We start from the raw sequence: 144,179 nt of genomic DNA, 5'->3' as shown, positions 1-144,179 counted from the left end.
ATTCAAACTGTTGACCCTCTATGGTGTAGGTTTCGAAGGAATGGACCAATATTGCCCATTTTGTATCTGACCTAAATAAATATGATATAAATATTGCGACATGCCGGGTTTGGACTACATTGGTTATTTTCGTCAATTTATATGAGATATGTGATAATTTTTAGAAAATATTAATACTTCATCTAATACAGATAAAAATATTGGTATAGGCAAAAATTACAAGAAAATCGAACACTTATATCCAATTTTATGAAATCATGAATTCCATATTCAAAAATGTATGTGTGAAATTCAAAGAGAGTTGGATGCTAAATCTTGAACCCTATGTGTTGGAGGTACCAGAAGACATGATCCGATCTCTACCATCTTTATAACAAATCTTGTGTTGATGGAAATATTGAGATGTATCAAGTCTTGTATGGAGTCGGATGTTAATCTCGAGTTTTATGAGTTTTATGGATATTCAAAATTTCGAGCCTTGTGGGGGGGGGGGGGGGTGTACCAGAAGGAGGGGACCGATATATCCCATCTTTACAACAGATCTTTTGTTGGTTAAAATAATGGGATGTGTGAAATATAAAGAGAACCTGATGCTTATTTCGAATTTTATAAACGTTTTGATTATTGAAAACTTTTGTGGCGGTGGTAACAGAAGGAGTGGGCCGATATTGCCCTTCATGAGTGGACCGATATATTCCATCTTAACAGCAGACTTTAGGTTAATAAAAATATTGCGATCTGTGTAATTTGAATTTGACAATCGGACTCTTACATGACATTTTATAAGATTTATTATTGTTCAAAATGTTGATTCTTTGTGGGAGAGGTACTTGTTGGAGTGGACCGATTTTAGCCATTTTCGCACCTAATATAGCACTTACGCAAATATTAGGATTTGCAAAATTGGAGCAAAATCATTTCATTTATCATTTCTCTTTCTTGAAGAAAATATATATATTTTTTTAAATTTCGACCTTTTGTGGCGGAGGTAACAGAAGGAGTGGGCCGATATTGCCCTTCAGGAGTAGACCGATGCAAATATTAGGATTTGCAAAGTGGAAACAAAATCGGATTATGGTTTCTCTTACTGTGCAGTAAAATATTGTTTTCCTTTAAATGTCTACCTTTGGTGGGGGAGGTACCATAAGGAGTGGACCGATCTCCGAACTCGATCGAAATTTGATAATATTATTACGATGTACCAAATTTGGACCAAATCGGATAATCCCTTAGAGAGTTAAAGTGCGCACCAGGCAACAGACATCGCTAGAAGGAGTCCAAATGTTCTAAAAACGGATTCGATTCAAAGAGGCCTAGGGTCTAAAAGTGTATTTCGATGAGGCATATTTTGGCCGTAACAAATGATATACAGGGTGAGATAAAAAACTGCAACAAAATCAAACCCCACAATTTTTACATTTTTTTTTTTTTTAATTTTATTGAATGAAAACAAAAAATGTCGGAAATAGCATCAAATTTTAGAATAACTTTAGATTTGTTCGAATTGGTCAGCTTTGACACGAATTATGGCCTTCAAACGGCCACTGAAACCGTCACACGCTGTCCAAATGTTGCTCTGAGGCATTTTGGATCATTCCTGGCGAAGCGCTTGCTTGAGGTGATCGACACTTTGGTATTTTTAGTGCCAACCTTGCTTTCCAAAATAATCCAGACATAATAGTCCAACGGATTGGTATTCGGAGACTTTAGTGGCCATTGTGCGCTGTAAATGAAGCGAGGAACCTCATTTTGTAACCATTCTTGGGTGGCGCGTGCTGAGTGCGATGGTGTTGAGTTCTGTTGGAATGTCCAAGGCCTGCGGTCAAAATGTTTGCGTGCCCAAGGCCATAATACACCCTCCAGATTTATTCTGATGCCACGGTCGATTAATACGAGCGGAGAGCGACCATCGGCTGTTATGGCGGCCCACACCATTATTATGGCCGGCGCTTGAGTTCTGGTTTCCAACCGAAGGTTCACATTTTCAGCTGACCTCTTTGGCAAGTAAACACTTTCACTTTCTTTATTTACAAACTGCTGCACAACGAATGTTTTCTCATCGGAAAAACCAAATTCGGCAATTCACCTCTTTCGGCCAAGCGAAGCAACTCTTTAGCTCTTTTGAGTCTATTTTCTTGCTGTTGCGGTGTAAGTTTTTGCATTTTTTGGAATTTCAATGGTTTTACTCCGAGATCATTTTTCGATACTTGCCGAATGGAATATTGCGATACGTTCAGCTCGCGAGCCACTTTTCGGCCACTGCGACTCCGGTTTCGATTAAGTCGCTTCTTTACTTTTCGAACCATTTCTGCTGATGTTGCTGTTTTCTTCCGTCCACTTCCTTGACATCGGGCTACGCTACCAGTAACACGGTAACAAACGATGGTACGAGACACAAAAAATTGATTCACATTTAAATGCTGGAGTGCTCTAACGATAGCCGCTTGTGGTTTTCCAGCCAAATATAAAGAAATCAAACTATTACGCTTCAATTCCATCACGAATAACTTTTTTTCCAGAAAATTCTCACAAAAATGCTGTTGTACGCCTGTAAACTACATAATGAACTGTCTTTGGGGTAATTTTAACAGCTGTCGGATGAGTGGTTTAGAAATGACAGCAGTCTGAAGTTATTTGCATTTTTCTCATCTCACCCTGCATACCTTCTCTAACAATATGTCTGAGATTATAAATATATTTAAAAATCTCATATAATACTTTGTTTGGACAAAATCTTGGAAGTAATTTGTGGCCGAACCTTTTAAATATCGAAAAAGTGTCCATACTCAGTAGCCATAAAACATAGCATACAAATAATTTGACCTGTGAAGTCAAAACCTTTCTCTGATTTTCTTTTCTGGCATTCTCTAGTTCATACCAATTATCTGGATATTTATACCCTACAACACTATGTGTTGGGGGTATTATAAGTTTGATTGGGCCAAAAATTATGTAACACCTCGAAATATTGGTTTCCCACATAGGAAAGTATATATGGATCTTCCTAGCTCGCCGAGTTGAGTCGATCTAGCTATGTATGTCCGTCCGTCCGTCTGTCCGTCTGTCCGTCTGTCCATGTTAATTTGTAATCACTCTACAGGTCGCAATTATGGCCCGATCTTCACGAAATTTAGAATGGAGATGGGACTGGGGTCAGAATAGAACCCTATTTCTTTTGGAGATGATCGCCAAATGTTTAGGGGTTGAAATGGACCAAATACTGAAAAAATGTCGGATTTTGCAGTAGCTATACAGGTCGCAATTATAGACCAATCGACGCGGAATTTCGCATGTAGCTAGAGTTTAGGGCAGGGAAGAAGCCTACCAATTTGGGTGGTCATCGGATAATATTTAGCGGGTAAAATAGACCATATATTTTGTGTTGAAAAAATCCAAAATTTTTTCATTAAACCGCGAGTATTTTAATTTACATTGATGTTAACATCCAACAAATCGGATATATAGCAAAATATGTGCGATATATATGTCTATCAAAGAGGATATGCTTGAAAGATCTCTTATATGCCGAGAACGGCTGAACTGATTTCAACAGTTCTCATTAATTCAGAATGGCCTCTTGGCAGGAAAGAAAAAGCGTCTAGAAAATCGCATAAAAATATCTCTCTAATGATGAAAATATTGATTTTCTAACATTTTCTCATATTTTTTCAATTTTGTCATATTTTTGGCATATTTTCATTTTGAATTAAACATTTGGTAATATTTCTACAGCTAACAAAACTAAGTAGTTAGGATATCAGGATATCATATACAGATCGCATTTATGTCCCGATCCTTATGAAATTTTGCATGGGGATAAGATGAGGGTCAGAATAGAAGCCTACTCTTTTTGGAGATGATCGCCATATATTTAGGGGTTGAAATGGACCAAAAAACTGTAAAATTGTCAGCAGGTTGTAATTATCGCCCGATTCTCAGGCACATTTGAATGGGGGTTACCGGACATTGGAAAAGCCAAGCAGTTTTGGATGGCCATCCAAAAATATTCAATGTGTGAAATAGTTTGCCAACTTTTGTAGACAAAATACGAAAATGTCCATTACAGTGACTTCTTGGAGAATTCACAAATACAGGAAAGACGCACTTCTGACTATTTCGTTGAAGAATATAGTCAAATGTCTGTATCTCATATAGATACGTTTCAGTCAAAAACCAATAATAAATGTTAATCTTTTGCCACTTCTGAGAGATTATAGGTCTTTGGAAATATTGGTTCCAGATCTAGGAAGACCATTAAAGTGCAACATCTACCAACAAATTGGAAATGAGGAAATTAGTTTAAGTTGCTATTATTCGAAAATTAGAGAACGAAACCTGATGGTTTTCTTTTATTATTTGTCACAATATCTTGTGGAATTCTTTCGAGTATCTCGCCTATATAAACTGTATCGTTTATTATAGTGTTGTAGGGTATTCAACGGTCGGCCCCGCTCGACTGTAGCCTTTGCTTACTTGTTTTAAATAAGGAGCTTCGGTTTATCCGTTCCATCATAACATTCTACCCTCAAACATTCTACCCAAAAAACATTCCAACAGAAATACCTAACTATTTGAACTTGTCTCCTCGTTTCGTTTTTTTTTTCTTTTCGGCCCGACCACAGTTGTTGGCACATATCTATTTATGCTGCTGCCATGAATAGAGACAGCCTAGGAGCCAGCACCGAACAGTAAGTTTTATGCCGATACAATTGAGCAAAGTTAGGTATGAACGCATACTCAAGGATGCCATCACATTTTGGGCGGGGTGGAAAGAAGGAGGATGTTTCTTCAGCTGATAAAACACGGTCAGGGTTATGTTGTCTTTACGGCAATTGTTGTTATGTTGATGGTGTTGCTGTTGTTATTGTTACTGTTATTACCCATTGTCCTGCTGCCTGCCTATGCAACTGATAAGGTTGTCAAAAAAAATGAAAAATTATATTTAAACATTTATATTCTGACTTTTGTACCGAATAAATCTCGAAATGCCACAAACACAGATGCACATGCACGCACTTACACATACAAACAAATATCTTTGTTTTTTCTCTCTCGCCTATTTGACAGAGGATATACTACCATGGCATAATATTGCAGCTAATGAATGCATTGAGAATGCCCACACACACACACACACAAACAGATAGAGACACATTATCATCACCATCATCATGACTTTTGATATGGTTATGGATGTGGATACGGATGTGCATTTGAATTGAATAAATTGTTTGCTGACACTTTCACTTGGGCAGAAGTTTTGGAAAACTAAGTGGTCACCCACATAACAAAAAAAAAAGTTTCTTAGAACAATAGTTGGCTCTGGTTGAGTTGAGTGTAGTTGTACACAGATGATAAACTTCTAGTTTAAATGTTTACTTTATATAAAAGTTTGCTTTGTTATATTTGTTTGTCAATATTTTTTATTTGGCATTATTGTATTGAAAAAAAAAATTGTATTCTTATTGATTGGAAATACATATCATATGCATTACATAAATATTATAAAGGGTGATATGAAATAAGAATTAATTTTTTGAATGACCTACAAATGTTGCGTAGCACAGAGAGGTAAAATCACAAAAAATCCAAGATTAAATGAAAAAAATTTAATTCGTCTTTTGGAATAAATTTTTCTAAAATATCACAGAACTCTAAATTCTACCTGAGTAGAAAATTAATGTCATACGTTGTTCCGTTTTCTATTACACAGCGCTAATGTTATGAAATGTTTCAATTATTCAGAAGACGGAGAACATTTTTTCTTTTGGTTTTTTGAGGTGTAATAATTTATTTTTTCTCACCAAAAATGATAATTTCAAAATGGGAACATCTACTACATGGAGTCCTTAGTATTTTAGAATAAACAAATTTTAAAACCAGAGCTGTAAAAATATTTTTTAAATTAATTCAGAATATGTCCCTATTTTCGCCATAACCGAAGTGTATATGGAATTAAAACAAGTTAGAAAGCAGTAAGTTCGGCCGGGCCGAAAATTGAATTCCCTCCACAATCTGAAACGAATTTGGAAATTTTCAAAAATGTTCAAAAATAAAGTCCGTTAAAAATTCTCTTAAAAATACCGAATATATCCGTTATATTGGGGTCTATACGACGTGGACCTACATAGACATTGTTATTCATAAGCCATTACCATATTCAAATTCGAGGGATTGAAGGATTGTATACCCTCCACCATTTGGAACGAATTTGGAAATTTTCAAAAAAAAATCGGTTAAAAATTATGTTAAAATCTTAAAAATATCGAATATAGCCGTTATATTGGGCTCTATACGACGTGGACCTACATAGAGATTGTTTGTCTTAAGCCATTACCATATTTTTAAATTCGAAACTTGAAATAAACGGTGAATAATGTAGCTAAAATCGTCAAAATACCGAATATAGGGAGGTACTGATATGTGGGGCAGGGTTGGGCATATTGCACTAAATTTTTAGTGCACTAAGAATTAAATAATTAGTGGTAGTGCAATTTTTAATTCCACTACCACTAAAGGGTTAGTGGTAGTGAAAAATAAATTGCACTACCACTAAATTTTAGTGGTAGTGAAATTTTAATAGCACTCTGATATGGGGCTTATACGAAGACCTGTACCTGCATAGACAATTTTCTGCCAAAGACTGTAGTTCCCATTACGAACTTTAAAAACGTACTTTGAAATTTCTCCGGTGAATAATGACGCTAAAATCATCAAAATACCGGATATTGGGAGGTACCGTTATATGGGGGCTATACGAAGACGTAGGCCTGCACAGACAATTTTCTGTCACAGACTGTAGTTCCCATTACGAACTCCAAAAACGTACTTTGAAATTTCTCCGGTGAATAATGACGCTAAAATCATCAAATACCGGATATTGGGAGGTACCGTTATATGGGGGCTATACGAAGACGTGGTCATACATGACCCATTTACGAATTTAACCTACTGGCAAATTAACATGTTTGCAAAAATTAAGCTTTCTATCTCAATTCGTTCGAAAGATACCGTGATTACAACAGACAGACAGACGGACAGACATACAGACAAAATCGACTTAGAATTTTACGCTGATCAAGAATATATATAAAGTATATATATTGTTGGGTCTGACATGAGTATTTCGGTGAGTTACAAACGGAATTACAAAGTTAATGTACCCTCAATAGTATGGAGGAGGGTATGAAGATAATATCGAGAAGGTCCATGGATTTTTTACGTTTTTATCTTATTATTACGGTTAGTTTATCCTATTATATTAAACATCAATGGGGAAGTTACTTGCCTCATCTTCAATTTTGACTGATGAACCAATGAGTGCGAATATAACCTCATGCTTATATTCGCACTCATTTATATTTCACACATCCTATTATTTCCACTAACAAAAGATCCGTTGTGAAGATGGTATTTATCGGTCCAATCCTTCTGGTACCTCCCCCACAAGGGCTCAAAATTTTGAATATCTATGAAGCTCATAAAAAGCGAAATTGACATCCGATTCTATTCAAGACTTGGTACATTCCAAAATTGCCATTAACACAACACAGTCCAAACCTAGCACATCGAAATATTTATATCATATTTATTTAAGTCCAATACGAAATGGCCAATATTCGCTCATTCCGTCGGATCCTACTGCTTAAGGGGTATTATAAGTTTGATTGGGTCAAAAATTATGTAACACCTCGAAATATTGATTTCCCACATATGAAAGTATATATGGATCTTCCTAACTCGCCGAGCTGAGTTGATCTAGCTATGTACGTCCGTCTGTCCATGTTAATTTGTAATCACTCTACAGGTCGCAATAATGGCCCGATCTTCACGAAATTTAGAATGGAGGTGGGGCTAGGGTCAGAATAGAACCCTATTTCATTGGAGATGATCGCAAAATATTTAGAGGTTGAAATGGACCAAAAATTGAAAAAAATTCCTGATTTTGCAGTTGCTCTACAGGTCGCTTAGGGCTGGGCAGAAGCCTTCCAATTTTGATGGTCATCGGGTAATATTTAGACCACAACATTTATGTTAAAAAAAAGTCAACATTTCCATTAAACCGCGAATATTTTAAATCCCTGCGAAATCACCAATAGACGAACAGGTCAATTCTGACCGTTACGTAGATGCCGATAACAAATATATATGTATAGATGTATATAGCGAAATATATACAATAAATATACAAAGGATGCGGATGTTAGCTAGAATGCTTATATCTCAACAATAGCTGGACCGATTTTGACAAATTGCGTCAATTCAGAATATCCCTTTGGCATAAAAGTATAAAATCTAAAAAAATCGCATAAAAAGATGCCAATAATGATGTTAATATAGATTTTGTAGTATTTTGTGTCATTTTTTATTTCTTCATATTTTTTATCGCATGCGATTTTTTCATTTTGATTCATAATGTTGAAGTGTATATTTTGTAATATTTTCTCACCTTACAACACAGGTTGGGGTTATTATATTCATATTGCAATTATCGTCCAATCCTCATGAAATTTTTCATAAGGGTTAGGCTTAGAAGGGCTAGGCCAATTCTTTTTAAATATGTCCGCCATATATTTAAAGGTTGAAATAGACCAACAACTAAACATGTTTCGGATTTTTCAGCCGTTATAAAGGTCACAAATAGAAATCAAGGGACACGAAATCTCGCATGAAGTTAGATTTTAGGACAGCGGGTAGAATGAATCACTACTGTTGTGTGAAAAAATACCAACATTGATTTCAGATGATATCCGAAATACACAAAAGGGGAACTTCTGGCTTTTTATGCTGATTTCGTTGACGAATATAGCCAAACATCGTAGACAAGCAAATCATATAGATGAGTCTTAATTTGGAGATACAGAGGGGCCTCTTGCACTTAAAATGAACCAAAAAAAATGAACCGAAAAAAGGCCTGATCACACAATTGAAGCCAATCGACACGCCTGAGAAAAGAGTTAAGGGCAGGGGAGAATTCTAGCATTTTGGATGACTATTGGATTATATTTTTTGCTGTAAAATGAACCACAACGACTAAGTGCACGATGCACTGTCAGTGCTCCGTGACATAATTTCAAAAGCGAAATCTTCCAAAATGGACTTGGACATATAGGGGTTTTTAACATATTGTAGTGTTGTAGGGTATCACATTGTCGGCCCCGCACGACCATAGCCTTTGCTTACTTGTTTTTTTGTCATATTTTTATTGCATGCGATTTTTTAAATTTTTTCTACTATGTATTGAAGGTATTATGTACAGGTCGCAATTATCGTCCGATCCTAACGAAATTTAGCATGGGCGTAGCGTTACATGAGGAGACAGCTAAGACAAGCATTTTGGATGACCATTGAATTATATGAATTATATTTAGCCACGACTTTGTGAATTTATTTCGAATACATAACAACAGGGCAGAGTGCGTAAATAGGGGTAACGTCTGTGCAGGGCCACCCTATAATGCTTAGATTAATCTTCACTTCCAACATTTCATGATTCATCTATGGTGTTATCCACATCGTATTCCCCATTTAGACCTGGCGAACATCATACACATCTAACCACCCCACCATAGACGACAGCATTCATATGCTTAATTAGTGTATTCATTACATATCGGAAAACTTTCTTTTTTCTTCGTACGAACATGGATGGCTCCCAATATGATAATATAGCCTCAGGTAGCAAAAGCAACAAAAAACACCCAGCCGTCCTTGAATTTAACAAGAAATGCAACAACGTTACCACAATAGCTTCCCATTACAATTTTTTTTCGTCTTCTTGCTTTTCTGTTGTGCATCCCTCCACGGCAAATTTATGATGAGAAAAATGCTTTGTTTGAAAGTTCAACGGGGTTCAAGTCTCGGGTTCACATTAAAAACAATGCAACCGGCAATTAATTTTAACAAAACATTTGGTGATTTTAGTCAATTCCCCCAGTCTCCCTCTCCCAGTTATGGTCTCTGATCAAACAATTTTCTTTTATCTTGCATGTGAGTGTGTGTGTGTGTGTGGTATTTGACATTGGCTAAGGTAACAATTTTTTTCGTCAAGTTTTGTTTTGTTTGAGGAAAAACAAAGATATGCACTACCAAAAAGTAATTTCTATTTAATTTGAAATGCAAATGCCAAATGGCACTTGAACACAACTTCCTTTGATGGCCGCAAATGGAGATGCAGAGGAAGAAATCCCCCAAAGACCGAATGCAACTCCAAAACAAAACAAAAAACTGACTGCAACTGCAAAAAATGTCAGATATTTTGTTGTAAAGAGTTTTGCGTCCTTAACAACAAAAAAAAACACCCAACTATTTTCGTGTCGTCGTATCCATTGCCGGATAACGAAGCAAAACACAACAACATAACTATGCGGTGCGGCGCCAGCCAAAGATAAATTTACCAAATGTAAGTAAGAAATTACTGCAAAAAAGAAATGTTGTGGCATTTATATGAGTTTTATGGACAATCCACGGTTTGGGGGCTCTTACATCAGCGTCCACATCATCATCATCGTCGTTATCCGCTTGCAGCGGCTGCAATTCAATCTCGTAACGCAGCAACATACAATGATAAATCTTGTTGCTGTAGAGTAACAGTTCAGCAAGTCGACTCCATAAATTATTGTAATTAGTTTAAATTAGAGACTACCTCATGATTTAAAGAGAGAAAAGTGACAACTTAGTTAATTGGTACTAAATAAAGAAATTTTTGACACTCTATGCGCCCCACTACCATATTCGACCAAAGGCTATTGTTCCTACAACCACTTTTTGTATTACAAATATCAAATTTATATAAAACAAGTAAGCAAAGGCTACAGTCGTGCGGGGCCGACCGTTGAATACCCTACAACACTATAATAAACGTTACAGTTTATATAGGCGAGATACTCGAAAGAATTCCACAAGATAGTGTGACAAATAATTAAAGGAAAACATCAGGTTTCGTTCTCTAATTTTCGAATAAAAGCAACTTAAACTAATTTGCTCATTTCCAATTTATTGGTAGATGTTGCGCGTAAATGGTCTTCCTAGATCTGGAACCAATATTTCCCAAGGACTTATAATGTCTCGAAAGTGGCAAAAGATTAACATTTATTATTGGTTTTTGACTGAAACGCATCTATATGAGATACAGACATTTGATATTCTTCAACGAAATCAGCGTTAACGAAATAGTCAGAAGTGCGTATTTCCTGTATTTGTGAATTCTCCAAAAAGTCACTGGAATGGACATTTTCGTATTTTGTCTACAAAAATTGGCAAACTATTTCACACATTGAATATTTTTGAATGGCCATCCAAAACTGCTTGGCGTTTGCAATGTTCGGTAACCCCCATTCAAATGTGCGTGAGGATCGGGCGACAATTACGACCTCCTGACAATTTTGCAGTTTTTTGGTCCATTTCAACCCCTAAATATATGGCGATCATCTCCAAAAAGAGTAGGCTTCTATTCTGACCCTCATCTTATCTCAATGCAAAATTTCGTAAGGATCGGGCCATAAATGCGATCTGTATATGATATCCTGATATCCTAACTACTTAGTTTTGTTAGCTGTAGAAATATTACAAAATGTTTAATTCAAAATGAAAATATGCCAAAAATATGACAAAATTGAAAAAATATGAGAAAATTTTAAAAAATCAATATATTCATCTTCATAGAGATATTTTTATGCGATTTTTTTAGACGTTTTTTCTTTCCTGCCAAAGGCCATTCTGAATTAATGAGAACTGTCGAAATTAGTTCAGCCGTTCTCGACATATAAGAGATTTTTCAAGCATATCTTCTTTGATAAACATATATATCGCACATAGTTTGCTATATATCCGTTTTGTTGGATGTTAACATCAATGTAAAGATCAGGAGTAACCTTGTCATGGCTTTGTGATTTCGCCGCGATTTAAAATATTCGCGGTTTAATGAAAAATTTTGAATTTTTTTTAACAAAAAAGATAGGGTCTATTTTACCCGCTAAATATTATCCGATGACCACCCAAATTGGTAGGGTTCTTCCCCGCCCTAAACTCTAGCTACATGCGAAATTCCGCGTCGATCGGTCTATAATTGTGACCTGTAGAGCAACTGCAAAATCAGCAAATTTTTCAGTTTTTGGTCCATTTCAACCCCTAAACATTTGGCGATCATCTCCAAAAGAAATAGAGTTCTATTCTGACCCTAGCCCCACCTCCATTCTAAATTTCGTGAAGATCGGGCCATAATTGCGACCTGTAGAGTGATTACAAATTAACATGGACAGACGGACAGACGGACGGACGGACATACATAGCTAGATCGACTCAGCTCGGCGAGATAGGAAGATCCATATATACTTTCCTATGTGGGAAATCAATATTTCGTGGTGTTACATAATTTTTGGCCCAATCAAACTTATAATACCCCCAACACATAGTGTTGTAGGGTATAACAAGTTAAAAAATATCAGCCGGGTTTGTCGACAGATATATACCCTCAGCCTACGTCTGATTATAAAATATATTTTGACTTGATTATTCAAAATGTATACCCTTTATTGGGATGGTATTGAAGTAGTGGGCCAATATCTTTTATTTCGCATACGGCCTAAGTCTCTTATAATTATTGCGACGTGCCATGGACTATATCGAGTACTCCCTCACTTTATTTGAGATAGTTGTACATATTTTTTTTTGGAAAATGTTGATGTTTTGTGGAGGAGATAGAATAAAGAGTATATGTATTATTATATAATACTATGATACTGATAAAAAATATTGAAATGTGCAATAATTACTTATTTCCAGTTTTGTGAGATTTATTGGTTATCAACATTTTTTATATTTTGTGGGGGGAGGAATCAGAAGAAAAAGTGGATCGACATATTAAATATTTACATTAAATCGAAGATTAAGAGAAATATTATTATTTGACCCTTTGTGGGAGATGTATCTGAAAGAGTGGACCGATGAGTTCCATATTTACACTAGAACTAATGTCGATGAAGGTATTGCATTGAGCGAACTTTAAAAAAAAAACATTGAACAATTACTTTCAATTTTGACACTTGACTTTAAGAAAATTTTGGAATTTCCATTTTCAGTTTTATAATCTTTATGGCTAATCAAAATTTTTACCCGTTTTGGGGGAGGTACCAGAAGGAGTGAGCCGATATATCCTATCTTCACATCAGATATTGTGTTGGAAAAAATTACTGAAATATGTGAAGATAATAATGAATCGGCTTATTTCGCTTTTTATGGAAGATACAATTTTTCAAAATTTTGACCCGTTGTGGGGGAGGTATCAGAAGGACTTTTTCAATATATTCCGTCTTCACACAAAAGCTTGTTTTGGTAAAGATATTGGGATGTGCGAAATTTGAAGAGAATAGGACTATTATTTCGCATTTTATAATATTTATGATAATTCAAAATATTGATCATTCGTGGCGGAGGTACTTGATGTGGTATACCAATACTGTCCATTTTCGCGCCTCACCTTGTAAGAATAAATATATTTGGATTTGCAAAGTTTGCACAAAATTGGGTGATCATTTTCTGTTCTACGCGACAAATTATTTTCTAAGAAAATGTAGTCCTTTTGTGTGGGAGATACCACAAGGAGTGGACCGATATTGCCCATATTCGCCAGCCAGACAGACGGGCGGACATAGCTAGATCGACTCCAAATGTCCTGAAACGGATTGGGTTCAAAGAGACCTAGGGTCTAAAACCGTTATTTCAATCAGTCACGTTTTTGGCTGTATCAAATGATATATACCCTCTCTCGCCATATGGCTGAGGGCATAAAAATAAAGTAAATATTGTAGTAAATTGAGGATTGAGTGAAGGTTGTAACGACAGGTTTTCTCCCCTTGGGCTAGAATAGCTCGTCGGGGTCCAGGGGTTCGTACAAATATTTTATTTTTGAGAAAGAAAGAGAAAGACAGTGGTCTACGTTTTGATATTATGTTTTTATTTTAAATGAAACTTGAACTATATATAACTATAGATTAAAATAACTATGCTACTCGTCTTCGGTCCGGGATTGGGGGTTCTTCCACTCGAGACCTGGATAAGTACTCAAGGAACGGGACAAGGATACAGGAACAGAGTGTTCAGGATTCGGGATGGATTCTCTGCGAGAGACCTGGATAAGTAATCAAGCAGCCTACGGGATATTCAAGGATACGGCTGCAGGAGATCTTCCGCTACAAGGATATAGGATACGGTTGCAAGAGACTTTAATAAGTATTCAAGCACTACAGGATATTCAAGGATATGATTGCTAGAGACCTTAATAAGTACTCAAGCACTACAAGGATCTAGGAAACCATTGCAGGAGACTTTAATAAGTACTCAAGCAATACAGGATATTCAAGGATACGATTGCAAGAGACCTTAATAAGTACTCAGGCACTACAAGGATCTAGGATACGTTTGCAAGAGACCTTAATAAGTACTCAAGCACTACAGGATATTCAAGGATATGATTGCAAGAGACCTTAATAAGTACTCAAGCACTACAAGGATCCAGAAAACTAGGACTAGAAGTATATTCTAGGGTGCCACCGGGATCCGAGGATTAAAGGAAGGATGTCACTTACCGAAGCTGGTGTTGTCACGTTCACGGTCTGGCACTAACTGCCACGATTCTGCCATTGACTGCCCTTTCATACCCGGCTCCACAACGTATTCGCAGTGGAGTAACGGGAACTTGTTTGTGAATTATAGTTATTTGAAAACTACAAAGTGGTACTAATTTTGTATTACGGTCGGTGTCTAGGATGAAGAGATGTAGATTGTTTTCGATATACGTACTAAATGTTAATTAGGTGAAGGGATACAGCTGGAATCCTGAAATTTGGTTTCAAGGGCTTACATATGAAGACGTTAAAATAGTTTTGGACAAACATGTTTACTAATATCCTTCTCGGTAAACTGCAGACATTTTTTAATGAATAATATATTTTCACTTGAATATAATATATGTACAAAAACCTTGAAAGTTTAGTAGGAGTTATGAAGTTTTGATTAAAAAATCGCCCAACTTTGGCATATTATGGATGGTCATTGGATAATATTTAGCTGGCCAAACTGACCACAACTTTTGTGTGATTTTTTAAATTCATATGAGTTCTACTTTTTAGAGAACTGTATGGCATTATTTTAAAAATTACGCCATAACGGGTTTGGATCTAATGAGAATGTCATATGGTCGGCTTCGCACGACTATAGCCTTTGCTTGCTAGGATAGTAAAACATGTTGACGAGTTCTCATAAAGGAATACGGAAAAGTCTGCCGCCCTCGGTTAATTCCTGTGAACGCCGTAAAAGCCGCAGAGTCCCCAAAAAATACAATATGAGCTTTTCTTTTTTATCTTTCGAGACAGTGCAAGTTACTCGATTGCTTTGAAGGATTTTGAAGATTGTAAATGTATTTTATGGACGAAAGCTCAACTGGTAATAAGAGTCATTACCTCCAACATCCAATCTAGAAGAAAAATAGAGAGAATATCTTGAAAATTAATGGGTTCCCAAAAATGCTTAAAGTATTATAAACATGTATAATATTGATCAGCGTAAAATTTACTCGACCTGTGTTAAGGATAAATCAAGTAATCCGTTTGCTCCCTAAAAGTACAAAAATTTATTAATTATTAGAAATTAGTAATTATTAACTCAACTATTTAAAGCCATAATAAACGAACTTCCATATTTAAACTTGACATTCAAAACGTACTCCCCACCTGCAGAGTAACATCTACACTCATTTGTGGGTACGTACACTTTTTTGTTTTCCACATTTGCACGAGTTGCAACAAAAACAACGGCCACCTTAAGACAATCTAACACACTCCAAATGGGAAAACAATGTGCAATACCAGAAGCCTAAAGAAAATTGAATTTTGTGTTGTTGTTGTGTGAATTCAGAGTATTTTTCCATGGAAACAACAGCCAAAGAAAAACATGAGGAGCAACAGCAGCCACAGCCACTGAAAAAGTAAAGATGCTGCCGCATATTTGCCGTCTAAGTAGTTGTGTATTATACAATATCGACGGGTCTACAACACAGACATTCGTACGTACATGCATTTGATGAGAAACCAGAAAAATACAGGAAACGTACAGAGGTAGCATAAAAATAACAACAACGACGATGTGCATCATCATCATCTTCATCGTCGTAATTATCAGCCATAGTTGGGAGAGTAACAACGCTTTTCTTTGTTATAACAAGACCCAAAGACTATGCAGGGGCTTGTGAATATTGGAGATGGAACTTTTAAGATGGCACCGCAACGGAAAATTGTACCATCGATTCCTCTCGGCCCATCTGAATTGAGGTGTTTTCCATAGGAACATTTAATTCAACCGATTATTCTTGGCAAGACTGAATTTCCATAGCATTTTTTTTAATGGATTTTCCACAGAATCTATATGGAAACTTCACATCGGACATTTTTTGGAGATTTTCATATTTATGCAAAGTGTACCAAAACAAGTTAAAAAATATCAGAAGGTTTTGCCGACAGATATTTACCCTCAGCTAATGTTCGATTATTTAAATATATTTTGACTTCTCTTTGAATTATTCAAATTTTTGGCTCTCTATGTATTAGGTTCAGAAGGAAAGGACCAATATTGTCCATTTTGTATCGGGCCTAAATAAATATGATATAAATACTTTATATGGGATAGGTAATAATTTTTAGAAAATACAAAAAAGTGCTTGAGGTATCACATATACAGGGTGAGATAAAAAAACTGCAACAAAGTCAAACGCCATGATTTTAAAATATTTATTTAAACTTTTATTGAATGAAGGCAAAAACGTCGGTAATAGCATCAATTTTAAGAATAAATTCAGATTTGTTCGAATTGGTTACCTTTGGCACGAATTATGGCCTTCAAACGGTCAATGAAACAGTCACACGCTGCCCGAATGCTGCTCTACGGTATATGGGCCAAAGCGCTTGCTTGAGCCCTCGGATCGACACTTTTGTACAATAGTCCAACGGATTGGTATCCGGAGATTTTGGTGGCCATTGCGCGCTGGAAATGAAGCGAGGAACATAATTTTTTAACCATTCTTGGGTGGCGCGTGCTGAGTGCGATGGAGTCCTGTTGGAATGTCCAAGGTCTACGGCCCACACCATCACCATGGCCGTCGCTTAGAGTCTGGTGGCCAACCGAAGGTGCACATTTTCAGCTGACCTATTTGGCAAGTAAACACGAACATTTTGTTTGTTTACAAACTGCTGGACAACGAATGCTTTCTCATCGGAGAAAACCAAATTCGACAGTTCACCACTTTCGGACCAGCGAAGCAACTCTTTAGCTCTTTTAAGTCTATTTTCTTTCTGTTGCGGTGTAAGTTCTTGCACTTTTGTGGAATTTCAATGGCTTTACCCCGAACTCATTTTTCAATATTTGCCGAATGGAATATTGCGATATGTTCAGCTCAATAATATAATAATTTTAATAGCTGTCGGACAAGTGGCTTGGAAATGACAGCAGTCTGTAGTTGGTGAGGAAGGTACCCGAAGAAATGGTCCGATCTCTACCATCTTTATAACAGATCTTGTGTTGATGGACATATTGAGATGTACCAAGTCTGAGTGGAATCGGATGTTATTTTCGCGTTTTATGAGCTTCACGGATATTCAAAAATTTAATCCTTTGTGTGTACCAGAAGGACAGGACCAATATATCCCATCTTCACACCAGATTTTGCCTTAGAAGAAATGGCAAATAATGATGAAAATCGGATGCTTATTTTGGAGTTTTTTGATCGTTTTGGTTATTGAAAACTTTAATCCTCCTCTGTGGGGGAGGTACCAGAAGATATTGTCCGATCTCTACCATCTTTATAACAGATCTTGTGTCGATTGAAATATTGAGATGTACCAAGTCTGAATGGAATCGAATGTCAATTTCTCGTTTTGTGAGCTTCATGGATATTGATGTTGACCCTTTTTGGGGGAGGTACCAAAAGGAGAGGACCGATATTTCCAAACTTCACATCAGAACTTGGGTTAATAAAAATATTGTGATGTGTGTAATTTGAAGACAATCTGGATCATATATCACATTTTATAAGAGTTATAATTATTCAAAATTTTGTCCCTTTTTGTGGGAGGTACATGATGGAGTGGGCCGACATTGTCCATTTTCGCACCTGACCTAGCACTGATGCAAATATTAGGATGTGGAAAGTTGGAGTAAAAGTTGGATTATCCTTTCTTTTTCTGGGCTGTAAAATATATTTTTTGGAAATTTTAACCTTTTGTGTGGCAGGTGTCAGAAGGAGTGGACCTATATTGTCCATCTCCAAACTGGATCTAAGTTTGACAAAGATATTACGGTGTATCAACTTTGGATCAAATCGTATACACGGAAACTGAAATGGATTTGGTTCAAAGGGTCTTAAAACGTTATTTCGATGAGGCACGTTTGGCCGTATCAAATGATATTGGTATATATTTAGCCATATAGTTATAACAAGAACAGCTGAAAGGTAAAAAAGAAGCTAAGTTGGGCCGGCCCGAACTTTTAATATCCACCACCATTTGAAAGGAACTTAAAAAATTTCAAAAAACTTCCGGAAACTACCACTTAAATGAAAACTGTTATATGGCGGCTATACGAAGACATGGACCTGCATACAAAAATTTTTGTCATAGGCTGTAGTACCCATTACGAACTTCAAATACGACATTTGAAAGATTTCCGGCAAATAATGTCGCTAAAATCATAAAAATACCGAGTATTGGGATGTATCGTCATATGCTGTAGCACCCTCTACGAACTTCAAATACGACATTTGAAATATTTCCGGTAAATAAAATCATGAAAATACCGAATATCTGGGGTACCGTTATATGGGGCTATAAAAAAACGTGGACCGACATGGCCCATTTACGAACTTAACCTGCCTACTGGTAAACTATGCATTTATGGAAAATTTTAGCCTGCTATCTCAATTCGTTCGAAGGATAGCGTGATTACAACAGACAGACGGACAGGCATACGGACATTGCTTAATCGTCTTAGAATTTTTTCGCTGATCAAAAAAATATATATTTTGTAGGATCTATTATGAATATTTCGAGGAGTTACAAACGGAATGACAAAGCTAATATACCCTCCATAAAATGGTGGAGGGTATGAAAATGGTACCAAATCCGATGTTGCCATCTCTAGCCGTTGCCTGCACCATTCACATTGAACAGCCAGCATCACTTTCGTTTTCATTCAGGCGTCACGTGCCAGCGCTAAAATACCACAGCGAAAGTAATGAACCGCAAACACAATGTAAGGTGTTTGTGTCGACTACACACAATATTCGTGGATATCCGCGGAACGAAGCTAGCTTCCATTGGCAACGGCAGTCATGGATGCGACACACACACACTGGCGTCATTGCAACAAACAACCAGCCAGCTACTTGTTGATTCGTGCATATTTATGTTGCAATTGTTGCAAAATACTCCGGTGTTGCATCGTTCATCGCGATGCTTATTTGAATAGCCAGCTACGATCGGAAAGAAAGCAACAACTATGTCTCAGGCATCAATGATGATGTTACCAGCCAAAGCTGTTGCTCCTACCGCTGCCGATGATGATGGTGTAATTCAAGATATCGATCAGCTGATGGATGGAGTATCTTCCCAGGTATTTTTTTCGCTTTTGGCTGCTGCATTGCATCTTTGATGAAGACAATGAATGCTGTTCCCTGTCGCATTATTACATCCATAGCTTTACTTTTTTTTCTTGCTTCTTTAAGATGCGTCTGTGTTTTCCACGCTAAGGTCGACTACGTCTGTCAATGGATTTTGTTGTGGTTATCGTTGTTGTTGTTGTTGCTGCTGCTATTGTTTAATGTAATTTCTTGTATTATGTTATGTTGTGTCATGGTTGTTAGTGACGGAACAGAGTTTTTCGAACTCTTCGCGGAAAAATTGTGTTTTTTTTTTTTTGTTGTTGTTATTGTCCACCCGTCCGTCGTCTGTCTATCCTTCAATCATTCAAACTATTCATCCGTTAAGTCTGAGGTAATACAATGCCAATGTTAAGTTTAAACAAATCTATCAAACCTTGATGTTAATACATACACATACATATATATGTGTGTGTGTGTATTTTGATAGACAATGAAGATCTCTGAACTAATGTGAAGCTTGAAAATATATTTAACTGTTTTACAATGGGTGATAAATAATATACATTACTATTTTCAACAAATTTGATAAAATTTTATGCTCTCGAGAAAGAATTGTTGAGGAGTTTTGGGGGTCAATTTAGCTACATCAGATATTCCAAAAAGTGCAAGAACTTACACCGCAACAGAAAGAAAATAGACTCAAAAGAGCTTCGCCTGGCCGAAAGTGGTAAACTGCCGAATTTGGTTTTCTCTGATGAGAAACCAACCGTTGTCCAGCACTTTGTAAACAAACAAAATTATAGTGTTTACTTGCCAAAGAGGTCAGCTGAAAATGTGCACCTTCGGTTGGCCACCAGAACTCAAGCACCGGCAATGTTGATGGTGTGGGCCGCCATAACAGCCGATGCTCGCTCTTCGCTCGTATTAATCGATCGTGACATCAAAATAATTGCATTCTGATAAATAAATAATATTATCGCGAAAATATTCTGGAGAGTATATTAAAGCCTTGGGCAAAACATTTTGGCCGCAGATCTTGGACATTCCAACAGGAAGTCGCGATCACCTCAAACAAGCGCTTTGCCCGGACATGGGCCAAAATACCGCAGAGCAACATTCGGGCAGGGTGTGACGTTTTCATTGGCCGTTTGAAGGCCATAATTCGTGCCAAAGGTGACCAATTCGAACAAATCTATACTTATTCTAAGATTTGATGCTATTTCCGACATTTTTTGGTTTCCTTCAATGAAATTAAAAAAAAAATTAGAAATTATGGCGTTTGACTTTGTTGCAGTTTTTTTATCTCACCCTGTAGTAGGTCCAATAGAAAAAAAATTTAGCAATTAAAAAAAAAAACAGTGAGTAAAGGCCAAAAGTCGGTCGGGCCGTCTATGTAATACCCTACACCACTATGCATATTTAGTAGATCTATATTGGGCATTTCTGAGCTCAATGAGATATCAGGTACAAAATAACATTATTGTACAGTGCATATTCGAAAGTGGGAGATTTAAACACCAAATCGATTGCAACATATATATGGGAGCAAATTTGAAATATTGCTCAATTCGGTCGGAAGAGCAAAAAATTATAAAATTGAAAACAGTTATTTCTTGGTACCAAATATTATACACCAAATCGGATGAAACATATATATGAGAGTTATATCTGAACAAATTTGAGTTATATGCTTTAAGGCTGAAATTCGGCGGATGCTCCAAAATTCAGGGCATTTGGGCTGATATTAGCCATTTGGTGCTCAATTAACCCAAAATCGGCCGAAGATATATATCTGAACTGATCTTGATCAAATTTGGCAGAGATATTTTGGGTTGTATTTGGTACCAAATATCATTGTTGTCGAGTGCATATTGCGAATACCAGGGACTTCAACACCAAATCTTACTACTATGTGGTGTAGGGTGTAAATACAAATGTGAACAAGAATGCACAGACTACAATTGAGCGGGGCTGACTGTACACTATAACAAACAGTACTGATTATATAGACCTGATACTCGAACGACTTCCTCAAGGGTTATATCTCTAATATTTGAGTAGTAAAGTTTTGCTCATTTCATATCGACTCAGCTCGGCGTGATAAGAAGATCCGTATCTAACATCTTTTGTCGAGATTTGAGCTAATCAATCTTAAAAATACAGTAAAGAAAGTCTTAAAGTCGGACGGGGCCGACTTTATGATACCCTACACCACTTTGCTAATTTAGTAGAGCTCCACATAAAAATTAAAAGTTTTTATGGGAGAATTAAATCATACACGCTATGATTATAATTATAATTTAAAGTTCAAAGGACTAAATATGCCGGCTGCGTAGCACTAAAATAACAAATCGGATGAACAATATATATTGGTGATAAAGACATAATACCCTGACCACCTTGTGGTGTAGGGAATAAACAGTAAAGAAGTGGCTAAGTTTGGCCGGCCGAACTTTTTATACCCTCCACCATTTAGAAGATTCTTAAAAAATGTCAAAATAAATCAGTCGAAAAATACCGCTCAATAGAAAACCGTTGTATGGCGGGCTACACGAAGACTTGGCCCTGCATAAGTAAATTATGTCATAGGCTGTAGTAACGGTTTCGAATTATATGTACGAAATTTGAAACAATGAAAAAAATATGGCTAAAATCATAAAAACTACCGAAAATCGGGAGAACCGTTATATGGGGGATATACGATATGGTAAACCGATGTAGAACATCTTCGAACTTCGAACTGCCTGCAGACAAAAGACAAATCTTAGCTTCCTATCTTAATTTGTTTTGACTGTAGGTTGATTACAACACACGGACAGACGCGCGAACGGACAGGGTTAAATCGTCTTCAAATTTTACGCTGATCAAAAGTATATATACTTTGTTGGGTTTAAAATTAGTATTTCGATGAGCTACAAACGAATCACCCTCCATACTATGTATGGTGGAAGATATAAAAAGTCGAAGACAAGTTTTAAAGGTCGGTGTGCCGACTGATTCCGACTCAGCTCATTTGATTTCTTGAGGGACCTACCATGCGGATGTACGAGAAGGAGTGGGCTATGTCTGATATAATTAATACCATGTGATATGTCTAGACTATATACTAGACTATAGAGAGTAACCTGCTCTCGGTCAATATGAGCTATGTTTCTATTTTTTCTGTAAATCTTGAACTCATGTGGAAAAGGTACCAGAAATAGTGAACCAATGTTTTCCATTCACACACACTTGATCCAGCTTTAATATAGAATATTATTTTGAAAATCGATTAAGTTCTGACCCATAAAATTATATTTAGTTCACTGTCAATACAGACAAGGCATCGTCATTGTATGTCAAAGGTGTTAAAACTCATTTCAAAAGTTGGTCACACATTTCAAGGCATGCAATAAAAAAACAATACCAATATCCGTATATTTTGATAAATAAATGGGTGTAATTTCTTAAATAAACGCCAGTGCTATTTAGCTTCGCCATTTAACACACACAGTGTGAATCACGGCATTCTGCAAGTCATCATTACTCGGCAACGCAACGCATCGCATTGACTGACAATTTCTTTCAAAATGACCTTGATATGGTCGAATCGAATTTATTTTCTCTACCTCAATCTGTTGCTGCGTAGCGGCGAGATGTAACTTCGCTGTGTGCAGCTGCAGTTGTTGACTTTGAATTGCTTTCATGCCGATCGTTAAAATGATGCAATTGTTGTAATTATTATTATGCTTGGTGTTGTTGTTATTATTATGGCGAGTATTAAATAACTAAGGAAAACAAATAAATATTTTGGCTCTGTAAAACTTTATTGGAGTTGGACGTTGGAGAATGTGGTCGCCATCGGCAATCTAACAAACACACGTACAAATAATAAGAAAAAATTGCATAAATTTTCAAAAATTTATTTGGAAATGCATGTTTTTGTAAAAAAAACCCAACAATTATGACATTTGCAATTTAAGTGATGCCATTTTTCATCATTGCTTGATTAAAATAAAAGCCTTTAAAAATTGTAATATTGATTTAAATCTCTCGCCTCATTCTTCCAGTCACGTCATGTGAGTGGCTGTCTGGCCAACAAAGTCTGCGAAACTAATCACCCCCATAGATCTTGCATTTGAACCAACGGAGGAGGTAGGTCCTCCGCCACTTGGCAATTGCCATTGCAGGTAGTGTCAAGGTCTTCCCTATGCACGTGCACGATTTGCGTCCCGCTGACAACCGATTTCTCCTCCAACGTGATGATGCTGAAGTTTTTTGTTGTTTTTTTGTTTTACTCGCCCATCTGTCGACAAATGCCATGCCATGTCTTGGCATTGTCTATTTTTTTCTCTTTGCCCATTTTGGCCTTTTCATAATTTTTTCTGTTTTTTTTTCCATTTCTTATTGTCTTACATTGTCTTCGGCGGGTCTGGCATCTGCGGAATTTCTTTGAACACCAACCATATTGATTACTGGCGTTTGCAGGTTCCATGTTACCTCCCCCAATCCCCCACCATGATCCCTCCCACAATGAATGTTGCTTTGCTTCAATTAACATCGAGATGTAGCAACAACGACAACAATCACTTCCGTTTATCTTTCATAGCCTGGTTCAAAGCAATAAACTTTCGGATTAATTGCTAATAATGGCTTCCAGCCCGCGATAAGATGGTGGGACATGTGCGATTGTCGATAAGGTGCAGAGGCGATTTTTTGTCTTCTTTTTTAATTGCTGTAATTATGTTATTACAACATTAATAATTTTTGTCGATATAAAAGACATTGAGGAGTATTGCATTAAAAATTAATTTATCTTTAAATCTCTGTGGACCAATCACTTAAGGACGCATTGACATACCTGTAGGTCGATGTAGCAATTTTTTGATTGAAAAATTATTAAATTCCTTTTGTTATTGTTACAAAAAATAAATGAAGATTTTGAAAAATAAATATTGGGTATAAAGTACATCAGATAGTGCCAGTATTTGCTGACATATGTATACCTTCGCCATATGATCGCTTAGACTACACGACCAAACCAAAGTACATCTTTAATTTGAAATCTCGAAACATTTCTGGGAAATCTATATGACTTTCAAAATTTTGCCATTTAGGAATGAAAATAGCACATCTTCGAAGTTGAACTATGTGTTATTTAAAATAACGGGAACCTCATTTTGTGACCATTCTTGGGTGGCGCGTGCTGAGTGCGATGGTGTTGAGTCCTGTTGGAATGTCCAAGGTCTGCGGCCAAAATACACCATCCAGAATATTTTCGCGATAATACTCGGCATTTATTCTGATGCCACGGAAGATTAATACGAGCGGAGAACGACCATCGGCTGTTATGGCGGCCCACACCATCACCATGGGCGGCGCTTGAGTTCTAGTGGCCAACCGAAGGTGCACATTTTCAGCTGACCTCTTTAGCAAGTAAATACAATCATTTTGTTTGTTTACAAACAGCTGGTCAACGAATGTTTTCTCATCGGAGAAAACCAAATTCGGCAGTTCACCACTTTCGACCAAGCGAAGCAACTCTTTAGCTCTTTTGAGGCTATTTTCTTTATGTGGCGGTGTAAGCTCTTGCACTTTTTTGAATTTCAGTGACTTTACCCCGAACCCATTTTTCAATATTTGGGATATTGCGATATATTCAGCTCACGAGCCATTTTTCGGCCACTGCGACGCGGGTTTCGATCAAGTCGCTTCCTTACTCTTCGAACCATTTCTGCTGATATTGCTGTTTTCTTCCGTCCACTTCCTTGAAGTCGGACTACGCTACCAGTAGCACGGTAACGAGCGATGGTACGAGGCACAAAAGATTTATTCACATTTAAATGCTGGAGTGCTCTGACGATAGCCACTTGTGGTTTTCCAGCCAAATTCTATCACGAATAACGTTTTTTTTTGGAAAATTCTCACCAAAATGCTTTTGCACGCTTGCAAAGAATATAATGAGCTGTCACTGGAATAATTTTAACAGCTGTTGGACGAGTGGCTTAGAAATGACAGCAATCTGAAGTTTTGTTCCAGTTTTTTCACCTCACCCTGTAAAAATACTTTCCAACCCTGATTCTCATACCAAATTTTTAGCGCCATTCACATAATACCAAACAGAACTTTTAATAGAACTTTTCGTAACATTAAAGCTAGAATTTCCAAAAATCCTTTTGGTACATCTATCCTGAATTCTCGCTTATTCCGTTTCTCCTATAGTATTCAATTTTTAGTACATTTTAGTACTTTTCATACCCTTTTAGTGCGAATTTTCAAAAAAGCAGCATTTTCACACGCCTACGCACCAAGACTGACCCTCGCGCTAATTTCAAGATTCTAGCTTCAGTCGTTTCGTATGGGCGTTGAGTTATTTCCCTAGTCTTTTGATCATTTGTAGCAAAAGGTAACAGTGCTCTTTGAATATTCAAATAATGCCTCTTATTGGAAACGCCTGTTATAAAGCTGTGGGTGTCCAAGCCTGAAAATGTTTGTCCTTCCCTTCTGTTGCTTCCAGACAAAGGCTTAGAAATTTAAATAACCATGACACTCAATATTGACGCATTCAAACATTTCTTAATAGTACGGGAAATCATGATACAGCCCACATTATTTGAGACTGTAGTTTGCATTGTGTCTAGGATGATTGGTATTGAAAATGAGATATATCGGTCCACGTTTTGGGATAGCCCCATATAACGTAGCTTCCGATATTTTGATGGTTTTAGCCACATTCTTCCACCAATTTGTCCACGATATCGTATAGCCCCCATATAAGGATACCTCCCGATAGTCGGTATTTTTATGATTTTTGCCACATTTTTCCACGGATTTGTCTAATAAATGGTATTTGTTGTTTGTAATTGCCTCCAGCTACGGTCATAGAACATTGGTTATATAGGTCCATATTTTCCTATAGCGCACATATAACGGTATGTTCGGTATTTTGACGATTTAAACCATTTTTTTTCTGATATTTTTGTGTAAAAGATGGAACATGTACTTCATAATGGGTTCTACAACCAGTTACAAAACATTGTCCATATTGGCCAACGGTGAGGATACACAAGCATATCATATAGGGAGACAGAGCCGCACTCTTCTCTTCTCTTTACAATTTGACATTAATCTGCCTAGCCATGATGCCAAGCTGCTTATGTACCCTTTATCTCACAATGTGGACGATTATCGACATTTTTTAAATTTCCATTCCACGAGAACACATAATACTAATTTTGTTGATTGTCTGTGGCCGAAATCTACGAACATTTCGAATCAGAGTGCTATACCGAACAGCTTATTCGGTATGATACTATATCTGAAACGTACAACCGAAAATAAAGATTTAAACCAGAGCCGCCAAGGTTTAAATCAGGGTCGAGCCATTTTTGATTTTTGAGAACCCGGCCTGAATTATAGATAAAATGGTTAACAAATGTATCTGAATACTGAAAATCAGACAATACAATGTAGGCTGTTTCTATGTTGCAACAGACAGATGGACGTCGCTAACTTAGAATTTTATGCTGTTCAAAAATATACATACTGTGATGAATATTTTGAAATTATTAATTTTCAAATTTTTCTCTTCCTCCTTTATTTAATGTTAAAACATGAAATAAGGAGAAACAATGTTACAAGCTGGACACAGACTCCAACTCCGAAACCCTAGTTTAACCAGGTTGTTTCCCACAAGCTACCAAAATTTATGTTTTAGAGTTTTTTCACCATTTAAAATAAAATGTCGAAATTTTAAGAAGGACTTCAACTACTTGTATGGGAACACCTTTTCCTGTGCTTTTATGTGAAGACCTTCTTCCGGTCTTCTATAAGAAAAGGACTTGAACTACAATTTTAAATCATTGCTTCTGAAAAAATGAGCGATATGTCTTCTGAAAATATTATTGATAGCCCCTACTCTTTTTATACCCTCCACCGAAAAAGTATGGAGGGTATATTAAGTTCGTCATTCCGTTGGTAACTCATCGAAATAATCATTTTAGACCCAACAAAGTATATATATTCTTGATCAGCGTAAAATTCTAAGACGATTTAACCCTGTCCGTCCGTCTGTCCGTCTGTTGTAATCACGCTACAGTCTAAACGAATTAAGATAGGAAGCTAAAATTTTGCACAGATCTCTCTTTTGTCTGCAGGCAGGTCAAGTTCGAAGATGGGCTATATAGGTCCACGATATCGTATATTCCCAATATAACGGTACCCCCGATATTCGGTATTTTGATGATTTTACCCACATTTTTCATCAGAATTGTCTAAAAATCCACACAAGGAGTTCCTTGTGAGTACTTCACACCCTAAAAGAGAATTGTCTATATAGGTCCACGATATCGTATATCCCCCATATAACGGAACCCCCCGATATTCGGTATTTTGATGATTTTACCCACATTTTTCATCGGAATTGTCTGAAAATCCACACAAGGAGTTCCTTGTGGGTATTTTATACCTAGGCAGAGAATTATTTATATAGGTCCACGATATCGTATAACGGTACCCCCGATGTTCAGTATTTTGATGTTGCCATATTTTTCAACGGAATGGTCACAAGGGGTTTTTTGTAAACAAGGGGTTTTTTGTGAGCACTTTACCCCCCGACAGAGAATTCTCTATATAGGTTAACGATAACGTATAGCTCCCATATAACGGTACCCCGCGATATTCGGTATTTTGATGATTTTAGCCACATTTACCAATCGTATTGTCTGAAAATCCACACACGGAGTTCTTTGTGAGCACTTTACCCCTGAAACGGAATTGTCTATATAGGTCCACAATATCGTATATCCCCCATATAACGGTACTCCCCTATATTCGGTATTTTGATGATTTTAGCCACTTTTTCCAATGGAATTATATGAAAATCCACACAAGGAGTTCCTTGTAAGTACTTTACACGCAGACATAGATTTGTCTTTATAGGTCCACAATATCGTATATCCCCCCATATATCGGGGGGATATTAGATATTTTAAAGATTTTAAACGAATTTTATTTTTTTTTAAATTTCTAATTCGTTCCAAATGGTGGAGGTGGAAGGAACTTACTGCTTTTTTACTTGTTATTTTTACTTAATTTTTTATAATACTCTCCCACTGTTCGTTTATCCACCTAACCAATCTCATCAATATCATCAATTCAGCCATCCATCCATTCAGCCATCCGTATAAACTATTGAAAATAGAAATATTAATTTTCAAATTAATATAAATTACTGTTGAAATATTTTCCCATTGTAAATCTTTTCAAATGCCCAGCATCGGCTATGGCATGTATTTCCGAAATATGACATGCATGGCGCAATCATGTTTGTAGCTCTTAAATCTTTTCAAAATTGAAACTCAAAAGTCCACGAAGGCAGCAACAGAAAAATAATAATGCATTATTAATTTATCTACACCTACAAAACAAACAAACAACAGCAACAATAACAACAAACGAAATGAAATGAAAAACTATGAACAACAACAAAAAGAGGTGAAAAGAAGAAGGCAGCAACTACCACCGTTCGTTCGTCCATTGGTGGCATTGGTAGTGCCTGTCCAAAATGCATCCGCATGCAATCACAAAACTAAACAAGCTCTTCGCCGATTCAGCAAAACAAACAAGTCCCAAACATGAAACATTGCCAAGCAGCAGCACAGTTAGGATTTATGCTCACGGCTCATGGCTTATGTTGTTGGCTGGTGAGGTACATTGTACTTCCCTGTTTGTTGGCTGTTGGGTGGCTGCTTGATTGTTGCCGGAGGGGCAAGGAAGACCGGCTTTAACAGATGCCACGGTTTTTTTCTATCTTCACTTTTATTGCACCAAGCTTAGCACAACGGCTTTGAATGTTGCTGTTGTTGCCTTTTTCCTCTGCGAAATGGAAAATATGGGATTATCTTAAAGCTGAGCTTGGCTTTTTTTCAAACATGATTAACCCAGGCAAAACAAACAAACGGACGACACTCTTACCCAGATACATCCCCACCACAAAAACGCTTTAACCTTGCAAGCGAATAAATTGGGGTTTACGATCGTCTTTGAAAAGAAATTCTCCTTCGTGGTGCAAGTGATGCTGTTGGGCATAGTGTTTGGAAGTAGAATAAATATTTTTTGTCTACTTTAAAAGGTCTTCTAAGAGAAGGCCTTCTATGAGAAGATCTTCTTCAGGTCTTCTATGAGAAGACCTTCTGGTCTTCTATGTTATATTCTTCTATGAGAAGACCTTCCGGTCTTCTATCAGAAAATCTTCTGGTCTGCTATGAGAAAACCTTCTGATCTTCACTCTTCGGGTTTTCTGTGAGATCACCTTCGTGTCTTCGTGCCCTTCTGGTCTTCTGTTAATTGACCTTCGAGTCTTCTGTGGGATGACCTTCGGGTCTTCTGTAAGGTGGCCTTCAGGTCTTCTTTGAAAAAAAATCGGGTCTTCTATGAGAATACCTTCTGTTTTTCTGTAAGAAGCCAGAAGGTCTTCTATGAGAAGACCTTCGATTTATTCTATCTGAAGACATTTGGATCTTTTATGAGTAAGCCTTCGAGTCTTTTGTGAGAAAACCTCCTCTGGTCTCCTATAAGAAGACATCCTCTGGTCTTCTAAGGGAAGACCTTCCTCTGGTCTTCTAAGGGAAGACCTTCCTCTGGTCTTGTATGGGAAGACCTTTTTCAGGTCTTCAATGGGAAGACCCTCTTCAGGTCTTCTATGAGAAGAACTTTCTTAGGTCTTCTATGGGACGAGCTTCTTCAGGTGTTCTATGGGAAGACCTTCTTCAGGTCTTCTATGGGAAGACCTCCTACAGGTCTTCTATGAGAAGACCTTCCTTTAGTCTTCTATGAGAAGACCTTCTTCTGGTCTTCAAAGAAGAACAACTTCTGGTCTTCAAGGAAGAACAATTACTGGTCTTTTAGGAAGAAATCCTTCTGGTCTTCTAGGAAGAAGACTGTCTGGTCTTCTAGGAAGAAGACTGTCTGGTCTTCTAGGAGGAAGACCGTCTGGTCTTCTAGGAAGAAAACCTTTTGGTCTTCTAGGAAGAAGACCTTCGGGTCTTCTAGGAGGGAGACCGTCTGGTCTTCTAGGAAGAAAACCTTCTGGTCTTCTAGGAAGAAGACCTTCGGGTCTTTTATGAGAAGACCTTCGGGTCTTCTATGAGAAGACCTTCGGGTCTTCTATGAGAAGACCTTCGGGTCTTCTATGAGAAGACCTTCGGGTCTTCTATGAGAAGACCTTCGGGTCTTCTATGAGAAGACCTTCGGGTCTTCAATGAGAAGACCTTCGGGTCTTCTATGAGAAGACCTTCGGGTCTTCTATGAGAAGACCTTCGGGTCTTATATTAAAAGACCTAATGATCTTCTATGTACTTTTCTTCTATAAGAAGACCTTGTGGTCTTCTATAGAAAGCCCTTCTGGTCTTACAATCCTTCTGGTCCCCTAAGGGAAGATCTTCTGGACCTCTACGAGAAAACCTTATGGTCCTCTTTGAGAAATTCTTCTGATCTTCTACGAGAAGACCTTCTGGTATTTTATAAAAAGACCTGCAGTGATAAGACACTCTGGTCTATTATGAGAAAACCTTCTGGTCATCTATGAAGACCTTCGGGTCTTCTATGAGAATGTCATATGGACCTATATGGGAAAATTTCGGGCATCCTATCTGATGACCTTCTGTTCTTCTATGAGAGGATCTTCTTAGCTTCTATGGATCTCTAGTCATTCTGTCTTTGATTGAATATATCAATATTCATCTTCATAACACTGTGCCCATTTCTGGTAGCAATGAAAACGAAAGTGATCACTGCTGCATGGCAAAGAAGGAAGAAACTAAAAGCAAAACAACCTACAGATCAGCTCAGCGAACACCTTCTCTTTCGTTGGCAGCGAAAGAGGCAGCAGCAGGCGTCGACAGTTAAAAAACAAAATAAATGGCACGTACCACACTCCACACTGAAACGCCACAACAAATGGTGAGAAGAAGCAAAACAAAAAAAAAAAAACAATACCAAACATCTATGGATGGCTGGATGGTTTCAACAGATGATGGTTTTTGGTGGTGGTCAACGTAATGGGGCGCATGGTTTGGGGCAGTCGAGGGAAATGTTACACTAGCTGCTGCAACCAAGCTGCGGCAGCAAAGCCGCTAAGAAATTACGTTAAAAACATTACGTTATGACTGTTGTATTGTTATTGACCATGGCTAAGTGTCGCGTAATAACCGCCACAGAAGAGGCATGCAACAAATGCTTAGCTATTTGTGTTGTGGTGTTGTTCCTCTTTTTGCTGTTTTGTTTTGCTGCTCTATGAATTAATATCCGTCCGTCTGTCCAGTTGTGAGGTTTTCTCAATTTACGCTGAGATATTTTTGTGTGGATTTTTGGGTGCTGGTTTCAGAGTCTTCCATAATTTCTTTCTTTTTGTTTTTTGTGTTGTTTTTTTTTTTTCAATTCGAAAAAAGTGGCAGCAGCCAACCGCTGCCATTGAGTACCACCGGAGCAAAACGCTGTAGTTCAAATTTGTAATCATATTCCCCAGTTTGTTACAGTTGCCCACCATCTGTCGTCGCGTAAACAACGGTATTTCTCGTGAACTCGTGAACGTAAGACGGCGTTGTCGCACACGCGCTTTGCAAATCAAATCCTACGAAGAAAAATCGCCAACGGAAATTCAAACCAAACAGAAAAGAAAATATTTTTCTACCGTTTTCAATTGTTGCCGTACGATTGTTGTTGTTGGTGTTGTGCAGTTAGCTGCAACAATTTTTTTTAACAAGAAATTGCACCCAACAAAGACTGTCATTTTGGTGCAGAAAGTGAAGGTGTTTAATTTGTATATTCGGTAAATTTGCCTACAACGCTCATAAATAATGCCCAAAATGGCCGGTGAGAAAGACTGTAACTGTGAACTTCATAAAAACTAATGACTTACTCTAAATGGCATTGCTAATGATATTGCTTTCCAATAGTGCCGAACAAGTGAACTTGAAATTGTAATTATAAAAATTATCGAACTGGAATTGGTTTGCAGTTTGGTTTTATGGTATTGAAATTTATTGAAGCTAAATTAGAAAAATTTTCCATTTCGCCGCCAAATACCCAGGATATTTTGTACATAAAAATATTATCCTTTAAGGACATTTATTCATAAAAGCGGTTAAAATATGAATTTTCATAATAACGATTATAGATTCCACGCCCCTCGGTCTTGTCATGTTCATCTGTCTGGTAGGATAGTGCTCATAATAACATTCGAAGTATGAATTCGTTGTGGCTCAAAGTTCTCAAATCCCAAGATGTCCTTCGGTGTTAAATCCCTGTAAAGTTGATATATATTGATACCTCTCTTTCGGTATCTACGACACAATCCGTCAAATTTTTAATATTAATCCGATAAAGTTAGAACTTTTTTTTAGACCCTAGGTCTAGGTTTTAGGTCTCTTTGGACCAAATCCGTTTCAGAACATTTGGAGTCGATCTAGCAATGTCCGTCCGTCTATCTATCTGTCTGGCTGGTTCGCACGATAACTCTCGAAGGTAATATCCGATTTGATGCAAAGTTGGTACGTCGTAATATGTTTGTCAAAAGGTCGAAATTTTCAAAAAATTTATTTTTTGCACAGAAAGAGTCCGATTTTGCTCCAACTTTGCGAATCCTAATATTTTCGTCAGTGCTAGTTCAGGTGCGAAAATGGACAATATCGGTCAACTCTATCAGGTACCTCCCCCACAAAGGGCCAACATTTTGAATAGTTACAACTCTTATAAACTGTGATGGAAGAGTCCTACTGCCTTCAAATTTTACGCATCTCAATAATTTGAATAACCCAAGGTCTGGCGGGAAAATAAAATTTATCGGTCCACTCCCTTTGGTACCTCAAAAAATATATTTTTTGCGCAGAAAGACAAAAGATAATTCATTTTGCCTCAACTTTGCAAATCCTAATATTTGCGTCAGTGCTACATCAGGTGCGACAATGGACAATGTTGGTCCACTCCATTAGGTAATTACAACTCTTATAAAACGTGATGGAAGAGTCCTACTGCCTTTAAATTTTACAAATCTCAATAATTTTATTAACCCAAGGTCTGGCGGGAAAATAAAATTTATCGATCCACTTGCTTTGGTACCTCCCCCACAAAAGTTCGAAATTTTCAAAAAATATATTTTCTGCACAGAAAGACAAAAGATATTCCATTTTGCTCCAAATTTGCAAATCCTAATATTTGCGTCAGTGCTACATCAGGTGCGAAAATGGACAATGTCGGTCCACTCCATTATGTACCTCCCCCACAAAGGGTCATAACTTTGAATAATTACAACTGTTATAAAATGTGATATAACAGTCCGATTGTCTTGAAATTTCGCACATCCCAATATTTTTATCAATGCAAGGTCTGGTGTTAAGATGGAATATATCGGTACGTTCCTGTTGGCACCTCTCCCACAAAAGGTCGAAATTTTCAAAAAATATTTTTTTTGCACAGAAAGAGAAAGAATAATCCGATTTTGCCCTAACTTTGCAAATCCTAATATTTCTATCAGTGCTAGGGCAGGTGCGAAAATGGACAATATCGGTTCACTCCATCAAGTACGTCCTCCACAAAGAGTCTAAGTTTTGAGAGTCCGAATCTTTTCAATTTTCCCACATCGCAATAATTTTATTAACCCAAGGTCTGGTACCAAGATCGAATACATTGGTCCACTCCATCTGTAACCTACCTCATAAAAGTTCGAATTTTTCAAAAAAAAAAAAAAAATTATTTTCTGCACAGAAAGACAAAAGATATTCCATTTTGCTCCAACTTTGCAAATCCTAATATTTGCGTCAGTTCTAGGTCAGGTGCAAATATTAATAATATTGGTCCACTCCATCAAGTCCTTCAGGTACCTTCGCCACAAAGTGTCAAATTTTTGAATAAACAAATCTGAAATAAGCATCAGGTTCTCTTCACATCCCATTAATTTCACAAACAAAAGATCTGTTGTGAAGATCGGATATATCTGTCCACTCCTTCTGGTACACAATTTTCAATACTTTTATCTGTCATAGCTTGCGAAACAAGTCAGCGATTTTTTAAAACTTGCTATATCTAAATATATCTCTCTTTGCCAGAAACCTGAGATGAATATAGAATTTCTGATTTTCCATAAATTAGAAGGGCCTATTGTGTTTGGAGATGATTGCAAAAAATTCAAATTGGTTCAAATGAACCAAAAACCGAAAAATGTTTCTGGTGACCAATTGAAACCAATCGACACGGAATTTTGTATGAAAACAGAGAGAGAGAGAGGGAGAGAGAGAGACATGGAAGAGGTGTAGCATTTTAGATGACCATTGGATTATATTTACCTGTAACTAACAACACGACGGAGTGCGTAAATATTAGACAAATGTCCCTTGTCAAAAAGCTAAGGTATTTTGATGATTTTAGCCATATAGTTCAATGGAAAATCCACACAAGGAGTTCCTTCTGAGTACTTTACCCCCTGGAAGAGAATTGCCTATATAGATCGACCAAATCGCATATCCCCCTATATAATGGAATTTTCTGAGCATCAACACCAGGAGTTGTTTTTGAATATGTCAAAAATAAAATCCACACAAAAAGTTCCTTCAGAGTACTTTACCCCATGTCTATAAGAGTCCACGATATCGCAGCATTTGAATGATTTTAGCTACATTTTTGACTGGAATTGTTTCAAATTTCGTATTTAAGGTTTGAAGCTCTTCGTGTAGGCCACATATGACGGCGCTCTGTCTATCTGGTATTTTGATGATATTAGCAACATTATTCACCGGAATTGTTTCAAATTTGTTGATATTAGCGACATTATTCAACGGAATTCAAATTTGTATTTGAAGTTCGGAATCGATACTACAGCCAACGACCACAAAATTACTTATGCAGGTCCACGTCTTCGTATATCCCCCATATAGCTGTTTTTATTTAAGTGGTATTTTTCGACGGATCTTTTTTTTTCAAATTTTTAAAGATGCCTCAAAATGGTGAAGGGTATTAAAAGTTCGTCTCGTATTTTTTACTTGTTTTTGAATAAATTATTTCTCATATAAATCGCAGGTAATTTCTAATAAAATGGAAACTTTGCGCATCGTAACGCTATTATAGGACTAAGGTCTTTTACGAAAAACACTGCTTCCCATAACTTACAAGCAATCTTCAAACTTTTTATTATTTTATATAAAATTTTGAATGAATGAATTTAAAAACTTTCGAAAAGTTTAAAAAAAAAAACATAAATCACATATAAATCGATCGTATACCATAAAATCCAATCTTTCGACATGTTAATTTTTCTAACAAACTGGAGACAAGTAAGAGGATGGGAATAACCGTCCCATACTTTTGCCACTTCGCCTGCAAAGGAAAAATAGTTAGAATTATCATAACTCGCATAAATGTAAAATAAGAATCCTATTTTCCACAAAGTTGAAGTATGATATTTTGGTGCACCAAAATGGTCTGGAACTCCTTACAAATGATTGATATATTTTATACTTTCAAGTCTTATATAATTCGAGAGGTGTTTTTAAATAAATCTAAAGCTTATCCATCACTATTTTTGCTTTTTCTGGAATTTCGGACAATATTTAGAAACTTGCTCCAATTTTCGGAATATCGGCAGAAATATATTTAATTTGCTGAATTTTTCAGTTAGTAAGTTCATAATTTTAAACGCCATCCTTAGAAAATGATGCTTAAATCAATTTGGAGCCTATTGTTTTTGGAGATGTTAAAAAAATGTATAAGGGATAAAATCGTAAAAAAATAAATTCTTCTTGATTTTAAAGTCACATATGCGAACTTAACCTGCCTACTGAAAAAGTAACCGTGTGGCAAAATGTTTGCCTTCTATTTCAATTTGTTCAAAAGCTAGCGAGATTACGATAGTCAGACGGACATCTCTAAATCAACTCAGCATTTAACCTTGATCAAGGATTTTGTATTTTTGCTAGTTTCGGACATCTGCTAATGCTAAATTTGCAGGGATTAACAATTATTAAATGGATAATATATAAACAAGTATCCATGGTAAGTTCAGTGGGCACCTCCACCATTCGATCTGGTCGGCCCAAAAAAGGACCGATTTATGAAATTACAACTATTTTTCAGAAATTGGGTCCAAGATAAACAAAACAGCCAATAAAAAAAAGACAGTGCTTAATAAGCCCAAATCCAAATCTCAATATTCAATAATGCTCAATCGACATACAATTTTATGGTGATCATGAATATAAATACTACATACGATCTTCGATGACAATTTCGAGAATGTTAAATTTAATATCTAATAATATATAATAATTTATTTAATATTTTAAGGTGAAGAGTGTAATCCTGGTTCTAAAACACTATGAGGGCTCCTATGAAAGTTCATATATTGTTCTTCTTTTTTGAAGTCCATTTTTTCTCAAAAGCGTTAAAAACTTTTTTAATTAGTGAACTTCCTTTTTAAAAACTCAAAAAAATCTACAATTTTCATTACTTTTGTCATGTTTTTCAATGATAATCTCTTCGATATTCAAAGGATTTAAAGCCTAATTCTTAGTTAAAGTATTTACTGATTACACGCATTGCAGAAACATTATTAAAAAACCCTACTCTATTGTTTAATATAAATCCCTTAAATATTGTTGCTCTCCCGCAGTGAAATCTTTTCTAATTTGTTTAAATAATTATTAACATTTATTTTGTTACGAAAAAGCGTCCAAGGACACTGAGACTAATCTACCATTGAAAATCAGACCTTGGAAAAATACGTATTAATCTTCTCAGTAACACACAAAAGGATTTATTTCGTGTTATATCTCATTTCAAATAAAAAAATCAAAGTTCAAGAACCTTTTATTCGTGCATAACGAGACACGTGTTGCTAAATTCTCACCTAACATGGAAACAAGGTCCAGACAGCAGTCTGTCTTGTTTACCCAAAAAAAAACTAAAATGGTGAAAGAATCAATGCCACAATTTCGTTACAGACATACCAACAAACAGACAATTCATTTAACGCCTTCTCAGGATGACCTTAAACGTGAAGACCAATTTATTTGTGGCAAAACATTAAAAGTTTATTGTCAAGAATTTTCGGTTTTTGGTTAAAGCACGAAAATAGTTAACTTCTGACGAATATGACACAGTGTGGTGAAAATCAAAATAAATGGGTAATTGTTGTTGGTGATTAATGTCAAGTATATAAAAATCATTTCGAGGTCACAAATATTGAAAGTAGATTATATGAAAAGTCAATTATCTGTACAGGCAAAAAAAAAATAAAAATGCGATATCGAAGGAAATTATGAAAGTCTTTTCAAATCTGTTTAATATTTAATATGTGAAAATTGATAATAATATCTGCTTTCGGAATTTCCATAGCTTGAATGTAAACCTAAGTTAAACATAGACATGACGTGATTTTTAATATTTTTACTTCAGAAAATTATATAGTACTGACAAATGACTGCGTTATGACTATACCAAGTTTGAAAATATTCGCGACTTGTTATGACACATATAAATACTTTCAATTTTGACTCCTTTATGATGGTGGTACCAGAAGAGGTGGGTCGATATCTATCATCTTCACACCAGATCTTGTGTTAGTAGAAATACGGGAATGTGCGAATTTTATAAACAAGAAGATGCTTATTTCCCATTTTATGAAAGATAAAATTACTCAACATTTTAACCGTTATGGGGGAGGTACCAGGAAGAATGGACTGATATATCCTCACATCCTCACACTAGATATTTTGTTAATAAAAATATTGGAATGTTTGAAATTTGCATTTTTTGAGAGGAATAATTATTTAAAATTTTGACTTGTTGTGGGGAAGTTCAAGGAATGGTCCGATATTGATACCAGAACATGTGTTGGTTAAAGAATTTGGGTGTGTAAAATCTAAAGATTATGGGACACTTATTTCACATTTTATAAGAGAGAAGATTATTCAAAATTTTAACCATTTGTGGGGGAGGTACCAGAAGAGTGAAGTGTTGATAAAAATGTTGCAATTTTCAAAATCTTAAGACAATTGGACTCTTATTCACATTTCATAAGAGTTATAATAATTCAAAATGTTGACACTTTGTGGGAGCCGACATACTTCCATTTTTCGATCCTAACCTAAAACTAATGAAAATATTGGGATTTGCAAAGTTTGCTAAGTTTGTAAATTATTTTCCGTGAAAATGTTGACCTTTTGTGGGGAAGGTAACAGAAAAAGTGAACCGATATTGCCCATCTCCGAACTCGATCTAAGTTTGATAAAAATATTACGTGATTCAAATGCTACCAATATTTATATTTCGAGCTCTATTCCTACACTACTTACGGAATTAGTACGTTTCGTACACCATTTAACACGCTTTTCCTGACACTGTTAATTGACTAACCCATAGTTAAACTCATAACAAAATTCACAAGATCAGCTCTATTTCTACATTCATATCAAACTTAGTTCCATTTAGTACTTTTCGTACATGTTATAGTACTGTAAATTACACAATTTTTGCTCTATTCCTACACTATGTACCCAATTCAGTAACATTTAGTACTATTCCTTTACGTATTGTGTACTAAATTTCAAAATTACGCCTTTATCAATACATCCAAAACCACATATTACCGAATTTAATATCGTTTACTACAGTTCTTTCGTTTAGTATATATTTTCAAAACCACCTCCCTATATCATTCCTACTTTCAAAACTTGATTTTCATACCAAGCTTCAAAAGTTACCTATTCAGCCATTTCAGAAAAATAATATATAATACTTTTCCTCCTTTTAGTACACAATTCCAAAACCACCTCTTCATTTCCTCTCTACCCAACCGCAGTAACCTAAAAAGTAATATTTCACATTTCCATCCGTTCACCCAAACTCAAATTGTACCATTTAGTACAGTTTGTACATCAACCTTACTTCTTATTACAAATTTTCAGATATTAGTATATCTTAGCACTTTTAACATAGGTGTTATACTTACCTTCTGTTTGAATTTCCAAACAATCCTTTGGTACAGCTTTCCCACACAACACCCAAGACCTTCATACTAAATTTTAAATTTCCAGATATATCCATTCTCCAAAATACCAAAATGAATACCATTTTGTATTTTTCGTATCTTTTGGTAGGTATTAACAAGTCTACCTCCATAAATGACCAACCAAAGTTTAGATTTCCAATTCTACTCATTCGCCTAAATATAAAATTTAGTACAATTTATTACTTTTTGTACTTTTTTACATATTTCTAAAACCGTCGCCAAATAATAACTCCGCAGCACAAAAAGTGACCCCATTGTCAAATTTCATGTTTCAAGTGCTTGTCGTTCAACAAATGCCTAATTTATTAAGATTTAGTACATTTCGTACAATTTAAGTACATAACAAAAGTATATACCAAATTTAGTACCATTAAGTATTTTTGTTCAAACATAGGACGCATTTCCAAACCACACAGATAACATCAGTAATATAAGTGCCATATTTCAGAAATTTACCACCATCCCTTCGGGAAATACCAAATATAGTATCACTTAGTAATTTTCGTACAGTTATAGCCCACTTTGCGGTACCACCTCCATATATCCGAATTACACATGATCCTACTAACAAATTTCAGATTTCAAGCTCTATCTGTTTACAAATTGTACCAAATAAAGTACTATCTAGTACTTTTCACAAAATTGTAGTTCGCATTTCCACCAGCAGTGACCAACATTTCAAATTTCCAGTTCCATTCATTCGCCCAAAAGCTAATTGTATTAAATATAGCACCGTTTAAAACGGTTCTTATACTAATTACACATTTCCAAAACCACATCCACCCCGGAATTAGTTCTGACACCAAATGTCAAGATTTTAGCATTACCGCATAATTTGGTTCCAAATTTGCACTACACTACAGTTATAGTTCGAATTTTTAAAATTTTCTACCAGCGACCTTCGTTTCAAATTTCTGAGTCTAGCTCAATCCGGTTGACCAATGAAATTGATATTAATCGATTTACTCCTTCTGGTACCTCCCCCACAAAGGGCCCAAATTTTGACCCATGAAGCTGATAAAACCCGAAATTAGCATCCGATTATCATTTTCAAATTAGCACATCTCAATATTTCTACCAGCACAAGATCAACAGTGAAGATGAAATATATATGTCGGACCACTCCAACTGGGCTCAAATTTTTATACCCTACACCACAAGGTGGTCAGGGTATTATGTCTTTGTGCATTTGTTTGTAACAGGCAAAAGGAAACGAGATAGACCCATAGTTCCTTTTGATTATCTGCATAGAATCACATTCTGAGTCGATTTATGCATGTCCGTCCGTCCGTCTGTCCATGTATTTTTGTAAACAAAGTACAGTTCCCATTTATTGCCCTATCCAGATAAAATTTTGCACAAATCATTTGTTTGGCCCAAGGACGAACCCTATTTAGATATAGCTCCCATATACATCTTCGTCCGATTTGCCTTTTATTGTGCACCAAACGTGTAATATCAGCCCGAATAGTATGGGATTTTGCACATACAACCAAATTAGGCCTGAAAGTAAGTATGCCAAATTTGATCGAAATCGGTTCAGATTTGGATATAGCTCCCATATATATTGTCCATCCAATTTGTTATAGTTGTCCTCCGCAGCCGTAATATGCACTCTGTATCAACAATATTTGGGGAAATATATCAAATACAGCTCAGAAATACATTTGCTAAATTTTATCGAGATCGGTTCAGATTTGGATATAGCTCCCATATATAACTTCGTCCGATTTACCTTTTATTGTGCACCAAACGTCTAATATTTGTCCAAATGGGATGGAATTTGGCACTTACGATCAAATTGAGTCTAGAAGCTAGTATGTCAAATTTGACGAAGATCGGTTCAGATATAGCTATAGCTCCCATATACATTGTTCATCCGATTTGTTGTATTTGTTACCCACAGCCGTAATACGCACTCCTTAACAACGATATTCAGGGAAATATATCAAATACAGCTCAGAAATGTCTGCCAAATTTTATCGAGATCGGTTCAGATTTGGATATAGCTCCCATATATATCTTTATCCGATTTCAAATTAATTGTGCACCAAATGGGCAATACGATTCCGAATTTAAAAGATACAAATGCTTCGGCATATTTAGTCCTTTGAACTTTAAATTATAATTATAATCATAGCGTGTATGATTGAATTTTCCCATAAAAACTTTTAATTGTTATGCGAAGCTCTACTAAATTAGCAAAGTGGTGTAGGGTATCATAAAGTCGGCCCCGCCCGACTTTAAGACTTTCTTTACTGGTTAATTATTATACTCTCATAAAATGCGAAATAAGCACTCAATTTTCATCAAACTTCACGCATACCAATATAATGCCAATATCTCATTCATAAAGGCTCAATATTATTATATTATCTCGGCAATGCAGACATATATTTTTATACCCTCCACCTTGTTACAAACGGAATGAAAAATTTAATATACCCTTCTTATATTAAATTTGTCATTCCGTTTGTAACACATCTAAATATTCGTCACAGACCCCATAAAATATGTTTTGATGGATTCAGCCACATTTTCCACCAATTTTTTAAAAAATTGGTATGTGCTGTTGTTATGGGTTCTAGCTCCATTGACGGAACATTGTTTGTATAGGTCCACGTTTTTGATTTTTTAGAGAAAATAATTTTCGTATAGAACAAGTAAGGATGATCCCATTTTATGCGGAAACTTTGCAAATCCCAATATTTTTATCAATTCTAGGTCAGGTGCGAATATGGAAATTATCAGTCCACTCCAACATGTACCTCCCACACAAATTGTCAAAATTTGGAATAACCACGAAGCTCATAAAACGAGAAATAAGCATCCGATTCTCTACAAATTTCACACATCACAATATTTTTATAAACACTAGATTTGGCGTGAATATGCAATATATGGGTAAACTCCTTCTAGTACCTCCTCCACAAATGGTCAACATTTTGAATAACCGAAACAATTATAAATGCAAAGCAAACTTCCCATTCCCTTCAAATTTCATACATCCTAATATTTCTATTAACACAAGATAGGGCATGAAGATGATAGATATCGGTCCACCCCTCTTGGAATCTCTCCCACAAAGCATCACAATTTTCAATACTTATATAATTGAATTATATAATTTGCGAAACAAGTCAGTGATTTTTTTAAAACTTGTTAACCTGGAATCTAATGAGAATATAGAATGCATCGGTTTACTCTTTCTGGCACCTCTCCTACAAAAGGTTTAAATTTTGATAAATTATTCGCAAAAACTTGGAAATAAATGTTAGATTCTCATCCCAATATTTTTTTCAATATTAGATGAAGTGGAATACTTCGGTCCACTCACGCCCATACCTCACACACATTTCTTAATTTTCAAAAAAAAAAAATACTAAATTTCTCATGCAAAGGTGAATGAAGTAGTCGTTATAGCCCAAATGTGGCAAATTTATATGAGACTTAGGTCAGATACATTGGCCCACTCCTTTGAAACCTCAAACCAGACCAAACTATATAAGGGTCTATATTTTGCAAAATCATAACGCAAGTCAAAATATAGTTAAATAAAAGATCAGCGGCTGATTTATCATCAGATCTTATCAGATTATTTTTAAATTAAACTAAGAATTTATTATTTATCTCAGGAGTAGAGGTAAAGGATCCTACATGGCTGATAGATCCGATTATAACACTTTCTTATGTAACCCCTGTGCTCCCCTATTAAAATATCATGTTTTGTTATAATTTGTTGCCCCCCTTCCCATCTTTTATAGAACAAATGTTGGACAATTATATAATTTAAAGTTCATCGTTTGTCTGTTGCCAGTGATTAATGGCTAAAGTTACACGCCACCCAAAAATACACAACGAAACCAAAACAAAACAGAAATTCAGACATACCTACCAAAAATGTAAACCTTTCTTCTTTTCGGTAGTTTATAATTAAAGCGCTATATTGCTGTTGTTGCTATTGTTGTTAGTGAGTGAGAGTGTGTCTATGTGTAATTATGTTATGGTGTTATATTATATAGCTCAGCATAGCATAACATAGCATCACAATACGCTTTTTATTATTTTGGCATTCTTTGTTAAATTTGTGCATGTAGATCAGCGTAATTACAGCTTGTAAGCCCAGTTAACTCGAAAGAGGCAAAGCGAAAAGAAAAAGTCAAAACATCCAACCCACAACTCGAAATCGCTGTCTATGAACCCAAAACAAGTTGAAACCCCAAATAAAACAAACATGACAATTTAAGTAAATTCTGCAAAAACCATATACAATATAACAAAGAGACTTTTATTAAAGCTGTCATCATCTGCTACTTAGCTTGTCATCATCTTCATAATCGACATCACAACAACAATAAACAATGTCAGATTAAGTATATATCCCCATCGCCGTTACGTGAAAGTGTAACCAAAGACGCCAGTGAAATTAAATAATAATTCTGTCAATACCACACAAAGAATTGTGGAGCGGAGCACTTATCTGCAAAATTAAAAGAAAAAAAAAATACGCTAACACGGATATGAAGTAACACCAGATTCCGTTGAAATTCAAGCTTTTCGTATATTTTATTTAACTGCTGCGAATTATTTGCTTTGCCTTCAAACTTGTCGTTAATTGTCGTTGTTGTTGTTGTTTCACAAATGAATTGGAGGCATTAATGATGTTCGAAGATGCGTGTCAACTTTCATTTTCTCTTGTTGTGCACCGTCGTCATTAATGGGATCGCAACAACCGGATCATCACCCTCGATTGTCTCACAATACTACAAGCCGAATCAATTTGCCACGGGTAAGATTTATGGTTATTAACATTAAATAATTCTATTTTTAAATTATTTATAATTATTCTTATCAGCATTAAATAACTGACGATTAGTGGTTGATTGCATTCCTAAAATCCCGAAAAAAATTGATTTTTAAGATAAATATAGAAACTTCTATGGGTAAAAATTATTAATATAGACACATTAATTAAAACAAGTAATAAAGCTCTAAGTTCGACCGGATCGAACTTTTAATACCCTCCAACATTTGAAACCAATTTCGCAATTTTCAAAAAATAAAATCCGTTAAAAATTCTGTTAAAATCTTAAAAATACCGTTTGTAGCCATTATATAAGGGTCTGTATGACGACGTGGATCTGCATAGGCAACTTTTGTCAGAAGCCATTACAATATTCAAATGCGAAACCTGAAAAAAAATTTGATGAATAATGTAGCTAAAATCATCAATATATGGAGGCTGTAGATGTGGACATGCACAGACAAGTTTCTGTCTTAGGCTGTACTATCCATTACGAACTTCAAATACCAAATTTGAAACAATTTCGGTGAATAATATCGATAATATCATCAAATTACCCAATATCGGGAGGTACCGTTATATGGGGGCTATGCGAAGACGTGGACCTGCACAGACAAGTTTCTGTCGAAGGCTGTAGTATCCATTAAGAAGTTCAAATACCAAATTTGAAACAATTCCGGTGAAGAATGTCGCTAAAATCATCAAAGTACCCAATATCGGAAGGTACCGTTATATGGGGGCTATAAGAAGACGTGGACCTGCACAGACAATTTTCTGTTATATGCTGTAGTATCCATTACGAACTTCAAATACCAAATTTGAAACAATTGCGGTGGATAATACGCTAAAATGATCAATATACCGAATATCGGAAAGTACCCTCATATGGAGGCTATACGAAGACGTGGACCTGCACAGACAAGTTTCTGTCTTTGGCTGTAGAATCCATTACGGACTTCAAATACCAAATTTGAAAAAAAATCCGGTGAATAATGTCGCTCAAATCATGAAAATACCGAATTTCGGGAGGTACCCTTATATGGGGGCTATATGAAGACGTGGACCTGCATAGACAATTTTCCGTATTAGGCTGTAGTATTCATTGCGAACTTCAAATACCAAATTTGAAAAAAAATTCCGGTGAATAATGACACTAATATATCAAAATACCCAAAATCGGGAGGTACCGTTATATGGGGACTGTACGAAGACGTGGACCTGCACAGACAATTTTCTGTCTTAGGCTGTAGTATTCATTGCGAACTTCAAATACCAAATTTGCAAAAAAAAATTGGTGAATCATGTCGCTCAAATCATCAAAATACCGAATTTCGGGAGGTACCGTTATATGGGGGCTATACGAAGACGTGGACCTGCACAGAAAATTTTCTGTCTTAGGCTGTAGTATCCATTACGAACTTCAAATACCAAATTTGAGCAAAATACTGAATATCGGGAGGTACCGGTATATGGAGGCTATACGAAGACGTGGACCTGCACAGAAAATTTTCTGTCTAAGACTGTAATATCCATACGAACTTCAAATACCAAATTTGAAACAATTCCGGTGAATAATGCCTCTAAAATCACGAAACTACCGAAAATAGGGAGGTACCATTATAACGGGGCTATACCAAAACGTGGACCTTCATGGCCCATATTCAATACCAAAAGTCCTGCAGACATAACATACATTTGAGTAAAATTTTATCAACTTACTTCATTTCGTTTGGCAGCTAGAGTGATTTCCACAGACGGACGGACAACGCTAAATAGACATAGAATTTTATGCTGATCAAGAATGTATACATATACTTTGTGGGGTCTTAATTGTGTATTTCGAGGTGTTACAAACGGAATGACAAAGTTAATATGCCCTGTCGGAGAGTATAAAAAAACTGGGTTTTTGATATTAAACAATAAATTAAAAATGTTTGGAGCAAAAATTCTAAAATCTGCAGAAACCTGTTATTAGCATTAAATGAGGGGATATTGTTAGAGGTTATTCACTTAGTGTGTGGAATCAGATTTGCATACCTAATGCTAATGTTAATTTTGCATTTTTTTCACGATTAATTGGCGACAGCTCCTCAGAAACAAGTCTCCAACACTTCCACTTAAATATAATTGTGATTTTAGTTCTACTTTTTTGCCCTAAATATTTAAGTCAAATTTCCCAATTTTTCTTTGTTATGAAAATATTTATACCTTATTATAAATTTGATTGGTAGCACCTCGAAATATTGGTCCTGCACATAGGAAATTACATACGGATCTTCCCATCTCGCCAAGCTGAGTCAAGACCAATCGACATGGAATTTTGCATGAAGCGGGTTTAGTTGACAATAATTTTTATTAAAAAAGAAATACGAAAATTTCCCTTCAACCGCGAGTATTTTTAATTCCAGCGAATTCTGACCGTTAAATTGATGATCATATCGAAGTTATCACATATATAACAAAATATATACAATCTCTATAACAAAGAAGGGGATGTTAAGGAGACCGCTTATAACTCAAAAACGGCTGGAACTTAGCTGCTTTTTTACTTGTTAATATATATGACGTTTAGATAAGGTTTAAACTTTTGACGTCTTCTAGGAACTATAAATAATTTTGCAGAATATTTTGACTTGTTACAATCCCGTTTAGAAAACTTTTAACAAAAATTAAAAAAAAGGACGAAAAGTCCGCTCTCTTGGCTCGCTTGAGAGTTACAACTTTCTACCAAAATATTCCCCGTATTTATATCTTGTTCTTGGGTGCTATTATAAAATATGGATCATTGCTAAAAAGGATCTACTCCCATTAAAATATCAAATTAGAGATACGTAGGTAGAAATACGATAGAATAAGCTTAGATTTGTTCAAATTGGTCACCTTTGGCACGAATTATGGCCTTCGAACGGCCAATGAAACCGTCAAACGCTGCCCGAATGTTGCTCTGCGGTATTTTTGCCCATTCCCGGCAAAGGGCTTGCTTGAGGTGATCGCGTGCTGAGCGCGATGGTGCTGACTCCTATTGGAACGTCCAATGTCTGCGGCCAAAATGCTTTCGTGCCCAAGACTTTCATACACCCTCCACAATATTTTCGCAATGATATTCGGCATTTATTCTGATGCCACAGTCGATTAATAAGAGCGCAGAGCGACCATCTAACAGCCGTCCACACCATCACCATGGCCGGCGCTTGAGTTCTGGTGGCCAACCGAAGGTGCACATTTTCAGCTGACCTCTTTGGCAAGTAAACACGATCATTTTGTTTATTTACAAAATACTGGACAATGAATGTTTTCTAACCGGAAAAACCCAAATTCGGCAGTTCACCACTTTCGACCAAGCGTAGAAACTCTTTAGCTCTTTTGAATATATTTTCTTTCTGTTGCGGTGTAAGTTCTTGCACTTTTTGGAATCTCAATGGCTTTACACCGAGCTCATTTTTCAATATTTGCCGAATGGAACATAGCGACATGTTCAGCTCACGAGCCATTTTTCGGTCACTGCGACGCGGGTTTCGATCAAGTCGCTTCTTTACTTTTCGAACCATTTCTGCTGATGTTGCTGTTTTCTTCCGTCCACTTCCTTGACGTCGGGCTGCGCTACCAGTATTGCTGTAACGAGCGATGGTACGAGACACAAAAGATTTATTCACATTTAAATGCTGGAGTGCTTTAACGATAGCCACTCGTGGTTTTCCAGCCAAATATAAAGAAATCACACTGTCACGCTTGAATTCAATCACAAATAACTTTTTTTCTGGAAATTTCTCACTAAAATACTTTTATACGCTCGTAAACAATATAATTAGCTCTCACTGAAATAATTTTAACCGTTATCGGACGGGTGGCTAAGAAATGGCAGCAGTCTGAAGTTGGTTGCAGTTTTTTCATCTCAGCCTGTATATCATGTGAAAAGTGTCTCATAGAAATAACGGTTTTATAAGATAGGTCTCTTTGGACCAAATCCGTTGTAAAGGCATTTGGACTCGATTTTGGGGGGTCCGTCCGATTTGGTCCAAATTTGGTACATCGTAATATTATTGTAAAACTTAAATCGAGTCCGGAGATGCGTAACATTGGTCTACCCCTTCTGGTATCTCCCCACAAAGGGTCAAACTTTTCAAAGAAAATTATTGACCTCATAGAAAAAGGAAGAATCAGTCCATTTAGTGTCAATATTCCAAATATTTTATATTTTTTGTCAGTGCTGGGTCAGGTGCGAAAATGGACAATATCGAATCATCCCATCAAGTACCTCTCCACAAAGGGTCAACATTTTGAATAGCCATGAAGCTCGTATAACGCGAAATGAGCATATTATTCCTTTCTAACTCTACACATTCCAATATTTCTACAAAACAAGATCTGTAATGAAGGTGGTGGATATCTGCCCACTTCCCCACAACGGGTCAAATTTTTTTAATAATTCTATCTCTCTTATAATGCGAAATTAGCATCAGATTCTCTTCAAAATTCAAACATCCGAATATAAAAAATCTAAAATTTATCGGCAAACCCGGCTTTTTTTCTGAAAATGTTGATGTTTTAAATAATTTTTTTCAAAATTATTTTTATCGATACACAAATTAATGTCTATTTTATATTTAATCTGTTTCTAATTTCAGATTGTGGCATACGACCTCCACGAAGAGAGCCCAGATCTAGATTTCCTTTCGATGATCCGAAAACTTCACGTACCGCAAAAATAATTGCTGGCAGTCATACCAAAGAGGGACAATATCCCTGGCAAGCATCTCTCGAGCTACTGCATCCCTCATTAGGATTTCTCGGACATTGGTGTGGTGCTGTACTGATACATCAATATTGGATACTCTCTGCCGCACATTGTGTTCACAATGATCTCTTTAATTTACCCTTACCCCCTTTGTGGACGGTAGTTTTAGGTGAATACAATCGAGCTGTGGAATCGGGTTATGAACAAAGGATACCTGTGGAGAAGATCGTTCTCCACAAAAGTTATCAGAATTTCCTACACGATTTGGTTCTGATGAAACTGTCAAAACCTGCCGATCTGTCTAAAAAATCGAATATACGAAGAATATGTTTACCATTTCTGTTTAATGAGCCTGTTTACACTGAGTATGAAGACGATGAGGATTTGGAAGCGGAGGAATTGGATGATCCTTTGTTAATGGATTTGGGTCAAGTACCAGATAAAATGGAAAACTTCCTGCGGAGTGTGCAAAATATCAGGCGACATCGTAATATAACAATGCCAACCATGAAGGATTTGCTGGATTTGAAAATTTCAAATCGCCTGAAGCGTCAACAGGCAGCTGCTCAACGTTTGGCAGGCAGTCGCAATGGCCGTAGCGTACGACGTCGAAATGATAAAATATTGAAAATATTTCAATATTCCAGTGAAAGTGAGGGTGGAATGTCGGAGCAAAAGCATTTCCATCGTTATATAGATAATAATCCGGATTTGCCGTATATCGATTGTGTGGCAACGGGATGGGGTAAAGCCAATGTCACAGGAGATTTAACCGATTTGCTGTTGAAGACCAATGTTCCACTGCACAACAATAGGAGGTATTTATTTGGGAAGGGGATTGGGTTAGTTATATTTAATGAACGTATTTATTAATTTATGTTTGTTTTTTAGGTGCAAAGATGCCTATGGCACCTTTGTCCGAATACATCGGGGACATTTGTGTGCTGGAAAACTGAATGGCAAAGGTGGGACATGTGTGGTAAGTTGGAAATGTTTAAAATAATAAGGTATATTTAACAAATTGGCAATCAAGCCGTATAAAACACATAATTGATTTATTCATACAGTGGCGTAGCACAAAAAAAACGTTTTATGTAAATATTCGTGGTGATATCAGCAGATCTCATGAAGTTACAGACTTTTTACTTGGAGTTTGACATAAATCACTATACAACATATTGTGATTATGAAGCCTCAAATACTTCAAACAATGCTTGATAATGTATAGACATTTAGCACTGATATATGGTGACCTTTTTTTAAAATATATGTCTATGTGGTTATATTAATTAGTGAATTCCAAATTAATCGATGAGTTCAATTGATTTTTTTCGAAACTGAGCACTAAGAACTTTGAGCAAATTAGCGAGGCGTTTTTAAGAATCTGAAACTGTTTATACACATGGGTGGATATAACAACTTAGTACAAATATAATTATACCTCCCAATTATTTCCTCTGATTTTACAAATTTGCAAATTCCTTTGTAGATAAAGTGTTTAAAAATTATTTGAATAACTTAATTGAAAAAGTAATAAAAGTTCATATCTAATAAATATCTATTATATAGGAAGGATTCCCCTTTGTATTATGTCTTTGTGAATTTGTTTGTAACATGGAGAAAGAAGTGAGGTAGACCCATAGTTATTCTTGAGGATCTTCATAGAATCACATTTTGAGTCTGCCCGTCCGTCTGTCCATGTATTTTTGTGAACAAAATGCAGGTCGCATTTATTTTCCGATTAAAATGAAATTTTCCAAACAATTTTTATTTAACCCAAGGAGGAACCCCATTGAAATTGGTGAGAAACGGTTGAAATTTAGATATAACTCCCGTATATATCTTCAACCGATCTCGGGTTAATTTTGCACTAAATGGCCAATATCAGTCCAAATGAACTGAATTTTGGCACATCCGACAGAATTCAGTATAGAAGCAAGTACATCAAATTTGATAAAAATCGGTTCAGATATAACTATAGCTCCCGTAATATGTTTCATCTGATTTGGTGTTTATGTTTCTCACATTCGCAATGTGCACCTCATTTTATCAAGATCGGTTCAGGTTTGGATATAGCTCCCATATATATATTCAACCGATTTCTGGTTAATTGTGCGCCAAGTGGCCAATATCAGTACAAATGGCCTGAATTTTGGCACATCCGAGCGTATTCATTCTAGAAGGAAGTACATCAAAATTTGGTGAAAGTCGGTTCAGACACAGCTATAGCTCCCATATATATGTTTCATCCGATTTGGGGTTTTAAGTCCCACACATGCGTAATATGCACTCAAAAACTATGATATTTGGTACCAGATATCTTATAGAGCTCGAAAATGCCTTTGGCAAATTTTATCGAGATCAGCTCAGATTTGAATATAGCTCCCATATATATCCTTTTGCGATTTCAGGTGTCTTGTGCAAATAATGACTAATACTGGCCAAATGGAGTAAATTTCTGACACACGTTTCCATTTGGTGGAACCAGGCTCCGATATATATTTGTTTAATATAATCCTTCTCGAAGTGACATCATGTACTCTATAGCAATGTTGTTTGATATAAAAGATAAAAATGTTAAAAAAAAAAGGTTAAAATCGATTCAGAATTGGATATGCATCCCATATATTAGTTCCATCTGAAGAAAATTGTTCCAAAGACTTTAAACTTTATTCGTGGAACAAAAAAGTTTTTTCGATAAGGATTCTATAAAGATCGAAGATTTTTTGTCAGCAATTTTTTAAGGACATTCTATAGTGGATTTAAAATTTCTATGAACTTTAATGGATTTTATGAACTTTAATCCAAACAATCAGTTCTTTAAACTTGATTTTCTTAGAAGATTTTAAGATGTTTAAGAACTTTTTTCCAAGGACTAAAGCTTCAATCGGCATTTAAAAAATAGTTTTGAGTAGTTTTAAATCAGCAATTATGGATTTTTAAGAAAATTTCTCCTTCCAAGAGATATGAACCCACAATCAGGGATCTTTAACAAAAATCTTTATATGGACTGTCCTTATTAGTCAAAAAATTTTCCTAAGGGATATGATAGTTTTTTTCTGAGGACAACAACAGCTAAAGCCCTGAATTTTGAAAAAAAAAAAACATTCGTAGTTTTTAATGTTATTTCCCAAGAACTGTTAGATCTTAAATTATGGATTTTTAAGAATATATTTTCAAAGAATTATTAAAGGAGATCAAGCATGTTTTTCCCAAGTAGAAGCAGGCAACGAATTTTCAAAGAACGATAACAGCTATAATCGGAAATTTTGAGAACATAGTCTCCAAAGAATATTAGAGCTAAAATACTGGAATTTTGTGAACGTTTTTATGCCCTCATAATATGGAGGGTGCATGGAAATAGTCTTGTTAGACCCCACAAGGTATATAATTCTTGATCAGCGTAAAATTCTAAGTCGATTTAGCGATGTCTGTTTGTCTCTGTCTTTCTGTCTGTTGTTGCCACGCTATGTTTCAAACGAATAAGGAGCAATGGCTAAAATGTTGCACACATGTGTATTTTTTTCAGTAGACAGGTTAACTTCATAAATGGAGCCATGTCGGTTCATGTTTTCGTATAGACCTCATATAGCTATACCTCCCAATATTCGGTATTTTGACCATTTTGGTCACATTTTCTAAAAGAACTGTTAAAATTCTATATTCAGAATTGTAGAGTTTTAATGTCATGGCACAATGAAGAGAAGGTAGGCTATGTTGGAAAAGTTTAAGTGCCCTACCTGGATTACATTGTACCATGATTGTACCTATATGTCTACGATTGCATTTGGCCCCATATTTCGGTACCTCTAGATATTCGGTATTCTCATGATTTTAGTCGCATTTCTTCTCCTGAAAACTGTTTAACATTCGTTATGTAGAGTCTGTAATGGGTTCTTTCTTCTGTTGCATAAGACTGCTGGAACAGGTCCTCCAAATATTTTATATTTTGACGATTTTAGCCCCATTTTTAAAAGTTTTTTTTTTTTCATAATTGGTATTTATGACTCGCAACAGACAATTGTAGCATTACGGTATTTTTAAGATCTTTATCAATCGATAAAAATACAAAATCCTGATATTCATATTTTTAGAGGCTTTCTTTATCTCATGGGGGAGTGTGTTTAAAGTTCGGCGTAGTCGAATTTAATGCGTTTTATTGTTTTTTTTTTTTTCAGGCTGTGGCAGAGCCATAATATTGGATTAAAAAATCTTTGTAAGGTCTATGAAAGCTTAAATTGTAGATTTGATTTTGAACATTTTCCCTTTTTTCAGAAAATTTTGTTTTGGACCATAAGATCTATAGTCGTGGAAATTTTAAAAGAAGAACTTCATTTATGAAGGACTTTAAATCCTTAACTCTTAAAAAAAAAACTTTCCGAAGCATTTTAGTTTGTTGTGTGTTTTTAGAAACGATTATACAGAATATGATTAAAAAAGTCTCGATCTGGGCCACTGTTTTTATACCCTACAATACTTTGTGTTGGGGGTATTATAAGTTTGATTGGGCCAAAAATTATGTAACACCTCGAAAATGGACCAAAAACTTTCCTGATTTTGCAGTTGCTCTTCAGGACGCAATTATAGACCAATCGACCCGAATGTTAGCATGGGGCTAGAGCTTAGGGCTGGGCAGAATCCTTCCAGTTTTGATGATCATCGGGCAATATTTAGTGTGTGAAATAGACCATAACATTTGTGCCAAACAAAAGTCAAATTTTCCATCAAACCGCGAATATTTTTAATCCTGGCGAAATCACAAATAGACGAACAGGTCAATTCTGACAGTTACATAGGTGCCGATAGTAAATATATCGGATATGTATAGCGAAATATATTAAATGTATATATACAAAGGAAGGGGATGTTAGCTAGAATGCTTATATCTCAAGAATGACTGGACCGATTTTTACAAATTTTGTCAATTCAATCCTCTTGGCATAAAAGAATGAAATCTTAAAAACCGCATAAAAAGATGCCAATAATTATGTTAACATAGATTATGTAGTATTTTATGACATTTTTCATATTTTTTATCGCATGCGATATTTTCAAATTGACTTATAATATTAAAGTGTATATTTTGTAATATTTTTTCACCTTACAACACACGGAAATTTTTACAAGGACTGCGTTGTGTTAGGCCTTTTGTTTTTAAAGATGTCCGCAATATATTCAGGGGTAGAAATGATTTTGGAGCCGTTATAAAGGTCGCAAATAGAAATAAAAGGACACGAAATATCGGACTACACTTTTGCGTGAAAAAATTCTAGCTTTTTTATTGCTTATTTCGTTGACGAATATATCGTAGACAAGCAAATCATATACATGAGTCTAAATTTGTAGATACAGAGGGGCCTCTTGCTTTGGAGATGATTGCAAAATATTTAGGGCTTCAAATGAACCAAAAACAGAAGAAAAAAATCCTGATCACACTATTGAAGCCAATCGACACGCCTGAGAAGAGAGCTAAGGACGGGGAAGAAATCTAGCATTTTGGATGACCATAAGTTGTAAAATGGACCGCAACAACTAACAGCACGACGGAGTGCGTAAATATTGGGAAAATGTCCCTGGTCAAAATGCAAAGGGTAATATATGGGCAGTGCTCCGTGATATAATTTCAAAAGCGAAATCTTCCAAAATGGATTGAGACATAAGGGGGCTTCTAACATATTTTAGTGTTGTAGGTTATCACATGGTCGGCCCCACACGACTATAGCCTTTGCTTACATGTTTTTTATATATATTTTGCAAGAATTATGCCTTTTGAAACGATTTTAAATCCCGTGATGTAACAATATGCCGAGAGCCTGTTTGGTGCAAATTTCGAAAACCCAGATTTTACTATAAAGTTTAATAACATTTTACTCAAATGTATATTATGTTTGCAGGACTTTTAGTATTGTAAATGGCCCATTAAATAGGTCCACGTTTTGGTATAGCCCCCATATAACGGTACCTCCCGATATTCAGTACTTTGATGATTTTAGCTAAATTATTCACCGATTTTTTTTTTTTGTTTTTTTTTTTTTTTTTTGTTAAGTTTCGCATTTGAATATTGTACTTGCTTATGACAAAAGTTACCTATGCAGGTGCATGTCGTCGTATAGACCCTAATGTAACAGCTACATTCGTTTTTTTTTTTTTAAATTTTAACCGAATTTTTAACGGATTTTATTGTTTTTGAGAATTGCCAAATTCGTTCCAAATGGTGGAGGCTATTAAAAGTTCGGTCCGGCCGAACTTACAGTTTTTTTCTTGTTTATATTTATTACTCATTACAAAATTATTAAATATTTGTTTTTAGGGTGATTCTGGAGGCCCCTTGCAGTGTCGCCTTACAAAAACCGGGCCATGGATATTGGCTGGTATAACCTCGTTTGGTTCCGGCTGTTCCATTGAAGGATATCCCGATGTGTATACCAGAATATCACACTATATGAAATGGATTCAGGATACAATAGCTTTTGAGTAAGCTAGATAAAAAAATAAGAAATTAACATTTAAAAAAATTCTAAAATACCTGCATTTTGTAAATGCACCACAAGTTTCGAACTCAGTTAATGTGAATTCTAACACCAAAAGTACAATGTTGAAATTTAATGTTTGTTTCATTTTTTTACTGTTTTTTTTTTTTAATTATTTATTTTTCTTCGTATAAAAAATCGTATGCGTAGCTTAAAATAATTACTTGACTATTTGTTATAATTAATGTAGTTTTACATTGTTGTTTTTTTTTAATTTATTTTAATTGTTTTTTGTTTGTATTGTTTTTGTTTTTTTATATATATTAAATACCCCACTATTTTGTAAGCATACACAAAAAAATATGAATGAATGAAAAAAGCTAGATAGATAGACGGAGATACAAAATAAACTCAAATAAAATAATCCCTTTTTCAAAGAACAATAAAAGAAAACTTAACTTAAATTTATTATCACAGCCATAAATACTTTTCTACGTCTTTCCCACTACACAGAACTAAGCTAACGAAAACGAAAACCTAAAGATACTACTACACAAAAGCTAAGACTAAGAGCGTTTTTTTGTTTTGTAAAACTATTGCGATGAGGATGGCGAGGATGATTTTGGACAAAGCCATGTAACTGCAACCAAAAATGAACACAGGATGATGAGCATCAATTGAGTATGAAGGTATTGGAGTATATGGAATGGGGGGGGAGATGGAGAATGCACAGATGAATGGCATTGGCAGACACAGCTCTCGCTTATTGTTTCCTATACTCAGGCAATACAAAGGTACTACTCTGCTTTTGTTGCTTCTCTAATTCCAATTCCATCTCCATATCGAGCAGTTCTTGCTGCTCCCCCAACTCTAGCTCCATTTCCAGTAGTTGCTCCTGCTCCTCAGCATCCGGCATTTCACCAGCCACTTGTGGCACCAACGGTACCAGTGGTGCAAACGCCACATGCGCCTTACTAAGTCGACGGGCTTTCTTTTTAGTTTCTTCGGCAAGAGCTAGCATTTTGTTGCAACTGCTATTGTTCGTTCCGGCCGGTATAATACTGGTCGCGACAATGGCAGCTGTGGATGTTATCGTCGAGGTCGGTATCCGAAAACACTTGAACAGCGATGTACCCAAGAGTGCCAGTCCGGCAATAAATAAGGCAATAATAATGCCATTTTGTAAATAAGGACAAACTTTGAAGAGTATTTGCAGCAGGACTTTCAATTCGGGTGTTAGTTCTTCGACGCCCTGAAAAGACAAAATAGAAAAAATAATTTAATATTCTTCCAAGGATTATTAGAGCTCAATTGTTTTATTTTGTTTTGAGAGTATTTTTAGGAATATTGTTGACAAGGACTATCAGGTTAGTATTCATGGATTTACAGAGCTAAATTCGAGGATTTTTAAAACATTTCAAGAAAGATTAAGGGTATGGTGTGGATTTTAAAGAAAGTGTTTTCCAACCACATTCAGATTTTCAACTTCATTCAGATGGAAGGCTATAATTTTGCACGTATGCCTATTTTTCCAGTAGACAGGTCAAGTTTGTAAATGGGCGATGGAGGGCAACGTTTTACTATAGCCTAATATAATCCTCCCGATATTCGGTATTTTTACGATTTTAGACACATTTTCTGAAGAAAGTGTCTAAAATATGTAACAGATACCAAGCACTGCCACAAATAAAAACTCCTTTTCCTTTAGCCTCTATGTCTCAACGAAATTGTTTAAAATTCCGTCAATTGGCAGACAATTGTCTACACAGGTCCAGATTTCCTCGAGCTTCCTCATGAAAATACCGAATATCCGGGGGTACCGTTGTATGGGGGTATACGATATCGTGGACCTATATAGAGAATTCTCTTCAAGGGAATTTTCAGACAATTCCGTTGGCAAATGTGGCTGAAATCACAAAATACCGAATAAAGTGGGGTCCCGTTATATATGGGCTATACGATATCATGTACCTATATAGGCAATTCTCTTTCAGGGGGTAAAGTACTCACAAAGAACTCCTCGTGTAGAATTTCAGACAATTCCATTGAAAAATGTGGCTAAAATCATCAAAAAATACTAAATCTCCAAGGAATATCTTTAACCGTGAATTTTTATAGATATTTTTAATATTTTGGATACTTTTAGAAATATTAAGGCTTCATCATTGGACTTTCAATAACATATTTTTCAAACAACTATCAGGATTGTACTTTTGAATTTTCAATTTTTTCTAAATATCATGTTTTGGATTCTTAAAAAAGTCTTTGTTCCTAGGATCATTGGATATATTTTCGTCGATCTTTAAAAAGCGTTTTTCAAGGACTAGAGATGATTTTTGAAACATTTTTTAAGGTTTATGAGAGCTAAGGAAATGTTTGCGTGGGTCTATGTGTCCGCATTTTTAAGATTTGCTTTAAAATATTCAGAGCATATTTATAGAATTTGAATAATTTGTTTCAAAGCTCCTTTACACATCTTTAAGTTATCTTTAAAGAAATACCAGAGAAAAATTCGTGAATTTCTATGAAACTTTTTTTAAAACCTATCGGTGCTATATTCGTGAATTTTTGTAAAATCGTTTTCTATGAACATTTGTTTCAAGAACTATGGGGTCAACATTTGTGGATTTATAAATGATATATATGAGAAATAACCTTTATCTCAGAATCCATCAGGACCATATTCGTGGTTTGTTGAGAACCCTCTTCCAGGAAACCATTAGTGCCGTATTCGTGATTTCTTTAGAATAACTTTCAAAAAAAAAATTGGGTCATATTCGCTGTTTATGAAAAACTTTTTTTCCGAGCACCATCAGGACCAATTTAGCTTTTTGTTAGGGAATCATATCCGGTGCTTCTTGAGAACCTTCATTTCAGGAACCATTAGAGCCATATTCGTAATTTCTTGAGAATATTTCTTTAGATCTTTCTTTCATGTGAACCATAAAGGTCATAATTTTGGTTCATTAAGAACATCTAAGTGAACCCTCTTTCTAAGAACCAAGAAGGTCATATTTATGGATTCTTGAGATCGCCAGAAAGCCGTAAGTTCCACCGGGCCGAACTTTGAATACCATCCACCATTTGAGCGAATTTGCCAATTTTCAAAAAAATAAAATCCGTTAAAAAGTCTGCTAAAATCTTAAAAATACCGAATGTAGCCATTATATTAGGGTCTATACGACGACGTGGACCTGCATTGGCAACTTTTGTCATAAGCCATCACAATATTCAACTACGAAACTTAAAACAATCGCTAAATAATGTCGCTAAAATCATCAAAATACTGAATATAGGGAGGTACTATTATATGGGAGCTACACCAAAACATGGAGCTGCACCGACAATTTCCTATCATAGGCTGTAGTATCCATTACGAACTTTAAATACTAAATTTAAAACAATTCCGGTGATTAATGTCGCTAAAATCATAAAAATACCGAATATCAGGAGGTGCCGTTATATGGAGGCTATACGAAGACGCGGACGTGTACAGGCATAGGCTGTCATAGGCCGTAATATCCATTACGAACTTTAAACACCGAATTTCAAATTATTCCGGTAAATAATGTCAAAATATCGAATATCGGGAGGTACCGTTATATAGGGGCTATATGAAAACGTGGACCTACATGGTTCATTTTCGAACTTAACCTGCCTACTGGAAAAAAAAACATGTGTGCAAACTTTGGCATTCTATCTCAATTCGTTCAAAAGATTGCGTGATTACGGCAGACGAATTGACAGACAGACAGACAGATATAGATAAATCGACCTAGAATTTCACGCTGATCAAGGATAAATATACTTTGGTGGGTCTGACATGAGTATTTCAAGGAGTTACAAATGGAATGACAAAGTTAATATACCCTCCATAGTAAAAATTATGGCGTTTGACTTTGTTGCAGTTTTTTTATCTCACCCTATATATGGAAGCTGTAGCTATATCTGAACCGATTATTTCCGAATTTGATGTACTTGGATCTAGACTGAATTCCGTCGAATATACCAAAATTCGGGTGGCTTACAAAATGACAGCAGTCAGAAGTTGGCTGCAGTTTTTTAATCTCATCCTGTATAGGCTTCATCCGAATTCGTGTTTAAGTCCCCCACATACGTAATATGCACCCCACGAAAATGATGTTTGATATCAGATATAAGATGCAGCCCAGAAATACCTCTGCCCAATTGTATCAAGATTGGTTCAGATTCGGGTTAATTGTGCACCAAATGGTCAATATCAGTCCAAATGACATGAATTTTGGCACATCCAACCGAAAAACGAGTGAAAATCGATTCAGAATTGGATATGTCTCCCATATATTAGTTCCGTTTGAAACCAAACTTGAACTGCTCTAAAACCAAATGTTTATGGTTAGTATGATCTACTTCAGATAAATTCTTTGGTTACGGAGCTCTACTAAATACACAAGGTGGTGTAGGGTATCATATAGTCGGCCTCGCCCGACTTTTGACATTTCCTTACTGGTTCATTTTTTTTTTTTTTTTTTGTTTTTGATATTTTCAATAAATTAAAAAAAATAAATTTCTGAATCTAATACTTACAAATTCCAACCAGAGCAAAGGAAAAACGGTATTACGAAATTTGTACATTTCTCTATTGAATTTGACGTCATCAACCATCAGATTAACTTGAAAGCGTGAATATACTCGCATGGGAATGCCCAATTGCTAAAAATAAATAGGAAACATTTAAATTTTATTTCTATTCAAAATATAATTTAAAATGAGAGCTGTATTTAGAATAAGTAAAAAAATTGAAAAGAATTATAATTACCGGTTGAATGGCCACTTCCGAGCCATGTTTCGATTCATTGGGACTCAAACCATCAACGCCATTTAATAAACTGGGATCGGCGTTGAAGAAATGAGGGAAAGATATGGCCAAGGGAATGTCTGTAATAAAAACATTTAATTTTAAATATTTTTCAAAATATATATCCTCCCAAAATACTTACTGTAATAGCAGGGTGTTACATTGCCCAAACCCTTTTTCAAACATTTTTTATAGCTACAATAGCAAGAGGTATCCGGATCTGTAAAATCACTGTCGAAGGCATTTTCATGGAGCTTAAAATGATAGGCCTCAATACCGTCAATTTTACCCGGATGAGAGTAGACAATGGGTAGGGCACGACAGAAGGCCTTGCGATAGATGCGGAATGTTTCACCCTTGGTAATCTGGCGTGGGAACAAGGTGCCATCGTAGGTGCCATGGATACTATTGCAATTGGTGATACTAAAATAAAAAAAACAATCAAAATTCTCATCATTTACAAAATTATCTCTCTCTCTCTCTCTTTCACTTACTTTCCCCTATTCTTGCTCCAATACTTAATGTCCACACCTCCATTCCATGTGTCCAAAGCATAATCTCTCAATTCGCCGGGACTTTTTGTTTTTTTACTCTTCGATGGCAATTTCATTGTCACCGTATTCTCACCCTCATCGAATATTCGCTCCAATATTCCAAATCTTCGGAAATTAATGAAATTCGGTACAAATCTTGATGCCAACTCAACGAGGTTATCCTCATAGCCCCACAAATATTCGTAGACGGACATCCTGAGCATCGGTTTCGATTTCATTTGGCGTGTCAATGCGCTCACACCCAATGCAGCAAAGGTCGACAGCGATGTGGCTGCCGATGATGCACCCATGTATGGGATATTCGGTGCTATGATGTGATCATCCTTGGGATCACCAATTGATTTCTCACGTATGAACTTTACTTCCCGTCTGGGCATAAAGGTTATGGTGTCATTGTCATTGAAGGTCACATTGTGATTTGTCAGAATTTCCTGATACACATAGGGACCCACTTCGGTGACGCGCAACTTGGCATCGATGCCACGCACATACTCATCCAAATTGGTCACATTGAACATGTAGACTTTCATGAAGACCTCCAGCGGTGGTTTCTTCCATAGGTTAAATAGCAGGGAACCGGTTCTTAGTGTCAATTGCTGTAACGATAGGTAGATTGTGGTTAACAACAGAAGAACAATGTATAATTAATTGCCGTGGCAGGAACATAGGTAATGACATGAGTAATTTGTCGTAACATGAATTGTGAAGATTGATGGCGAACAGTGGTTACTAAGGAAAAAGGAGTGAATAAAATGAAACCGGGAATTAGATATTTGCCAATTCCACCACCATGATTCCGTATTTCTACAGAACATGCAAAATCGAGTTTTAATTCGACCTAGCTTCTTTCCGTATCGAATCCCAAGCATAAAAGTAAAGCACATTCGGCGCAAATCTCACCAGCATCTTCAGAATACCATAACACTGTGTATCATAAAAATACAGGGAAGAGCAAAAAAATATGAAACAGGTGTATCCGAGTGGACAATCAAGTAGGGCGAAAAAAACCTTCCATTCGACAAAATTGATTTGATAGATTTTATGTCTTTTTGTTTTGCCTTTCCCCTAAAATTATTTACCGTGGAAACAGTTTTCATAACCTCGGAAGTAGCGCGACTTTAAATCTTAAACGTGTTTTTATCAATTTTTATCTTTCAGGTTTTGGTGTATTCTGGGACCCACATTAGAATTCTATGATGAACCAGTAGAACTTAGAGTGTTGATCTTATTCCATCACATCTTAATAGAGTTTTTGAAAGTTTTTAAAGAAAAGGGCCCAAAAGACCCCTTTTAATGGTTCAACCGAAAGTTAATTAGTTTCACAAAAAATTGTTTCAATAATAATACCGAAGAAACCATATAATTAATTTCATGGATTCCTTACAATTTCAACGGAAATATTTTAAAAAATGTATCAGTCGATTTAACCGAAACATGTTTACCCCCAGCCAATGTTCGATTATTTAAATATATCTTGACTTCTGTTATGATTATTCAAATTGTTGACCCTCTATGGAGTAGGCTCCAAAAGGAATGGGCCATTATTGTCCACTTCGTATCGGACCTAAATAAATGTGACATATATATTGCTAAGTGCAAGGTTTGGACTACACGGGGTGAGATAAAAAAACTGCAACAAACTCAAGCTCCATAATCTTTAATGCTTTTTTTTAATTTTATTGAATGATAGCAAAAAATGTCGGAAATAGCATCAAATTTTGGAATAAGTTTCGATTTGTTCGAATTGGTCACATTTGGCACGAATTATGGCCTTCAAACGGCCAATGAAACCGTCACTCTGCGGTATTTTGGCCGATTCCTGGCGAAGCGCTTGCTTGAGGTGATCGACACTTCGGTTTTTTTAGTGCCAAATTTGCTTTCCAAAATACTCCAGACACAATAGTCCAACGAATTAGTATCCGGAGATTTTGGTGGAATCTCGCGGAACCTCATTTTGTAACTATTCTTGGGTGGCGCGTAATAAGTGCGATGGTGCTGAGTCCTGTTGGAATGTCCAAGATCTGCAGCCAAAATTTTTGCATGACCAAGGCTTTAATACACTCTCCAGAACATTTTCGGGATGATATTCGGCATTTTTTCTGATGCCACGGTCGATTAATACGAGCGGAGAGCGACCATCGGCTGTTATGGCGGCCCCCACCATTTGAGTCTATTTTCTTTCTGTTGCGGTGTAAGTTCTTGCACTTTTTCAATTTCAATGGCTTTACCCCGAGCTCATTTTTCAATATTTGCCGAATGGAATATTGCGATATATTCAGTTCACGGCCACTGCGACGCAGGTTTCGATCAAGTCGCTTCTTCTTAACTTTCTAACTATTTCTGCTGATGTTACTGTTTTCTTCCGTCCACTTCCTTGACGTCGGGCTACGCTACCAGTATCACGGTAACGAGGGATGGTACGAGACACAAAACATTAATTCGTATTTAAATGCTGGAGTACTCTAACGATAGCCACTTGTGGTTTTCCAGCCAAATATAAAGAAATCACACAATCACGCTTGAATTCCACCACGAATAACCTGAAGAAGTTGGCCGATATATTCCGCCTTTACACCAGACCTTGGGTTAGTAAAAATATTGTTATGTGTGTAATTTGAAGACTGACTTTTCGTATTCCTACTGAACGTATTTTCGGAATAGCTTTTTTTTCTTACACCTACCCGTCAGCAATGAGCCCAATACCCATATTTTAAAATTTCTGTTTCATCCAAATTTAGTACCATTTAGTACAGCACTTGCACTTATTACACATTTCTAAAACCACCTTCTTATATCATTCCTTCTCTTTAAACCTGATTTCAAAATTTCTATTTGCCTATTTGCCTAAACCCTTTTTAAATTTCAGATTTCATTCGCTATCTGTTCACACAATAGTCAATTTAGTACCTATACGTGTTTCATGCATTTCCAAATTCCCCTCCTTCTTTCAACCCTACCTACCAGTTTTGGCCACAATACCAACATTTAAAATTTCCATTTCCGTTCCCCCAAAACCAAATTATACCAAATTAGCCACAATTTAGTATAGCTCTTACATTTGGTATACATTTCCAAAAATACCTCCATTTATCAATCCTACTTATAAATCATAATTAATATACCAAATTCCATGATCCCTTCACTTAATACGAAGTGGTACCAAATTCAGTGTTTTTTTTTTTTTTTTTTTGTAAAAAAGGTTCGAATTTTTAAAATTTTACTCTGGCACATATATCCTACACCCCATGTCAGAATTCCAGTACTATGGATTAAATTCTTAGCACTTTTCAGTACTCTTGTAATTCGAATTTTCAAAAACCCAGCCTTGTCTCACCTATACACACCAACATTGGCCCACATGATTCTAGCTTCAGCCGTTTCACCTGGCGTTGTTTCATTCTGGTACTTTTTAGTCGAAAGTTTGAACTTCAATTGAGAAGAAAGAAAAAGTTAAAACATCTTACGATGTGCTTCTTTCAAGACATGTTTTGTCTCACCAAAAAATGGCATTCATGGCTACAAAGTTCTTAAACAACATTAATATCACCTAGTCAGAGCGTTAAGGAATGCTTTCCAAAAATTGAACAAAAAATCAGCAATATCTCAAAAATGTCTTTTGAAACACCGATTATATTTGGACGAGCTAAGGGTAGCGTCGGAAGAAGAACTCGATTTTTTACGTAAAAATTTAAAAATGTTTATTTAAAAGCAATTAATTTTAATACTTCAAATCTAATTTACATGGAAATGTAACTCACATGTGAGTTTCACACCTAACATATCCTACTCCTAGAACCCTTTTATACCACTGTTCGATCAACAACCCAATAATGCATGAGTAACACACACATTGTTTACTTACCGAATCCACAACCAATTCCACTGGATCACTGACTAGTATTACCACCGCCAATATGCTTAAGGTCATGCCAAGTGCAGCAAATTTTAGAATATCTGTAACACAAGAGAGAGAAAAATGTAAAACCCCAAATAAAACAGAGATTAAGACAAATCAATAAAAATGTCAAAAAAGAGAACAAATCACATGCGTGATCAGGATGTCGGCGGTGATGTGAGTTTAATGGAAGGAAAATTTTTTTAGGCAATGGAATTTTTCAATTATGTCGAGTCGCGAGTCAAGTCAATTGTCAAAACTGTGGTTAACAATAAAACAAAAATTACCAAAAACATAAAAAATTACACGGATGTGCAATAAGTTAAAAAACAAGTTTCGTTTCGTTGAATTCTGCCTTCGAAAATAACCCCCCCAAAAGAAAAAGAATTTTAAACAAAGCAATACTGAATTGCATGCCAACCGAGCACATGTACGCACGCCTTCTTAGCATCTTGAAACCACAACCAGCATGGTCCGAAATGCACTCCGTAGCGTTCGGTGGCATTGAAAAAAAGTTCAATATCAAGGTGACATTTTGTTGTTGTTGTTTTTTTTTTAAGAAAACAAACAAAAATATTCGAAACTCATCAAATTCAGGGTTTTAACCAAGGGCCAGCCAGCATTGATGTGTTCTACCGCCGAGACAATGTGGCACAATGACCTACAATCGCCATCGATAAGTCTTCCATTCTGCGATCCAATATCGATCTGATGACGATGCCATGGCTTGTTTATTGTTTCAAAAAATCTTTAGTATTTATGAATAATTCAATATTCCGACATGTTTTTATTTAGGGCGTCAACAATGCTGACACTTGAATTCTGAAATATAGGCCCAAAACAAAAACTCCATAACAAAAAAGCAAAAAACAACAATATAATGATGATGCATAAGCTTTCGTTTTCATCTGAATTTTGTTCGCCTGCCATTAATTGTTGGTATAGGTCCGAACGCACACAAAAGCACAAACTCAAACCCGCCACTCAGGCACAACCAAACTCAGAATCCAAAATTTACATCTGAAATTGACCGCAAATTATGCCCAATAACAAAAACACCAACAACACCACCACTACCACCAACATTCGATGTTGTTGGTGTTTGGCTGGTGCAGCAACAAATTTCACGCTGATAGCCATAACCTTACCGAACCAATAACAAACAGGTAAAGCCACAGCGTAAAGAAACCAACATTATTAACCTAAACGGCCGTTCGGTCGCTGGTTGTTTGGACGGCAAAAAGTCACTTAGTCACTTAACCACTTGAAATGCGAGGTGAGTCAGACGGCCGGCCAACCTGACAGTCAGTTATTCTGACGAATGGTCAGCTATTAACCAAAAACCAAAAGAAAAAAAAACACCAACAAAAATAACCAGATCAATGAACCTCCATTGTGTGGTTATAGCAACAGCAGCTGACTTTAGCGCCATAAGTGATGCCGGTACAGGTTATAACACTGTGGTGAATGATTATTGTTTCCCTCCGCCCTCCCTCTCCGCCACCCAGTACCCGAGTCATTCAGCAATGCATTTTAAAATAAATATATAAAAACCGAATCGAATCGAAATCGGTATGAATGAATTTAATGCCTGAGACAATCGTAACGTAATGAATGTTAATATTGTATAAGAAAAGAGCCTATAACTGATACCGTGGTTTATACGTAGAGAGTGAGAGGGAGAGATACGTTAGTGGGATATTAACCAATCTTTTTTTCCACATATTGCATACGCTCGAAATAGAATACAGTGTTTCATATTTAAAAAAAAGATTAAAATAAAAAAATTATTTAATACCAATTAAAAGAGGTTGGATTGCAGAAGTCGATTGCAGAATTCTTGCAGTGTCTTTTAGAAGAGCTATTAGAGCTATAACCACCAGCCTTAAAACATTGTCTTGAAAATATTCTCTAAAGGACCAATATTGAAAAAAGACCAAATTGAAAAATAATCGGTCGGTCATATATAGCAGCCGACAGATATGTGCTTCCGTGAATTATTTATACATTTTATAAAAGTTATAACTATTCAAGATGTTGAATCTTTGCAAAGAGGTTCCAGCAGGAATGGATCGATATCATTTCATATCAGAATATATCTATGGGTGGTCCTTTTTTTATTAACGACATTTGAATAAAACGTTGACTTGATTCGAATTTTAATAAATCTAATTACTAACAAGTAAAGAAGCTGCAAGTTCGGCTAGGCCGAACTTTGGACCCTCTCCACCATTGGGAAAAAAAGTTGGAATATTTCAAAAAACTAAAAAAAAATGTGAAAAAGTAAAAAAAAGCTGTATGTTCGGCAGAGCCGAACTTTGAATACCCTCCACCATATTGAACGGATTTAGAAATTTTCAAAAAATAAAATCCGTTAAAAATTTTGTTAAAATCTTAAAAATACCGAATATAGCCATTATATTGGGGTCTATACGACGTGGACCTACATAGGAACTGTTTGTTATAAGCTATTAACATATTGTAAACGTGTATAATGTAGCATCTTCAAAATACCGTATATAGGTATGTACCGTTATATCGGAGCTATACGAAAACGTGGACCTGCACAGACAATTTTCTGTCTTATCGCAAACAATTTCGGCGAGTATTGTACCTAAAATCGTCAAAATACCCAATATAGGGAGGTACTGATAAGAGGCCTATACGAAGACCTGGACCTGCATAAAACTTTATGTGTCACATACTGTAATTCCCATTACGAACTCTAAATACGTAATTTAAAACTACTCCGGTGAATTATGTCGCTAAAATCATCAAAATACCGATTAGGGAGGTACCGTTATATGAGGGCTATACGAAGAAGTGAACCTGCACAGACAATTTTCTGTCATAGTCTGTAGTATCGATTACGAACTTCAAATACCAAAATGAAACAATTCCGGTGAATAATGTCGATTAAATCATCAAAGTACTAAATATCGGGAGGTACCTTTATATGGGGCTATACTAAAACGTGTCCCATTTTCAATACCACAAGTCCTGCAGACATAATATACATTTGAGTAAATTTTTATCAACCTACTTCATTTCGTTTGGAAGCTAGAGTGATTTCCAGGGAAGGACGGACATCGCTCAATCGCCATAAAAATACTCTTAAAATCATAAAACTACCGAATATAAGGAGTTACACTTATATTGAGGTCTGTACGAAGACGGGGAACTGCATACTCAAATTTTATCATAGGCCATATGTTGTAATACCCGTTACGAACTACAAATACGAAATTTGAAACAGTAATATGGGGCTATACGAAGACGTGGACCTATATAGCCCATTTTAGATACCAAAAATCGTGCAGACCAAACAACCAAACTATCAAAATTTATCAACCTACTTCAATTCGTTCAGAAGCTAGAATGATTTCCCCAGACGGATGGACATCATTAAATCGACATAGGGTCTAAAATGTATATTTCAAATATCGGTTCATATTTATATATGGCTCTCATATATATTTTCGTCCGATTTGTGCACAATTCGTATATTATTTGTCCAAATAGAATGGAATTCGGCACATACGGGTTTAGCCCGAAGCAAGTACTTCAAATTTGGTGAAAATATGTTCAGATATAGTTATAGCCCCCATTTAGATGTTTCATCCGACTTTGGGTTTAAGTCCCTGACATTCGTAAAATGAGTTCCATAAGACTGATATTTGAAAACAGGTATCAGATGTACCTTTAAAATACCTATGCCAAATGTCATAAAGATCGATATCAACCCAAATGTAGTGGATTTTTGCACATACAACCGAATTCAGCCAAGACGCAAATCCACAAAAATAGTATTTTGGTAAAAATTTTGATTATTGTACACCGAATACAGGGTGAGATAAGAAAAACTGCAACAAAGTCAAACGCCATAATTTTTCCATTTTTTTTTTAATTTTATTCAATGAAACCAAAAAAGTTGGAAATATGACAAAATTTTAGAATAAGTTTACATTTGTTCGGATTGGTCACCTTTGGCACGAATTATGTTCTTCAAACGGCCAATGAAACCGTCACACGCTCCCCGAATGTTGCTCTGCGGTATTTTGGCTCATTTCCGGCGAAGCGTTTGCTTGATGTGATCGACACTTTGGTATTTTTTAGTGTCAACCTTGCTTTCCAAAATACTCCAGACACTATAGTCCTAGGGATTGGTATCCGGAGATTTTTGTAGTCATTGTGCGCTGGAAATGAAGGGAGGTACCTCATTTTGTGCTGAGTCCTGTTGATCTGCGGCCAAAATGTTTGCGTGCCCCTCAGAATATTTCGCGATAATATTCAGCATTTATTCTGATGCCACGGTCGATTAATACGAGCGGAGAGCGACCATCGGCTGTTATGGCGGCCCATACCATCATCATGGCCGGCGACATTTTCAGCTGACCTCTTTGGCAAGTAAACACGATCATTTTGTTTGTTTACAATCTGGTAGACAACGAATGTTTTCTCATCGGAGAAAACCAAATTCGGCAGTTCACCACTTTCGTCCAAACGAAGCAACTCTTTAGCTCTTTTGAGTCTATTTTCTTTACGTTGCGGTGTAAGTTTTTGCACTTTTTGAAATTTCAATGGTTTTACCCCGAGCTCATTTTTCAATATTTGCCGAATGGAATATTGCGATATGTTCAGCTCACGAGCCATTTTTCGGCCACTGCTACGCGGGTTTCGATCAAGTCGCTTCTTTACTTTTCGAACCATTTCTGCTGATGTTGCTGATTTCTTCCGTCCACTTCCTTGACGTCGGCCTACGCTACCATTATCACGGTAACGAGCGATGGTACGAGACACAAAAGATTTATTTACATTTAAATGCAGGAGTGATCTAACGATAGCCACTTGTGTTTTTCCAACCAAATATAAAGAAATCACACTATCACGCTTGAATTCCATCGCGAATAACTTTTTTTCTGGAGAATTCTAAACAATATAATGAGCTGTCACTGAAATAATTTTAATAGCTGTCGGACGACTGGCTTAAAGATGACAGCAGTCTGAAGTTGGTTGTAGTTTTTCTCATCTCACCCTGTATAGTTTTTATGTCGGAAACCGTTACTTTGAGGTGTTACATAATTTTTGGTTTAATCCAGCTACCCCCAACACAAAGTATTGTAGAGTATAAAAACAGGAACGTTCGGCCGGACCGAACTTTTAATATTCTCCACCATTTGGAAAGAATTTTAAAAATTAAAAAAAAAATCCGTCGAAAAATACCGCTTAAAGAACATTGTTATATGGGGGCTATACAAAGACGTGGATCTCATTATTTTTTATACCCTCCACCATACTATGGAGGGTATATCACGTGTTTATTTTTCCAGTAGGCAGGTTAAGTTCGTAAATGGGCCATGTAGGTCCACGTATTTTGATGATTTTAGCGACATTATTCACCAAAATTATTTCAACTTTGGTATTTGAAGTTCGAAATGGATACTACAGCTTATGACAGAAAATTATCTGTACAGGTCCACGTTTTCGTATAGCCCCCATATAACGGTACCTCCCGATATTCGGTATTTTGATGATTTTAGCTTCATTATTCACCGGAATTGTTTCAAATTGCGTATTTAGAGTTCGAAATGGGAACTAAAGTCTGTGACAGAAAATTGCCTATGCAGGTCCAGGTCTTCGTATAGACTTCATATGTCAGTACCTCCCTATATTCGGTATTCCGAACATATAATACGAAATTTGAAACCTTTTCGGTTAAAAATGTCGCTAACATCATTCAAATACAGAATATTAGAACCTTTATATGGGGGCTATGCTACAACGTGGACCGAGCTTAACCTGCCTACTGGCAAAATATAAATGTGTGCAAATTTTAGCCTTCCTTCGGAATGACAAAGTTAATATACTCTCCATAGAATGGTGGAGGACATAAAAAAACATTTTTGAGCTTTGTCACTCTTATAAATATTTTGATTTTTTTCTGAATCCTATAAATATATTTTTTTTTTAAATCCGTGTTGTCAAACATTGTTTTTTTGGCATTTCAAATTGTCGGAATAATACTACTTCGAATTTTACGAACTCTATATAGAAACTACTTATTATTTTTATCCACCCTTGTGAAAGTTATAGAAATATTCGAACATTTGGTTTCACTGTGCCTTCAATTTTTCATCTTCTTCTCCCAGCAAAAAATGTTTATGAATTTATTTGAATGTATCCCTGCTGTTGCAAAAAATGTTATTGCATTTGAAATCTCGGTTGCATTTCACAATTAAATGCTAATAGAAACGTATTTCGTCAATGGAAATGAATGAAATTTTCTTCGCTGATGAATTGTGAATAATTTTCGTTTGATTTGATTTTGAATTTTGTTGTGATTTTTCTTCTTCGTCTACCAGTTTTTGGGAGGATTTTAGACATTCATCAAAATTGATTTCCATTAAATGGTGAATTTATGAATTTATTTGAGGCCTTTTTATTATTCACTTTCTTTGGGGAAATTATAAGAATTGCTTTTACAACACATTAATATACAAAAATACATATGTATGTATGTACGTTATGTTTATATAATAAACAGTAAATATTAACATTAGTATTTAATCGAACAACGTACGGCTTCGTAACCTATAATAACTTTGTTTGAACTTCAATTTGAATATAATTACCCAGCTCTAAGCGAGTGAACTTTAAAATCACTCTCCGTCCAGACAAGTCAATTAAATTCAAATTCAAATATCTTACAGTTTTCAAAGATGCCGTACTTATTTTTCTGTATTAATTAAGGAAATGAATTATATTCCTAATAATTATTTTTTGTTTTACATTAAAAGTCAAAAGTTGAATGAAATTTTGTCTGGTATTGAATTGTAAAGTGAACGTCAATAATTGTGGGACATTTAGACAGTAAAAGAAACAATAATTGGTGTAATTGTCGATGGTGAATTGTCGTTCCCAGAGAACACGTGCTCCTGGTAATTACTTTCAAAAGTTGCATAGTTAAATATGTAATTTGATGGCATAGGTTTGCAATATCAAGGTTCAGTTTATAATTCAAAATAATTATGCCTGATAATATTGGAGATCAACATATTGTAGTTAAGTCTTGTAATTATTAAAGAGATCATTAATGTTGAAAAGAATGTTTCGTTCGCGTGCAGAACATGTGTGGTGACTGTGTCCCAGTTGTTAAATAAGAAAAGGGAAAAATGGGCAGAAATCTGAAGACTTCAAAATGCAGAAGATATGCAGATCTTCTATAGGAAGATATGCAGATCTTCTATAGGAAGATCCACAGATCTTCTATGGGAAGATCTACAGATCTTCTATGAGAAGATCTACAGATCTTCTATGAGAAGATCTACAGATCTTCTATGAGAAGATCTAGAAATCTTCTTAAGAAGATCTAGAGATCTTATTAACAAGATCTAGAGATCTTCTATGAGAAGATCTAGAGATCTTCTATGAGAAAATCTAGAGATCTTCTATGAGAAAATCTAGAGATCTTCTATGAGAAGTTCTAAAGATCTTCTATGAGAAAATCTACAGATCTTCTATGAGAAGTAGTACAGAACTTCTATAAGAAGAACTACAGATCTTCTATGAGAAGATCTAAGATCTACAGATCTTCTACGAAAAGATCTAGAGATCTTCTATGAGAAGATCTAGAGATCTTCTATGAGATGATCTAGAGATCTTCTATGAGAAGATCTAGAGATCTTCTATGGGAAGATCTAGAGAACTTCTATGGGAAGATCTAGAGATCTTCTATGAGAAAATCTAGAGATCTTCTATGAGAAGTTCTAAATATCTTCTATGAGAAAATCTACAGATTTACAGATCTTCTTTTAGAAGATCTACAGATCTGCTATGAGAAGATTTACAGATCTTCTTTTAAAAGATCTACAGATCTGCTATGAGAAGATTTACAGATCTTCTTTTAGAAGATCTAAAGATGTCTTTTGAGAAGACAGATCTTCTATTAGAAGATCTATAGATCTTCTAATGAGAAGATCTACAGATCTTCTGTTAGAAGATTTGCAGATCTTCTATGAGAAGATTTAGAGATCTTATGTGAGACGATCTACAGATCTTATATGAGAAGATCTTCAGATCTTCTATGAGAAAATCTACAGATCTTCTATGAGAAGATTTATAGATCTTCTATGAGAAGATCAACAGTTCTTCTATGAGAAGATCTTCAAAAATATTGAAAAACTAAAAAAAATCGTCGGAGATTTTATAGCGCCGCATTATATTGAAATTATACATATACAGCACTTCCGGTTCTTTGTCACCTACACCGCCTACCTTCTATCGTCTATCAAATCACTTAAATCTGGAGCACGAAATGATCTACGCACAAGCCATTGCCCCTGGCATTTACCTTGGCAAAAATGTTTTTTATTTGTTTTTCTTTTTGCGAATTCTTTTCAAGAATCACTTCCACATTTTTTTCGATTTATTTATTTAGTTGATTTCTAGTCTCTTTTTTTTTTTTGTAAAACATTTAACCACACCTTTTTGGTTAGATGAATATTATTTTGGTCATAACCTCCACTTGTGTCACTTTTGATGATTGATCTAACATTTGCAATGGCAATAATAATAACAACAACAACAAAGTTAAAAAAAATGTTCAATCTCAAACGAGGTTTTCGTGTCATTTGTATCGTAAAGTTTCTTTGCCACATAACTCTTGCTCAACGAGAAGAGGAAAAAAACATAACCAAGCGTACCGAGTACTTCCTTAAACCTGTTAATGATCGCCTTTACGCTGGTGGGTAATAATGTGCGTGCGTGTGTATGTTGCTTATTATCACCATATACCAAAAAGCAATCCATCCAACTACCAACCAACCAACCTGTCCGTCCGTCCGACCGTGTCATGCCATACCATACCAACCAATCACTCAATCTACCACCTCCCTCAATCTTTTAACCGCTATTCATGAGATGAACCGTTTGTTAAACAAACACCGTTTATTTATGTTTTTTGTTTGGTTTTTTTTTTATTTCACTTTAATTCGAAAGTTAGCCGAAAACCAAAAATAACCGAAAAACCCCAACAACATGAACTTGAACTTGAAGAAGTCAGTACAAAGAGAAACGCTCAAAAATAGCAATGTCGCATTTTTGTTAAATTTATCATCGAACGAACGAACACCAGCAGCAGCAGCAGCTCATAAAAAATTATGAAATGCCAGTAAAATGAGCAATTCAAAAACATAATAAAAAAGATGGACAAAAAGAGATATGAAAAAAAAACACATAAATTCCGCAACATGATGCATCACTTCAGTGAGTTTGAATTTAAATATAATATTTTATAAAACTGAGTAAATATTTTTAAAAGTCGATAAAAAAAATTAATTTTATGTCTTCCTACTTAAGATTGTATGCCATAAAGGTAATATCACTGTAAAACTATTTGTGCCAAAATTTCAAAAATTCATATTTCAAACTTTTATATGGCTTCATTTTCAGTGGCTATCCACAATCTAATGTATTTGGGGATTTGGAGATGGAATGTGGGCGCTTCCACAAAATAAATCAAATTTAAAAATCTTGGAAACAGATTAAACTACCAATTAAATATTTCTTATAATCACTAAAACACAAAACTCCAATCATAAAAATAGAAAGCCTGAAAATATAATGAAACATCAAAAGGTTTCAAAGTTTTCTGTCGTCCAGTTGAAAAATTTATACCTCCAGCCTACAAACAAGAAGTCCTTAAAAATTGCTCTTAAAATCACGAGTTACATAGAACGAAGAAAAAATCTAAAAAGATTGAAATTTTTTGAGTAGTATTTTTTATTTCTTTTTTTCTGTAATTGTTGGTCGGAAAGTCCTTATAAATATCACAAAAAATTACTATTTTTGAAATGGACCAGGAATTCATTGAGAAATATTTTCAAAAAAAATTGAAAAAAAAGAAAGGCAATTGGTACAACATTTTCTTGGAAATATTTTGGACAAGAGACTAAATGTGCAATGTGCGAACTTTGAAGAGAGTTATTTTATGAGAATTATTTATTAGAGTGAGTGAAGGAGTGGACCTATAGACCTTAATGTGTGATCTAAGGGAAGGTACGAGAAGCAGTGGGCCAATATTGTCCATTTTCAAAATGACCTTAGACATATATAGTCATGCAGGGCAGAACACGTGACACCCTACATCACTATAATATGTTGGAAGCTCCCTAGGTCCAAATCCATTTTGATAGATTTAGTTTTTGAAATAATATCGTACAGTTATGCACAGTACAGTACAGTTTTTGATCACGGATTTCCAACGTATTTAGGCTCTATATCGTGCTGATAGGTAATCAAAACAATTTCATACAAATTTTTTTGTCCAATTTTCACCCTACATAAAATTCAATGTTCATCCAAAATGCCAGACCTCTGTCCTGTTCCTAACTCTCTTTTCATACAAAATTCCGAGTCGATAGATTTTCAATTGTGACCTAAAGAACGCCTTCAAAATCATGTAAATTTTAATATTGTTGTTCCAACATAATAGGCTTCAATTCCGACCCTAACCCTACCGCCGTGCAAAATTTCAGGAAGATCGAACTTTAATAGTATTGTTAGGTGAGAAATATTTCAAAATGAACAATTCAATATCATAAGTCAAAATGAAAAAAAAACTCATGACATAAAAAGTATGCCAAAATATACAAAAATATAACAAAAAATATAAAAAATATTCACTTCTTTTTATTGGCATGTTTTTACGCAATTTTCTTAGATCTGGCAAGAGACCATTCAGGATTGTGAAAATCACTCCAGCGGTTCTTGGCATATAAGCGGAATAACTAAGATCAATTTCTTTTACACATAGATTTGTACCTATCACTGTAAGGGTCTATGGTATTTGTGATTTCGCCGGATTTAAAAATATTGGCGGTTTAGTGGAAATTTTAGAATTTTTCACATAAAAGTTATGGTTTATTTTACCCCTTTAAATACCAACTTAAAAGCTTCTGACCAGCCCTAAACACTAACACCTTGCAAAATTCCGCTCCGATTGATCTATAATGGGGATCTGTAGAGCCACAGCAAAATCAAGGTTTTTTTTCTGTTTTTGGTCCATTTCAACCGCATCTCCAAAAACCTGTGACCATTTTCGTGTGGATCGGGCCATAACTGCGACCTGTAGAGTGATTACAAATGAACATGGACAGACGGAAAAACGAACGCACAAACATTCATAGCTAGATCGACTCAGCTCGGTGAGGTGAGGAAGATTCATGTATAGTTTCCTATGTTTGCAGGACCAATATTTCGAGGTATTACATGATTTTTGGCCCAATCAAATTCATAAAACTCCCAACATATAGTGTTGTAGAATATAAAAATTATGATATGTCACGGATTTTAAGTTTTTTTTTTTCTCAAAGATATCCGAAAAAGTGAACAGATATATTCCATTTTCACATTCGCTTTAGTGTGGGCAGAAATATTACAATACAGGGTGAGATAAAAAAACTGAAACAGAGTCAAATGCCACAATTTTTACACTTTTTGTTTTTTTAATTTTATTGAATGAAAGCATAAAATGTCGGAAATATCATCAAATTTTAGAATAAGTTTAGATTTGTTCGAATTGGTCACCTTTGACACGAATTATGACCTTGAAAACGACCAATGAAACCGTTGCTGTCCGAATGTTGCTCTGCAGTATTTTGGTCCACTCCCGGCGCAGCGCTTGCTTGAGTTGGTCGACACTTTGGTATTTTTTAGTGTCAACCTTGCTTTCCAAAATACTCCAGACACAATAGTCCAACGGATTGGTATCCGGAGATTTTGGTGGCCATTGTGCGCTGGAAATGAAGCTGAAACTGAAGCAGGGTGCGATGAAAAGAACTGCAACCAATTTCAAATTGCTCTCATTTCTACAAGCGTACAAGAGGATTTTGGTGGGGATTATCCATAAAAAAAGTTATTCGTGATGGAATTCAAACGTGATAGTGTCATTTCTTTATATTTAGCTGGAAACCACAAGTGGCTTTCGTTAGAGCACTCAAGCATTTAAATGTAAATAAATCTTTTGTGTCTCGTACCATCGCTCGTTACAGTGATACTGAAGCGTAGCCCGACGTCAAGGAAGTGGACGGAAGAAAACAGCAACATCGGCAGAAATGGTTGGAAAAGTAAAGAAGCGACTTGAACGAAACCCTCGTCGCAGTGGCCATAAAATGGCTCGTGAGCTGAACATATCACAATATTCCATTCGGCAAATATTGAAAAATGAGCTCGGGGTAAAGCCATTGAAATTCCAAAAAGTTCAAGAACTTACACCGCCACAGAAAGAAAATAGACTTAAAACAGCTAAAGAGTTGCTTCGCTTGACCTAAATTTGTGAACTGCCGAATTTGGTTCTCCAATGAGCAAAACATTCGTTGTCCAGCAGTTTGTAAACAAACAAAACAAAATGATTGTGTTTACTTGCCTAAGAGGTCAGCTGAAAATGTGCACCTTCGGTTGGCCACCAGAACACAAGCGCCGGCCATGGTGATGGTATGGGCCGCCATAACAGCCGATGGTCGGTCTCCACTCGTATTAATCGACCATCACGCATCAGAATAAATGCCGAATATTATCGCGAAAATATTCTGGAGGGTGCATTAAAGACTTGCATTTGACCGCAGACCTTGGACATTCCAACAGGACTCAGCACCATCGCATTCAGCATACGCCACCCAAAAATGGTTACAAAATGAGGTTCCTCGCTTAATTTCCAGCACACAATGGTCACCAAAATCTCCAGATACCAATCCGTTGGACTATTGTGTCTGGAGTATTTTAGACAGCAAGGTTGGCACTAAAAAATATCAAAGTGTCGATCAGCTCAAGGAAGCGCTTCGCCGAACATGGACCAAAATACCGCAGATCAACATTCGTGCAGCTTGTGACGATTTCATTGGCCGTTTGATGGCCATAATTCGCGCCAAAGGTGGCCATTTCGAACAAATCGCAACCTATTCTAAAATTTGATGCTATTTCCGACATTTTTAGCTTTCATTCAATAAAATTGAAAAAAATGTAAAAAATATGTCGTTTGACTTTGTTGCAGTTTTTTTTTTTTATCTCAACCTGTATATTGTACCTATTTTGCTATATATACGATATCTTGGCTATTAGAATACTGTAATGGTCAGAAGAGAACTTTTAATGTATTTGTGATTTCGCCGGGCTTAAACATATTGGGACATTTGGAACCATTTCGTATCATGAGAAGGGTTAGAGCTAAAAAATTTAAATTAAAATAGTAGAGTCAATGCCTCCTTACATCGACTACATGCTAAAAATTTAGTACATTTTGAATTTGGGGAACCGGAAGAAGCTGGAATACTGAAAATTAAAATTAACATCACCGGCGGAGTGTAGGATTGGGATATGGTTTTCGAAATTTGTACTCATGAGTACTAAATGGAACAAAATTTGGTGCAATTAAAATTTTGGGAGAACCAATAGAGAATAGAAGCCTGAAATTTAAATTCGTACTTTTGTGTACTAAATTGTACTAAGCTTGGTACAATTTCGATTTGGGTGAACTTATAGAGCTGGAATTCTGAAATAAGCTTACTATTGCATTCTACGACTGTAGGTAGTTTTGGAAATTTGTACTTATGTGTAATAAATTTGGTAAAATTGGGATATGTGTGGACCGATAGAGCTGGAATCGCAAAATTTAATATTGAAGGGAAAGGACTGGAATTATTAAATTTGATATTGAGGTTAGTGTTCCTGTCTGTGGTTGAGAGAAGGGGGTGCCATTGGGTGTTGGTATAGAGATGGAATTTGGTATCGAGGGCACTGTTGGTGCCGGTGGTTTTGAACATGTGTGATATAACTCTATAAAAGGTGTGGTAAGAACTGGAATTGTGAAATTCGATAATGAAGCCACAGTTGATATATAGTCTTGAGAGAAGCAGGTGAATTTGGGAATGCGTACTAAGATTGTTTCAAAAGTACTAAAGGTTACAAAATTTGACATTGAGTGGATGCATAGAGCTGGAATCTCGAAATATGACATTGAGGTCTCTCTTGGTATCTGGGGTTGAGATATGGGGGCGATATTGGAATTGTGTACTATAATTGTTCGAAAAGTACTAAATGGAAGTTATTTTGTTGGTGGTGGGGTGAGAATTGTTTTGAATATACGTACAAAATATTACTATATTTGTTACTGGGATAGGACTGAAATTATGAAATTGTCTATTAAGGTCATTGTTGGTATTTTGGGTTTGCATATGGAGACGTTGAAATAGTTTGGAACAGAAAAATTGGATGTGGGTCCATTCTGCAATGGTTTGACTACTATCTTCCGCGATCAATTTTAAAATGGAATATTTTTAAGACTATTTGGTGTAAAGGATAAGAATATTCCTATTACTCTTTAAATCTTGAATAATAAGTTATACAACATTGAAAATCTGAAAATTAAATACGATGTTTAAAGTTATGATAAGAATATTTTATCGAAAAGAAAACAAATGCGTATTTGAAGTACTAAAAAGACCTAACACGAACTCTTGGAACGAATATAAATTTTAAGGTGGACTTTTCGCTGACGAAAATATTAAAAAAACTAATTTGAAAATTCTCCTAAAAAGCCGATACGACGATCTTAATGCCCTGTTTAGTTGTTTTCCAATTTTATTACTCTCTAGCCTATCCTGATAAGTTAAAAATAAAGGCATATTTTTGTTTAAACACACATCTAAATGAAACGTATATAAATATGGCAACACCGTCATGTTTTCGAGAGGTTGTTGTTAGAAATCGGTGTTTGCAAAAATTCATCTACAACGACTTTAAGATCAGCTCAAAAATAAAATAATTTCAATATATTCAGTTGAGTGACAAAGTAGTTATGTCATGGCGCCCAACGTAAATGTTAAACATATCTGCGATTTCATAAATGTAATGTGTCAACAACACGTATGTATTATCGCATATTATATTATCTCATACGCGCCTTGAAGTAATGTTCTCAATCATTTGAAATATCACCAAACAGTTCAATTAACTCAATGAACCCGACGAACTGTGATGATGATGGGTAGTTCCTAAGAAACAAGTAAATTTCCATAACGTAACCGAGAGAGAGAGCGATGGAGAACAAAATCTATAAATTTCCATAGCAGAATTTTTTAATTTTTAATCGAAATCTTGTTCTGGATAACTCATTTACATTTATTTGTACTAACTTCAATCACAAGTTGTGTTGTGTTTTGCAATAATTAATGTTATTAGCTGACCTCCAGTGAACTGAGTCAGAAGTGGTTTGGTTTTAGTTTTTTTTTTTTTTACATAGAATTCCATACGCCATTCACAGCTAATGACTAGGGACCCAGATAACCTCCGATTATAATAATTCTATAGAAATATAATGCCTATTTACGGTAATAATTGGTAAAGAAAAACTTGCATTTTGTCATTGCAAGTTGCGAGTTACTTCATATGTTACTCTATATGTGTGATGGTATGTTTGTCGGCTTGTTTGTTTGCCTTTTCTCAGGAAAAACCCCCAATTGGATTGCATGTAATCGAAATCTTTATTAGAATTCCTACAAAAATGCGAAATGTTTATTTCGCCAATACCAACCTAACCGCCACAGATGTATCGGTTCAAAACAAGTTAACCGACTGACCCACTATTTACTGTGAGTGTAATGGCCAAGACATGAAATCTGCTCTAGCACTTGGTAACAAACATTGCAAAAGTCCAAGAGATTGCCGAAACTCTTGAAATTTTACGCTCACCAACAAACGCCAAACGAACAAAAAAAAAATCATGGCAGCAGCATGTTTTCTGCAGTCAAAACTCATATCAAATCAAATGAAAAAATGCGATGCTTTTGAAGTGCTAGACTGAATGAAATCAAAAAAAAAAAATCTCAACGCTCACTTGAGGTAAGTGAAACATAGGCCTGACCGGTCTAGTCTAGCTGGATGGGCAAAAAAAAACGGACACGGAGTCAATGATCTAACAGCTAGATTCAATTCACTTGTCGGTAGGAATAAAAAAGTAACAAGTAACAAAGCAGTAAGTTCGGCTGGGCCGAACTTTGAATACCCTTCACCATTTGGAACGAATTTGGAAATTTTCAAAATTATGAAAACCGTTAAAAATTCTATTAAAATCTTAAAAAATTTGAATAAAGCCATTATATTGGGGTATATACGAAGATGTGGACCTGCATAGGCAACTTTTGTCATAGGCCATTAATATATTCAAAACTTGAAAAAAAAATCCGCTGAATAAAGTAGCTGAAACCATCAAAATGCCGAATATAGGGAGGTACCATTATTAATGGGCTATAGGAAGACCTGGACCCGCATGGACAATTTTCGGATACAGACATAAGCACCTATTAAGAACTTCAATTACCAAATTTCAAACATTTTCGGTTAAACCTTTACCTAAAATCGCCAAAATGCCGAATTTCGGGAAGTATTGATATATGGGGCCTATACGAAGACCTGGACCTGCATAGACAATTTTCGAACAAAAGCTGTAGTACCTATTAGGAACTTCAAATACGAAATATCAAAAAATTTCAGTGAATGTTACCTCAAAATCGTCGAAATACCGAATATAGGGAGTTACTAAAATATGGGCCCCTACGAAGACCTGGACCTGTAATAGACTGTAGTATTCATTACGAATTCTAAATATGAAATTTAAAACAACTCCGGCTTATAATGTAGCTGAGTCATAAAAAACCGAACGTAGGGAGGTACTGATATATCGCGCCCACGCGAAAACCTGGACTAGCATAGCTAATTTTCTATTAGGAACTTCAATTACGAAATTTAAAACAGTTTCGGTAAATATTATACCTAAAACCTCGAAATACCGAATATAGGGTGGTACTGATATATCGCGTCCATGCGAAGATCTGGACCAGCATAGACAATTTTCTGTCACAGGCTGTAGCGCCTATTAGGAACTTCAATTACGAAATTGCAAACAATTTCCGTGAATATTATTCCTAAAATCGTCGAAATACCGAATTTTGGGAGGTACTGATATATATGGGGCCTATGCGACGACCTGGACCTGCATAGACAATTTTCTGTCACAGGCTATAGTAGGTATTAGGAACTTCAATTTAGACATTTCAAAAAATTTCGGTTAATATTATACCTCAAAATCGTCGAAATAACTAAATTGGGGAGGTACTGATGTATGGGGTCTATACGAAGACCTGGACCTGCATAAACAATTTTCTGTCATAGACTGTAGTTCCCAATATGAACTCTAAATACGAAATTTGTAACAACTCCGGTGTATAATGTCGCTAAAACCATCAAAAATACCGAATGTAGGGAGGTACCGTTATAAGGAGGCTACACGAACAATTTTCTGCACAGACAATTTTCTGTCTTAGGCTGTAGTATCTATTACGAACTTCAAATACCAAATTTGAAACAATTCCGGTGAATAATGTCGCTCAAATCGTCAGAATACCGAATATTGTGAGGTAAAGTTATATAGAGGCTATACGAAGATGTGGACCTGCACAGACAATTTTCTGCCATAGAGTGTAGTTCCCATTATAAACTCTAAATACGAAATTTGTAACAATTCCGGTGAATAATGTCGCTCAAATCACCAAAATACCGAATATTGGGAGGTAACGTTAAATTGAGGCTATACGAAGGTTTGGGCCTGCACAGACAATTTTCTGTCTTTGCCTGTAGTATCCATTAAGAACTTCAAATACCAAATTTGAAACAATTCCGGTGAATAATGTCGCTTAAATCGTCAGAATACCGAATATTGTGAGGTAAAGTTATATAGAGGCTATACGAAGATGTGGACCTGCACAGACAATTTTCTGCCATAGAGTGTAGTTCCCATTATAAACTCTAAATACGAAATTTGTAACAATTCCGGTGAATAATGTCGCTCAAATCACCAAAATACCGAATATTGGGAGGTAACGTTAAATTGAGGCTATACGAAGGTTTGGGCCTGCACAGACAATTTTCTGTCTTTGCCTGTAGTATCCATTAAGAACTTCAAATACCAAATTTGAAACAATTCCGATGAATAATGTCGCCAAAATCATCAAAATACCGAATATCGGGGGGTACAGTTATATAGACGTTATGCGATATCGTGGACCGATATAGCCTATCTTGGAAATTAACCTGCCTGCAGACAAAATATAAATTTATCTAAAATTTTAGCTTCCTATCTTAATTCGTTTTGACTGTAGCGTGATTACAACAGACGGACAGACGGGCGGACGGCAAGGCCTAATTCGTCTTCGAATTTTACACTGATCAGGAATATATTCTGTGATGCCTAAAATTATTATTTCGATGAGTTACAAATGGAATGATGAACTTAATATACCCTCCATAGTACATATATTATAGAGGATATAAAATGTTAAGTTTGGGTAGGTCGAATTTTTTGTACCCTACAGCATTTGGGAATGAAAATATTTATTCGCAAACAAATTATTCGTCCTAGTCATTTCGTTGCGTCCTAACAATCGGCAATCCCAACGGGATTGTAAAATGTTTTTTTTTTTTTTCAAATCGTCAAAATACCAATTACATACTTTATAGGGTGTCAAATTATTATTTCCCTGAATTACAAACGAATTAACAAACTAAGCATACCCACCCATTCCATGGTGACCAGTACAAAAATACCCCACCACACCTTAAACACCTCAGCCACGCAAAACAAAACAAATACTTCTAATGCTTCTAACAACATACTAGCCAGCTAGCCAGCCAACCATCCAGCTATGCATGCACATGGTTGAAAGCGTGGCTGGATTATCAGCTGCTCTTGCGCCGCTATCGCATGATAACAACAACGAAAACAAAACAAAAATCGCTATAAACGGTAACTTGTACCACAAACAGGTATTCTCTGTTTTCAATACTTCCGATTTGGCCAGCAACGTGTGAGCTTCAAACTCAGTGAGCGTTTCAAATTCGAAAACACACACCAAAATAAACAAAACAAACAGATCGTTCAAAATAAACGTGCAAATACTCGCGGACAAATGGAGGGGCAGACAAGACAGATCGATTCAGCATTCAAGCTCTCCCAAAAAAAAGACAAGTTTTAAACATTTTACACTGCTGGCCGCTTATTGACCAACAAACAAACAAATCACGCAAGCACCACTCAACAAACATGCTGCCAGCCAACATGTTGTACATAATACAATGCGAGTACTCTGTACCATGCAATGTCGAAATTGCCCGCTCAGTTCTCCGTTTCATCGTTTTTTTTTTCTCATATCGCCTGAACTTCCATGTATCGTTGTTGTTGTTGTTGTGTTTTTTTAAGAGCCGCTAACAATTGATTGGTTATTGTTGACAAAGAGCGCGTATTAACGTCCGCCTGCCAGTACTCTAACATACTCCATCAAATTATTACGCTCAATAAGGCTATCGAATATAATTGAGCGGGGAAATCCCATTAACTGTCAACATTAACGACTGGAAGTAAATACTGTTATTTATATTTTTCATTAATAAACGTTGTTGAATGCGAACATGTCAAAAGTGTAGCAGTTAAATGGCTTTTATGTCCTAATAAATACGAGTAATCATTTCGGAAAGATTTGGTAATATTTATGACGCAGTAGATGAGAATCGATTTAATGTCGATGGGCTGAGATTGGTTTTTGGAAAAATTATTCTCACGTTATATAGAATGTTTATATTGACACATACAGTTTGTTGACATATACTATCAGACTGTGACCATTTTAATACCCAAGAGCACTGTGTGTTGGGAGTATTATAAGTTTGCCAAAAAACGTTTGTAATACCTCGAAATATTAGACCTAGAGCCACCATGCAGTAAATTAATCTTCTTAACTTGCTAAGCTGAGTCGATCTAGGAATGAGTATCCTTCTGTTCTTCTATCCATTTGACTTTGAATTCACTATACAGGTCGCAATTATGACCCGTTCTTCACGAAATTAAGCATGGCGTTGTAAGGGGCTGAATATAAGCATATTGCCATCCTGATTGACAGCCTCAATTATAGACCAATAGACGCAAAGCTTTGTAAGGGACTTGAGTTTAAGATAGGATGGAAGCCTATCATTTTGGCTTGTCATAATATTTAGCCTTTGAAATAAACCATAACATTTGTGTGAAAAATACCAAAAAACGCGAATATTTGTAACTGAAAGGCTCGTAATCACATTTGCTTGAAATGGTTACTTCGGACCTTTATTTAGATACAAATTTTGTTGTATAGATACAGATATCTTAGATATAATAAAAAAACATGTAAAAAATCACTAATTTCGGCCGGTCCGAACTTTGAATACCCTCCGCCATTTAGAATGAATTGGGGATTTAAAAAAATGCTTTGAAAAATCATAAAAAATACCGAATATAGGAAGTTACTATCATATTATATTGGAGTCTATACGAAGACGTGAACCTGCATAGGCAAGTTTTGTCAAAGGCCATTGCAATATTCAAATATGAAACGTGAAACTATTCCGGTGAATAATGTCATCATCATCAATCATCAAAATATTGAATATAGGGAGGGATCGTTATGCGAAGACCAGAATCTGCATTGACAAATGTCTGTCGCAGGCTTTAGTACCCGTTACGAAATGCAAACACGAAATTTGAAACAATTCCTATGAATAATGCCACTGAATTCAGCAGGCTATACGAAGACCTGGACCTGCAATGACAATTTTCTGTCACAGGCTGTAGAAACAATGTCGCTAAAATCGACAATTTTCTTTAATAGGCTGTAGTATCCATTACGAACTTCAAATACCAAATTTGAAACAATTCCGGTGAATAATGTCACTAAAATCATCAAAATATCGAATATCGTGACGTACCCTCGTATGGGGCCTATTCGAGAACGTAGACCTGCACAGACAATTTTCTATCATACACTGTAGTATCCATTACGAACTTCAAATACCAAATTTGAAACAATTCCGGTGAATAATGTCACTAAAATCATCAAAATATCGAATATCGTGACGTAACCTCGTATGGGGCCTATTCGAGAACGTAGACCTGCACAGACAATTTTCTATCATACACTGTAGTATCCATTACGAACTTCAAATACCAAATTTGAAACAATTCCGGTGAATAATGTCACTAAAATCATCAAAATATCGAATATCGTGACGTAACCTCGTATGGGGCCTATTCGAGAACGTAGACCTGCACAGACAATTTTCTATCATACACTGTAGTATCCATTACGAATTTCAAATACCAATTTTGAAATAATCCCGGTGAATAATGTCGTTAAAATCATCAAAATATCAAATGTAGGGAGGCACCTTTGCATGGAAGCTATACAAAAACCTGGACCTGCATAGATAATTTTCTGTCATAGACTGTAGTAACCATTCGAAACTTTAAATACGAAATTTGAAAAAATTCCGATGAATAATTTCGCTTAAATCCTCAAAATATCAAATATAGGGAGGTATCGTTGTATGGGAGCTATGTATAGACCTGGACCTGCATAGATAATTTTCGCTCACAGGCTTAAGTACCCATTAGGAACTTTTGAATAAATTTCGGTGAATATTGTACCTAAAATCGTCAAAACACCGAATATAGGTAGGCACCCACATATATGGTGACTATACGAAGGCGTGGATCTGCTTATCATATCTCATAGGCTGTAGCATCCGTTACGAATTTTAAATACGAAATTTGAAACAACAATTTTGAATAATTTTGCGAAAATCATTAAAATTTCGAATATAGGGAGGTAGCATTATTTGAGGTAGGTAGCATTTATATAGCCCATTTTCAATACCAAAAGTCCTGCAGAACAAACACACATCTGAGTAAGACTTTATCAACCTACTTTACTTCGATCGAAAGCTAGAGTGATTTCCACAGACGGACGGACAGACAGACCGACCAACAGACAGAATTTTAAGCTGATCAAGAATATACTCCACCAAATAATGTATATTTCGAGGTGTTCGAAATGGAATGACAAACTTAATGTATCCTCCATACTTGGGTGGAGGGTATAAAATACAAGAGTGTACATTTTCAAATGTTGTCTTGAAAACCAACGATAGAGGTTGAAAATATAGGACAAATGCAATACAATTTTGCATGGTCTCGTACATCCGGCTAAATTAAGCCTTGTTCAAGAATGAAATGGACAAAAACATAATGAAAAAAAGCAGGGTTAGGAATGTGAAATTTATGACCTCTCCGATGATGACTATGGCAAGGATGTGCAGAGATCGTAGGTTATTGGAAAATGTTATTCTTTCATTCTCTTTGAAAGATAACTATCACATCTACAGGGTTGCCCATATTCGACGGACCCATCTGGCAACGCCATAACTTTTGACAGAGATGTCACATCGCTTAATGACATACCGCGTTTGAAGCGTCAGTCCAAGCAGATTTTTACCATGAACCAATACACGCCACGCGAGCGTTCTGAAATTTACATTCAACAGAAGAAGTCAATTGTGAAAACTCAACGTGCTTTTAAAACATTAAAAAATGTGAGAAGTACGCCTTCTAAGAAAGCGTTCACACGAAAATTTTTCGACTGGTAAGGCTCTTTCTAATCCGAAGAGGCCATATAAAAGTCGACCAAGGCGATCGGCCGAGAATATCGCAGCCGTACGAGCCAGTGTGGAGAGGTCCCCAAGAACATCCCAAAAACGCCGTTCTCAGCAGTTGGGCATGGCTCGGTCCACTTTACAACGGATTATTCGCATTGATTTGCATTTGTTACGGTACAAAATTCAATTGACGCAAAGAATGTTGCCTGCGGACAAGCCTCGTCGATTGAAATGGGCCCAAAGGTCCGTCAAATATGGGCAACCCTGTACAGAAACGCCCAATTGTAGCCTTTACCTACCTGTTATACTCTCAGCAATATGGCAACAGAAGATGTATACTTTTTGACAGAGGATATATGTATACGAATACATATCGGGCGCTCAAGTCTTGTAAAAATATACTTTAAATAATCCTCGACTCCTAATTCTAAAGTTTTCGAAAAGTTATTCTTAAAAAAACCTCCCTTCTTAAAATGAAATTACTGTTTTAAAACGATTATGCCTTAGGAAAAAAAAACAACTTGATCAAAAAGTTCCTGAAAAATCTTTAAACAACATTTTTATTAGGAAGTAAGCAACGATTCTTAACAACGATTCTAGTCCTTAAACAAATTCTCCGTTTTCTAAGAAATCTTAGCTCCAGGTCCATGTTTACGATACGTCTTCACGAAAGGCGTTAAATCGTTAGGTGGCTAATTGACTGGTCCCGAACTTGGAATAAAATTTTCACCGAACTCGCCCTCTATAAGTCCACATTTCATTTTGTCAAAAAAAATTGAATGTCATCTCATCTCGCTGACCATCCAATAATATCCTTTTGTTAATAAATCTTAGTTATTTGGAGACCATGTGCTTAAGGGCTTTTCCATGATATCGTACATTATGTGGTGATTGTTCGTGGCTTTGAGGACGTTTCTATGCCTAAAAATGTGCTTATGCATTGCGAAATTTTCCCGGTACTCTTGTCAAGATTTTCCATAAAAATTAAAAATGCGTCAGCCAAGTCACTTGTTAATATCTCTTATTTCCAAACCACAAAATTACCAATTAACAAGGCCGGTATATACATATATTTTGATTCCTGTTTCAAAATTTCCATTACGGCCAATAAATCATAATCCATTTTTGCTGAAAACAGTTAATAAATCTTTTTATTGTTTCCTGAAATCCAATCATAACAGAGTGCATATTCTATAAATGTGTTTTGAAAAACAATGTTGTGTTCCTATGGAAAAATTACTGGGCTTCGGAATTCCGTACAAGTCCACAGAAAAATTGGTCGTAATTTCGAAAGCAAGTATATAAATCATATTTAATTCAGAGCTGATATTCTAATTGTCTGGCATTAATTTAAGTTTATTATTCAATTACAACACATCATCAATAATAATCGGGTTTGATAATATCTCAAAATACTAGCACGAATTATATAACCGGTATTGGACCTTAGATTAAAAACAAATTGAACGTTGACGACTCACTTAAGCAGTAAATAGCAGGTTCATTTGGAATACTGCGGAAACACTCGTTTACAATTGTAAAAAACAGAAAAAAACAACAAGACACACACGTATTTGGAATTGTAGTGGAATTGGAAAATTACATACCAGCCACACCAAATACAGTTCTAATTTACAACGCACCAAATGCGCATGCCTAAGTGTTTGCAATCAGAATCTGAATTAAGGAAAGCAAGCTTTGTTTAATTTTATTTTGATTGTCGAAGATGATTTAAAAAAATCATTTGATATTTAAGGTAAATTAATTGCATCTCTTGGGTGCCAAGTAGTGTTATAATATATTTGGTGACGGGATTTTGTGGTCCAAGTAGCGATTTGATACTTTATGTTGAATTGGGACAATTGTTCGCTATTTATTGTCTATTTTTATAAAGTATGGCTAAAAACTTCCTTCAGAAGCGTTCGTGCAGGAAAAAACAATTTCCCAACCCACTTCTAAGTTACAACTTCAGATACCGACAGTGGACAGAATATCAAACTCTTTTCCCCATTGCCAAAGGTAGTACCATTTAGTACAATTATAGTACGCATATCCAAAACAAGCCCCGTCTCTCAACCACAGACACTAACAGTGATAACCATATCGAATTTCAGGATTTGAGCTTTATTCCTTCACCCAATGCCAAATACAGGGTGAGATAAAAAACTGCAAAAAAAGTAAAAAGCCGTAATTTTTACATTTTTTTAAAATTTTATTGAATGAAAGCAAAAAATTTCGGAAATAGCATCAAATTTTAGAATAAGTTTAGATTCGTTCGAATAGGTTATCTTTGGCACGATTATGGTCTTCAAACGCCCACTGAAACCGTCACATGCTGCAACGAATGTTGCTCTGCGGTATTTTTGCCCATTCCTGGCGAAGAGCTTGCTTGAAGTGATCGACACTTTGGTATTTTTTAGTGACAACCTTGCTTTCCAAAATACTCCAGACACAATAGTCCAACGATTGGTATCAGGAGATTTTTGTGGCCATTGCGCGTTGGAAATGAAGCGAGGAACCTCATTTTGTAACCATTCTTGGTTGGTGCGTGCTGAGTGCGATGGTGCTGAGTCCTGTTGGAATGTTCAAGGTCTGCGGCCATACTGTTTCCGTGCCCAAGGCTTTAATACATCCTCCAGTATATTTTCGCGATAATATTCGGCATTTATTCTGATGCCACGGTCGATTAATATGAACGGAGAGTGACCATCGGCTGTTATGAAGGCCCACACCATCACCATAGCCGGCGCTTGAGTTCTGGTGGCCAACCAAAGATGCACATTTTCAGCTGCCCTCTTTGGCAAGAAAACACGATCATTTTGTTTGTTTATGAACTGCTGGACAACGAATGTTTTCTCATAGGAGAAAACCAAATTCGGCAGTTTCGCCCAAGCGAAGCAACTCTTTTGCTCTTTTGAGTCTATTTTCTTTTCGCTGCGGTGTAAGTTCTTGAACTTTTTGGAATTTCAATGGCTTTACCCTGAGCTCATTTTTCAATGCGAATTGTCAAGGATGTTTTGTCGAAAATCATCTGGTCAAACCAAGAAAACCCTAGACAAAAAGTAATATTCGTTAGCATTTTTCATACGCCCTCCCAGAAAAAAATGTTCAATGCTTGAAATTAAAGTCTTGGATTTTTTAAGAGATGTTTTTTTGATTTTTTCAAAAATAGTGGATTTTTTAGTCAAAAAATCGTGGATTTGGAATCAAATATTATGAAGGACCAACCTAAAAAATGTTTTTTTAACAATCTATTTTACAAGGACTTTTTGGAACAAAAATTGTGACCTTCTTGGTAAGAGAAGTGTTGCGTTTAAAGATCCCGTGGACACAAAATTAAGAAGAGCCCAGAAGTGGTACATTTTAGACCCCACAAAGTATATATATTCTTGATCAGCATAAAAATCTATGTCGATATAACAATGTCCGTCTACCCGTCTGTCCGTCTGTGAAAATCACTCTAGCTTACGAACGAATTGAAGTAAGTTGATAAAAATTTACTCAAATGTATTATGTCTGCAGGACTTTTGGTATTGAAAATAGGCCATGTAGGTCCACGTCTTCGTATAGCCCCAATATAATGACAAAAGTTGCGTATGCAGGTCCACGTCGTCGTATAGACCCTAATATACGCCTATATTCAGTATTTTTAATGGAATTTAATTTTTTGAAAATTGCCAAATTTTTACCAAATGGTGGAGGGTATTCAAAGTTCGACTCGGCCAAACTTACAGCTTTTTTACTTGTTTTATGTCCATTTTTTCAAGAAGTGATTTAGTTTTTCCGGATATACCGGAAAATATTTTACCTAAATTGTTTACATTTTTTTTATTTATTCATTTATTTATTATTATTATTTTTTTTTTTTTTTTTTTTTTTTTTTTTGAAAATCCGGTCAAAAAACATGCAGTTGAAGTTAATTTTTTCAAGACCTTAGGCTAAAACCCGTCAGCAATTTTTTTTTTTAAGGACAAAAAATCGTCTCCAGAGAGACAAAAGTAGGGAAGTTTTTAAGGAATTCTTGGACCAAATGTAACGAAGAGCCCAAAAGTGGTATTATTTTATAGAACGATCAAAGAAATTCCTTTTTGCATTTTGATGACATTTTTGCCAAGGACCTCTTCGGCAAAATTGTTGGATTTTATAAGAACTCCTCTGGAAAAAAATCACAAACTCTTTTCAGAGCTTTTTTTTCAAAGGTGATTTTATATTTTTTTGGGAGAATCTAGCGGAAAATCTTTTACCTAACTCGTTTATAACATTTTTTGAAAACATCTCGAGCAAAAACCTTTGCTCAAAAAACGTCTTTAGTTTCTCAAAAAATATAGAAGGGCAAATGATTGTGGCCTTTCTGGACAAAAGGAGGCGAGTTTTAAATGACCTATATTTTTTTAAAAGAGTCCAAAATAACGTTTTTCAATTTATTCTGGATAAAAAAAATCATGGATTTTGATTAATATTTTCCAAGGACCTCTTAGACAAAAATTCTTTTCAGACCATTTTTTCATCGTTTATAAAATTAGCAAATCACCGGGCAAAAATTACAGTTTAATCTAATTTGTTCAAGGACCTCCCGAACTCAAAAAATCCGTATGACTTGATTTTTTTAAATGTCAATGACATTTCGGGTCAAACAATCTTAGATATGCAAAAACTAATCTCCCAGGAAAAAATCGTGTATTTTTAACAAAATTTTTTACAAATCCGATCTGGACAGAAAAAGAGGTCTTCTCTCATGAAAGAGCTGAAAATAACAAATTTTCAAGAAAAAAAGCTAATTTTTAGTAGTATCTCAAATGATGTTTTCTTTTTTAAATAGGAAATTTTTTGTAGAAACCTAAAAATGGGTCATTTGGTCAGTTTTCATACAGAAAAACTTCAAAAAGAGGTTTTCTACCAGAGGACAACAAGGAAAAAAAATCATTTTTAATGGCCGTTTTGTCATTTATGTAAATTTTACTTATTTGGTTAATAGCTTGGCTTAAGGTCATTAAAAAACTATGTTTTTATTTTTGAATTTTTCCTTTTTTATTCATCCAATATTTCGATTTCCTCCGGAAATCATCTTCAGGGATCTGTTTTACAAAAAACACAAATTACAAACTGATTTTAACAATATATAACACAATAAATAACATACATTTTTAAAGTAAAAAGCTCGTCTATTGAGTTTAAATGTCACTATCAAACTAAGTTTTCTTTCGTCGGTGTTTATGAACTAGGCTTCTGTAAATGTGAGCACAATGGTCTGTATCGGTTTTATAATTAATGCGTTTGTCATTTGGTAAACTTATGATATGTAACATTTCCAATGTAAATCGTCTTTTGTAATTATTTTCTTGTGCTAATATGTCGACGGTTTTAAGGTCGGGTTTATGTCCTGTCAATGTGCAATGGGCAGCTAAAGCAGTCTTCTGTTCGAGAGGCTTGTCACTTTTTTGATCCGATTTATGCCCGGAAAGTCTAGTTTTTAATTTCGTCTTTGTCGTGCCGACATATGACTTTTGGCATACGTCAGCGTCGTCCCCATTACATGTTATCCTATAAACTACATTGCACTTGTCCTCATTCTTAATTTTAGATTTTGTTTTACTAAACAGACTGTCGACATTATTACGAGATTTAAACGCTAATTGATAGTGGTCCTTATTGTAGATGTTTGATTTACCAAGTCTTTCTGAGAATCCCGGGATGTAAGTAACAGCTTTATATCTCTTTTCTTGTCTTGGCTCCTTTATTTGGTCCGTTTTTGCGTGTATAATTAGGTCGTCAATGGTCCTTTTTGGAAAATCATTTTGGCTTAATATGTGGCGTATTTTTCTTTCGTTCTCTGAGTGGAATTGTTCGTCACTTATATTGAAAATCCTTTTGATAAAATTAGTCGCTGTGTTTATTTTTATTCGTCGGGGGTGTTTAGAATAAAAGTTAATCACTCGTCCTGACGCCGTTGGTTTTTGGTACCAATCTAATATAAGTTTTCTTCCTTGTCTGATTATTATTGAGTCCAAATAGGGTAGTCTGTCATTTTTCTCCAGTTCGTGTGTAAATTGTATGCTCGGGTTGAATGTATTTAGGATATTTAATGTGGTGTTGATATCCGATTTCTTCATTATACAAAAAATGTCGTCTACGTATTTTGTTACTGCTCTCGGCTTTGTCATCAGTTTTTCTAAAGAAGCGTCCAATAATTCCTCCATTACGATGTCAGCAATGATCGGTGACGCTGGTGATCCCATAGGAAGTCCTTTTCGTTGTTCGTACACCTTGTCCGAGTATATGAAATATCTACAGTCCTTTATACAAAAGGTCAGTATTTCTTTAAAAACGTCTTTAGGTATTTTCGTGTATTTTTGTAACTTGTTCCACTTTTCATCTATTGTTCTTAAAGCTAGGTTAATCGGTATGCTGGGAAACAACGAAACTACATCAAATGATATTAATACCTCGTCTTCTTCAATCTCCAAATTCATTATCTTGGTTTTAAAATCAATTGCGTCCTTAATGTTATATGGTGAATCCCCTGTCAAGTGTTTTAAAATATTTACAATATACTTGGAAAGTCCGTGAGCTGGTGAATTTATTGAAGAACATATTGGTCTTAGAGGTGTGCTTTCTTTATGTATTTTTGGAAGCCCGTAGATTCTTGGCGCATTTGCAGTATTGATTGTCAATTTATTTTTCTCCATCATATCAATTACTCCCATTTTATATAATTTATCTATTAATTTGTTGTTTTTATTCTGTAATGTCGTAGTTGGGTCCCGCTTTAACCTTTTGTAGGTGCAAATATCATTTAAAATGGTTTTCATTTTCATATCATAGTCCATCTTGTGCATTGCAACCGTCTTTCCCCCTTTATCAGCATTTAATATCAATACATCTTTATTTTCTTTTAAAAATTGTTTTGTTCTACCCACTGTGTCCATTATTAGTTTATCTCTTATACTCAATTTCGTCTGTTGTAAGTGGTCGTCAATTAGAGAGACTATTGCATTTCTCGCGTTCTCTTGATCCTCTTTGTCGTCTAAGGTTTGAATACATTCTTCACTTTCTGCAATGACATTCAGTAAGGGGAATGCCGTTTTTGTTGTTGGCAAAGCATATTTGGGGCCCATCGACAACAGCCACTGAACGTCGTTTGGTATGCTTACGTTGGTGTTGTTGGTGAACCATTGGTTGTTGTGTTGAATATTCAATATTGATAGTTGTTCTTGTTTTAATTTTTGGTATTTGTTGATGTGTCTTGTTTTGTTTTTGTTGTCGTAGCTGCGACGGAGAACATTTTCGCTCTCAATGTATTTGTTGTAATCTTCTTCGTCCAACTCAATAGACGAGCTTTTTACTTTAAAAATGTATGTTATTTATTGTGTTATATATTGTTAAAATCAGTTTGTAATTTGTGTTTTTTGTAAAACAGATCCCTGAAGATGATTTCCGGAGGAAATCGAAATATTGGATGAATAAAAAAGGAAAAATTCAAAAATAAAAACATAGTTTTTTAATGACCTTAAGCCAAGCTATTAACCAAATAAGTAAAATAAATATAACAGGTCAACAATATACAACAACAACATTTATGTAAATTGTTGACTTGCGACCATTTGGCTAATTCCAAGAATACAAAAATCCCCTTTGGAATTTTCCATACAAATTGTCATGATTTATAATTTGTATTTACAAAATAGTTTTTTTATTGTTGTTGTGTTTTTTTCCCTCCGTATTGTTGTTGTCAACATAAAAAAGTCTATTCACAGTTCTTTGGTAATAAATCTCGGAAACAGAGAAAACGTGAATGAAACGAATAAAGAAAATATTATGCCATGTGAATATGACAATATAGTGGTCAAGACAATTGGTCTAGGCGGAATGACAGTTCTACAATTACAAACGATTAAAACCGGGTAGATAGGCTGCAGCTACTGTACTACGTTTGTGACTAGCATTGATCTTTCAGATTAATTTGCATAATTATAATATTCTTGGCGAAAAGCGTTAATAAGAACAACAATAATCACAACAACAATTAATGATTTAGCTAATAATTTATTTTCTAATATTTTATTTTATGATAATATAATTGCCACAGAGACTAGAGTAGTTAACAATTGAATCAAAAGTTTTTATTCCGAATCACGGCTGGAGGCAATTTAACAACGTGACAAAAACGCTGATGCAGCATCAATTGAAATAGCCTTCGCCAACGACGACGGTAGGTTCGTTTGTTTGTTTGCCGGTCGGTTGACTGCCGGTTGTTCCATTAGCAGCTGTAATTATTTACTTTCCTAATAAAGTGGCTATTTTAAAATTGCTATTGACATTAGGGGTTCAGAGAATTCAAATAAATGTTCAAAACAATATTGAATTGAATGATTGAGTGATTACAAGCAATTTATAGATTAATGCACTTTTAATAACAATTTACCGGTTTGCCAATAATAATCCAATATCGGATTGGAATTTTGATCTTGAAAGTGAGATTAATAATAAAGAGGAAGTCGATTAGAATACGATAGAAAGAAGATTATGGAATATTTAGAAAAAAATATATCTGATATTGACAAAAATGAATGTCAGTACTGTGGAAGGAAGGAAGGAAATTTAATTGTTTAATAGCACAACTTGTTGTCCACAGCCCCCAATCACAGATAGAATATTATAAATAGTTCCGACTTTTCTTTTCAAAACTTTTAAATAATTTATGTAAAGCACCTTACCCCTCACCCTTTGACGAACATCAGGTATGATATGTATTTCGCACAAATTAGAAATATTTAAAAATATTAAAAAATACTTTTAGAAAGACAACAATTTTTAAATCCTTATGAAAAAACTGGATAAATAATTCTATGACTTTTGGCCGAAAGGTTCAAATAATAATTGGCTTCTTTGTTCGGGATACCGTAGTATTTTGTTGTTTCAAAATGGTCAGGCTTTATCCATCGTTCTCCACTAATAAACAAACGTTGTTTTTATAAAAACAACAATAAAGGGATAAAGCCTGACCATTTTGCAACAACAATAAAATAAAACTTTAAAACACACAATTATTCTCAGGGAAGTCTTTAAAAAATCTTAAAAAGTTTCAAAATAAGTTTTAAAGGAAAACAATTTCTGTGCTCTTCTGGAGAGGAGTATCTCATTTGAGCTTTTCTAGAGCCGAAGACCTCATTTGAGCTTTTCTAGAGCTGAAGACCTCATTTGAGCTCTTCTAGAGCCGAAGACCTCATTTGAGCTCTTCTAGAGCCGAATAACCCATTTGAGCTCTTCTAGAGCCGAAGACCTCATTTGAGCTCTTCTAGAGCCGAAGACCTCATTTGAGCTCTTCTAGAGCCGAAGACCTCATTTGAGCTCTTCTGGAGAGGAAAATCTCATTTGAACATTTCTGGAGAAAAAGACATCCTATGAGCTTTTCTAGAGAAGAAGACCTCCTTGCGAGCTTTTCTGGAGAAGAAAACCATCTGTGAGCTCTTAGAAGAAAACCTCCCGTTGATCTCTTCTATTGAAGAAGACCTTTGTTGAGGTCTTCTATAGAAGATTCTATTCTATTGAAAAAGACCTTCCGCTGAGCTCTTATGTAGAAGAAGACCTCCTGTGAGATCTTCTATTGAAGCAGACCACCTGTGAGATCTTCTATTGAAGCAGACCACCTGTGAGCTCTTCTATAGAAGCAGACCTCCTGTGAGCTCTTCTATAGAGGCAGACCTCCTGTGGGGCTCTTCTATAGAAACAGATCTCCTGTAGAGCTCTTCTATAGAAGCAGATATCCCATTGAGCTGGAGACCTGCCGTTGAGCTTTTCTATTGAAGAAGACCTCCCGTTGAGCTCTTCTATAGTAGAAGGCGTCCTGTGAGCTCTTCTATAGCGAAAGACCTCCAGTTGAGCTATTTCATAGGAGGAGACCCTTAGTTGAGGTATTTTAAAGAGAAAGACCATATTTGTGTTCTTCTAGAAAGCAAGACCGAATTTAAGACCATCTTGAGAGGAAGGCCTCACTAGACGACCTCTTTTGAACTCTTCTTCTTGTAGAGGCAATGCTATAAAAAAGGATTGTTGAGCTTTTCTATAAAAAAAAACCACCACCTGTTGAGCTCTTTTGCGGAGAATGACCACCCGTTACGCTATGAGCTCGCCGGTGTTCGGATGCTGTCAACTTGGATATGATCAGATATAAGGTTCGGTTCTGTTCTATTCAATATCGGACTCTGCAGTAGGCTAGTGTTTTTACTCGGTTGGATGGCTTTCGGCTCTGGAGTTGTCGTGTGTGTGGCTCGACTCTAAACTGCTCAGATTTGGGTCGGATCTGTGCAATCGGTGATATTCTGGTTGCTATGGGGTAAGAGATCGGTTAGTCGGAGTCGGCTAATAGCATTGAGATGTATTTGGGTTGGGAGAGCATTGAGTTGGGACTGGGTGTTTGCTAAGATCTGGGAGCTTTTTGGGAAGTGCTTTGAACTTGTAAAAAAGCTGGAGCTTTCTAAGACCTGGGAGATCTTATAGACAGGATACAATCGTGGCGCAATCGTGAGTAACTAGTAATGAGACTGCGGACGAGACACACTTCTATTCGTACTTTGTGGGCTATAGATCGATCTCGACCTCGTTGGATAAAGGTAAAATATATATTCGTGACTGCATTGAACCTCACATATGCTACGATAATTGCGCAACAGTGAATTCTATTCTACAAAAATCGATCACTTTTGAGCCCTTTTCTTGGGGTCTTTTATAAAGAGGGTTTCTTTGAGTATCTGAATTAAATTAAATATTTTTTGGACTTCTTTTTAGGTCTCCCGTAAAATAAGCGCTCTTTTCAGTTTTCTGTTAAATAATTCCTCTTGTGAAGTCTTATATAGCAGGAAACCTCTTGAAAGGAATTCTAGAGAAGATTAATTTTCTTGGGGTAGACTATAAAGGAGAGCTCAGAAGAAATTTTCAGTAAAAAGTGCACTTTATCGCGGTTTCTACAATAAGTGGATTGGTGTCTTTTCTTAAAGAAAACCTCTAGCAAAGATTTCTTTTGAAGCTTTCTATTAGAGGAGGCATCCTTTGAAAGATAAGATCTTCTACAAGAGTTAAGATGTTCGTCTTAAGGATTCCTTTTTTTGAGGTCATTGTCTAAAAAATGCCCCTTTTAAGAAGTCCAGTAAATACCTCTAAAAGTGTATGGGAAATGCCTCATTCGAGGTCTTCCGTGTTTTAATTTCTCTATTAAAGAGACCTATGTCACAGTTGTAATATAGACCCCATTTAATTGTACACTTTTCAACGGAAATGTTTCAAATTTGCAATTTGAAGTTCCTAAAGGGTGCAATTTTCTGTCATAGGTTGTAGTATGACAGAAAATTGCACATATAAGTCCAGATCTTTGTAGAGCCTCAAGAAATTCGTCATTAGCGTTATTCACCGAAATTGTACCAAATTTCGTATTAAAAGTTCCCAATGGGTACTACATCCTATGACACAAAATTGCATATGCCGGCCCAGAATATTAAATATTGTAATGGCCTATGACAACAATTGAATTTACAGGTTCTCGTCTTCGCATAGACTCAATATAATGGTACCTCCCTATATTCGATATTTTTTATGATTTTAGCATTATTTTCAAAGGTTTTTTTTTAATTTTGCAAAATTCTTTCAAATGGTGAAGGTTATTCCAAGTTCGACCTTTTGGATACTCCTATTTTTAGAAATATGCCATTTTAGGTGTTATTTTTGAGATCAGATTTTGTCGAAGTTTCTCTTTTGAAAAATACATATTTCTTTAAGTCTTATCTTAAAGAGCTGAGATCTTCTATAAATTAATTCCCATTCTCCTTTAAAAGAAGTTGACAATATCACGAAATATTCCATAACGGTATCCCTATGATTGCATGATTGAAGCTATTATATTTTCAAGCCGAAAAAAATATAAAATGCTTTTTATCGACATATTTCCCAACCTCATTAAGACCACAACATTATCTGTGAAATATGTAATTAAAGTTAAAACAATGAACTCCCCAAAATACTTTGCAAAGAAGAACAATATTAAGAAACTATTAAAACAATGTTTTAATTTTATCCTTTCAAGCACGTCGCATCATCATCATTGCCATCATCACTCGCTTGCAATGTCTTTCAAACTGTAGTCCATCATTTGTTGTTCTACATTGAAGACATATTCCCACGTACACCACCACCACCACCACTAGTAGTGGCCAAGAACCAACATTTACTTCTTGGCTCATCTTCTTCTCCATTCTATTCTGTCTTGAAGGTGTAACTCTTTCCAGCACGTTTGCGTTTTTTTTTTTTATATCGGTTTTCGTTGTAGTTCAAGAAACTATGTGATCGCATGTCCCTTATCACGTAGTCCAGAAAGGAATCTTGCCGTTTACTAATAGATTTAAGTTGCCTTGTAAAGTGAGCGCAACGCTTCCTTGAAATATCAATGACAGAGTTCTGGCTCCCGTGGCTGTGAAGCTACAGCACAAAAATGAAAATAAAAGTACCAACAATGTAATTATTTTACGATTTGATGGCGGATGAACAAATAGAAGAAAAGTGAATTGCACGAAGACGAATTATGAACGTCGGGGCCGGGCCAATGAATTGAATACTGTTATTTTCGGAGGGGCAAAGCATGTAATTCACAAATCAAGGTTATCGATTGGAGTGTGGCGTTACTAATTTAGTTATTTTACAATCGCATAAAAATAATTGTACTCCTATAGAAGTTAATGAAGTGTTTGGTCGAATTGGTTCAACACAATTATGGGATGATATATAATCTTTTTTTTTTTTTTTTTTTAATTCCAGAACTTCATATTGCAATATAATTTTGGATAGAACACTTAATTATGTTTAAGTGTATCTGGTATCATATTTTGAAAGTGGAGTAGAATAAAAAAACATTTTTATACCCTCAGCCATATGGATAGAGGGTGTTTATATCATTTATACGACCAAAACGAAATAACGGGTTTTGACTCTAGATCTCTTTGGACATAATCCGTTCAAGGACATTTGTAGTCGATCTAGAGTCTAGCGTCCGTCTGCTTGGTGATGCGCACGATAACTCTCGAAGGCAGTATCTGATTTAGTTCAACCTTGGTACATCGTAATAATTTTATCGAGATGAGCAATATCGATCCACTATTTCTGGCACCTCCCTCACATAGAACACAAAATGATCACCCAATTTTGTGCAAACTTTGCAAATCCCAATATGTGTATCAGTTCTAGGTCAGCTGGGAAAATGGACAATATCGGTCCACTCCTTCTGGTACCTCCCCCCACAAAGGGTCATCATTTATGTACCCTCAGCCATATGACTACAGAGGATGTACAGCATGAGATGAAAAACTGCAACCAACTTCAGACTGCTGCCATTATTAAGTCACTCGTCCGACAGCTGTTAAAATTATTCCAGTGACAGCTCATGGTGACTCGTGAGTTGAACATATCGCAATATTCCATTCGGCAAATATTAAAAAATGAGCTCGGGATAAAGCCATTGAAATTCCAAAAATGCAAGAACTTGCACCGCAACTGAAAGGAAATAGACTCAAACGAGTTGCTTCGTTTGGCCGAATGTGGCGAACTGCCGAATTTGGTTTTCTCCGATGAGAAAACATTCGTTGTCCAGCAGTTTGTAAACAAACAAAATTATCATGTTTACTTGCCAAAGAGGTCAGCTGAAAATGCGCACCTTCGGTTAGCCACCAGAACTCAAGCGCCGACCATGTTGATCTCGTTCGTTTTAATCGACCGTGGCAAATATTCTGGAGAGTATATTAAAGCCTTGGGAACGCAAACATTTAGGCCGCAGACCTTGGACATTCCAACAGGACTCAGCACGCGCCACCCAAGAATTGTTACAAAATAAGGTTCCACGCTTCATTTCCAGCGCTTAATGGCCACCTAAATTTTGGAAAGCAAGGTTGGCACTGAAAAGTACCAAAGTGTCGATCATCTCGAGCAAGCGCTTCGCCGGGAATGGGCCAAAATACCGCAAAGCAACATTCGGGCAGCGTTTGACGGTTTCATTGGCCATTTGAAGGTCATAATTCGTGCCAAAGGTGACCAATTCGAACGAATCTAAACTTATTCGAAAATATGATTTGAATAGAATTTAAAAAAATATAAAAATTATGGCGTTTGACTATGTTGCAGTTTTTTTATCTCACCCTGTATATTCATGATCAGCATAGAATTTTATGTCGATTTAGCAATGTTCGTCCGTCTGTGGAAATCATTCTAGCTTCTCAACGAATTGAAGTAGGTTGATAAAATTTACTCAAATGTGTGTTTGATCTACAGGACTTTTGATATTCATAATGGGCTATATAGGTCCAGGTTTAGGTATAGCCCCATATAAATATACCTCCCAAGTTCGGTTTTTTAATGATTTGAGGGACATTTTTCACCGGAATTGTTTCAAATTTGGTATTTGAAATTCCTAATAGGTACTATAGCCTGTGACATAAAATTTGTCAACGCAGGTTCACGACTTCTCATAGGCCCTATATAACGGTACCTCCCGATATTCAGTATTTTGTTGATTTTAGCTACATTTTTCACGGGAATTGTTTAAAATTTCGTATTTGCACTTCGCAACAAGTACTACATTCTGTGACAGAAAATTGCCTATGAAGGTGCAGGTCTACGTATAGCCCATATATAATGGTACCTCCCTATATTCCCATATAATGATACCCTCCTAAATGATCGTGTTTACTTTCCAAAGAGGTCAGCTAAAAATGTGCACCTTCGGTTGGCCACCAGAACTCAAGCGCCGGCCATGGTGATGGTGTAGGCCGCCATAACAGCCGATGGTCGCTCACCGCTCGTATTAATCGACCGTGGCATCAGAATAAATGCCGAGTATTATCGTATTTGAAGTTCCATGTAGATACTACAGGTCCAAGTCTTCGTATAGCCCCCCATATATAATGGTACCCCCTCCCCCTATATTTGGTATTTTGATGATTTTAGTGACATTATTAACGGGAATTGTTCCAAATTTCATATATTAGGTTCGCAATAGGTTCTACAGCCTATGATAGAAAATAGTGTATGCTGGTCCACATCTTCGTATAGGACATCGATACCTCCCTATATTCGGTATTTTGTTGATTTTAGCGGCGTTATCTACCGGAATGATTTCAAATTTCGTATTTGAAGTTCGGATTCAGTACTACAGTCTATAGCAAAAACTCACTAATGAAGAACCACGTCTTCGTATAGCCCCCATATATGAGGTTTCATTTAAGAGGTATTTGTACGGATTTTTTCAAGTTCCTTGAAAATGGTGGAAAGTATTAAAAGTTCGCCCTGGCCGAACTTAGCTGCCTTTTTAATTGTTCTATTATTATTTATTTATTATTATATTATTTTTAATTTTTCGTTATTGCAGTGGCTAGTTTTTATCCGTAACGATCTAGTTAATCGTTAGACAATTAATAGACACTCGATTTTTATTTTTTATTTTATTTTTTTATTTTTATTTTATTTTATTTATTTTTTTTTTTGTTTTTTTTTTTTTTTTTTTGTTATTGGAGGTCGTCTTGTTCTGAAATTGCAATTTTTAGGATTTATTACTTTTTTTGCATTTCTCATTACCATAGCTAGGTCTTTATCAGAAATTATCAATTTTAAAAGTCATTTAAAATAGGTGTACCCCCCAAACTCAAAGGGTCTCAGAGCCACTTTGTGCTGAATCACTAATCGTTATAATTGAAGGTTTAGTGAACAACAATAAAAACTCCTCACGTTGCCCTATGCTACAGTTTTTTTATTAACTGCATTTTTAATTACTCTTCACCTGACAGAGTCATTTATTTAATTAAATTGTAAAAACATGACGTTTTTAGCCTTCCCAACTAAACTGCTGACCCTAAAAACGTGCCAGTGAACATCAATAAAATGCGTCACCTTATTTAGAGCAAATAACTGACAATTATTGTTGGTAATCACCTCAACAAGCAAATATGTCAGGCTATTTAAGTACTTGTTAATTAATTATCTTATTATAGCTCGTTGAAAATAGTCTAAATTCTCGGCAGTTAAAAAAAAAGTGATATTGTTGTAAAAAAACACATACAAATAAAGTTCCACTCAATTTCGCCAGATGCAGATGTATGAAACAAATTCAATTTCTCTTTAATTGTTAAAATTATAGATACCAATTGGAGAAATGGGTTGGTTTAAAAATAATAATGGAGAGATTCTGTCGAAAAACAACTAAAAGCATCATTGACTTTTTAACACTCTAAGCCAAATTTTTAATAACTTGTCGACATTTGTGTGGTCACAACAACCTAAAAATACTGAAATTCTTATTTCTATGAAAAATATTGATAGCAGCTGCAAAATACTATTGCAATACCTAGATCTCCTCAAATTGTTTCCAAGAACGTATACGTTCAAATATGCAATTGCAGCCACTTTGGACTCAAAATTCAGGTAGGACATGTCAAAACCGAATTCAATCGGACGAAATCGGTTTTGTGGAAATTATAACAATGCATGAACCTTTTTTGTACAAGGTACTTCCATTAATTTAAAGACCGTAATGCCACATTTCGACCAATTTGGTTTAGGAACTGTGGTTGGAACATAAAATCGGCAGAATTAAAAATACGTGAATGTTGTGAAAATGGAGCTTAAATTTGAAGACACGTATATCAACGGTATAAATAGTTGGAACGAAAAGTAAAAGAAAGTATTCTTGTAAAAACGACTTTAAAAGAGCGTTTTTATAGAAAAGTTCAAAAGAGGACTTCTTTCATTAAAGACATTACATAAGGCCTCCTCCAACAGATCAGATATGTTCTTCCTTTAAAAATTAAGGTTTTTCAGATTTCAAGGTTTTGTATATACAAGTTTTTATACCCTACAACACTATGTGTTGGGGGTATTATAAGTTTGATTGGGCCAGAATTTATGTAACACCTCGAAATATTGGTTTCCCATATAGGAAAGTATATATGGATCTTCCTAGCTCGCCGAGCTGAGTCGATCTAGCTATGTATGTCCGTCCGTCCTTCTGTCCGTCTGTCCATGTTAATTTGTAATCACGCTACAGGTCGCAATTATGGCCCGATCCTTACGAAATTTTGCACGAAGGTGGGGTTAGGGTCAGAATAGAAGCCTATTTCTTTTGGGGATGATCGCCAAATGTTTAGGGGTCGAAATGGACCAAATACTGAAAAAATGTCGGATTTTGCAGTAGATATACAGGTCGCAATTATAGACCAATCGACACGGAATTTCGCAAGTAGCTAGAGTTTAGGGCGAGGAAGAAGCCCACCAATTTGGGTGGTCATCGGATAACATTTAGCGGGTAAAATAGACCATATGTTTTGTGTTGAAAAAATTCAAAATTTTTCATTAAACCGCGAATATTTTAAATCCCGGCGAAATCACAAAGCCATGACAAGGTTACTTCTGATCTTTACATTGATGTTAACATCCAGCAAAACGGATATATAGCAAAATATGTGCGATATATATGTTTATCAAAGAAGATATGCTTGAAAAATCTCTTAAGTGTCGAGAACGGCTGAACTGATTTCGATAGTTCTCATTAATTCAGAATGGCCTCTTGGCAGAAAAGAAAAGAACGCCTAAAAAATCGCATAAAAATATCTCTCTGTCATATTTTTGGCATATTTTCATTTTGAATTAAACATTTGGTAATATTTCTACAGCTAACAAAACTAAGTAGTTAGGATATCAGGATATCATATACAGATCGCATTTATGGCCCGATCCTTACAAAATTTTGCATGGGGATAAGATGAGGGTCAGAATAGAAGCCTACTCTTTTTGGAGATGATCGCCATATATTTAGGGGTTGAAATGGACCAAAAAACTGCAAAATTTTCAGCAGGTCGTAATTATCGCCCGATTCTCAGGCAGATTTGAATGGGGGTTACCGGACATTGCAAAAGCCAAGCAGTTTTGGATGGCCATCCAAAAATATTCAAAGTGTGAAATAGTTTGCCAACTTTTGTAGACAAAATACGAAAATGTCCATTACAGTGACTTCTTGGAGAATTCACAAATACAGGAAAGACGCACTTCTGACTATTTCGTTAACGTTAACGCTGATTTCGTTGAAGAATATAGTCAAATGTCTGTATCTCATATAGATGCGTTTCAGTAGAAAATCAATAATAAATGTTAATCTTTTGCCACTTCTGAGAGATTATGGGACTTTGGGAAATATTGGTTCTAGATCTAGGAAGACCATTTACGTGCAACATCTACCAATAAATTGGAAATGAGCAAATTAGTTTAAGTTGCTATTATTCGAAAATTAGAGAACGAACCCTGATGGTTTTCTTTTATTATTTGTAACAATATCTTGTGGAATTCCTTCGAGTATCTCGCCTATATAAACTGTATCGTTTATTGTAGTGTTGTAGGGTATTCAACGGTCGGCCCCGCTCGACTGTAGCCTTTGCTTACTTGTTATATACCTTATATTCCCATAGGATAGAAGGTATAACCACTAAAAATGTATAAAGTACGTCACATTTCGATCTAGTCAATTTCAAAATATTTTTACAACAAGTTCTCAGAATACCCTGACGATTTAAAAATAAAAGATTTGGAAAAAAAAAACATTCAACTACCTATTCCTATATCACTTTACGTTACACTTATATAAAAATTCGCTTTTGGTCGATATCTTCGTACAGCTGTACCTTGCAAAGCCTAACATACCCGCTGACGTCGATTTATGATCTTGTCTTACTTGATATAAATAGTTTTTTTATGGGAACGTTTACAATTTTTTCTCAGAATACTTTATAATTGCTGTTGTTCTCGCTGTTGTTATTGTTGAGCAAATACAACAAAACCTAAGAACTTTAAACAATAATTTATTTTTATGACAACAAATAGCAACGGAAAGTTCATCTGGGTATTTAAATGTTAATGCCCAGCTGAAGCTGACTAATATCACAAATAAAATCGGTGATAAAAATTCTAAATACAGAAATGTTTACTAGCGATAGGTAAATATTGAAGTTTAGTACTCTTTTCTTCCAAAAAAAAAAAAAACTGTACACATATACAGATATCGATATTCCGCTCAGCCCCTATCGATTTGATGTTGATTTTGTTAAATATTTACTAAAAATATAGTTGTGTGTGCCGGTATTTGTTTTCGAACTGTAGTGTTAAATATTTTCCAATTTCCGCCATTTGAGGGGATGGGAAAAAATCCCTATTTCATAAAAATTTAAAAAGTGGGTGTTTTGTTTTAGCATACTTATGGAAATATTTACCATTAACTTCCTTTATAATTATACATATTTTTTTATTGTGCACCATAAAGATCATAATTTTCGATTACAATATTACATTGAATGGCTAAGTGTTTTGAAAACATCAATACTAATTAAAATGATAATTTGTATACATTGTAACACTTGACTCAAGACATTGTTTATAAAACAATAAATTTATTTTCCACCCTAGCGAATAAATGCCGAAGTACCAAAGTACATGTTTTTTTTTGTTGGGAAACGTGCGCATGTGCCACATACGAGTACAACGCCAACAATTTACGTAGTTAAATGGCAACGAGGAAAATAATACGGACACACCAACTTTATGATTGATGGTCACGATACTTAAAAACAAAAAATAGAAACAATACAAAATTTCAGTTAATAATGTTATTTTATAACAGCATTTTCTTTTCGTTAACACTCATGTTTTACAAATATTAAACGATGTCACATGTGTGAGAGTGTGTGTGTGTGTGCAAGTGAATAGGTGTGTGATGTGTAAAGATATAAATAACATCGGTTAGATTAATAGGTGTGTTTTTTCGAGGTGAAATTAAGTTCGGGAATTTAATATTATATTAAGTTTAACTACTTATTTAAATAAGATTTTATAACCATGAATTAAAACAACATTTTTAACAAACATTTTTAGAAAAGCAAAATGTGTGTTAAAGGAAATGATATGTCAATGAAAAAATTGACCTTTAACCTTATATTACATTTTAAGATTTGTGTCCAAATTTTATTAAATGTTAAAAATTAGACATTCTGAAAATGTATGATTCTGGCAATCGAAAAACTTCTTATGCTTCCAATTCGAAAAGTTAAAAGTAAGCGGGTGAATTTAGCATTCGAATAAAATTGTAAGAAAATTGTTTTCCTTTTTTTGATTCTAGTCAACTTTTGAGTAAAGGAAAAAAGGGGGGTTTCAATTCGAAATAAATTCCATTTGGGTATTCCATTCCTTTTGGGTATTTACTTCGAATTCAAACTTTTCACTTTTCATGTTTTCTTCCCTTTACTCAAATGTTGACTAGAATCAAAAAAGGAAAACAATTTTCTTACAATTTTATTCGAATGCCAAATTCAGCCACTTACTTTTAAGTTATCGAGTATCTCAAAAACCTCGAACTTATCACCAAAAGTTCAGAAACATTACCAAACTCACCATCTGCATCGAATATTAAACATTTCTTTTAGACACAAAACAAAAATCACAAAATTCACATTGATTTAATATACCTTCACACATATGGCTAGAGAGGGTACAAATAATATGATACGGTCAAAACGTGCCTCATCGAAATAACGATTTTAGACCCTAGGTCCCTTTGGACAAAATCTGTTTCAGGACATTTGTAGTCGATCTAGCGATGCCCGTCCGTCCATCAGTGTATCTCTCGAAGGGAGTATCCAAGTATCAAACGTGGATCGAGTTCGGAGATGGGCAATATCGGTTTACTCCTTTTGCCACCTCAGCACCAAAGGTCAAAATTTTCAAAAAAAAAAAAAAAAAATAGTGCAGAGAAAGAGGAAGGATAATCCGATTTTGCTCTAATTTTACAAATCTTAATATTTACATCAGTGCTACGTTATGTCCACTCCATCAAGTAACTCCCCCATAAACGTTCAAAATTTTTAATAATTATAAATCTTATAAAATGTGGTGTAAGAGTTCGATTACACACATCAAAATATTTTTATTAACCCATGGTCTGGTGTGAAGATGTAATATATCAGTCCAATCGTTTTTGTACCTCCCCCTCAAAGTGTCAAAATTTTGAATATTCATAAAGATCATAAAACACGAAATTAACATCAGATTCCATTCAGACTTGGCACATCTCAATATATCCATCAAAATAAGATATGTTGAAAATATGATACAGATCCGACAATTCCTACTGGTACCTCGCCAATAAAGGGTCGATGTTTAGAATAACAAAAACGATCATAAAATACGAAATAAGCTTCCAGTTCTCTTCAAATTACACACATCAACAACTTTTAATTAACCCAATCCTTGTGTGCAGATAGGATATATCGGTTCAAACCTTATGGTACCTCCCCCCACAAAGAGCCATAAAACTCATAAAACGGCAAATGAACGTCCGATTCCCTTCAGACTTGGTGCATTTCATATCAAATCAAAAGTGTAGCGAAGCGCATCGGGTTCAGCTAGGCTATTATTAAGAACCACACGTAGAGTTCAAATTTTTAAAATTCAACTCTCTTCAAATTTCACACAGACACATATTTTTGCTAACACATGATCTGTTGTGAAGATGACATAAATCTGTTAACCCCTTCTGGTACCTCACCCACAAAGGGTCACAATTTTCGTCATAACTTGCGAAAAATATTTTTCTTAACAAAAAGCTGATATGAATATGTTATTTATGGAAATTTATGATTTCGCATAAAATTGTATATAAATGTTCGAATTCGTTCAACTTTTGCACATACCAATACTTTTATCTGCATTAGATGAAGTATGGAAATGGAATACTTCGGTCAGCTTGTTACCTCACACATATTTCCACATTTTCCCAAAAATTTGCACATATCTCATATAAAGTATAGGAAATAGCCTATATTCTCCAAATGTGGCACGTTTTAATATTTATATCAGTCTTAGGTCACATAAGATTTTGTCAATTTTGGCCAACTTCGGAAACCCCCGAATAAAGGGTCAACAGTTTGAATAATCATAACTCAAGGCTGGTAGTATACATCTGTCAGAAAAACCAACCGATACTTTTTTACTTGTTTATTTCATTTTATTTTTATACCCTCCGCCATACTACTATTTTTCCAGTAGGCACGTTAAGTTCGTAAATGGGCCATGTAGGTCCACGTTTTCATATAGCCCCCATATAACGGTACCTCCCTATATTCGGTATTTTGATGATTTTAGCGACATTATTCACCGGAATTGTTTCAAATTTGGTATTTGAAGTTCTAAATGGATACTTCACCCTAAGATAGAAAATTGTCTGTGCAAGTCCATGTCTTCGTATAACCCCCATATAACGGTACCTCCCGATATTCGGTATTTTGATGATTTTAGCGACCTTTTTCCCGGAAGTAATTTAAAATTTAGTATTTGAAGTTCAAAATGGATACTACAGTCTGTGACAGGAAACTGTCTGTGCGGGTCCAGGTCTTCGTATAGGCCCCATATATCAGTACCTCCCTATATTCGGTATTTCGACGATTTTAGGTACAATACCCACCGAAATTGTTTTAGATGTGGTATTTGAAGTTCGTAATGGATGCTAAAGCCTGTGACAGAAAATTGTCTATGCTGGTCCAGGTCTTCGCACAGCTCCAATTTAACGGCACCTCCTTATATCCGATATTTTGATGATTTTAGCTACATTATTCACCGTTTATTTCAAGTTTCGAATTTGAATATGGTAATGGCTTATGACAAACAATGTCTATGTATGTCCACGTCGTATAGACCCAAAAATAACGGCTATATTCGGTATTTTTAAAATTTTAACAGAATTTTTTAAGGATTTTATTTTTTGAAAATTTCCAAATTCGTTGCAAATGGTGGAGGGTATTAAAAGTTCGGCCCGTCCGAACTTACTGCTTTTTAACTTGTTGTTTTTGAAAATGAAGTCCTTTTGTGGGAGAGGTACCAGAATGACTGGATCGATCGATTGCCTATCTCCGAACTCGATCTAAATTTGATAATAATATTTATATGAACCAAGTTTGCACCAAATCGTATACTCCTTTCAAGAGTTATCGTGTGCACCAGTTAGACAGACGGACATCTCTAGATCGACACCAATTTGATCCAAAGAGGCCTAGTGTCTAAAACGGTATTTCGTATGAAATGATATATACCCTCTCTAGCCATATATGTCTGAGGGTATAAAAATCGGTCATTACTGCTGTACTGGCCTCATGTGAAAATTGGTAAACTTTCTAGATCTTAGAATCTGAAACTCCAAATTACAACTAAATACAAAAAATTGAATGTACTTCTATATGTCAAGTAGTGGAACAATGTAAACTATTTTTGGAAAACGGAGATTATATATACAAAATATTCTAAATTTCAAATAATAGCTAATTTGGTGGCTGAAAGATTCAAATACCGCAAATCAGAAGGCCACACATTTAGTAAACCCCATCTTATGAGGGAGGGAATTTCTGTTTGGTCATTGCGAGAATAACAATACATTCTCGCAATGACTTAGCAGAAATTCTCTTAATCTCAAGAACTTAAACGACATTACTTTTTGAAAAATTCAGACAAGTTATTAAAATTTCTGGTATTTCTCTGCTCTATCAAGGTAATGCACAACTCTACCGACGCTTTACTAAGCCGACGCCTTATTTTTATAACAGGTTATGTAGCCAAGCATTTCTGGAAAAATACAATGTGTTTTAACAATCCATAAAAATTATCTACCATCTTACTTTGACTATTTTCAATAATACTAACTTTTATTAAAAATATAAAATTTTGAACCCCTCCAAACCACTGTGCCAAAAGATTGCAACCATTTTCGTTTTGCACGCTTTTTTTAGAATTATTTTTGCCAGCTTTTTTCCAAACTCTTTCTGTCTCGATACGTTGTTGTTGTTGTTGTTGTCATCACATACTTTAAATGTTAATATGTAAATAAACAACGGCATCTGCTTCTTCTTCTTCGTAAAATTGTTTAGCTTAGCTACGTTGTTCATAAATTATTCAAACAAATAAACAAACAAACAAAAAAAAATAACAACTATAACCAATCATGCTACAATTTTGAGCCCTCATCAAAAGATTGGCAATATTCGTAAACTTAACTATCCAAATGAATATTTAAGAAAATTTGAAATTGAAGGTCATCGTTGGTATTGAAAATAATTAAAAAAAGGCCTATGGTGTAAATTGTATAAATTATTTATAAAACATATATTTTTTTTTGTTGTTAACAGCTGTTATTAATTTCAAATGAAGTTTAAAATACCGGAGCATAAATTCATCGATAAAATGAGTCAAATGCATTTAAAATATTTTATGTGAATGAATTTTTCATAGCGCGATGAAATTTGGTTTTTATGATTGTAGGTTTGAGTCGAGACCGGGGACAAAGATACGCTGCATTTGGTAGCATCTAAGTAACTCTGAGTATCGAAGAATGTAAATTTTAAGAAGCCATAATTTAATCTATGTGTATAAGTCAGTAGGGGAACAACTTATTGACTGACTAAAAGAGAATCAACGCCCAGATGAAACGGCTGAAGCTAGAATCTTGCAATTTTGCACGAGGGTCAGTCTTGGTGCGTAGCCATGTGATACGGCTGGATCTTTGGAAATACGTACTAAAAGGCTTCGAAAATTACTAAAAATTTAATATTTGGTATTCGACAAACGGAGTGAGCTACAACTCTGGCATTTGGAATAAGAGTCTCTGATGGTGTGCAGAAAAAATTTGATAATTCGAAAAAGTTACGAAAAGTTCCAAAAATTTTACTAAACTTTTAAAATGTTACCATTTGCTATTATGTGAACGGATAGAGCTAAAAATTTGGTATGAGAATCGAGATTGGAAAGTAAGTTCTATATATGAAGGGGGTTTTGAAATGTGTACTAAGCGTGCGAACTATACTAAATGGTACTAAATTTGGAACAGTTTGAATAAGAATAAACGGATGAAGCGAGAATTTTGAAATTTTGTGATAAAGGGGTGGTTTGTGAACTGAGTACCTCAAATTTACGAAAAGTTCTAATTGGTACTATATTTATCCCAATATCGAATTGGGTAAACATATAGTGCCTGAAATCTAAAGTTTTGTATTAGTATCGCTGCTCATGTGTAGCCGGGGCATATTGAGATCTTTTCGAAAATGTGTCCTATATTTGGTAGAAAAGTACTAAGTGGTAATAAATAGGATATTGGGTGAATGGATAGAGTTGGAATCCTGAAATTTGATATTGAAGTCTCTATTTGTATATGGTAGCGGCTTGTGAAATGTATATCACACAGATAGCGCTGAAATCCAAAATTTGGTATTAGGGTCGTTTGTCATGTGTAGCCTAGATATATAGAGGTGGTTTCGGAAATGTATACTTCTTTGAAAAGTACTAAATGGTTTTTATTTATTCTGAAATTTGATAGTTAGTTATCTGTGCTTGAAATTTGGCGATGGTTTGGAAATGCGTCCTCTTTTTGTACGAAAAGTACCAAATGGTATTGGGTGAAGGGATAGAGATAAAATTCTGAAATTTGGTATTTAGATTCCTGATAGTATCTGTGTTTGGGATTTGGCTGTGATTTAGGAATGGTACTATAAAAGTACGAAAAGTACTTTTATAAAAACCAGTAAAGAAAGTTTTAAAGTCGGGCGGGGCCGACTTTATGATACTCTACACCACTTTGCTAATTTAGAAGAGCTCCACATAACAATTAATAGTTTTTATGGGAGAATTCAATCATACACGCTATGATTATAATTATAATTTAAAGTTCAAAGGACTAAATTTGCCGAAGCATTTGTATCTTTTAAATTCAGAATTGTATTGCCCATTTGGTGCACAGTTAATTTGAAATCGGATAAAGATATATATGGGAGCTATATCCCAATCTGAACCGATCTCGATAAAATTTGGCAAAGATATTTCTGAGCTGTATTTGATATATTTCCCTGAATATCGTTGTAACGGAGTGCATATTATGATTGTGGGTATAAAATATAACAAATCGGTCGAATAATATATATGGAAGCTATAGCTATATCTGAAGCGATCTTCACCAAATGTGACATACTAGCTTCTAGACTCAATTCGGTCGTAAGTGCCAAATTCCATCCCATTTGGACAAACATCAGACGTTTGATGCACAATAAAAGGTAAATCGGACGAAGTTATATATTGGAGATATATCCAAATCTGAACCGATCTCGATAAAATTTAGCAAATGTATTTCTGAGCTGTATTTGATATATTTCCCCAAATATTGTTGTTGCAGAGTGCATATTACGGCGGCGGTGGACAAAAATAACAAATCGGATGAACAATATATATGGGAGCTATAGCTATATCAGAACCGATTTCAAATCAAATTTGGCATACATATTTTCAGGCCTAATTTGTGTGTATATGCAAAATTCCATACAATTCGGGCTGATATTACACGTTTGGTGCACAATAAAACGCAAATCGGACGTAGATACATATGGGAGCTATATCTAAATTTTGACCGATTATCTCCAATTTCAATAAGGTTCGTCCTTGGGCGAAACAAATTATCTGTGCAATAAATGCGACCTGTACTTTGTTTACAAAAATACATGGACAGACGGACAGACGGACGGACGGACATGCATAAATCGACTCAGAATGTGATTCTATGCAGATCATCAAAAGGAACTATGGGTCTATCTCGTTTCCTTCTGCCTGTTACAAACAAATGCACAAAGACATAATACCCTGAACACGTTGTGGTGTAGGGTATAAAAATTGGTATTGGGTGCCTTCACCCAATAGATCTGAAATCCTGACATGTGATATTAAGGTCTCTATTGGTATCTGGTTGTGGTTTTGCAAATTATTGTACGAAAAATACTAATTATACCCTCAGCCATATGGCTAGAGAGGGTATATATCATTTGGAACGACCAAACCACGCCTCATCGAAATATCGGTTTTAGGCCCTATGACTCTTTGGATCAAATCCGTTTCAGGACATTTGAAGTTGATCTAGCGATGTATCCGATTTGGTCCAAATTTGGTACATCTTAATAAGTTCGGAGATGGCCAATATCAGTCCACTCCATATGTTACCTCCCCGACAAAAGGTCAAAAATTTGTCCGGATATTACTTACCACAGAACAAGAAAGGATCATCCGATTTTTTCAAACTTTTATAATACTAATATATGTATCTGTGCTAGGTTAGGTGTGAATATGGATAATATGGACCGACTCCTTCTAGTACCTCCCTCACAAAGGGTCAACATTTTAAATAATATTATAAAGCTTATAGATCGAGAAGTATAAAACCAATTGTCTTAAAATATGCATATTCCAATATTTCTAACAACTCTAGCTCTGGTATGAAGATGAGATAGGTCGGACAACTTCTTCTGGTACTTCCCCCACAACGGGTCAAATGTTGAATACCTATATTTCTTATGAAACCAAGTTCCACAAATCTGAATATTTTTTCTAAGACAAGTTCTGGTGTGAAGATGCGATGTATCGGCTTACTCCCTCTGCTATCTCCCCAACAATGGGTCGAAATTTGGTACAATTATAACCGTCATAAAATGTGAAATATGAGTCCGGTAGTCTTTAAATTTCTCAAGTCTTAATATTTCTATTAACACAATATCTGGTATAGAGACCACGACTTCTGGTACCTACCCTACAACGGGGTCAAAATTTTGAATAACCATGAAACTCATAAAACGCAAAATAAGTATCTGATTTTTTTTTAAACTCGGCACATCGCATTATTTCTATCAACGCAAAATCTGATGTGGAGATTGGATATATCGGATTACAAATTCTTGTACCTCCCCCACAACGGGTCAACAGTTTGGATAATAATAACTCTCATAGAGCACCCTCATAAGCAACCGATTCTCTTTAAATTTCACACATGCCAATATTTTTTTACTAACACAAGACCTGGTGTAAAGATTACAGGTATCGATCCACCACTCCTGGTACCTCCCCCACAAAGTGTGACAATATTCAATACATATATATCTTATAACTTTGGAAACAGGTCATCGATTCTTTTCAAACTAGGTTTATCTATATGTGCATTTTGAGTACTAAAAAGGCCTAACACGATCTTTTGGAATGCAATTACATATTAAGGTGGCCGTTACGCTGACGAAGCAGAAGGCAGCAGAAGCACCCTTCTCAGTTGTATTTCGAAAATCCAAGACCTCAATTCTTAATCTACAAAACTTTCAAATAAAGACTTTTATAAAGAATAATAAAATAATGTTTTAAAAAATATCTTTCGCTTCCTTTCCACAAAGATCAAGTATTAAGATATAAGACTAGTTCAATAAAAATCTAAAACAAATTAAAAAATTAGAAACTTAAAAACTGATCCTAAAGCTGAAATATGGACATGGAATTCAAGTTATATTTTATATAGACACTTAATTTTGAGATATGAATAACTTAAACATTTTAAAAGAAAATAAAAAAAGACATAAAGAAATGTTTCGTTTTGCATTGAATTGGTTTATTTATTTTATTTTTATTTATTTTTTTAATTGTTTATTTTATTTTTATTTAATTTTTTTTATTTATTTATAAAATTTTTTTATTATTATTATTTATTTATTTATTTACTTATTTATTTATTTTATTTTATTTATTTATTTATTTATTTTTTTTTTTTGAATGAGACGTAATGATTTTAAACTTTTACTTTAATATGGAATAACAATTTAAATATTAGCCAAAAAAAAGTCCTTAGAAATATAAATAAGGGCCTCCCATGCTTTAAAAAGTAGAGCCGATGATATGGATTCCAAAAGATATTTAAAACATTTCTCCGATTTGAATAATTTATCATTAATTTTAATATCCAGTCTCACAAAAGATTTCAATCTTAAAAATTAATCGAATTCAATTTTGTCTGCCTTCATTCTCATATTCTGGTTTTACTTCCCCAAAATGCATATCAGCTGCCCCAAGATAATCTCCATTAAGTGGATTGACTGAAGTTCACACCTATTTCCGTTCAACGAATTAAATTCAAAGCAGTAGCAGAAAATTTTTGCAATTTCCTTCCGCAGTTGCTTTCTAATCCAGCTTAATCATCATAATTCTATTCGTCATAATTTCTTCCTTGTCACTTTTCGTTTTTTTTTTTTTTTTTTTTTTTTTTTGAGATGAGAATTTTGTTAATTTTTCCCCAGTCAATAACTAACTAATCATAAATGTCAATGACATTAAACAGCAACAGTAAATTGCATTTATCGAAAGTTTATTTATTTATATATTTTTTTTTTTTTTTTGGTGGGTGTGACGTCAATCAGACAATTTTACAAAGAGCCATAAAATTGGCGATTCACTTGGCTAATTTGACCGCATAATTCTTATTTTGTGACATTAATGGCAATGCCACGGGTAAATCTCTCCGACAAGTAATTCGACAAAAATACACATTCACACTGACCTTTGTCGAAACGAATCGAAACACTGTTACGATGTTACGGCAAATGTAAACAACGAACATTTTTTTCTCAAAATCTCAAATCTATTCAAAACGAACACCAATAACTGAGAGACAACAGCAGTCAATCAGAAACATCATCATTTGTCAATTGTGATTGAATGTTTTAACACCTCGATGTGGCTTTTTTTCAGTTTTGACATTTCTATGTTTTTTTTTTTTTCAATTTTTTAAATTTGTTGTTTTTTTTTTCTATTGTTGTTGTTAATAACAGGAAGACTAATTGGAAATGCAAACTTACTTGCAGTTTTTCTCGAGGTTGTAAATAGCTTCATTTTTGCTGTAGTAGTTGTTGTTGTTGGTTGTTTTAAATTCGTTGATAAATTCTTAGTTAAACATAAATCACACAAATTTGATTTGTTAGTAATCACTGGGATGTATTTTTTTTTTATTTTAGTAATATTATTTTTTGTTAATTTTATTTTATTATATAATTATAAATTCTTATTTTTAATTTTTTTTCAAATTATTACTTTTTTATATTTTTTTAAATATCGTTTTTTTTTATTCACGTCTTCGTTTTTTTTTTTTTTTCAATAAAAATATATTCTATTGCTCTTGCATCGTTCGCATCAAGGAGTAGTACAACATTTAAGCGGCCCGGTTTTCTTGTACTCTCCGCACTTCTAGACAGCGCGAGTTATTTAAAATCAATGTTTATCTCGCACAATGCGACTAACCCTTTTATATAGACTTTTTCAAGTCAACCGGTCTGTTGCTATTTAAGCCGAGATTTGTTGCTATTTTTTCTACCGCCTCAATTTCGGCAAACAACCAGAGATTCCTCGGCCAAAGCAGCGGCAGCAGCAGCACAACAACTACACAGGCTTTAGTTGCTCAGCCGACTTGATCGGACTTACGAACCCTGACACCGACCAGCAAATGTTGCTGCTGCTGCTGCTCAACAATTCTTGAATTTGGCTTCTACCTTTGTTGTTGTTCTGTTTGCAGCCTCTGCCAGCGGCGCTGCCACTGCTGCGTTTTCTTTGTCAGGCTGTTGTAAACTCTGCCTTAGTGCAAATTACCCTCAAGTCACAACAGTTGGCTTGACCACGGCTCAAGTTGTAAGAGCTAAACAAATCGAGGCAATCGCTGCAAAAGCGCACAGAAAAAGCCCAATTCAAGTTTAAGCACAAAAGCACAGCTTATTCTTGAACAACAAGTGCTGTGACTTGGCGTCAACGCCGCTGTGTCCATGCATTTAGCATCGATCTTGAGCATCAAGCCGAGTTTAGTTGTTAACGCGTCTGTGTGATCTACGAGCGCGACCATAAAGAATGCCGGCAGCAACAACAACAAGATGAACAAAAACAATTTGGGGGTTTTCATAAGAAAATCACTAGCCAATGTCAATAAAACAATAAATCGCTGCATATTTGACATCGTACAGTGATGGCGAAAAGTCTTAACACATCTGATATAAAATTTTGATTTGAATTCTACATTCAATTTGAATCACATAGCAACAAGATCTGGCCTTGATAAATATCATTATTTGATGTAGGACTTACATCCAACAAGGAGAATGCTCCAGGTGTGGGAGCCATTAAAAGAACAACTTCGACTCCGAATTCAGATAATTACACTTAGTGCAAAGTTGAAAAACTAATCAGGGGAACTTATGTACCAATTCTTTTTTGTTGAAGTCCATGGAAAATAGCAAAACAGCCGAAAGTAGAATCTTGGCATTTTGGGCGAGGGTCACTCACTCTTAGTTTTAATTTGTCCGATAAGGCTGGGTTTTTGAAAATTTGTACTAGAACAGTATGAAGGGTACCAACAGGTCCCTTTTGTATTTGACGAACCTATAAAGCTAGAATCCTTAAATTTGGCATGAGGGTCACTGATGTATGTATGATGAATGTACCAAAGAAAATGTTGATACTTTTTTAGAAATTCACACTATAAGTATACGAAAAGTACTAAAATGGACTACATTTAGTACCTTTTCGTATCATGGGAACCGTTAGAACTAAATACTTAAAATATTAAAATAGGAATCAAGTTAATTTATGTATACGAAAAGTACTAAACAGTACTAAATTTGGTACAATTTGAGTTTGAAGGAACGGATGGAGCTGGAATCCTGAAATTTGAAATTAACATTACTGGCGGAGTTTATGATTGGGGTGTGGAGGAAGTTTTTGAAATTCGCACTTATGTGTACGAAAAGTACTAAATGCTACTAATTTAGGTACAATTTGGGTGAATCGGTAAAGCTGGAATGTTAAAATTTGGAAATAAGATTACTATTGCATTATAGGACAGAGGTGTACATAGTTTTGGAAACTCGTACTTATGTACTAAATGGTTCAAAATTTGGTACAAATTGGATTTGGGTGAAACGATAGAGGTCGAATCCTGAAATTAGGAATTGGGATTACTGTGGGAATTAAAGATTAGGATATGTAGGTAGGTCATAGTTTTGTGTACTAAATGGTACCAAATTTTGTATTTGGAATGCTGACCTTTTTAAATAAGATAACTATTGCATTGTAGAACTGAGGTATGTACGTAGTTTTGGAAACTTGTACTTATGTCTACTAAATGGTACTAAACTTTGTACAATTTAAATTTTGGGAGAACCGATCGAGTTCGAATCCTGAAATTTGAGAGAAAGATTACTATTGCACTGTAGAATTGAAGTATGTAGGAAATTTCGAAAAGTCCTACTTATGTGTACTAAATGGTACAAAATTTGGTACAATTTCGATTTGTGTGAACCGATAGGGCTAGAATGCTGAAATTTTAAAATAGGATTACTGATGTATGTACGTAGTTTTGTAAACTCGTGCTAAAGTGTACTAAATGGTACTAAATTTGGTAACTTTTAAATTTTGGGACAACCCATCGACTTGAAATCCTAAAATTTGAAAGTAAGTTTACTATTGCACTGTAGGATTGGAGTATGTAGGAAATTGGGAAAAGTCGTACTTATATACTAAATGGTACTAAATTTGGTGAACCTATAATGTGTGAGTTTAAGGTATGTAGGAAGTTTGTGTGTACTAAGTGAACCGATAGATTTGGAATGCTAATATTTGGAAATAAGATTAATATTCCATTGGGTTATGTGGGAAGTTTTGGAAATTCGTACTTATGTGGTACTAAAATTGGTACAATTTAAAATTTGGACCAACCGGTAGAGTTTAAATCCGAAAATTTAAGAATAAGATTTCTATTGGACTGTATGAGGGGTAGTTATGGAAATTTGTACTTATACCTACTAAATTATACTAAATTCGATAAAATCTGGTTTGTTTGAACGGATTGATATAAAATGTTGGTGTTGGGGTCTCTGCTGTTGTGTAGGGTTAATATTAAGAGTTTACTTTGGAAATTCCTTCCGCAATCATACGAAAGTAACTAAATGCTACTAATATTGTTTGATATTTGGTTTTGGAAATGTGTCCTATATATGATGAAAAGTATTAAATGCTACCAAATTTTGGTATTGAGTGGAAATATGGGGACTGGAATTATCAAATTTGATATTGAGATTCCAGTTGGTATTTGGAGTTGAGATATGAAGACGGTTTTGGAAATGTGAACTATAATTATATGAAAAGTACTAAAGAGTGATATACTCCGTATTGGGTGAAGGGATAGAAATACAATTCTGAAAGTTGATATTTAGATTACTGATGGCATGTTTGAAATTATTGATGGTGGTGGTTTGGAAATGCATTCTATATGTGTTCGAAAAGTACAAAACGTACTAAATTTGGTACTGGGTGAACGGATAGGGCTGGAATCCCCAAATTAAATATTAATCTCTGTGGCATCTGGAATTGAAATATGTTGTTTACTAATAATTAAGTTACAGACGCTATCTGTGATTGAGATTTAGAAATACGTCCTATATTTGTACGAAAAGTGCTAAATGGTAGTATATTTGGTATTGGGAAGGTTGGTACATGAGGTTAAATTATGGAAATTGTTTTGAAAATGCGTATAATAATTGTTCGAAAAATACTAAATTTAACTAAGTGTTGGTACTTGGTGAAGAAACCGTGATTTTTTATATTGCGATAACGGCTGATGTCTAGGAATGAGATAAGGAACGGTTTTGCAAATGAGTACTTAAATTATATGTAAAGTATTAACTGTTACTAAATTTAGTATTGAGTAAATTTGGTATATATGTATAGAGCTAGAATACCTAAATTTCACATATATGTGTCTGTTGGTATCTGGTGTTTAGATCTGGTGGTTATTTGGCAAATGCTACTATAATTGTACGAAAAAGTACTTAATGGTACTAATTTTGGATAACTGTTGGTGTCTAGGATGCTGAGATGTAAATTGTTGTGGATTAGAGTACTAAAAGTTACTAAATTTGGCATTTTATGAAGGGATAACACTAAAATTCTGAAATTTGACATTGAGGTCATTGTTGGTTTCAAGGGTTTACATATGGAGGCGTTGAAATAGTTTTGACAGGAAAAATTGGATGTGGGTCCATTGTTCAATGGTTTTACCAATATCCAGCTGAGTAAACTTCGAAATGAGAGATTTTGATGTCTTTTTGTTGTAGAAGGAAATTATTTTCCTATTATATTTTTCAAAAAAGAAAAACATTTGGATAATACATATAAAACCTTGAAAGTTTGAAAATTTAGTACGATGTACGACGTCGGATTACATTTTTTTTTTTTTTTTTTTCAAACTAAATAAGTTCTACACTTTAAGTACTAAAAAGGCCTAATATGGACTGTTGCAAGAAAACTAAGATTATAAGGTGGCGAAGTAGGGAGCACTTGCTAATTATCAATATAGGTCCAATTTTAGGTACAGCCTAATATAAACAAGTTAAAAAGCAATAAGTTCGGCCGGGCCAAACTTTGAATATCCTCCACAATTTGGAACGAATTTGGAAATTAAAAAAAAAATAAAATCCTTAAAAAATCTGTTAAATTTTAAAAATACCGAATATTGCCGTTATATTGGGGTCTATACGACGTGGACCTACATAGGCATTGTTTGCCATTAGCCAATACCATATTCAAATTCCAAACTTGAAACAAACTGTGAATAATGTAGCTAAAATCGTCAAAATATCGTATATAGGGAGGTACCATTATATCGGAGCTGTGCGAAGACCTGGACCAGCATAGACAATTTTCTGTCACAATACGAAATTTGAAACAATTCCGGTGAATAATGTCGCTAAAATCATCAAAATACCGAATATCGGGAGGTACCGTTATATGGGGGCTATATGAAAACGTGGACCTACATGGTCCATTTAACCTGCCTACTGGAAAAATAAACACGTGTGCAAAATTTTAGCCTTCTATCTCAATTCTTTCGAAAGATGGCGTGATTACAACAGACAGATAGACGGGCATGGCTAAATCTTAGACTTAGAATTTTACGCTGATCAAGAATATATATACTTTGTTGGGTCTGACATGAGTATTTCGAGGAGTCACAAACGGAATGACAAAGTATGGTGGAGGGTATAAATACCCCCTAGTTTTGATTTATTTATTGCTAGACTGGTCAATTTGGCTTACTTTTCGATACTTTTTCGTAATAAATATTCATTTATGTCCATATTTCGGTGCAGCACTCATATATTGGAAGCTCTTGATTTTGTTTATTTCGAGGGTCCTTTTCATATTTTTCAATTGTTTTTTTTTTTTAATGTATATTGGTTTTATTCATTCATTTAATAATTAGATAACACTACAAAAATCTTGAAAGATCATACCAGAAAAACTTAGATATGAGCTTCACGTTTCATGGCGACCACCCTCTTAAAATTATATACTACTATTTCTAGCAACATAAATATATAAAATCGAACCCGCAGCACAAGACTGGGTAAAATTTTATCAAACATTTTTAATTAAATCCAAACATATTTCGACCCTTTGCTTCAACTCTGCTTCAAAAAAATATATTTTTATAAATAACTTAAAATGTTAACGGTTGTTGCTCTTCAAAAAAAAATATCTGCATGATTACCAAAGATCAAAACCTGAAATTTGTATATTGTACGTGCAGTATGTACAACAACAATAACAACAAAAAGATATTTCTTAATTTTATCTAAATTAAATGTCACGTACAACTGGACCATCAGTGGACTTGAAATTTGACAAACGAAATTAACAATTTTACTGCGTTGAATAAGAGTTTTCGTAAAATGCGCATAAACATTTGTTTATAACCCACACCACATCACATCAGTCAAAACATAGCCAATAAGATATCTCCCCCAACAAAATCAGCTTAAAAATGTATGTATGTTTGTTCGCATATGTTAATGATGATCTCTAGATATGTATGTAAAATTTCATGTAAGTTGACCTGAAATTACAGTATTTACAATCACATCAGAGCCAGATTAACATTTGTATAACATATTTTTCCACAAATAACAGTACTGGGTCAAAAGGGCAATGGAGGAATGCAGAGCAAATCAATTCACCTATAGAGAGAGAGAGAGAGAGAGAGAAAGACAGGGCAATATCATTGTCCAGTTGATCAATTTGCTCTATGATAAATTCTTTGGCAGTTGTTTTTTTTTTTTCTATTTTTCTTCTTCCAAGACTTTGTATCCTAATCTTATGATACCAGGCGCTCATAATTGTTTTTTTTTTTTTTTCCAAAAATAACTTCCCTTATCATCATCCAACAATAAATGAGCCGCAATCTTTAAAGAATGTTTCTTTTGGTTCATAATTCTCAGTAGCCATAATAACTTTAACACCTTTTATGGTCCACAAACTTAAATTATATTTGACAGAAGTTAAAGACAATTAACCCCTCGCCATAAAATTCTAATCTTTTTAAGGTCTTCACTTCAGCGATTGTTAAGTCTAAAAATAAAACTATGGGGCATTGTATGCTTGGCTGTGGCTAATATGTGATGTAGACATGTGCTGGCATTGTAGCTACCAGAACAAATAAAACATTTTAGATAAAAAATTGAATAGGAATGGAAAAAGTTCTTGTGAATTTGATGTGATATGAAAGTACGTTTACATGCATGTTTACAATTGTGGTTAGTACCTACATTTATGAAAATTTTGAGTTTTTGGCATTCTAAATCTGTGAAACATATTACATTCAATAGGAATACATAGCAAAGTAAGTCAAAATATTTGTTTATTATTAAATTATGTAAATTATTAACAGTTAGAGGGATAGATTTGGACAAGTAAAATCTTAAGCTTTCCTTAAATTTCAATTTCATAACAAGTAAAAAATTGTTAATTTCGGCCGAGCGGCCTTTGGCGACCCTCAACCAATGTAAAGAGCTTTAAAAACACAGCAAGTAAAAAAGCAGCTGAGCCGAACTTTTAACACCCTGCACCATTTGGAACGAACTATAAAAATTTAAAAAAAAAAAAACTATAACTTAAATGAAAACCGAATGAATTTCAAATACGAAATTTGAAACAGTTCCAGTGAATAATGTCGCTAAAATAAATAAAATATCGAATATCGGGAGGTACCGTTATATGGAGGATATACGCAAACGTGAACCTACATACGATTTTTTTTCATAGGTTGTAGTACCCATTGCGTATTTCAAATACCGTATTGAAACAATTCCAGTGAATAATGTCCCTAAAATCATCAAAACACCGAATATCAGGAGGTACCGTTATAAGGGGCCTATACGAAGACATCCACCTGCACAGACAATTTTCTGTGACAGGCTGTAGTATCCGTTACGAACTTTAAATACCAAATGTAAAACAATTCCAGTGAATAATGTCGCAAAAATCATCAAAATACCGAATATCGGGAGGTACCGTTATATGAGGGCTATACAAACACGTGGACCTGCACGGACAATTTTCTGTCACAGGCTGTAGTATTCGTTACGAATTTTAAATACCAAATTTGAAACAATTCCGGTGAATAATGTCGCTAAAATTATTAAAATACCGGATATCGGGAGGATCCGTTATATCAGGGCTATACGAAGACGTGGAATGGCACAGATGATTTTCTGTCTCAGGCTGCAGTATCCATTACGAACTTCAAATACCAAATTTGAAACAATTCCGGTAAATAAGGTCGCTAAAATCATCAAAATACCGAATACGGGAAGGTACCGTTGAATGAGGGCTTTACGAAGACGTGAACCTTTTTTTGCTACAGATTGTATTACCCATCTACCAATACAAAATTTGTAACAATTCCGGTGAATAATGTTGCTGAAATCATCAAAATACCGACTATTGGGACGATCCGTTATATGGGGGCTATACGCAAACCTGAATCTGTATACGGAATTTTTTTGTCATAGGCTGTAGTACCTTTAGGAACTTTAAATACCAAATTTTTTATAATTCCGGTGAATAATGTCGCAAAAATCATCAAAATACCTATTATCGGGTGGTACCGTTATATTTGGGCTATACGAAGACGTAGACCAGCACTGACAATTTTCTGCCATAGGCTGAAGTATCCGTTATGAACTTCAAATACCAAATTTGAAACAATTCAGGTGAATAATGTCACTAAAATCATCGAAATACCGAATATTGGGAAGAATCGTTATATGGCTGCTATATCAAAACGTCAATCGATAAATCTCATTTTCAATACCAAACATCCTGCCAAATTTTAAAGCTCTACGTCAAATAATGTGGGCTGCATCGTGATTTCAACAGACAGACAGACGGACATCGTTAAATCGACTTAAAATTTTATGCTGATCAAGTGATATATATACTTTAGGGAGTCTACGACGAATATTTATAGATGTTCCAAACGGAATGATAAAGTTAATATACCCTCCGTTTTAAGGTGGAGGGTATAAAAATATATATTGGAGCCAAGTTGCACAAAATGGAAAAATGAGTCTCGAAATTCTCTCCATTTGAGCTGATATTATCCATTATTAGCACAATAAACATGATGTCGGATTAAGGATATATATGGCAGCTATATCCAAATCTTAGCCATTCTCGATAAAATTTGACAAAGATATTTCCGAGCTTTATAAGATATCTGGTACCAAATATCATTGTTGTCGAATGCATATTACAAATGGGAGATATAGCTATATCTGAACCGTTTTACACCAAATTTGAAGTACTGATTTCTAGACTGAATTTGGTCGGATGTACCATAATTCAGTCCATTTGGGCTGATATTAACCTTTTCGTGCACAATAAACAGGATCTCGGATAAATATATATATATATATATGGGAGACATATTCTAATCTGTACCGATCTCGATAAAATTTACCACAGGTATTTTCGTGCAGTATCTGATGTCCGGTACCAAATATCATTATTCTGGAGTGCATATTACACGTGTGAGGACATCAAACCCCAAATCGTATGAAACATATATATGAGAGCTATATGTATATCTGAACCGATTTCCACCAAATTTGACACAGTTATTTCTATGTTCTATCCAATTTGGCCTAATATTTTAGGTTTGGTGAACAGTAAAAGGTAAACTGGACGAAGATATATATGGGAGCTATATCTAGATTTTGACCGATTATCTTTCAGTAGCTAAACAAGAGATGTGTGCAAAATATCATCTCGATCGGGCCATAAATTTGACATGTACTTTGTTTGCAAAAATACATTGATAGACGGACGGACGAACATGTATAAATCGACTCAGAATGTCATTCTATGCAGATCATCAAACGGAAATATGGATCTAACTCGCTTCCTTCTCTATGTTATAAACAAATGCAGAAAGACATAACACCCGGACCGCAGTGTGGGGTAGAGTATAAAAATGCATAAAGACATACATACAAACACGAAGACATAATACCACCACCACCAGTCCACCTTGTGGTATAAAAAGTTTAAAAAACAATGCAAAAAAATATTTTGAGAATTAATTCAAAATATGTCCATACCAACACCATATCCGAGAAGTATATGGAGTTAAAAAAAATAATATCGAGAAGGTACTAAAATTTTAATTTTGTATTTAAGTGTGCCGTTTTTGTTTTATTAAAAAAAATGGTGAAGATAGTCAACTGGTTTTGAGTTTAATTCACATTGATTTAGTTCTCTGTTTTTTTTTTTTTTTTTGCTTGGTCCTCCTTTAAATTAGGATTTCTTGTGTTTCTATCCCAATATTAATGGGAAATCCGAACTATATAGTAAATTACCGAGTCTCTTAAAAATGAGTTGAAAAGTTACTCAGCTAAACTTCAATTCTGAGTGATGATCCAATTAAAGACAATGAGAGATATTTAAAGGAGGTTACATAACAGTTACATAACCTTTTTTAAATATATTGATAAGATCTTGGTCTATATCAGATATGAAGGTTAAATTGCCAGCTTTTTTTACATATAATTTATTATTATTCCTGCCTCATAAAAATTTGTAGTCTTTTTAAATTCAGTCTTAAACAGATTTTACAAAGGATTATTTATTTTTTATGACTTAACTTAAATTTGGTTCTTTTTTACTAACTAAGATATGAACCTTGAGAAAGAAAACAAATGACTGGTAGCAAAAAAATGCTTTCATTTGAATTTATCTTTGTTTTTGGGGATCTAAGCCCATTGGGCTCTGCAGAGACCTAAGTTAAAGGGTGGTTCTATTGACAATTATTGTAGTTTTTACCTACTGAGAAACAAAATACATTCTTCCTTCTCAGGTCTGAAACCTTCAACAATTACGAAGTGATCTTAAATATGGCTTATAAATAAAAGTAGACATATATTCACGAAATTTTGCAGAGGGAGATTTTCACGCCATCTAAAATTTGAAAATTAAGTGATAGATGGTCTATACGTATCTTCACAAAATTTAGCAGTAAGTTACTCATGATTGGGTTTAAAATTGTAGTCGATTCCATCAAAATATCGAATATCATAAAATAACGCTATTAAGGGGGCATGCCGAAACGTGGACCGATGTGTCCCATTTTTAATACCAAAAAACTAGTTGTAATATGAATGTCTGAGCAACATTTCAAAGCGATAGAATGCTTCCCTGAATTAATCTCTACCGATACCACCCGACTTTTGCCTTTTCTTACTGTTATATTGGAACTATATATAAAAGGGGAATTATATTCTTCAATTTTCACAAAATTTAGCCGTGAGAGATTCTCTCAGCTCCGAACGCAAAATGTCAAGTTACTCATGATTGGCTTTAAAATTGTAGTCGAAACCTTCAAAATACCAAAAATTAATGGAGTGTCTTAGTGCAGCAAGATGATGATACACATCTGCCAACCCCCTTCTGGTACCTCACTCACAAATTTTTAATACTTTTATCTACCATAACTTGCGAAACAAGTTAGCGATTCGTTACAAATTGTTATATCTAAATATTTCTCTCAACCCGAATCCTGAGATTAATATGGATTTGGTATGGTATGGTTTCGCATAAAATTGGAAATAAATGTTCGATTTTCTTGTAATTTTGCCTATATCAATATTTTTATCTGTATTAGATGAAGTATGAAAATCGGTCGACTATATCTGGTACCTTACCCACATTTTAACATTTTCTAAAAATTACCGCAAATCTCATATAAAGTGAAGGAAATAACAAATATAGTCAAACCTGGCACGTCGCAATATTTATATCATATTTATTTAGGTCCGATACGAAATGAACATGAACCTTCGGAACCTACTCCATATAGGGTCAACAATTTGAAAAGTTATAACAGAAATCAAAATATATTTATATAATCGAACATTGTCTGAGGGTATACAAAGCCGACTGATACTTCTTAATTTGTTTCACTCCGCCATTGAGAATTGCGCCTTTCTTTCCCCACCACACCAAGGTTGATCCACTTACAAAATGTCAATCTTCTAGCACCTACCTATTCGAAATTTCCAAAGAAACGACCTATATAATTCAAAAGTAACCCACATTCAAAATTTTAATGCTCTTGCCTTTATCTATCTTCCAATAACAAACTTGTATATTTTTAGTACTTCTCGTACCTTCAAACTACGAAATTACAATAATTCCGCCTTTCCACAGACTTGCGAACAAAGATTGCCTCAATCAATGTTCACTCCTGCCGTATCATTTTGTACCTGCCATTATTCTTTATATTACGTCTTCACGCCATCATCTCAAAAATTAATGGCCGGAAATCTTGTAGTCGAAATTGTTTTTCAAAAAAAAAAGTAATAATAATAATAATAAATAAATAAATAAATTGTCATCACTATTATTAAAGCTGTCCTGAGGAAAACGTATCCGATTACCAACGACATAACCAGTGTTATCGTTTATGATCTATAAACTTATTTCGATGAGCCACATTTAATGCCAATCTCATAATATATCATTATTCGAACGCTTTGAAAAAGGCTAATCATTTCTCAAAATATTTGCTCCTGGTAAGAAAGTACCAGATGTGGCCCATGTTTGAAAGACTCACAACCCACGTATTTTCTAAGAAAGTTTACGAAAGCACAGCTTTGAGTGTTCATCTTCGAACTCAACTTGCTTTATTAATCGAGAATGCAATAATTAACCGATGCGGGATATTATAATGCACAATATTTTCTAATTGCTCCATTAAGGGCTGCAAATACTTTAACATTGCATTTTAATTAAAAGTTTTTTTTAATCGTAACAAAGGTAGTGGTACCCTGTCTGGAAAGTAGAACCTTGTCTAGTCTAAATATTTTGAGAGTCATGATGAATCATTTTACTGTTGTAACATCGAAGAGACTAGAAACTTAACTGATACAAAGTTTATAAAATATGCTGGTATTATTCATCGGAATGGAATAGTTTTGCATAGCGTATACATGATAAACTACAGGACATTAATATTATGTATACGTTAACTATTCTTCGTTTTTGTTTATATACGGCCATGGTCGCTCTCCGCTCTTATTAAAATGCCGTGGCATCAGAATAAATACCGTATATTATCACGACAAGTTAAAAAGCAGTAAGTTCGGTCGGGCCGAACTTTGAATATCCTCCACCATTTGGAACGAATTTAAAATTAAAATCCTTAAAAAATTCTGTTAAAATTTTAAAAGTACCGAATATAGCCGTTATATTGGTGTCTATACTACGTGGACCCACACAAACATTGTTTGACATAAGTCATTACCAAATTCAAATTCGGAACTTGAAATAAACGGTGAGTAATGTAGCTAAAATCATCAAAATATCGAGCTACCGTTATATCGGAGCTGTGCGAAGACCTGGACCTGCATAGACAATTTTCTGTCACAAGCTGTACCATCCATTACGAACTTCAAATACGACATTTGAAACAATTTCGGTGAGTATTGTTACCTAACCTCGTCAAAATAGCGAATATAGGGAGGTACTGGTATATGAGGCCAATACGAAGACCTGGAGCTGCATAGACAATTTTCTGTCACAGACTGTAGTATCTGTTATGAACTTTAAGTACCAAATTTGAAACAATTCCATCAAAATACCAAATATCGGGAGGTACCGTTATATGGAGGCTATACGAAGACGTGGACCTGCACAGACAATTTTCTGTCATAGGTTGTAGTATTCATTACGAACTCTTAGTACCAAATTTGAAACAATTCCGGTGAATAATGTCGCTAAAATCATCAAAATACCGAATATCGGGAGGTATCGTTACATGGGGGCTATGTGAATACATGGCCCATTTACGAACTTAACCTGCCTACTGGAAAAATAAACATGTGTGCAAAATTCTCAATTCGTTCGAAAGATAGCGTGATTACAACAGACAGACGGACGGACAGACAGACGGACATAGCTAAATCGGCTTAGAATTTTACGCTGATCAAGAATGTATATACTTTGTTGGGTCTGACATGAGTATTTCGAGGAGTTACAAACGGAATGACAAAGTTAATATACATGGAGGGTATGGTGGAGGGTATAAAAATATGGTGGAGGATGTATTAAACATTTTGGCCGCAGACCTTGGACATTCCGACAGGACTCAGCACCATTACACTCAGCACCCGCCACCCAAGAATGGTTACAAAATGAGGCTCCTCGTTTCATTTCCACCGCACAATGGCCACCAAAATCTCCGGATACCAATCCGTTGGACTATTGTGCCTGGAGTATTCTGGAAAGCAAAGTTGGCACTAAAAAATACCAAATTGTCGATCACCTCAAGCAAGCGCAACATTCGGGCAACGTGTGACGGTTTTATTGGCCGTTTAAGGCCATAATTCGTTTCAAAGGTAACCAATTCGAACAAATCTAAACTTATTTTAAAGTTTGATGCTATTTCCGACATTTTTTGCTTTCATTCAATAAAATTAAGAAAAAATTTAAAAATTACGGCGTTTTACTTTGTTTCAGGTTTTTTTATCTGCGCGCATATCCAAAATTATGTCCTTCTCTCAACCGCAGACACCAACAGTAACATAGATATCAAATTTTATAATTTAAGCTCTATCTATTCTAAGCTCTATCCCTTCACCTAATGCCAAATTTATTGATATTTAGTACTTTTCGAACAATTATAGAACACATTTCGAAAACCAACTCCATATTTCAATCTCAGATACCAAAAGAGACCTCAATATCAAATTTGGGGAGTCCAACCCTATCCCTTCACCCAATTCAAAATTGAGTACTTTTCGAACAATTATAGTACGCATTTTCAAAATGATCTCCATATCTCAAACTCAGATGCCAATATCAAATTTCAGAATTTAAGGTCTGTAATTTCCTCGTTGCCAAATTAATACCATTTAGTACAAATATAGTACATATTTTCAAAACCACCTCCATATCTCACCACCAGATACCAAGAGAGATACGTCAATTCCAGCTCGATGAATTTACTTAATACCAAATGAAGCACCATTGAGTTTTTTTTTTTTTTTGTACAATCAAAGTACACATTTCTTTTAAATTTTGGGATTCCAGTCCTATACTTTCACCCAAAACAAAATTTTGTGCTATTTAGTACATTTCGAACAAATTTAGGACGCTAAATCTCAAACACAAATACCATCAGTAATCTAAATATGAAATTTAGTACCATTCAGTACTTGTCGTACAATTAAAATACACATTTCCGAAATTTTAGATTTCAATCACTATCTGTACACCCAAACCCAAATTGTACCGAACTTAGTACTATTTATTACTTTTTATGCACTTATAGTACACATTTCTAACTATTTATTCAGTACTTTTCGTACAATTCAAGAACATATTTGTCCAGGCTACATTCAATATGTCCAGGCTACATGTGAACAGCGGCCCTAATGTCAAATTTCAGATTTCAAGCAATATCTGTTCACTCAAAACCAAATTGTACCAAATATAGTACTATTTAGTACTTTTCACTTATAGTATATATTTCCAAATGCACCTCTTTATAACAAACCTATCACTAACATGGACTCCAATACAAAATTTCAAAATTCCAGCTTCAACCGTTCACTCCAAAACCAAATTGTTCCAAAATTTAGTACAGTTCGCACACTTAGTACACATTGCCAAAACCACCTTCATATATCATTCCAACTTTGATTCTCATACAAAATATAAAGTTTTTAGCTCTATCCCATGGTACAATTAAATAAAGGTTACCTCTTTTCAAATAAGCCTTCCCAGCTCTGTATTTTCTATAATTTACCTTGTCAAATTTCACTGCTTAAAAATAGTACCCATCTCTGATTTTGGATTTTTAGATATAGATTTCGACAATGAGATATTGACAAGGTTATAATTTTGAAACAATCTTATCCTTCTTAGTTATACCATGCTCTATCCGATCACGTATACATTTTAGAAGTTTAGAACCATTTCAGAACTTTTTGAATTTTCGAATTTTCGAAATTCGAATTTCCAAAAATCCTTTGGTGCATTTATCCTGCACTCCATCAGTGACTCTCATTCGAAATTTCCGAATTCTATATCTTTTCGTTTGTCGAATAAAAAGTATTTAATTTTTAGTCAATATTAGTACCTTTCGTACCCAATTGGATTTACTGCAAAATTAGTGATGAACCCCACATGTGTCATAGTTGAAACATCTGAACTTCATCACTTTTAATTTATTAGACATTTTTTTTTTATTACTGCTTCAAATTCTTTCACAAAAAAAAAACTTATTTTTATACTCAACAGACTCTATGCACTTAGCTGTTAATATGAAATATATGAAAAACATAACGGCTAAACTTTGAACATGTCATTGAACTTTTGGATTCAAAATTTTCATCTGAATGTATCTACTGTTAACATAAACGTGTGCCAAAGCTTTGACATTTACGGTCATGTTAATAACATTCCAAAAATGAGAAAAGCTAACTTTACCTGATAGGCTTTGCATAGCATGGCATTTGGGTTGAATGAGCTAACATAATTGGGTATGAGAAATAAGCTTTCAATTTTTTAAATGTATTAAAATCTTCAAAAGATTTATGAAAATGTCTCAGAGAAGATTAATTAATGCCAAGTTAAGGAAAATATTTCAATGTCAATAATTATTTCAGCAGCGAACATATATACAGGGTGAGAAAAAAACTGCAACCAAGTCAAACGCCAAACGTTTGACCGTTTTTTTTTTTTTCATTTTATTGAATGAAAGTAAAATATGTCGGAAATAGCATCGAAATTCGGCAGTTCATAACCTACGGCCAAGCAACTCTTTAGCTCTTTTGTGCCTATTTTCTTTCAGTTGCGGTGTAAGTTCTTGCACTTTTTGGAATTTCAATGACTTTACCCCGTGCTCATTTTTCAATATTTGCCGAATGGAATTTTGCGATATGTCTAGTTAACGAGCCATTTTTCGGCCACCGCGACGATCAAGTTGCTTCTTGACATTGGCATAGCATTTATCATAATTTTGTATTCAATTCTTTATACCCTAAAACACTATGTGTTGGGAGTATTATAAGTTTGATTGGGCCAAAAATTATGTAACACCTCGAAATATTGATTTCCCACATAGGAAAGTATATATGGATCTTCCTAGCTCGCCGAGCTGAGTCGATCTAGCTATGTATGTCCGTCCGTCCGTCTGTCCGTCTCTCCATGTTAATTTGTAACCACGCTACAGGTCGCAATTATGGCCCGATCCTAACGAAATTTTGGACGAAGGTGGGGTTATGGTCAGAATAGAACCCTATTGTTTTTGGAGATGATCGCCAAATGTTTAGGGGTTGAAATGGCCCAAATACTGAAAAAATGTCGGATTTTGCAGTAACTATACAGGTCGCAATTATAGACCAATCGACGTGGAATTTCGCATATAGCTAGAGTTTAGAGCGGGGAAGAAGCCTACCAATTTAGGTGGTCTTCGGATAATATTTAGCGGGTAAAATAGACCATATCTTTTGTGTTGAAAAAATTCAAAATTTTTCATTAAACCGTGAATTTTTTAAATCCCGACGAAATCACAAAGTCATGACAAGGTTACTTCTGACCTTTACATTGATGTTAACATCCAACAAATCGAATATATAGCAAAATATGTGCGATATATATGTCTATCAAAGAAGATATGCTTGAAAGATCTCTTATATGTCGAGAATGGCTGAACTGATTTCGACATTTCTCATTAATTCAGAATGGCCTCTAGGCAGGAAAGAAACAACGTCTAAAAAAATCGCATAAAAATATCTCTCTAAAGATGAAAATATTGGTTTTGTAACATTTTCTCATATTTTTTCAATTTTGTCATATTTTTGGCATGTTTTCATTTTGAATTAAACATTTGGTAATATTTCTACAGCTAACAAAACTAAGTAGTTGAAATATCAGGATATCATATACAGATCACATTTATGGCCCGATCCTTACGAAATTTTGCATGGAGATAAGATGAGGGTCAGAATAGAAGCCTACTCTTTTTGGGGATGATCGCCAAATATTTAGGGGTTGAAATGTACCAAAAAAAAACTGCAAAATTGCCAGCAGGTCGTAATTATCGCCCGATCCTCATGCACATTTAAATGGGGGTTACCGCACATTGCAAAAGCCAAGCAGTTTCGGATGGCCATCCAAAAATATTCAATGTGTGAAGTAGTTTGCCAACTTTTGTAGAATAAATACGAAAATGTCCATTCCAGCGACTTTTTGGAGAATTCACAAATACAGGAAAGACGCACTTCTGACTATTTCGTTAACGCTGATTTCGTTGAAGAATATAGTCAAATGTCTGTATCTCATATAGATGCGTTTCAGTCAAAAACCAATAATAAATGTTAATCTTTTGCCACTTCTGAGAGATTATAGGTCTTTGGGAAATATTGGTTCCAGATCTAGGAAGACCATTTACGTGCAACATCTACCAATAAATTGGAAATGAGCAAATTAGTTTAAGTTGCTATTATTCGAAATTAGAGAACAAAACCTGATGGTTTTCTTTTATAATTTGTCACAATATCTTGTGGAGTATTTTCGAGTATCTCACCTATATAAACTGTATGGTTTATTATAGTGTTGTAGGGTATTCAACGGTCGGCCCCGCTCGACTGTAGCCTTTGCTTACTTGTTTTATTCTGCAATTTAATAAATTTAAATAAATAAAAAAAATTCCAATAAATAATACAAGGGGCATAGTCGGAAATAAAAAAATACAAAATAAAATACATATGGTTTCCACCCATATTCCATATTTCTATATAAAATTATTAAGTCGCTGTTTCCAGTCTTGACTAATCTTAATCGCCTATATTTATTTGTTTGTTTCTCTCGTCTGGGCCAACGGATCACTCAAAATTATTTTCATTGATTTGATCTTTAAATGATAAATGTATAATGACGTCAGTCGACGGAAGCCATATATTTAGTTGAAGGCAAAACACGGACTAAACAAATAATTCCATACGTCATAAAATTTACAGTACTTGTAAAAATCGAATGAAATAGAAATGAACCGTATCCAATTATCTATTTAATTAGAAGAAATATAACAACATGCCAAAGATCAATTCTGGGGATTTACCATTTTATTTTTTTTTTTAATTCCAAATTATGAAATGATTTTCCTATTGGCGCCAATACATACACAAATTATGCAAGGACAGCTTTAGTGATATTACGTTTCAATAATTTGAAATTTGAAAAAAAAATCAAAATCAATTATCGTAATTCAATCGAAACTATATTAAGAAATTTTATATGGATTTGTCTATGATTTACAGATGTTGTTTTATAGTAGAATTACACTGTGCGACAAAATTACATTTCCCAATAATTACAGGATAAATTTAGTAGATTATGAAAGTAGAGGTAAAAAGGTTTGAATGTTTACATGGCAAAATAGTCTAAATAGTACGGTCAAACCCCCCTCTTCAATATTGTTGGCACTTTTTCGGTCTAAGATTCCTTAGAATCGTACAATTAAAGGGATATTGTATTTTTGGCAATTCTACTGACAATAATAAGATAATTACTTATCTCGAAAATTAAAACCCTCAAGGCAGTTGCAACTGGGTCTGGTCGGTCCCTTTTATTTTCGAACTATGGTTAAAAACTCCACTTAAACAGGATAGTAACAAGTTAAATATTCTATAAAAGTAATAATCATAACAGTAGAACTTTCAGGAAACACCAAAGACCAAACCACAACTAAAGGTTAGGAATACACACACCTTAAAACACACATTTTAGGGGTAAACCCATAGCATGAAAATATTGACGAAGAAATCCTCTCACTGTTTCGAAAAAAATTCGAATCGGCAGATGCCGTCTATGTTTTTTCAAGGGTCACTCAAACTTAAAATGTTAAAAATATTAACTCGCTGTAAGAGATTTATGAACTGTAAATGGTGCATTGTTATACAAAAACTGGCCTATGCATGAAGGCATCGAAAAATATTCAAATAAATAATTGTAATTATTGAAAATTCAATTAAATTGTTTTCGAAGTCGAGTGACTCGACCACGCTAAACAAACATCTGACTGCGGAAAAATTGTTGTTGTGATTCATTGACTAGATTTTCATTAGTCTATGTCCATAGCACAGGTTTGCTAATTTTCACTCCAGAGTAAAACTTTCTCGCGAGCAGGATTTGCTGGAAGAGTGGTATTTTTTTTACGAAGTCTTCTCTTCACTCTTTTCTTATGTGTGGCAACTCTCCCGACACACTCCTGTTTGGGAAATTAGAATGGGAATAGAGCAAGAGTTTGATCTAAAAGTGAAAGTTTGTTGAAAAAATTATTTTGTTTATTGATTGTGCAACAAGAAACCGGTGCTGATGTTGATGTATACTGTAGAAGAGGCGTGTGTGACCGTGTACAGGAAAACTATACATACATAGAAATACAACAACGGTAGGATAAAAACTAAAAAAGTACTGAGCACGAGTAGAATCTGCTTGATTTCGAACGAATTTTACTCCCACTCAAAGTCGAGAAAAATATGCTCAATCCTATTTAAGCGACATCGAAAAATTGAGTTTTCGATTTTTTTCTATTCCCAGGACCGCTCTTTGTTCAAATTCGAGCAAGTTTTCATAAGTCTGGTAAAACCGTACTTTATGTGAGTTTATGCAAAATACCCCTATAAAACATAATTTTAGAAGGATAGCGTTAGGGGGTCTTTACCATACTTTCTGATTGATTTGGCATTAACTTATTTCTGGGGGCCATCTTTCAGAGTAGCACCTCCCTATCTATATTCAAAACATTGCCAAATACAGCTTAAAATATTTAAGCTCCTTTTGAATATGGTTAAGGCTATAAAGAGCCCAAACCGAGGTTTGACCTGAGAATCGAATATTCTCAAATTCAAATAAAATTTTGCACAAAAAAAAGAAAAAGTTGTTTTGTTATAAACCCAAAATTGATGTAAAAATATCATCAATTTTTTTATACCCTCCACCATACTATGGATCGTATATTAATTTCGTCATTCCGTTTGTAACTCCTCGAAATAATCATGTCAGACCCAACAAAGTACATATATTCTTGATCAGCGTAAAATTCGAAGACGATTTAGCCATGTCCGTCTGTCTGTCTGTCTGTCTGTCCGTCTGTCCGTCTGTTGTAATCACGCTATCTTTCGAACAAATTGAGATAGAAGGCTAAAATTTTGCACACATGTATATTTTGCCAGTAGGCAGGTTAAGTTCGTAAATGGGCCATGTAGGTCTAAGTTATCATATAGCCCCCATTAAACGGTACCTCCCGATATTCAGTATTTTGATGATTTTAGCGACATTATTCACCGGAATTGTTTAAAATTTGGCATTAGAAGTTCGTAATGGATACTGCAGCCTAAGACAGAAAATAATCTGTGTAGGTCCACGTCTTCATATAGCCCCCATATAACGGTCCCCCCCGATATTCGGTATTTTGATGATTTTAGCGACACTATTTAACGGAATCGTTCCAAATTTGGTGTTTGAAGTTCGTAATAGATGCTGCAGCATAAAACAGAAAATGGGCCATGTAGGTCCACATCTTCGTATAGCCCCCATATACCGTACCCCCCGATATTCGGTATTTTGATGATTTTAGCGACCTTATTTACCGGGATTGTTTCAAATTTCGAATGTGAAGTTCGTAATGGATACTTCAGCCCATGCCAGAAAATTATCTGTACAGGTCCACGTCTTCGTATAGCCCCCATATAACGGTACCCCCTATATTCGGTGTTTTGATGATTTTAGCTACATTATAAGCAGATTTTTCTTCAAGTTTCGCATTAAAATATTGTAATAACTTATGACAAAAGTTGCCTATGCAGGTCCACGTCGTCGTTTAGGCATTCGGTATTTTTAAGATTTTAACAGAATTTTTAACGGATTTTATTTATTTTTTTTTTTTTTTTTTTGGAAATTTGTCAAATTTGTACCAAATGGTGAAGGGCATTAAAAGTTCGGCCCGGCCGAACTTACAGCTTTTTTACTTGTTAATATTCTTTAATTCCAGACTTCCTTTTTTATATAGGACTTTTATTGTTTTCTAGGCCCTATAGTGGAATTTTATGACAAATCATTTTGTTAAATATTTTCCCTTGCTACGATCCCCTTTAAATGGAGTTTTGTTGACACACTTGAGGGTTAAAATGTTCAACAAAAATAATCCTCGTATCTTGTCTGTATCTTTGCCAAAGACACCACATTCCTGGAATCGAAGGATTTCAAAGAATTTTAGTACGGAAATTTCAAAAAAATTAGGTAGTTGAGAAAATCCCTCTAATTGCGATTTTAAATATTAAAATCTTTAATCTTGTCCGAAATTGTTTTTGTGATCATAAAATATAATCATATAGAACGCTGATAAATATTTCGATATTTCAATCGGATTCAATTAATAATTAAAAGTATTTGATGAACAAATTCAACTGTCATTAACGTCATTGTAGTTCTTGGAAATGAATATCAAAAAATATGGTTTTGCAAAAATATTTACCAGCGGAATTTTTTCAAATAATAAAAGGCATTGGAAAAGTACACAGCGCTGCTATAGTTGCAGTTCATTGAAAATGTAAACCACAAACATTTGTTAATTTATTCATACAATTTATGACGATCATATACGATTATTATTGTATTTTATTTATTGACCAATAATAATAATAAAAAATATGTGCAACATTTCAAGAAAAATTTAAATTGGTGATTTGAATAACAAAATTATAATGACTTATCAATTATTCAATAAAGGGGTGATTTTGAAAAGCTAAAGGGAAAGTTTTTTTAAATAAAAAAACCTAAACTTCAGGAAAATACATGAAATCTTTAGGCGACCAATTGACCGGTCCCGAACGTGAAATAAAATATGGCCCAATAAAGCCACAAGCCCAATGGACCGCTCTGGACGTGCTTTTTTGCTCTAAAATTAAAAATCGCCCCAACGAAGCGACCGAAGCTAAAATCTTGACATTTTGCAAGAAGGTCAGTCTTGGTACGTAGGCGTGTAATTGGGTGGGTTTTTTTGGAAACTTGTACTATACGGGTACGAAAAGTACTAAGATGTACTAAAAATTTATTACTTTATATTGGACAAATGGAATTAGCTACAATTCTAAAATTTGGAATAAGTGTTTGGAAGGGGTTTTGGAAGTTCGAATTTTAAGGTTACGAAAGGTTGTAAAATTATACTAAACTTCTAAAATGGTACCATTTGGTATTATATTAACGAATAGAGCTACAGAGGTGAAATTCGGTAGGTGAAAAAAGGTTCATAAGTAAGTAAGTTTTATATATATATGTAGGTGGTTTTAGAAATGTGTACTAAGTGTCCGAACTGTACTAAATGGTACTAAAATTTGAAAAGTTTGGTTTAGGGTGAATGCATGAAGCTGGAATTTTGAAATTTTGTATTGGAGTCCCTGGTGGTGGTAGGTTTGCGATAAAGGAATGGTTTGGAAATGTGTACTAACGGAAAAGTACTAAATAGCACTATATTTGGTACATTTTGGTATTGGGTGAACAGAAAGTGCCTGAAAGTTGGTGTTGGGGACGCTGTTCATGTATAGCCTCGACATATGGAGGTTATTACGGAAATGTGTACTATAATTGGACGAAAATTACTAAAACAATATTTGGTATTGGGTGAAGGAATAAAGAAAAAATCTTAAATTTTATATAGATTATTGTTTTTGAGATTTGTCGGTAATTTGCAAATGCGTCTGATATTTGTACGAAAAATACTAAATGGTACTCAATTTGGTATGGGTTGAAGCGATAGGCCTGGAATCTTCAAATTTGATATTGAGGTCTCTGTTGGTATATGGAATTGAGACATGGAGGTGGTCTTGGAAATGTGCTATAGTTTTACCGAAAGTACTTAATGGTACTATATTTGGTATTAGGTGAAGAGATAGAGATAAAATTCTGAAATTTAATATTTGGATTACTGACGGTATCTGTGTTTGAGATTTGGCGGTGGTTTGAAATGTGTTCTATATTTGTACGAAAAGTTCTAAATGGTTCAGCATTTGGTGAAGAGATAGGATTGGGATCCGTTAATATTGAGGTCTCTGTTGGTATCCGGAATTTAGATATAGCGGTGGTTTTGGAAATGTGCACTAAAATTGGACGAAAAGTCCTAAATAGTACTATATTTGGTACAATTTGGTAATGGTGGAATAAATGCTGCCTGGAATGTGGTCTTAGGGTCGCTGTCCATGTGTAGCCAGGACATATGGAGGTGGTTTTGGAAATGTTTTCTTGTACTATATATGCACGGAAAGTACTTAATGGTACCATATTTGGTATTGGGTGAAGGGATAGATATAAAATTCTGAAATTTGATATTGAGGTAACTTATGGTATCTGTATTTGAGATTTGGCGTCCTAATTGCTACGAAAAGTACTAGATAGCACTAAATTTAGTATTGGGTGAAGGGATAGGACTGGAATCCTGAAATGTGATATTGAGGTCACTTATGATTTCTAGGGTTTACATATGGAGATTTGAAAATAGTTTTGGACGGAAAAATTTGTTTTACTAATATCCTCCTCGGTAAATAAGTAAGGTAAATAAGTGCGTCCATTATTTGTACAAAAAGTACAATATGGTACTTAATTTAGTATTGGGTGAAGTGAGAGAGCTGGAATCTGCAAAATTAATATTGAGGTCTCTTTCCAGAAAAAAAAGTTATTCGTGATGGAATTTAAGAGTGATAGTGTGATTTCTTAATATTTGGCTGGAGAACCACAACTGGCTATCGTTAGAGCACTCCAGCATTTAAATGTGAGTAAATCTTTCGTGTCTCGTACCATCGCTCGTTACCGTGGTTTTTTCCGATGAGAAAACATTCGTTGTCCAGCATTTTTTAAACAAACAAAATTATTATGTTTACTTGCCACAGAGCTCAGCTGAAAATGTGCACCTTCGGTTGGCCACCAGAACTCAAGCGCCGGCCATGGTGATGGTGTGGGCCGCCATAACAGCCGATGGTTGCTCTCCGCTCGTATTATTAGACCGTGGCATCAGAATAAATGCTAAATATTATTGCGAACATATTCTGGAGGGTGTATTAAAGCCTTGGACACGCAAACATTTTGGGCGCAGACTTTGGACATTCAACAGGACTCAGCACCATCGCACTCAGCACGCGCCACCCAAGAATGGTTACAAAATGAGGTTTCTCGCTTCATTTCCAGCGCACAATGACCACCAAAATCTCGGGATACTAATCCGTTGGACTATTGTGTCAAGCAAGCGCTTCGCCGGGAAATACCTAAAATACCGCAGAGCAACATTCGGACAGCGTGTGACGGTTTCATTGGCCGTTTGAAGGCCATAATTCGTGCAAAAGGTGGCCAATTCGAACAAATCTAAACTTGTTCTAAAATTTGATGCAATTTCCGACATTTTTTGCTTTCATTCAATAAAATTTAAAAAAAAATGTCAAAATTATGGGGTTTGACTTTGTTGTAGTTTTTTTAGCTCATCCTGTATTTGGTATTGGGTCAAGGGATAGAGATAAAATTCTGAAATTTGTACGAAAAGTACTAAATGTAGTATTAGGTGAAGGGATATAACTGACCCATACAGCTGCGATATTTTTTTCAGTTCGCACTCCACATAGGCTAGATTGGGATAATGTCGTGTAATGTAAACTTGGTGCGACATTTAGTCACAATAGACTGAATAGCCGCTTCTGTGGAGATGTTTGACAGGAAAAATTTACGAAACGAACGTGAGCTATTTAAACCAGTGTTGCCAAGAAGATAATGGCTAAAAACCCACCCTTAACCAGTTTTAAGAATAATGCCGAAGATAGTTTATTTACATTACCTCTAAATGGGTAATTTTGAACATACAGCCTCCAAAATTTTGTAGGGTACCCTAAGTTGTCTTAAAATTTTCAAAATTAGTGGTTTGTCAAAACCTGTAAAAATACTGAAGCGTAGTCCATTCCACTCATATGAGGGCTATAATAAATACCGGACCAATTCTGCCTACTGACATTTTCTTATACATTGCTAAGCTAAGTTTGATAAAATCTCACTGTAATCGAAACTCGAATTTTACCGTAAAATTCCTCTCTGAGTCAACCCTTTCCAGATGTCATAAAACCGATGTTGTCCAAGGGGTCATAGAGTAATTAACTGTTATTTCAATGCCCAGTTTCTAATACACATTGAAAGATCATACATTATTGCAACGAAACGTGTCATTACCTTACAATTATTAGTTCATTTTATTAAATTTTATAACATTTTCTACAAACTTTATGAAAATTGCGTCAAAAACGCAATTGCCTTTCCTTTTCTCCGATGACTTGTAATTTTCGATTAACAGACCGTGAAACAAAAAAAACGAATCATTTGCGCAGCCAATATTGCCCGCTGACGAAATGGGGTCAAAGGTGGGCATTAACACTCAACTTCGGGGAGGCAACAATATATCAAAATCGATTAACTGTTGCATTCTTTTTCATTACAATGCCAACAACCACAACAATTGCCAACAACCAGGAAGGTCTTTATTATTTCTTAATTGAGCCGAGTTCAAATCAAGTTCAAAATCCGATAACAAGAAAAATAACAAACAAATTAACGTCACACCCGGGCATTACAAACATTTGGAGTGAATGGCTGGTGGCGGTGGCGGCAGTGGGTAATGACTCCGTGAAGTCATAGTCATATTAATTGAATAGTGCGGGAACAGCGTTGCTGGCATAATTTGTTTATCTGTCAAAATAGCCGAGTAAATACTCGTATTTAATGTCTCGTTTAGACACACTTCACGGCCCATGTGTTGTGGCAACTTAAGAGTGTCAAAGTAGGGCCGCTATTATCGCATCAAATCGCTTCGGCAATAAATTAAACACCACCTAATAATCCTATAATAGGTCCACGCAAATGCTACAATTTGAGTCAACTTTTAAACGCTACCTCGCTTATGCTAATATTTTTGTTGTGATAACAAAAGTGATAAAATAGCAAAGGGTTTGTCGATTTTGGGAAATTTTCGGAATAGGTTAGGGAAATAAATTGAAATGGACTCATTTAAACTGACACAATAATAGAATAAATACAGACCTGCTATGAGATAATTAAACAGTGCAACAAAAAAAATCAAGTGAAAAAAATCAGAGGATTATAAAAGTAGAGCTGAAAATAGAAAACATGAGCGGCGTATTAAAAGATTACATCCCAAAGTAACCTTGAACGAGGGGGCAAGGTCCCTACTCTTCCACATTTTCGGAAATTTTAGGACTACAATTCCTTTGAAACCTTACAATTTTATAGATAAAATTCGATTATTATTTTGGTCTAG

At 35.1% G+C, this 144,179-nt stretch overlaps 2 protein-coding genes across 2 annotated transcripts; one reads left to right on the top strand and one right to left on the bottom strand.

The window, feature by feature from the left end:
- The first annotated feature begins 43,769 nt into the window (after positions 1-43,769).
- LOC101892725 (transmembrane protease serine 9) lies at positions 43,770-55,867 on the top strand. The gene is made up of 4 exons (XM_005180991.3): positions 43,770-44,472; positions 49,113-50,040; positions 50,114-50,201; positions 55,533-55,867. The coding sequence occupies exons 1-4, from the start codon at positions 44,355-44,357 to the stop codon at positions 55,698-55,700; spliced, it is 1,302 nt and encodes a 433-aa protein (XP_005181048.1). The 5' UTR covers positions 43,770-44,354; the 3' UTR covers positions 55,701-55,867.
- Positions 55,868-55,992: 125 nt separating this feature from the next.
- LOC101892386 (scavenger receptor class B member 1) lies at positions 55,993-117,470 on the bottom strand. The gene is made up of 7 exons (XM_005180990.4): positions 117,292-117,470; positions 64,946-65,037; positions 61,024-61,679; positions 60,672-60,952; positions 60,491-60,609; positions 60,259-60,384; positions 55,993-56,944 (listed from the first exon to the last, which is right to left on the bottom strand). Exons 1-7 carry the CDS (start codon positions 117,323-117,325, stop codon positions 56,456-56,458), a joined length of 1,797 nt encoding a protein of 598 aa, XP_005181047.1. The 5' UTR covers positions 117,326-117,470; the 3' UTR covers positions 55,993-56,455.
- Positions 117,471-144,179: the final 26,709 nt, after the last annotated feature.

The sequence above is a fragment of the Musca domestica genome, unplaced genomic scaffold (genome assembly GCF_030504385.1).
Source record: "Musca domestica strain aabys unplaced genomic scaffold, Musca_domestica.polishedcontigs.V.1.1 1, whole genome shotgun sequence".
NCBI classification, from domain to species: domain Eukaryota; kingdom Metazoa; phylum Arthropoda; class Insecta; order Diptera; family Muscidae; genus Musca; species Musca domestica.
This window is presented reverse-complemented; position numbering and strand designations above follow the sequence as displayed.

What these genes read in the sequence shown, in the direction of transcription:
- LOC101892725 (XM_005180991.3), top strand. Translation starts at nt 44,355, where the DNA reads ATGCGTGTCAACTTTCATTTTCTCTTGTTGTGCACCGTCGTCATTAAT. An exon ending in CCACTGCACAACAATAGGAG is followed by an intron (nt 50,041 to 50,113) that starts GTATTTATTTGG and finishes TTTGTTTTTTAG; the next exon opens with GTGCAAAGATGCCTATGGCA. An exon ending in GCAAAGGTGGGACATGTGTG is followed by an intron (nt 50,202 to 55,532) that starts GTAAGTTGGAAA and finishes ATTTGTTTTTAG; the next exon opens with GGTGATTCTGGAGGCCCCTT.
- LOC101892386 (XM_005180990.4), bottom strand. Translation starts at nt 117,325, where the DNA reads ATGAAGCTATTTACAACCTCGAGAAAAACTGCAA. An exon ending in AACCTCGAGAAAAACTGCAA is followed by an intron (nt 65,038 to 117,291) that starts GTAAGTTTGCAT and finishes CTTGTGTTACAG; the next exon opens with ATATTCTAAAATTTGCTGCA. An exon ending in TGGAATTGGTTGTGGATTCG is followed by an intron (nt 61,680 to 64,945) that starts GTAAGTAAACAA and finishes CTATCGTTACAG; the next exon opens with CAATTGACACTAAGAACCGG.